Raw genomic sequence first — 137,016 nt, 5'->3', positions numbered from 1 at the left:
CTTAAATTTTCCAACTTTTGTCCACACTAGAAGACTGTTGCGAAATGTCTGAGGAGGGAAGTGTCAGGATTCACCCAGCATATGGGTCACATATAGCTCTAGGGGACGTTTTTCTTCTCTGTTTTCCTTCCCCCCACCCCCTTTGAATGAGGTATAATTTGCATAGGTAAAGTGCTCAGATTTTTTAAGTTTCAGCTCAGTGAAATTTACACGTGTAAATCTGTAACCTGTGTATCTGCCACCCAGATCAGGTTCATCCTTCCGGAAAGTTCCCTCATGCCCTTTCCTGGAAGTCAATATTCCCCAATCTGACTCTGTCATCACAGATTAGTTTTGCCTGTCCTTGAACTTCATATAAATGGAGCCATACCATGTGTCCTCTTCTTTGTCTGGTGTCTTCCATGTTACATTAAACCTGTGGGAATCATTTTTGCTGTTGCAAGTATTATTAGACTGATCTTTTTCTTTGTTGTGTAGTATTCCATTGTAGGGATTATTCACAATTTGTTTATTTACTCTACTGTTGATGGATGTTTGAATTGTTTGCAGGTGTATGTGTAGTTTTAGGAAATACTGCCAGTTTTCCAAAGTCGCTGTATCATTTTACATTCCCACCAGCAGTGTGTAAAAGTTCTAATTGCTCCACATCCTGTCAACACTTAGTATCAGCAGTCTTTCATTTTAGCCATTCTGGTGAATGTGATATTTCCTTGTGGTTTTATTTACATTTCTGTGATGACTGATGACACTGAGCATTTTTCCATGTGTTTATTGGCCATTTTGATAACTGTCCAAGTCTTCTATCAATTTATCAATTTGGTTTTCTTTTTCTTATTGATTTGTATGTGCTCTTTATATATTCTGGATATGAGTCCTTTGTCAGATATACCTATGGCAAATATCTTCCTTCTGGGGGAATATGTCCTACTCCAAATATTCTCCCCAGGTTTTGGGCTGGGAGTGACCACAAGAGTATATAGCCACAGATTATCCTTTTCTGGTTCCATCCTCTTGAAGAAGGCAGGTGCTCTGGTTTATTGAATACCTGAGACATGTCAAGGACTTTACATCTGTCTTACCCTTACACAGTCACAACATTCTTATTTATTTAACTCACTTATTCAACACATATTTGAAAATCTAGTAGATGCCAGATATTGTCGGACACACTGAGAACCAGAGTCAGGGTCTAAAAAGAGACTGTGTTCCAGTGGGAAGTGGTAAGGCAGACTGTAAACATGAAAACACAAAAACAAGGCACTATCAGAGGGTGGAGAGTGCTGGAAAAGTGGTGGATGGAGAGCAACTGGAGGTGGTGGGGAAGATCCCATGGAGGTGACACGGGGCTGGGGCTTGAAGAAGGAGGCGGAACCAGCCATGTGAGATCTAGGGGGAAGGGTGTTCCCAGAGGGGGGAACAGCTGGTGCAAAGGCTCAGTGGAGTAAGCAATGGGAGAGGGATCCAGAAAAGGCTGAGTGAGGGATTTGGATTGAATCTAAGAGTCATGGGAATGGACTGCAGCGTCCTGAATACTCAGGCCTGATGGGGTGAAGGCAGAAGAAGGGAGTCCAAGGCAGAGGTAACCACGATAATCCAAGTAATCCTGATGGGGGCAGGACCAGGGTGGGGGCCACAGAAGTGGGAAGAAGTGGGTGAAGTCAGGTTCTATTTGAAGATGGTTGTTATCGTCCTCAACTTAGAGGGAACAGAATCCGAGAGGTTAAGTAACTTGCCCAAGGTCACACAGCTCAGAAATGGGGAATGGGCAAGAAAATCCAAGTCTGACTTTTCAATTATATGAAAGATGTCAGGTTGTGGGCAGTGTGACCTCAGGTCACCTAGAGAGGTGGGGATCCAGGGTGCTGGTGGGGTACTAGGAGGAGGGGTCCTCAGACCCAGAAAATCCACCTGTCCTTATGTTGGTCCCTGCTTGCCCCTGGACTGCAGGGCTGGCAAGTGACAAGCTGCAAATTGAACTGAGACCCGGTGGGGAGACATATCAGAGGTGTCCCGAACTAGCCTGGACCCCGTATACCCAGTGTAGTGTAGCCCATTCAGAGAGATGACAGGGGCCATGGGACCTCAGGAGAGCCTGGAAGCCCTGGCTGGTCCTTAAGTGGGAAGGGATGGGGGGTGGGGGTGGGCTTAGGATCTGAGGCTGCACCACCTTCATTATCCCAGGTTTATGTGTATAATTCCCCCACCCCCAATAGCTCCAGCGTCTCCTCTGGCTGCAAACTCAACTCCCCCGGAAGCAGCCGCGGAGCCGCCAGCCACCGAGCCATTAGCAAGCAGGGAAGGGGTGGGGGGGGAAGCAATCAGCAGGGGGGCACCGGGAGTGCAAGAGAGAGGTGGAGGTAGGCGGGAACTGGAAAGGATGGGAGGGAGGTGGCAAGATGAAAGAGAACAGGGGAAGGAAACAGGGCCGGGAGGGGAGGAGGAGCCACGGCGGGTTCTTTGAGGCGGGCATGTGTCCCAGACGACTTGGTTGGCTTGGCCGCAGATAGCGGGCTCCAGGGGCAACCGAGGGTCTTCTGAGCCCTTTCTGGCCAATGCCAAGGTCGATGAGGGGCTCTGTTGGGCTCCCTCAGTCCAAGAATTACTAGAAGCCCAGGAGCCCCTTCTTCTGGGAACCAAAGTCCGAGGCCAGCTGCCAGGTCCCTGGCGTCCCCCATGACCGAGCGAGCCCACCTGCGGGGGCTGCCCCTCAGAGCCCCGGGCTTTGGGGGTGGGGGTGGGAGGGTCCCAACTGCAGGGCTCTCGGTCCAGAGCGATGACTACCCGCCACCCCCGGGATGACCCCCTCCGCTCTGCAAGTCCCTCCCGGCCCTCGAGCCCCTGGGTGGGGGAGCGCGCGAGGCCCCTCTATGCCGGGGGAAATCAATGCCTCGCTAATGTAAGATTTCCAGGCGGGGGGTGGGGGGAGCGCTTCATAAAAGATGTATTGTTTCGATTGCGCGCTCGCGGCTCCCTCCCCGGCAGCCTGCAAGATGGCGGCGGCCCCAGCGGCGGGCGCGAAGCCGAGCCAGCCGGCCCGGGGAGGGGGAAGTGCGGCCCTCTCTCCGGCTGGGGAATGTGGGAAGAGAGGCTGGGGTGAAGGAAGGAAGGGGAGAGAGAGAAAGAGGGAGGGAAGAGGGGGCTGGGAGGCTGGGAGAACTAAGGGGAGGCGGGAGCCAGTCAGAGGGAGGAGGGCTGGCTGGGGGCGGGGGGCGGGGGGTGGGTGGGTGGGTGGGTGATGGCTGGGAACCCGGAGGAGGCAAGAGAAAGGGAGCCCAACGAGGTGGCACCTAGGGAGCCAGGAGAGCAAGCCAGGGATAGGGGGTAGACGGAGGGCTCAGGGTCCAGGAAGGGAGGCGGGTTGGAGTGGGAGGGGCGAGGGAAGGACAGAGGGAAGGAAAATGGGAGAAAAAGGCAGTCAGGGGAGCCTGGACAGGAGGGAAGGGACACCCCACCCCCACCCACAAGTTTTTGCTGGGCTCCACCCCGCCCTCCAGCCCCGCCCCTCGCTGGCTCTTTCCTGGTTCCGGTGCACATACCCCCCCCCACCCCCGCCACACGCCACCCCCGTGGACACGAGCCAAGGAGCTCCCCCATGGAGGTGGCTGCACCCCATTGGCCTGGCTCCCTACTCTCCTTCCTGTCCTGGCACCAGGGGTGCCAAACTGAGAGGGAACAAACCTACTCCATCCGTCTCTCTCTGGGCACCCTGCCCTGCCCAGGGGCTGGCATGGGGCAATATCCCCAGTGTCTCCCAACTCAGGGCCTCCAGGGTTGACCCCAAAGAGCCCCCCTTTCCTTAGCAGGATGTTTGTACATCTACAAATGTCTTACCTTCTGGAGAGGCAGGCCGAGGTTCCAGAGAGGGGAAACTGAGGCAGAAGAGAGCCAAGAACACTATAGATCTCCTTACCCCCCAAGGGTCCCACCCTCAGTGCCCCCTCCTCCTGGCCTACTCCCCATCCTCCCTGGCAAGCACGATGAGAGTTTCATCGCCCCCTCCCCCCATTCCAACCTTCCTGCTTCACCGTAGGGGAGCTCTCAAACGCCTGAAAATATCTTTAAATTAGGAAAAAGAGCTAAGCCGCCAGGGTCCTTTGGTCTATTAAAGGACGAGCAGAGGCCACTGGCGCCACCACCCCACTTTACTCTGGTTTTGCATTTGAAGCCCAGACGGCAGATCCAGCTGGAACAATGATGGGGCCTGCCCAGCCGGCCCCAGGTCCTTCCTTTTAAGTGTCCCTGTGCCCCCTGCCAGGTGTGCCAAAATTAGGATGGCTCCCTTCTCCAGCCCTTTTCATCCCCCCTCTCCCCCACCCCACCCCCCTCCCCGTGCTCCTGGGACTTCCAAGGCACTAATGAAGCTCTTGCAGCTGCCTTTTCTTTAGGCAGAGCCTGTCTGGGGGAACCCGAGTCAGGGCCGTGCGTGGAAATCCATCCTTGAAGAACTGCCCCCAGGGATGGATTCAGGTGCCATGTTCCATGAGGGTCTTCGTACAGGACCCTCCCTTCCCCACTCCCTGCTGCTCCAATCCCTCTAGGTCCTGGTGACATCCACCTCCTCCAGGCAGCCCTCCCAGCCTGCTGGCACTTGCTCCCTACTGTTTCCCATGGGGCTGGGCAATGGAGTCAAGCTGCCTGGGTTCAGGTCCAGGCCTCACCTCTTTCTAGCCGTATGTCTCCCAGGGCAGATTGGTTAACTGCTCAGAGCCTCAGTTTCCCCATCTGTCAAGTGAGGATAGTTACAAAAATCTATGTCATGAGACTTTTATGATGCTGAAAGGTCATATGTGCAAAGTGGGTACGAGAATCCCTAGGCCTGTTGCTGCAGCCACACCGGCCCCTCACTGAACCCCAAACATACCCAGCATGCTCCTACCTCTGGGCTTCCACTGGCTGTTCCTTCTAGATACCCATCCCCACAGCTCCCTCCTCCCTTTAGTCACATCTCTGCTAGTATGTCACCTCCTCAGAATGACCTTCCCTAGCCACTTAGCCATCACCGAGTTGTTTACCATCACCTGTTTTATCGCCACCTGACATTATATTACTTAGCTTAGGCTCTGGAACCCAAGGGCCTTGGTTCAAATCCTGGCTTCACAGTTACTGGCTGTGTGACCTTAGGCATGTTATTTAACTTCTCTGAGCCTCAGTTCCCTCATTTATATAATGGGGATAGTAATAAAACCTGCCTCATACAGCTGTTGGGATGGATAAGCAACTTGGTAAATGGAAAACCTTCAGAAAAGTGCCTGGCCCACACTAGGTGTTATTCCCAAAGTAATATTGTTTCTATTATTTCCGGGTACCTTCTCTCCTTCCTTCTCATCCTCACCCCTGACTAGAATGTAAGCCTTTCTGAGGGCTAATACTTCAGGGGGCAGTATTTGTTTTATTCACTGCTGTATTCTCATTGCCCAAATGGCCTGGTACATAATAGATGCTCAATAATTGTTTGTAAAATGAATGAATAAATGAGGTTCTACTGGACCTGTCCGGGCCTCGGTTTTCTCATCTATAAATTGGGATGATAATAGCATGTACTTCACAGATGTTGAGGATTCCATGAAATAAGTGCTACTGTTATTATTTTTAGCAATAATTCACAGTGAGTCTACAACATAATGCCTAGTACTTAGAGGGTATGCAATATAATTGATCTAGATCTAGAGGCAGGGAGAATTGTGGGAGACACATCTTATTACCTCCAACACTCTTGCTTTCTTCCTTTGCTAACAGAGCATTCGCTAGTTGATTGACTATCTGCCTTGCTCTGTACTTGCTACCTAGCCTCCCTTGCTTCTCACTGGCCAGAAGTGTGGCTGAATGACACATTTCTGGCCAATGAGACCCAAGCAGAAGTTGGCTGGGGGGTTCAGGGAAGGGTGAGCATGTTATTTGAGCCTCAGTTGCTTTATCTATAAAATGGGGATAAAAACAGCAACTGGCTGGGGTGAGGATCACACAACTGATATAGAGGGATATCTAGGTGACCATGATGCTGGCTTTGATGCCGTCTAGCTGCTGGTTTCCAACAGCACCAGGCACCAAAATCCAGATTGTTTGGTGAGGAAAAAGCAACCTTTTTGTTTAAGCCACTGCAGCTCAGGTATTTTGATACTTGCAGCCCAATGCATTCCCAAATGATAATATTGAATTTTTCTGGATCTCCAAAAATGCTCAGGATAGGGTAGATGGTTTTTTTTTTTTTTTTTTTTTTTTTTGCGGTACGCAGGCCTCTCACTGTTGTGTCCTCTTCTGTTGCGGAGCACAGGCTCCGGACGTGCAGGCTCAGCGGCCATGGCTCACGGGCCCAGCCGCTCCGCGGCATGTGGGATCTTCCCGGACGGGGCACGAACCCGTGTCCCCTGCATCGGCAGGCGGACTCTCAACCACTGTGCCACCAGGGAAGTCCCAGGGTAGATGTTTATTAATAATTTTTTACGTTAACAAAGTATGGATTGAGGCTCAGGTGCGGGAGCATAAAAAAAAAAGAAAAAGGGAAAGTGGATGCATTTAACTGGGCCCCTGTACAGTCCAGGGAGAGGTGACAAGAGATAGTCTATAAGGGAGGGAGAGTGTTACAAGGTGAATTGTGTCCCCTCAAAAAAGATATGTTGAGGTCCTAACCACCAGTACCTCAGAATGTGACTTTATTTGGAAAGAGGGTTGTTACTGATGTATTTAGTTAAGATGACATCGTACTGTAGGGTGGGACCTTAACCCAATATGACTGGATTATAAATTTAGGGAATTCCTGGCAGTCCAGTGGTTAGGACTCCGTGCTCTCACCACCAAGGGCCCGGGTTCTATCCCTGGCTGGGGAACTAAAATCCCACAAGACGCGCGGTGCGGCCAATAAATAAATAAGTTATTCTAAGAAAAGAGATACAGATACACGACAGGAGAACGCCACGTAGTGATGGAGACGGGCTGTAGTGATGCGTCTACAAGCCAGGGAACACCAAGGATGGCTAGCAACCACCAGAAGCTGGCAGAGGCAGGGAAGGATCCTCCCCTAGAAACTTCAGAGGGAGTGGAGCTCTTCCGACACCTTGATTTCAGACTTCTGGTCTCCAGAACTGTGAGACAATACATTTCCATTACTTTAAACCCCCAGTTTGTGGTACTGTGTGATGGCAGCCCTAGGAAATGAATGCAAGAGTCGAACACAGCAGGATACCATGCAGGAGGCCCACTCAGGCTTTCAGCTCCATGACTTGGAGCAAATTGCCCACTCCTGGGTATGTTTAGCACTCTCTGCAGGCTCAGGGCACAAAGATGGATAACAAGGGTCCTCCGCCCATGGGCATGGCGTCCCTCCACATGCTGCAAAGTCCTTCCAGCCTTCCAGAATCTCCCCAGGCAGAATTAACACATCCCAGGGTGCCCTCAGGGCAGGTTTAGGCGGTTGCTGTCATTCCTGTGGATTTAAGATTATCGATGCCTTTGTCTCCCCAGCAAGCCAGGAACCTCCCTGAGGGCAAGAAATGGCCCTTTCATCAATGCAGCCCAGCATGACAGAACCATCTCCTGGACAAAACCAAGGGGTGTAGAACTTCCCTAGCGGTCCAGTGGCTAAGACTCCATGCTCCCCAATACAGGGGGCAGGTGCTCCCGATGCAGTGGTTCAATCCCTGGTGGGGGAACTAAGATCCTGCATGCTGTACAGCGCAGACAAAAAAGAAAGAAAGAAAGAAAAAAAAAACCAAGGGGTGTAAACCCACTTAGGTGCCTGGGCACTCAGAAATGCCCCTCTGGTTGAAAGCAAGAGAATTCACACATGGGTCTCAATGAAGACCCCAATGCTGGTGTTGAAAATGCCTGGGTCCAAATCCCAGTCCTGCCTGGGACTGGCTGAGTTACCTGTAGGTAAATGGCTTGGTTGCTCTGTGCCTTAGTTTCTCTAACTGTAAAATGAGGAACAATGGCAGTCCTACTTGGTAGGGCCATTTCAAGGATTAAGTCTTTTTTGACAATTTTAATTGGAGTATAGTTGCTTTACAGTGTTGTGTTAATTTCCGCTGTACAGCAAAGTGAATGAGTTATACATATATCTACTCTTTTTTAGATTCTTTTCCCATATAGGTCATTATAGAGTATTAAGCAGAGTTCTCTATGCTATATAGTAGGCCCTTATTAGTTACCTATTTTATATGCAGTAGTGTGTATATGAAGGATTAAGTCTTTAATCCATTTTGAGTTCATTTTTACCAGTGAAGTAAGAGAAGGGTCTAGTTTCATTCTTTTGCATGTGAATATCCTATTTTCCCAGCACAATTTATTCAAGAGACTGTCTTTTCTGCACTGACTCTTCTTGGCTCCCTTATCAAATAGTAGTTGACCACATATGCATGGGTTTATTTCTGGGCTCTCAATTCTGTTCCATTGGTCTACGTGTCTTTTTTTAATGCCAGGACCATACTGTTTTGATTCCTGTTGCTTTGTAATATAGTTTGAAATCAGGACATGTGATACCTCTGGCTTTGTTCTTTCTCAGGATGTCTCTGGCTCATTTCAAGGATTAAATGAGATCATGCCTATCAGATACTCAGAAGTCAGATGCACAGTAAGTGCTTAATGAGTATTGGTCCCATGCATGGGTGGACAGCATTAGCTGAGCGTGTGCATGGAGGAAGATGTGAGGCCAGCAAGCTGCCCCCAGGGCCAGAAGTTCAGCACTGGTGGACTAAGAACTCTCCCCTTATATCATTCCCTTCCTTATGTAGGTACAGGAAGGGAAAAGGGCTGATTGGGGGGATATGAGAGACCCAGATAGCCTGACTAGACACCTAACTTAACTCCATCATTACTGAGCACCCACTGTGTTCCAGGATCCGATTTATAATACAAAAGCCTCTCTGGCTGTAGCAAATCAGCTGGATGGAGACTGGTGGGGAGGAGAGGCTTTGATGAAAGTGAGAGACAAGGATAGCTTGGCATGAGCTGGTGGCAGTACAGGTGGAGAAAGGTCTATGGATTCAAGATAGATTTTGGAGTTGGAGTTGACAGAGTTTGCTAATGGACTGGATGTAAGAGGTGAGAGTAAGGGAGAAGTCTAGAGCAATCAAGTAGATGGTTTACCAGTCAGTGTGCCTTCCCTCATGTCCCTCTGGCACGCAGCATCACAACGTAACAAATTATCCCCAAACCTAGTGGCCTAAAACAACGTGCACTTATTATTTCACAGTTTCTGTGACTCAGGAATCCAGGCGTGGCTTAGCTGGGTCCCTCTGGCTCACAGAGGTCTCACAGAGGTCCCACAGGGGTCCCACAGCTCTCACAGAGCTGCAACCAAGATGGCGGCCAGGGCTATGGTCTTGTCTGAAGGATTGAATGGGGAGGATCCACTTCCAAGCTCACTTGCTGTTGGCAGGATTCAGTCCCTCACTGGCTATTGGTCAGAGGCGGCCTCCTTTAGCTCTTTGCCATGTGGGCCTCTCCATAGGGCAGGTCACAACATGGAGACGGCTTTGCTCAGAGCTGGCAAGAGAGGGAGAGTGAGAAGATACCTAAAATGGAAGTCACCGACATTTTGTAACCTAATCTTGGAAGGGATATCCCACCAGCTTTGCCACATTCTTTTTGTTTTTCCTTCTTGAAGATTTTTTTTTTTTGATGTGGCCCATTTTTAAAGTCTTTATTGAATTTGTTACAATATTGCTTCTGTTTTAAGTTTTGGTTTTTTGGCTCTGAGGCACGTGGGATCTTAGCTCCCCGACCAGGGATGGAACCCGTGCCCCTGCATTGGAAGGCAAAGTCTTAACCACTGGATCACCAGGGAATTCCCACCTTAGCCACATCCTGTTGGTTAGAAACAAGTCATAGAGTCCCACGCATACCCAAGGAGAAGGAACCACACAAGGGTGGAGATTGACGGGAGCCATTTAGAGCCCGCACTATGCACATCAGGCCAATGGCGCCATATCGCCGGCACCTGCAACCCTTTGCCTGACAGCTCTCTCTGGCTGCAGAGGCAGCTCAGACCTGCCTGGGGGTAACCAGACATTCTGGAAGATCCATTCAATGGACATAACCCAGCTCCCTCATCCTTCACATGAGATGACTCTGAGGTGTGTGCCCCACAGGTCTCGGGGTGCGGCGGGGAATTAAGCCCTAAGTGTCCCAGTATAATCTGCAAATGGATACACTCTTTGCTGGGTGCCCTCCCTCCTTGGTCTCCCCTCCCCTCTCCCCTGCCGGTGCTTCCTGCAGTTGCCTTCCAGGTAAATCACTTGCGTTCGAATCAAGGTGTCTCAGAGCTCATTCTGGAGAACACAACTGCGTTCATTTCCTAGGGCTCCTGTAATAAATTACCACACACGTGGTGGCTTAAGACAACAGAAGTATATTGTCTCACAGTTCTGGAGGCCGGAAGTCCAACATCAAGGTGTGGGCAGGGCCGTGCTCCCTCTGAAGGCTGCAGGGGAGAATCCTTCCTTGCCTCTCTCCTGGCTTCTGGTGGCTGTGAGCCATCCTTGGCTTTCGTCGGCTTGTAGCTGCATCGCTCCCATCTCTGCCTCCATCTTCTTCTCCGTGTGTCCTCTCCTCCTCTTAGAAGGACACCTATCATTGGATTTAGAGCCCAGCCTAGATCCAATATCTATCATCTCAAGATCCTTGGTTGATGACATCTGCAAAGAACAAGGTCACATTCTGAGGTTCCAGGTGAACATGAAATGGGGGGGGCATTATTCCACCCATTAGACCAATGGAGAACAGTGGCGCTGCCATTAACTGAGCTGGGGAAGACAGGAGAGGTGCAGGTCTGGGGTGAGTGGAGGGGTCAAGAGTTCTGTTTCAGACGTGATACTTGGGCATACCCACCGGGTTTCCAAGGGGAGACACCCGGGGGGCAGCTGAAGGCGGTGGAGAGGCCCAAGCTGGAGCTGTCATTGGAAGATAACATTGTCAGATATAAGTGGCATTTAAGTCCTCAAACCTGTTCAAGATCACCAGGGAGCTGATTGTAGACACAGGAAAGAAGAGGGCAAGCTCATGGCTCTCTGTGCAATATTAAGGACAGGGGATGAGGAGGAATCAGCAGAAGAGACTGGTCAGGGGCAGTCGGGGAGGTGGAAGGGGAGCTCGAGAAGCATACCGTCCTGGAGGCTGAGCAAAGGTCCTTGAGTTTGGCAGGATGGAGCCCTTTCCCTGGCTGGGCAGGGACAAAAGCCCAACTGGAGTGGGATGGAGAGGGGATCAGAGAAGAGGATCTAGAGCCGGGGAGGAGAGACAGCTCGTGGAATGCTCTGCTGGGGACCGAGAATGTATTCGTTTCCTGTGGCTGCTGTAACAGATAGCCAGATCTGGGCGGCTTAAATACAACAGAAAACAAAACCAAAGCAAAACGAAACCAGAAACCCCGCAGAAATGTATTCCCTCACAGTTCTGGAGGCCAGAAACCCAAAATCAGTGTCATCAGGCCCAAATCAAGGCAACCCTCTGGAGTCCCTAGGGGAAAATCTATTCTTTGCCCCGACCAGCTTCTGATGGCTCCGGGTGTCCCTCGGTGTGTGACTGGATCACTCCAACCTCTGCCTCCAACTTCACATGGCCTTTTCCCCTATGGTTGTGTCTCCCTTTCTCTTCTCTTCTAAGGATTAGAGCTCATCCTAACCCAGGATGACCTCATTTTAAGATTCTTAATTTAATGATAACTGCAATGACCCTCTTTCCAAATAAGTTCACATCTGCAGGTTCTGCAGTGGGAATGTGGACATATCTTTTGGGGGGGTCACCATTCAACCCACTACAGGAAGGAAAGGAACAGGGTTGGGGATGGGGAGGGCCTCCCACAGCTGCTGTTTCTAAATCAGCAAAACAAGGACCGTCACTGGCCTTGAGACTAAAGGTGGAATATGCACAGGACAGTCATGGCTACATCTCAGTACAGGAGAAAACCTCTCTGTCCAGAAACAGGGCGAAAGCTCCCAAGTCTCTGGCCACTGATACACGCCATTCCTTGGCACCTACCTAGCCCTCACCTCACTGGACCCCATGACTTTTCTCCTGGGTCTGAGCCTGCACCATGTTCTTTCAAGCCTCAAGACGTTTGCCCAGGGCAGGACTTCCCTGGTGGCGCAGTGGTTAAGAATCTGCCTGCCAATGCAGGGGACACGGGTTCAAGCCCTGGTCCGGGAAGATCCCACATGCCTCAGAGCAACTAAGCCCGTGCACCACAAATACTGTGCTCTAGAGCCCGCAAGCCACAACTACTGAGCCTGCATGCTGCAACTACTGAAGCCCACGTGCCTAGAGCCCATGCTCCACAACAAGAGAAGCCACCACAATAGAAGCCTGGGTGCCGCAACTGCGCGCAGTAATGAAGACCCAACGCAGCCAAAAAAAAGAAGATGTTTGCCCAAGGGACATTCCTGGTGGCCCAGCGGTTAAGACTCTGCGCTTCCACTGCAGCACAGCAGGGGGCACAGTTTTGGTCCCTGGTCAGGGAACTAAGATCCCACATGCCGCGTGGCAGGGCCAAAAAAAAAAAAAAAGATGTTTACCCAGGAAGTTCCCCCAACCTGGATGGCCTTCACGCCGGCAACTGTTCATCTGTCCTCCAAGTTTCAGCTCAAGGGTCTCTTCCTCAGTGGGTGGGGGCGTTAGTTATGCCAAAAATCCCGTTATCGATTCCATCACAACACTCACTCTCTCCTGAACAGTTTCCATGATTGTAATTACATAGTTTTGTACAATTATTGCTTTTTTATTATTTATTTATTTATTTTTGGTTGCATTAGGTCTTCACTGCAGTGCACGGGCTTCTCTTTGCAGTGGCTTCTCATTGCGGTAGCTTCTCTTGTTGCAGAGCACAGGCTCTAGGCACGCAGGCTTCAGTAGTTGCAGCACTTGGGCTCAGTAGTTGCGGCGCATGGTCTAAGTAGTTGTGGCGCACGGGCTTAGTTGCTCCACGGCATGTGGGATCTTCCTGGACCAGGGCTCAGAACCCATGTCCCCTGCATTGGCAGGCAGATTCTTAACCACTGCATCACCAGGGAAGTCCCATAGTTTTGCACAATTATTTTTAAATGTCAATCTCTCCCCCCATTCTAGAATGTGGGCCTGGGGAGGCCAGGCCTGGGAGACCACCGTGTCCCTTACACCTAGCTCAGGGATGGCACACACACAGCAGGTGCTCAGTAAATGGGCCCAGGTTGCTGGAGGAATTCCTTTGTTCAGGTGAGGGGGATGCTCTGGGTATCACCCAACCCAAGAGGTGACTTGGTATCTCAGTGGATGTTCTGGAATCTTCTCTGGCGTGAGGGGGACACCAGGTGCACATACACACACACACACAAAATTATCACCCAGACCCCAATTTCTCGACGGACTATTCTCCTCCCCCGGGCAGAAAATGAACCATTATTAAAACAACACGGCGACCGGCTGGGAAAACCCATTTGCAGCGATTTATATCGCATCACCGCGGCTGGCTGCCTAGAGGAAATGGGAGGAGAAGCGCCGGGTTTAAGCACTGGGTCAAGAATCGCGTTGCATCAGAGGGAGAACAGATGGGTGCTTTTCGTCCCCTCTCTCCCCCTGCTCGGGCTCCGAGTCAGGAATCCATGTCAGCCCTGGGTATGTTCTTGGTGCGATGCGGGCGACTCTGGGAGTAGGCGGGCCAGGCTGCTGGGCCCCAGGGGCCAAGGGGGGGCTTGGGACCCAGCCAGGATGCCCTGTCCTTCTGCCCACTTCCTGTGGTGCCAGATGGGTCAGTGGCCCCTTGATCTGAGCCCCTTCCCCCAATCCCCCAAGGGATTTTCCTCTCCTTTTATTTCCTCCCTCATCCATTGCCTCTTTCCTCGAAAGCAGTACCATGTCCTGTCCCTTCACCCCCATGGTGGAATGCACAGCAGGTGGTCAGATATACGCAGACATGGGCTAACCCACCATTACCCCGCGCATCATGTTCTGACGTTATCATTTATGCGTCTGCCCTCCCCACCAAGCTGTGAGCACACTCAAAGGAGGGCGCTCTTTCATTTCTTTCACTCATTTATGGATCCACGGTACTTCCACCCCCAAAGAAAGCCTGACGCACAGCCAGCGTTGGGGTGGGGGGGTGATGCGAGCATGACTGAGTCATTTGGTCGTTTAAAAGCCATCAGTGGCTTCTCTCCTTCAAAGTTGAAACCTGTTAGCGTGGCTCTAATGGCCCCTCCCAATCTAGACCCAAAACACCTGTTCAGTTTCATCCTAACACCCCGCAGCCGCCTGGGACCCAGGCACTTTCTAGTCAATTCCGCTGGCTGATCCGTGGTCCCTATCTCACCCATGATGCTTTGCGTGGCTACCTCTGAACATTTCCGCACCTGGATACCTCACCCTGTCTGCGTCCACCTTTTGAAACTGGGAGTTTGACACCCAGAGCCCAATCCAGCCCACGGATGTGATTTGCTTGGCCCATGCAAGGTTCTTAAAAATTGTAATGAGTCGCCACCTTTTAAATATCAGGCGATTGTTGCATAAAAATCTGTGTTCCTGGCTTTCCATCAAAAGACACGGCCTCTGTGAAGCCGAGGGCACACGCCCAGCGCAAGGGGCAGCGCTCAGTAAGGGCAGCCCCACACCGAGGAGACAGCACAGCTTTGCCAGCTCTCATGCGGTGAGTAGCTAAGGGGACTCTGGACCCAGACGGAACCACTCAACCTTCCTGTTCTGGAATCTTCTGCTTGCCCACCTGAAGCAGTTCTCCTGGCTTCTCCACCTAGCTTGGTTTCCTGGGAGGCTGGGCTGTGTGGACCCCAACAACCTTCTGGGTCCTCTGGCTCAGGTTGGATTCAGCCCATGAGGACCCCTGTGGTGGTGGTGGGGGGGAAGTGAGAGACATATCTGTCCCTCAGTTTGGTCCCTCACCCTGTGGCCTCTGTGGACCACCTGTGTCCCTGTCGCTCGAGGTCACGGGTTTTCCCCATCCACGCAGCCTGTGGTATTTCCGGCTTATGGCAACTGCTCCCTCCCCTTGCCTCTCGGACCTAAGTGTGCTAACCCTCCCCCCTCTACTAGCCCAAGGTGTGGCATTATTCCTTGTGGTTCCCTACATCTGTCCATGCTTTATAAATTCGTCCCTTCGTTGAACTCTGATCAAATTACCCAATTTGAATGCACCCTTTGTTTCCTGCCTAGGGCCCTGACTGTGATACAGCCTCTATGCCTCAGTTAACCCACCTGGTAAATGGGGATAATACCTGCCTCTAGAGTTGATGCAAGGGTAAATGAGTTAGTACTGTGTAAGGAGAGGGCTTAGCAAGTGCTGATAAATGTTAGCAATTATTATTATTCTTTGCCACAGTCCTCACCACTCCTTATTGCCCCCCATCACTGAACTGAAGGTCACCTGTGCTACTGCTGATGCAGTTGTCTTCTTGACCTGGCCGCTCAGCATGTTTATATTACCTGCTGTCCTCTATAGGCGTGTGTTGTCACCAGCTCTCTGTTGTCACCTCTGCTGCAGAGTTCCCAGGCAGTCCTCCACCCCATGGGATGTCCATCCCTCCATGCACTCCTCCATTAACAGTGATCCCAGGAATTCCCTGGTGGTCCAGTGGTTAAGACTCAGCGCTTTCACTGCCATGGCCTGGGTTCAATCCCTGGTCGGGGAACTAAGATCCCGCAAGCCTCACCACATGGCCAAAAAAAAATATATATATATATATTGGAGTGATCTATTCAAATGTTTGCCTTCCCCACTGTACCACGCCTTCCAGGGGCTTCGTAAATGTTCAGAGAATTGAATATCAGGGCCTGTATTAGTCCCCTAGGGCTGCTGTAACAAAAGACCATAAACGGGGTGGCTTAAACTAAGGAATTTATTCTCTCACTGTTCTGAAGACCAAAGTTGAAATCAAGATGTCAGCCAGGTGGTGCTCCCTCCACAGGTTCTAAGGGAAGATCCTTCCTTGCTTCTTCCAGCTTCTGGTGCTTCTCGACTTGTGGCTGTATCACTCCAATCTCTGCCTCTGTCTTCACGTGGCCTTCTCCTCTGTCTTTGCCCCTTCTCTTCTAAGGATACTTGTCATTGGACTGGGGACTTCCCCTAACCAGGATCGTCTCATCAAAAGAGCCTTAATTAGGGCTTCCCTGGTGGCGCAGTGGTTGGGAGTCCGCCTGCCGATGCAGGGGATACGGTGTTCGTGCCCCGGTCTGGGAAGATCCCACGTGCCGCGGAGCGGCTGGGCCCGTGAGCCATGGCCGCTGAGCCTGCGTGTCCGGAGCCTGTGCTCCGCGACGGGAGAGGCCTCAGCGGTGAGAGGCCCGCATACCGCAAAAAAAAAAAAGAGCCTTAAGTATATCTGCAAAGGCACTGTGTTCAGATAAGCTCACGGTCCCAGGTTCTAGGTGGACATATCTTGTGGGGGCCGCCATTTGGCCCACCAGCCAGGTCCCAACAGCTTCTGGAGCCCTTAGCTTTCTTGCTTTCTCTCTTCATTCATTCAGTTTTTTGAAGCCAGTGGAGACGCAGGGCCTGGAAGCCCAGCCCCTGGCCCCTGGCCTCTGGCTCACAGTGGGTGGTTCCCTCCCCCACCCCCAGCCCCACCTACGGGGCGCGCATAGGTCCAAATGTCACCCAATGGCCCTCTGTTTCTGCTCCTCTGTGAGCTGCCGAAGAGCTGGGGTGAGCCCCCATCTGCCCCCCGGCTCACAGAGAACACCCCCCCAGCCCGCAAGTACTGTGGTGGGGGTATAGCAGCCCTCTGTGGCGTCAGGCTGAGCTGAGCGGTTGTCATTTCTCTTCCACGTGTCAGAACTCTGCATTCCCTTCCACAGTTCACAGGCTGGCCTCTGACCTGCCTGCAATTTCTTTCCAGGGCTGACAGGTTGGGTTAAGAGAGACTGCTCCCCTGAGCCGAGACATACTTTTGGCTGCAGCCCTCCCCTTGCCAAGAAGGCCCAAAGCTCCTGGCTCTGCACTTTCTCTGGACAGAAACTGTTACCTCACTTTCCTACCATCCCCTCCCTCCATTGCAAAAGGGCCAAGCTGGCCCAGGGACCCGTTCTGTTCAGCCTGTTTGGGTTAACGCTTTTTTTAAAACTATAATTTCTTTTTGAGGTTAAAATTCACCTAAGATGAACCATTTAAAGTGTACACTTCGGTGCATTTTTGTGTATTCAAGTGTTGTGCAACTATCACCAGTATCTAATTCCAGAACATTCCTATCACCCCAAAGGGAACCCCGGACCCATCAGCAGCCACTTTCCATTACCCCCTCCCTTCACCCCCACCCCCCGCAACCACTAATCTGTTTTCTGTCTCTGTGGCTTTGCCTCTTCTGGACATTTGATATAAACGGAGTCGTGTTATCTGTGGCCTTTTGTGTCTGGCTTTTCTCACTCAGCATCATGTTTTTGAGGGTCATTCATGTGGTAGGGTTCACTCCTTTATTGTGAAGCACATACTTCTAAAATACAGTTCTGTGAATTTTGAAAATATGTTCCACCCTGATCACCAGCATAGCTTAAGATATAGAATTTGCCAGTCCCTCGAGAGCTCCCCAAGGCCACTTTGGGGTGAGTGCCTTGCCTCAAAATATCACTTTCCCAGTGATCCTCACCTGAAGGTGGTTGTGTCCGCCGTCCCACAAGGGACATTTATCTCAACTAGGCACATGCTACTGGCATCTAGTGGGGAGAGACCAGGGATGCGTTTCAACATCCTGCAATGCACAGGATAGACCCCCTACAACAAAGAATCGTCCAGCCCCAGATGTCAGTGGTCCAAAGTTAGGAGACACTGGGCTCCCCCGACTCCACGGATTACTTCTGCCCATCCTTGAGGGTCACGGGAATGGGATCATGCAGTGAACCCTATTTGTGTCATGTGCCTCATGCCCAGGGCTGTGTATGAGTTCGTACCTTGTTCTTTTCTTTTTGGCTGCGTCGGGTCTCAGTTGCAGCATGCAGGATCTTCGTTGAGGCATGCGGGATCTTTCGTTGTGGCGTGTGGGCTCTTCATTGTGGTGCGCGGGCTTCTCTCTAGTTGTGGCATGTGGGTTTTCTCTTCTGTAGTTGTGGTGCACAGGCTCCAGGGCATGTGGGCTCTGTAGTTGTGGCGCATGGGTTCCAGAGTGCGTGGGCTCTGTAGTTTGCGGCCCGCGGGCTCTAGTTGAGGCGCCCAAGCTCAGTAGTTGTGGCACACGGGCTTAGCTACCCCGTGGCATGTGGGATCTTAGTTCCCTCACCAGGGATGGAACCTGCATCCCCTGCATTGTAAGGTGGATTCTTTACCACTGGACCACCAAGGAAGTCCCCATACTTTGTTCTTTTTCATTGCTGCACCATATTCCATTGAATGAGTATACACCAATGAATTTTCCATTTGCCCGTCGATGGTCACATGGCCGGTGTCCAGCATCTGGCGATGGTGAATGAATCTGCTATGAACATTCACGTATGTGACTTTTGGTGGCAGAAGCTCCCACTCCCATTGAGAATAAACCCAAGAATGGAATTGCTGGGTCAGAGCAATTGACAGCAATTAGTAGATCAGTCTATGAGAGTTCAAGCTCAGGGAATTTTGCACAAAACCCCTGACTTCTCTCTTGAAGAATCTGTTCTGTCAATTCCGAGCCTGACTTCCCATGTAGTAGCTCTCAGCTGAAGCTGAGTGGTAGCAAGCGGCTGCCGGCTTAAAAGGGGGTGCATATCCAGCTCCCCACAGCTGTCACCTTCCCTCCTCGCTGCCTCACACCTGCCGCATTTCTGGTTTTCTTCCCTTGTCGGCATCCGGCATTGAGGCCCCTGTCCTGGGCTCATGCAAGTTCGGGAAGCACCTTCCTCCTGCCCTACTGCAGCCTGGACCCTGCTGGCATTTTTCTTGGCAACATGCTCAGAACCTCCTCTCTGCCCAGACCACCAGGGTCTTCTATCTTCAGCTGGTGGACTCCTGCTGTCTGCTTACAGGTCACTTCCCCAGGGCAACCTTCTCTGAGCCCCCTGGCTGGGTAGCACTTCCAGCCTGAACTCTCCCACAGCCCCTAACTGTCTTCCATCCCTCACATCGTGGATTCCTTACCAGTTCCCAGTCAAGAAGGACTGCATCTGTCTCCTTCATTTGCCCACCGCCCAACTCAATGCACAGTGAATACTGGCCATGGGGCATGGGGCATGAAGAAGAGAGAGGGAGAGCCCTCCTGCCTGGTTGCAGGAGGAAGCTGGGTTCCTAGGCAGAGCTTGACATGCACACATCACTCCTCAGAAGCTCATTCCCCATTGCTGGCCCTAGGGGTCAAGGCCTGAGAAACTACCCTCCTCGCCCGTCCCCCCCCCCCCACAGTCTATACCAGCAATGGCTGGCAAAATGCAGCGCCCCTTCCCTGGGATCCTTAATTTCTCACAGGCCAGGCCCACCCCCCAACTATCCCAGCCGCCATGCACTGTCAAAATGTCCCCCAGTCACGTCCTTCACCTCCAGGACTCTCCCTGACTCCTCACCTGTCTTCCCTCCACCAACTGTGCTCTATGCCCTCGGTAGTCCCCCACCTCCACCCCCCACCCCCGCCCTCGGCCAGACCCCTCAGCTTTCCCTCCTCACCCCTCCTCTCTCCCAAGCACTCAGCCAGCCATCGCCTTCTGCTCCTTACCTGACTCCTCCAACCTCCCCATGGCTTTATTTTCTCCCCCACTTTCAGCAGCCCCCAAGTCGGACACGCTCAGCTCTCTCCTTTCACCCGCACTTCGTCCCCTCACCCCGAACTCCTCCCCCGGCCCTGCGCCCTTCACCCTCCTCCCCTGGCCCCTGGGACTTGCCTCCAGCGCACCTGGTGGAGAAGAGGCGGGGCCTCCTCACCTGGCGGCCACAGAGCAGCGGGGCAGCGGCCCCTAGCGGCCGGGGAGGGAAGCGCAGCCCAACTGGCCTCCCCTCCCAGTTGGTGGGAATGGACCACCATTGCTGCCTGCCTGCTGTTGGTCAGACAGGACGGGAGAGGCTTCCTGGACTCTTGCCTTCCGGGAGTGAGGATGGTGGAGTGTTTGCAGTTTTCAATAGCGTGATCGAGAGGTGACATTTGAGGGCTTCCCGGGCTTCCCTGGTAGCGCAGTGGTTGAGAATCTGCCTGCCAATGCAGGGGACACGGGTTCGAGCCCTGGTCTAGGAGGATCCCACATGCCTCGGGGCAACTGGGCCCGTGAGCCACAACTACTGAGCCTGCGCGTCTGGAGCCTGTGCTCCGCAACAAGAGAGGCCGCGATAGTGAGAGGCCCGCGCACCGCGATGAAGCGTGGTCCCCGCTTGCCACAACTAGAGAGAGCCCTCGCACAGAAACGAAGACCCAACACAGCAAAAATAAATTAATTCATAAACTCCTACCCCCAACCTCTTAAAAAAAAAAAAAAAGAGGTGACATTTGAGTAGTCCTGATGGGGGAGGGGGGTGCATGGAGGGAGGGCGTCCTGTTGGCTCTGACCCTATGCCTCAAATCTGACCACTTCTCCCCAGCATCCTGTTCCAGGCCTCCATCGCCCTCACCTGCATTGACTGTGAAATCCATCTCCCCAGTCTCCTGGCTCCCTCTCCAATCCTCTCTATAATTTTGTTTTAATTGAGGTAAAATTCGCAAAACACAAAATTAACCACTAACCATCTTAAAGCGAACTATTCAGTAGCATTTAGTACATTCACAATGTTATAACGTTGTACAACCATCACCTCTATCTAGTTCCAAGGCATTTTCATCATCCCAAAAGGCACCTCTGTATCCAGTGGCAATAACTTGCCCTCCCCCCTCCCCCAGCCCCTTGCGATCGCCAATCTGCTTTCTGTCTCTATGGATTTGCTGGTTCTGGACATTTCATACCAATGGAATCATACAATACATGACCTTTTAGGTCTGATTTTTTTTCACTCAGCATAATGTTTTCAAGGTTCATCCACATTGTAGCATGTATCAGCACTTCATTCCTTTTTACGGGTGAATAATGATTATACAACATTTATTTATCTGATCAACGATTGATGAACATTTGGGTTGTTTCCATCTTCAAACTTCTGTGAATAGTGCTGCTGTGAACGCTGGTGTACAAGTATCTATTTGGGTACCTGTTTTCAATTCTTTTAGGTACTTAAGAGTGGAACTGCCGGGTCATATGGTAATTCTATGTTGTATTTATTGATCCTATGATCTGTTACATGTTCAAATAAGACCATGCCATCCCCCTGATCATAGTCTTCCCTTAGCTCCTTCTGTCACTGAGAATCTAATCCAGACCCTCCCTACAGCCTCTCAGGCTGTGTCTGGTGGTCCCACCAAGCTGGCCCTCTTGCTCTTCAAATTGTCCCGTCTGTTCCAACCACAGGACCTTTGCACTTACTGTTTCCTCTTCTTGGAACACCCTTCCCCCAGATTGCACATGATGAGCTTTCCGCTTTCAGGTCTCAGCTCAAATGTCTCCACATGCACAACCCTCCCAGCCACCTTAGCCTAAATCATACTCACCCACATCCCATCTCATGATTCTTCATTGCTTTGTCCTTCATAGGATTGTTCACGTTCTGAAATTTTCTTCTTGTTACTAGTGAATCACCAGCCTCCCCAATAAAGTGCAAGCTCCAGGAGGACAGCGACTTTGTGTCTCTTATTCACCATCATACCCTCAGCTTCCAAAACAGGGCCTGGAACCAGTGTCAGGACCAGGGTGAGGCAAAAAAAGAGAAAGCATATTTCAATGCAATACTTAAAAAAAAAATAAAACTTCATGCAAAAATTCATGATGAACAAAATGTCAAAATCTTCAATAAGAAGATAGCACCAGTTTTCCCGCCGTTCCCTTTCCCCTCAGGCTCCAATGTGGCTCCATACGGCACTCATATTGATCCTGCCTTTATTTATTCTTTTTTTGCGGTACGCGGGCCTCTCACTGCTGTGGCCTCTCGCTGTTGTGGCCTCTCCCGCTGCGGAGCACAGGCTCCGGACGCGCAGGCTCAGCGGCCATGGCTCACGAGCCCAGCCGCTCCGCGGCATGTGGGATCTTCCCGGACCGGGGCACGAACCCGGGTCCCCTGCATCGGCAGGCGGACTCTCAACCACTGCGCCACCAGGGAAGGCCCTGCCTTTATTTTAAAAGTTGATTCTTTTGGTCAGTGTGGATTTTTTACATGAATTTTGGGTTTCTTAACTATTGCATTGCAATATTATTTTTCTTGATCGCTGAGTTTTTTTGACATCCTCTTAAGTTTTGTGGCCCAGGAAGTGCCTCATTCGCTTCCTCCCAGTGCTTGCCCTGTCTGGAGCTTAGTATTCGCTTCCTCCATCTATTGGTGTTTGAGGATGAATGGATGAGCCAGAGGGACGCTGGGAGCCAGGCAACCACCAACACTTGAGTAGCAGGGCAGCGGCTCCAAGCGAGGTCCTGGGTCGGGCAGTCCTACTCAGAAGCTGACTTCAATTTTTTTAACTACTTGGGCAAGCCTCAGTTTTCCCTTCTGTAACATGGGGAGAAAGTAACTACCTCACGGGGAGATCATTAATAGTAAATGAGGGACTTCCCTGGTGGTCCAGTGGTTAAGACTCCATGCTTCCACTGCAGGGGGCACAGGTTTCCCTGGTCAGGGAACTAAGATCCTGCATGCGGTGCAGCAAAAAATAAAAAACAATAAAGATAACCATTAAAAAAAAAAAAGACTAGTAGATTGTATGATATGTGAATTATACCTCAATAAAGCTGTTTTAAAAAGCCAAAAAATAAAGACTAAATGAGACTCGGTCCACTTCTCAGCCAGCCTGGGGCTCTCCTCAGTCACCTCCTCAGACACCTCCACTTGAATATCTATTAAACCAAATGTAACTCCTGGATCTAACCTCCAAAACCACCCCTCCTTCGAGGGTCTCCGTCCTTCCAGGTGCTCAGGCCACAGGCTTTGACCTGCCTCTTTCCCTTGCATCCCACTTCCCGTATATCTGCTCCACCTTCAAAGTACACCCAGAATCCACCCGGTGCTCACCTCCTGTCACCTCCCTGCTCCTACCCCAGTATTGATCACCTGGACCAGTGCAGTCGCCTCCTCCCTGGTCCCCCAACTTCTGCCCTTGACCCCCACACTCTGTTCCCCCACCAGGGCCAGAGGGCACCTGTGAACATCTAAGTCAGGGCACATCCCTCCTCTGCTCAGAATCTTCCATTGCTCCCAGCTGACTCCAAGCAAAAATCAGTTCTCCCCAAAGCACACTAGGCCGGCACGATCTGGCCCATCACCTCCCTACCCTCACCTCCTCCTCCTTTTGCCCTTACTCCCTCCCTCCAGCCACACAGGCTCTCTCATGGATCCTTGAACACTCAGCATGTTTCTGCCTCAGGACCTTTACATGGGCTGTTCCCTCTGCCTGGAACCCCCTTCCCCCAGATCTCCCCATGACTCCTCCCATCTCTTCAGGTCTTTACCCAAATACCACCTTCTCAGTGAGGTCTTCCCTGACCTCCTCTATCCAAAATTTCTGTCTTCCTTCCTTCATTTTCTTCCATAGCACTTATCATCATCTGACACCCTGTATCTTTTGTCTGATTTCTCATCTGTCTTCCTGATTGGAATGTCAGCCCCAAGAACAGAGAAGCTTGTCTCCCTTGTTCACTGCTGTGCCCCCAGCACCTAGGAGGTGCTCAATACATGCTTGTTTTTTTGTTTTTTTGTTTTTTTGTTTTGTGGTACGCGGGCCTCTCACTGTTGTGGCCCCTCCCGTTGCGGAGCACAGGCTCCGGAGGTGCAGGCTCAGCGGCTGTGGCTCACGGGCCCAGCCGCTCCGCGGCGTGTGGGATCCTCCCGGACTGGGGCACGAACCTGTGTCCCCTGCATCAGCAGGCAGACTCTCAACCACTGCGCCACCAGGGAAGCCCAATACATGCTTGTTGACTGAATGCATACCTCCCCCCACACCCAAACACAGCAGTTGGAATTAATCCCCGCCCATGCAATATCCCCCCAGCTCAATTCTGAGACCACTTTACCTGGCTTTTCATTTGAGTGAAGGCATAGGACAGAACGGGGCTCAGTCACTGCCCAAGATGGGGGTACAGGGAGCTTCCAGGAGAGCCAGGGGCACACAGAACCCCACCCATCCACCCCTCAAGGCTTGGACAGATTCACCATCCACTACCCTAGCCCCCTGCTCGCTTTCCAGAGCTACTTCCATCGTGCTTTCTGTAGCTGTCTTACCCACGGGATGGGGATGCACCCTGAGAGGGCCTCCAGTCCTGCTGCCAGGCCACTAGGGCATTCTCAGCACCTAGCACCCGGCCACACTGAAGGCTGTCAGGGGTCCTCTGTGTTTGAAGAATAAATGGAAGGAATGAATACACGAACCGAATGATGAGAAGACCCTCAGGGTTGTACATCCTGTGCCGAGCGGGCTCTAGGAAAAGCCGGGCTGGGGACGCCTGCTGGGCAGTGGAGGTCTGAGCGTTGTTCCTGAATCCAGGAACGAACGTGTTTCATCCCCAACCCCAAGCCCCGCTCCCCCCTCGCACGTGTTCTGGGTCTGCGCCCCTCACCCACCCCCCAGCCCCGCCACACACCGGACCTAAGGAACCCAAGGTAGGACACCCATGACTGAGGGCGCCAGGCCTGAGACAGAGGACGCAGAGCACTGGGGACAGGGGAGGGTGGAGGAGCGCAGCGCCCAGGACGGTCAGCATAAGAGCCTGAAGCAGTGGGCACATCACACATGGAGGGCACAGGGCGAGGGCAGAGGGCACAGGTGAAAAGAGCCATCCACGTCTGAGTACAGGGTGCCCCAGGTGCTAGGTGCGCAGAATGTAGGGTCTCCAAGACGCCGGGGGATCGCTACATGGCGTGTCCTAGGCGTGGGGCAACCTGGGTGCTGGGGTTTTCTGGCACAGGGTGCAGAGAAGAGTGGGACGTCCAGGCTCAGGATGCACAGGACGTTGGGTATCCAAGGCGCGGGTCACGCTGGGCGTGGGAATCCCGAGGCACAAGGTAGGATGCCCGAAGCGAGGAGCGCCCTGGTAGTAGGGAGTAGGGCGTCCTGGTCGCGGGGACGGACACGCGCAGTGCTGGGCACTCAGAGCCCGGGCAGACTGCGCGCGCGCGCGCGCGCGCGCGGACGCGTTAGTTTCCGGAGCCGGGCTGCTGGCGCGGCCTCCACTGCGACTGCGCAGCCCAGGGTCTTGGGAGAGAAGAGGCGCTGGGGCTGTTTCGCGCCCCCAGCCTCTACTTATCCTTCGCTTCGTGAGCCCCTCGCCCGTGAGGCCAGAAAACCGAGATGGAATGGAGGCTAGTGAACTGATCCCGGCCACGACCAGGGGTGCTCCGCTGACCACGGGCTTTGGGAGAAATAGGAGGGGCTGGGAGGGCGTCCTGGCCAGGATTTTTCCAAACTGAGCCGGGGGTTTCTTAAAGCATGTCACTCCTTACCCTGATATAAGTTAAAGACACTGCCTCTCGCAGCCACTGAAGAATGCAAGTTAGAGCCATCTCCCAGGCACCCTCATAGGTTCCCAGGGTTGCTCCACAGAGGGAGGTGGGTGGACTGCTTAGGACCGGAGGGTGGAGTGGTGGGAGGAGGCTTGGAGCCAGAGGGCTCTGGAGATGCTCAGCTTTCCCTGAGATGCACGTTCTTCCCCCTTTCAGTCCTGCTGGGTTTATAGAAAGCTGACTGTGTAGATGTGGGGGGAGGGTTCCTGGTTGCCCCCTGTGGCACCGCCCCCTCTCCCCAGCACCCCAAAGCCTTCCGTGGGTCCTACCAGGTGCTGTCGAGATGCCTCAAAGTGGGAAATTCATGTGTGGAGACGTGGAACCTCCCCCATCCTCCCATCCTGGTATCGCACCAACCACAGATGGTTGGTGCAACCTTTCCGCAGCCACCAACCTCAACTTCATACGTATTTGGTCCCTCAGATCCAGCTGATGGGCCGGGCCACCCAGACTTAAGGCCCAAAGTCTGCAGCCAGGGAACCCTGGGTGTGAAGGAGGAACAAAGGTAGCCCACCTACTCTGTCCACCCCTGAAGTTTGGGGGCTGGATTTGGCCCAGGTTCCAGGCTATAAGAATCCCTGCCCTGAAACGATGGCTGCCCACAGCAGGGGGCGGAGGGTGGTGGGTGCCTTAGAGGTAGCCCCTGGTTACCCAGCCAGCCTGGAAGTCTGGAGTCTCTGCCTTTCCCTAAATCCAGCCACAGCCACCAGGACAGGCTTCTGGGAAGGGATTCTTAGGGGACAGGTTCATTCACTTGCAGATGTTCCCTTCAGGCTTTCTTAGATATTCACAGTTCCCATCCTAGCCTGCCCCAAGTTTTGGGTATTTACCACGCTGCCACCCGCCCCTCTGCTACTTCCACACTCTTTCCCGATTCCCCACCCATTCTGCAGAGCCAAGTTGGGGTGATAACGCATTCTCTTCCCTGGAGGTAGAGGCAAGGGTTTGCCCCCTCCCGATCCTCAGCCAGTCCCCTTCCTCTATAATCCAGATCGGGACTTGTCTGCCCTACTCCCCCCACTGTTGCCCGCTCTGTGTCTGCCAAGATTCAGCCCGGACTTTGTATGAACTGGCCAGTTTACTATTTAGGCCTCCCTTGGATGGACTCCCTTCCCCGAGCATCCAAGCCAGGGATTTGCTCCTCCCCACCCATCAGTCTTCGCGTTGCACCCATCTTTCATAAAACGCCAGGCTTCCAGGTTCGCTCTCCCGAGATCCTCACCGGATCTTACCTCTCAGGACCTTCCCGTACCCGCCCCCCTCAAGGATCCTTGCCACGCCCCTCCAGTTTTTCCTCAGCCCCCACCTTGCACTGAGCTGTCTATTCTGCCCAAGTGCCTATTTTTGGCCCGGGACCCGGTTTTATAGTCCCCACTGTGGGTCTTGGCAGTCACAGCTCTGGCTCCGGGGATCTAAGCCAAGTCGGACTGTCTTCCCCACCCCGGGGTGGGGGAGCGGTGCAGGGCTCCCTTCGGAAGCCTCAGCCTGAAACCTGCCCCTCGCCTCACTCGGCCAGATGCCTAGGAACACGCTGGTTCCTTGCCCTACTTCTTCAAGTCCACCGGCTGCAGTGCAGTTGCTAGGCTGTGGAAATCCGTACCGAGTTTTTGCTCTTGCCGAGAACCTAAAATTCAATTTTTTTTCTCCCTTCCCCCGACCCCCTCCCAAAGCGAGACGTTTGAGGTGTTTATATAGCTACTAACCTCCCCCTAACACCACCCCCCCTCCCCGCTCCTCCAGCCCGGTCAGCTCCAAGCCCTTGTCCAGTTGCCGGGGATCTTTTGCTGGGGGGTCTTGTCCCATCCCGCATATTCCAGTCCTGGCTTTGCGGCCCTCCCTCGCCTTTCATTGTAGGTCTGGTCTCCCAGGGTAGCGGCCTCCTCATTGCATTCCCGCCGCATCACCCCTGGATTGTGAAATCGCTTTTACCTGCCCGCTTCGGTGCAGCCAGCGCTCCGGATCCTTTCGTGTTCGAGTCCATCCCTCCTTTTGCCCCTCCTTCTTGCACGTAGCTGCCAGGAAGACGGCCCACGCGCCTCAGCCGCTAAGCAGCCCCCTCCTGGAGCCCCCTGCGAGCCCAGGTCTGGGAACTCTAGGCCAGGTCTTGCTTGTTCCCACTGCATTAGGCATGACGCATTACTCCGTCTCCCGAGGAAGAATCCGGCCCGAAATTTGCGTGCCCCGGGTGCATTTGGCCCTGTCGCAGCTCCCTTCGTTCCTCCCATCTCTATCTAATCCAACCCGGGTTTTGCATACCCCTTCCAGATCGCTCCCATTTCTCCCCTCACCGGGCTCGGCGCCTTTCCGTTACTTCGCTACGGGCAAAATCCGCTCCGGGTCTTCCTTGAGCTTGTCTCCCCTCCCCCACTTCCCGTTCCAACGCCGGGATCCAGCTCGTCTCCTTCCCTCTCCCCGTTTTTCCGGAGGGGCTAGAGGGGGTGAAGGGGAGTAAAATCCATCCCGGGTTTTCGGGCCGGCCCCTGGTGCGCTCGGGCAGGTTGCTGCGGCCGGTCCTGGGCGGCGGCTCCGCGCCGCGTTTTATGCGCGCCCGCGCCCGCGCCCCCCTCCTGGAGCTGGTGCGCCGGAGAGAGGGGTGAGCAGGCGGCTTGTCATTGCTGGTGCCCGGCGCCGGCTCTGTCCGCGCGTCCTGCGGTGCCCACGGGCCCGGCTGGGCGCCCCCCCTTCAGCCACCCCGGGGGCGCGACACCGCCTCGCCTGCCTACAGCCGCGCCCCCCCTCAAGCTCCGCGGCGCCCGCCCCCTATCCGAGCCCCCTGCGGCCACTGCGGGGAGCCCGAGCCGTCGGCGCGGGAGCTGTAGTCGCTGCGGCGCCCCCGCCCCGCCGTCTGCCGAGAAGGCCCCGGCGGATGGGGCCCCGCGGGCCCCGGAGCGGCGCCGCCGGGCGGCGGGGGGCTGCAGGGGCGCCCCAGCTGCCCCGTTAACCCCTCGGCTGCCACCGTCGGAGGGGGCTGGGAAGTCGCCTGGGCGCACACGTGCAGCCTCCGTCGGGGCCGCGGAGCTGCGGGGGAGATGCGGGCAGCTGCTAGCGCCTCTTCGGGGGGCTCCGCCTCGCCCCAGCCCCCGGAGCTTTGACACCGCCCCCGCTCCGCCGCCTCCCTCCTTGGGAGGGGCGCGGACCCGGTCGCCCCCAGCCCCGAGTCTCCGCTGCCGCGAGGGGGCCGCCTTTGGAACTGTGTAATCCGCTTTTTTTTTTTTTAATTTTAATTTTTGTTTGGTGGCGGTGGTGCTGGGCCCCGCCAACCCTCGCCCGTTTAACCCCCGCCCCGGTTCCGGGAGATGTGCCGGGCGGGGGGCCTGGGTTCGCGGAGCCGCAGGAGAGACGCGCAAAGCCGACCCCGGAGCGGCGCTGGACAGGTGAGTGTCTGCGGGCCCAGGGCGAGGGGGACGCCGTACCTGGGCCAGGTGTGTGGGCCGAGGTAGGGAGGGTGGGAGCCGGGGCCTGTGCTAGCCGGGAAGGGGGAGGGGATGCTGGAGCCGCGGGTCACCGCACAGGAGCGCGAGGAGAATCGAGGGCGGCCTGCACCTCACCCGCACCGGCCAGGGGACCGGGAGGGGCAGCCCCCATGGAGTGTCGGGGGTGCGGATGCGCGGCCGCGGGGTGCCCGGTGGGGGGAGGGGGCCGCGAGTGTGCCCGCGCGTGGCTGCGTGTGCCCGCGCGCGCGCCAGCCTTTGTGGGGAAGCGGCGCGGCGGTGCCTGCGTGTCCCCGGTGCGTGTGCGCGCGGGTGCTTGGCGCCCTGTTTGTGTAGGTGTTTGGGTGTGAGCGGAGAGGGTGCGTGTGCGCGCCGCGCGCGGGCCCCGGCCCCCAGGGGAGCCGCGTTGGGGGCTGGCACCGCAGGATGCCGGGCTGGGGGGTGTTTTTCTCTGGGAGGCAGAGGCGCGGGGGATGGGGAGGGGTCTGTCTGGGTGTCTGGCCGGCTGTAGCCACCGAGAGCATCTTCCCTCCGCGGTACCCGGTTAAGCGTGGGAAGCTGTTGGGTTTAATCCACCCGGATTCGGGCTTTGGGAGCAAGCCCTCCCTCCCTCCCAGGTGTTCACTGGGTAAAGCCTGGGGGTTTCAACTGTCATCTTTCCACCTGAGGGTCCTGTGACCGGAGTCCGTGCAGAAGAGGGTGGGCAGCGCTGTGTGTGCTCCAGCCCTGGCCAAAAAGTGGCCCCACAGGCATTTCTCCAGTGCACCTCTGGCACCCATCTGAAGACAGCCAGCCCCCTGCTTGCACACAGCCCGCACGCACATCCCTGTCCCTAGTCTCCCAGTCTCGGTCAGCACCCAGCCCCATCCCTACCCAGCGCCTCACTGTACCTTCCCCCGCAGTCCACTCCTCCCTCCCCCACCTCTCCCCCCCCCCAGTCATGGCAGCTGCGTGGGTGTCCCTCCGTCCCAGCCTTGAGAACAGGGCCCCCTTTCCTCCCGGCTTCTGCAGGACCCAAGGCCTGGGTTCCGCTGCCCACCTCCAAACATGTGGTGTGCAGGGGGAAGCAGGGGGAGGGGCTCAAAATGGCTACCAAGATGGCTGGTTGTCTCTCCGCCTCTTTCTCTTTCTCTCCCTCTCTCTGCTTGCCCTGTTCTCTTAGCTGCTTCAGGAGTCATCGAGGAGACGGGGTTGGAGTGTGAGGATAGGTGTGGGGTACTACGCTTGAGAGTGGCTATCTGCTCTGGGCCTGTGGATCTCAATCCTCCTTGGGGAGAGGCCGTTGATCTCTGCTCCCCTCTCCAGCACCCAAGGACCGGCATAAGCCTGTAACCTGACCCCAGTCCCAACTCCTTCACCCTGGCTAGCAGCCTGGGGGGCTCCCTGCCCTCCACGTGGTCTCCTAGGCCTGATGCCCTGAATCGGTCATCGGGGTGTCAGGGTGCCCCACGGAGGGTCCCCGTCTCTCATCCTCTCCATCTGCTCCATGGCCAGGGGCTCAGGACTCCGGGTCGGCCTGGGTCAGGCCCCAGCTCTGGGGGCAGGTGACTTCTCCTTCCTCCCCACTCCCCTCCCGCGAATGCCAAATGTATTGCTTAAAAGTAGGATGAAAACAGGGAGACTAAGAGAAGGAATACAACTTTCATTGTCATATCGAGAAAGTTATCCGTGATCTTCCTAACTAGCAATTTGCCTGCCATGCTGTTCAGAACTGACTTGCCCATTAATTACAGAGATGAAAAAATCATCTGGAAAGCAGAAAAGGGAACCAATTCGATCCCTGGCTGGCAACAGTGGCCCCCACGCACCGAGCACATACGTGTGTGCTCACATGTGAGTGCCCGGTCCCTCTGCTGGCATTGCCACCTTCTTCTTCCTCATTGGCCTCCCACGGGGCCTTAGCTCACCCCATGCGTGTTACTCCTGCTCTCCAGTGCCCTACCAGGCCCTCCCTCGCTCCAGGGGGTGCCCATCCCAACATCCACTCGTGGGGAGCTGGCCTAAGGCAGGATCACCCGTGCTATGTCTGCCCTTGGACGTGGAGACGATGCCTGGGGTTGGGGGAGGGCAGGTAGCTGGGGACCAGCGCATCTGGGCTGTGGGGCCTGCAGGGAGGAGGTGGAACGCAGGAGACTCGAAGCCTGGTTTCTATTCTCAGCCTGCCCTGGGGAGCCTCTTCTCCTGGGGGGGCCCAAGGAGGACCCTGCCGGCCAGTGGGGGAGGGGCCAGCGGGCGCCCTGGCCGCTCTGGAGTCTGTTCGCATCAAGCGATCTGGTCCCGGCCTGGGGTCCACCTGCATGTGCGGGGCTGCCTGCTGCCTGCGCCTGGCATCTGCGTCCTCCCTGGGTGCCCAGGCTGGCAGGAGAGAGTGTGGCGCTTCAGCCCCAGCCTGGGCATCTGGGGGTGGGGGTGCCGATCCCAGGAGGCTGTGCTGCTTGGCCCCAGAATGGGTGCCCGTGATGGAGAACAGGAGGAGAGGGATCCCCGATGTCCCCACCCTCTGGCCACGGGGAGCTGAAGTTTTCAGTCTCTGCCTCCTCCTACCTCTCCAGCCAGACGTGTGGCCAAGGACACACAGGAGGCTCTGGTTTCTGTGTGGGCTCCTCTCGAGGATTCAATTTCCAGACGCCAGACATTTCCCCTCCTCCAGACCCTCCAGGGAGGCGGGGGGCGGGGTGGGGGGGATGCTCTGAGATGGGGGTTCCCTGGGTCCGGAGCTGGACCTGACCGCACCGGCACGCCTCCCAGCTCTCGCCTCGGCCACCCTGATGAAACAGAAAGTGGGGTCCCAGGCGGGAGGGGGCCGCTGAACAGAGGTCTGGAAGTGGCTCCCACTGCCCCTGGAATCCAGTCCTCTGTTAACACATCTGTCCGCACCTGTGTGTACCCGTTCTGTGTGATTGGGATGGTGACCTGGACGAGCCTGTGTGCAGCCGGCCACGTGTCCGACAGGCTGGTCCTGTGTTCGTAAGGGTCTCCTCTGTACTCGTGTTTGTGAGTTTTGCAGAGGGGCCGGCAGTGTGTGCGTGCGTGTGCGTGCGTGTGTGTGTGTGTGTTTCCGTGTGTGAGCAGCTCTCTGCATCTTGTGGGCCCCTGCAGGCATGCTCCCAGGTGTATGTATGTAGGGCTCCTTGGAGCGAGGCTGGGTGCACCTTTTCACGAAATCTGTGGGTATTTGCCAAGTGTCTTTTCACTAGGCGCTGTGCTGGGGACGCCGTGGGGACAGTGCCCCAGCCCTGTCCTCAGGGAGCGCACAGTCCGGTGACAAAAGCGATTTCAGTCAAGGGGCTCCTGTTGTAGCAGTGGGGGAGAAGGCTTGTGTCTCCCCATCCAGAAGGGCCAGAGTCCCAGCTGGGGAGAGGCAGCCCTTGACTCGGAAAACAGCAGCCCCTGCGTCTTGGCACCACAGCACATCCCAATCCCGTGGGGTGTCCTGTGGTCCAAACCTGCATGACCTTCCCTGTCACCTCTTCCCCCTCACCCGCTCTCTCCTCACCGCTCCTAAACGCAGTCCTACCCCAGGACCTTTGCAGTGGCCGCTCCTTCACTTGGACCCCTCAGCCAGACATCTGCAAAGACTTTGTTCCCTCACCCGCTTCAGATGTCACCTCCTCAGTAACCTTTACCCATGCAACCTGTTTAAAATTGCAGCCTCCCACCCGCCTCCTGACTTTCCGTCGCGCGGACGGCTTTTCGCACACTCTGTGATTTCCCGATATACTGTGCCTGTTTATCGTCTGTCTCCCCGACCAGGATCCAAGTGCTCAGGGAATTTGTTACTTGGTTTGCTTTCAGATGTCAGGTGCCTAGACTTATGCCTGGCCCACAGTAGGTGCTCAAGAACTCTTAGCTGAGTAAGTGGGAGGGGGCCTCTCAAAGGACTGGAGACCCCCAGGGGACTCCCCCCAGGCTTTGCACAGTGAGGGCTCCCCATCGACCCCGGTCCCTTTGGGGGATCCAGGGCTACCCACCAGGGGCCAGACCAGGCCAGCTCTGCACCTGTCCCATGAAGACACCTGTGCGGCCTCTCCCTGAGGTGGCCTCATGGGTGCCCTTGTGTGTGAGGGTATCAGTGTGGGCATGCGGCTCCCCTGCAGGGCTGCATGCGTATAGGGTTTAGAGCCTGGAGGGTAATGTGGGGCCCCCCTGCCCTTGCCAGGGGTAGGAGTGCCATGGTCAAGGACTGAGCAACCCCTCCTTTGTGGGAACACTAACCCAGGCTCTCTCTCACGCCGCACCCTTGTTTCAGTGGTCTGTCCCGGCGCTGGGGAATTAGCCAAGTAGAAGCCCCCCTGCCACCCTCCCCCCAACTCCAAAATTTGGGGAAGATAAAAATTGCAATAAATAGATACCCAGGCTAAAAATAGCCTTGCCCACCCCCCCCCCAAAGCTAAAAATAGCCAGGGCCTCTCCCTCAGAGGCTAAAAATACCCGGTGGGCCAGGCAGCCAGGTGGTTACTCCTGTCCAGGATGGGGGAGGTGGTGCAGACAGGTGAGGGACCCCAGGCAGGGTCTCCCAGCTGTGGCGTTCCTGACGCTGGGGCTGTGTCATTCTTGGCAGGGAGAGTGACCTGTGCCTCCTAGGACATTTTAGCATCCCTAGCCTCAACCCTCTAGATACCAGGAGCATCCCCCCCGCCCCCCACCCCCGCCAGTTGTGACACCTAAAAACGTCTCCAGACATTGCCAAACAGCCTGGGAGGAGGAGCAAAATTGTGCGCCCTCCCAGGTGAGTAGCACTGCTCTAGATCGGGGTCGGCAGAGTCCCCCTGTGAAGACCCAGACAGCAAGTACTGGAGACTTTGGCGGGCTTACCAGTCTTCTTCTCCCTCTTCTTCTCAACCCTTTGAAAGTGGCAAAACCATTTTTAGCCCGTTGGCTGTGGGCAGTGTCCAGGCCATAGGTACCGAACCCCCACCCTGGAGCACCACCACCCTCCCGCCCCATTGCCCCTGGTGGTGGAGGTCAGGGCATCCTTGGATGTACCCTCATCAGCAGAGGGACAGCCCCACTGGGGGCAAGTCTGGTGCTGTCTGTCCCTTTCACCTCCTCCCACTCCCCTGCGCTCGCTCCCTCACTGGTTCTCAAACATGGCAGGCCCCGGCCAGCCCCAGGGCCTTTGCACGAGTCTTCTCCTCCCTGGGCACCTCTGTGGCTCCTCCCTCAGCTTCCCAGAGCTTTGCTGACATGCCCAGCCTTTCCCCATCACCGTGTTTAAGATTGCATGACACCCCCACACACACATACACACAACACTAGTACGTCACGGGATTGATCTCTTTAGTGTTTGTTCTTCGTGTCTGGCTCGTGCATGGTTGTCTCTCCAGCACCTAGATCAGCTCCTGGTACACAGTACGTGCTCTAGAAGAGACGCGTAGGATTGCTGGGTATCACTTCTAAGCTCCATAACCACTGTTGTGAGACTTTCAACCCGTTTCCTTGGGGAAGAGACAATGCAGAGGAGGGAGGTGGGGGGCTCGTCACACAGCCTAAAGTGGGCACAGCTGGGATTTGAACCTAGGGCCCTGAGACCCAGGGCCTCTTCGCTCTTGCCCTGCGGAGCACCGTCTCCCCATCCCTCTGGTCTCTGCCCTTTCGCTGCTAGCCTGGTGGTAGCAGAGGGCCCCAGAGCCTTCTTCCATGCGCTCTGCCTCAGGCCCTGGCTCCCGTGGGAGCCAGCACTGCTCTGCATGCCTGGAGTGAGTGCGAGACTTGTGGCCAGTCAGGGAACACCTTGGGGTGGAAATGGACCACAGGCCACCATGGTACCAACCCACTGTGGCGAGGAGCGTCAGAGAGGTGCCCGGTTGGCCTGCAAGTCAGGGAGAGCTTCCTGGTGGAGGGAGCTTCCCAGCTAAGATCTGGAGGGGAAAGAGGGATAAAGTGGAGGAGAGGGAGAGTTTGTGAGAGGGAGGAACCTGCCCTGAGGTCAGAAAGAAGGGGGTGGCTCCGGGGCGGGGGGTGGTGGTGGAAGGAAAGACATTTCCTGGCCAGGTGGGGAGAGAGAATGCCGGTCTTGGGGGCCGAAGGACTGTTTGTGGGTTTGCGTTTCTACCTGTCCACGGGGCTGGGGAGGCCTGTGAAGGGGTCAAGGCCCATGAGACATGGCTGGAATGTTTAGCATGCGCTCCCTCTGGCTTGCTTTGTAGGAGAGAACTGCAGAGGGCGGGTGGGTGGGGCAGGGGTGGGTAGTGGAGAGGCCAGTGTGGGTAGGAGGCCGCCACAGCTGTCAAGGTGAAGGCCCAGGTGGAGGCCTCGAGACATTAGAGGTGGACCCGTGTGGGGCTTTCGAGACAGAGTTGACATGATTTAGTAGATGATAGATTGGAAGGGGAGGGGGAGGGGGAAACTGCAGGTTTCTGGTTCTGACAGCAGTGTGGACCTGGAGAAACAAAGAGGGAGGGGGTGGGAAGCACCCTCTGCTCTCAGCAACACCCCTCCTCACATACACAGTCTGATCTCCCCTTGCCAGCAGGAGTCTGTGAGTACCCGAGTCAGGGCACGTCTTGTCCCCACTCAGAACCTCCACGGCTCCCACCTCACTCCCACAGGCCCTGCTCGCTCTGCCCTGTAAACCCGCCCTCACCTCTTCCCTCTCTCCCCTCACTCACTGGGCCAAAGCCACACTTCAGCACATTCCTACCTCAGGGCCTTTGCATATGCTGTTCCCACTGCCTGGATATGCTTTCTCCAGTACCTAGATGGCTCCCCTCCTTGAGACCTTTGCTAAAATGTTACCACCTTGGCCAGGTGTTCCCCGACCACCCCATCTACATTTGCACCCACGCATACCCCCTCCACTCTCTCTCTCCCCTACAAGCCTATTTTCCTCCAAAGCACTTGTGACCAGGTGGGAGCTAGGTAACTATCCACTGAATGGACAACCTCTTCTATGGGTCTGTTTCGTCTTTGTTCATTAAACAAATTAACAAGAACCCTCTCCTTGCCCGGGGCTGGGCATGCAGCAGAGAGCCAGGCTGACCCACGATGGAACCTTCCCTGGTGGGATAGACTTTCAGCTGCAGAGCCCAAGTCCAATTAGGGGAGTGAAATGTGGAGCCCCAGTGTGCCGCTAGTGTGGGTACAGGAGGGACCAACACAGTCCTGGCAGGCAGAGCCTTTTGGAGGAAGAAGGGACAGAGGGCAGGAGTCCTCTGGGTATGTGAGAGAGAGATGTGGAGGGTGAGGATAGGCCAGAGCAGAGAAGGTGATGAGAAGGTAGCAGGAGACCAGGGCCTGAAATGCCATGTTGAGGCCTCTGAGGCAATAGGGAGCCATGGAGGACTGTAGGCGGGGAGGGATGTGATTGGGTTTTCATTTTGCAAAGATCACGCTGGCTGCAGGGTAGAGATTGGAAGTGGTGGGAGTAGCAGGTAGACGGGGGAGACCGGGGAGGAGGCATCCAGGGAGAAGGGGAGGTTTTGAATGGTCCCACCCCCTGCAGTCCAGCGCCACTTGGCAGCTAGAGTGACCTTTTAAAATTTACAAGACGGACAAACTCTACCCTGTAGCACCGGCATCTAGTGGGAGAGAGATAATAAGCAAGTAAGTAAAACGCGTGGCTGGCATGCTAGCGATGAGGGCCACGTAGAAATAAAGCCAGAGCAGGATGCAAGAGTGCTGGGGCCAGCAGGGCCTCCCAGAGCCAGCAGCGTTTGCCTAAAGACCTGAAGGAGGCAAGGGAGAAGCTCTGCAGCTATCTGGGGAGGAGGGACCGGCCAGTGCAAAGGCCCTGAGAGGGGACTGTGCCTGGTGTTAGTGAGCGAGGGGGAAAGTGTAAAGAGGTGAGGGTAGGGAGGGGACAGGGCAGAGTGTGCAGGGCCTTGTGGGCCGACGAAGGGCTTTGGCTTTTGCTCTGAGTGAGGTGGGAGCCTTGGAAGGTTCTGAGCAGAGGAGGGATGTGCCCAGACTCGGGGTGCTCACGGCCGCCCTCTGGTGGCTGTATGTGGAACAGACTGGGCAGCAAGGGTGGAGAGCTGGGAGACAGGGGAGGAGGCGACAGGGCTGGACCAGGGAGGGGACCAAGGAGTCAGGAGAAAGTGAGCAGATTCTGAAGAAGGAGACGCAGGAGCTGCTGTAGGGATGAGAGGAGAAGAGGGGTCCAGGATATCTGTATGGTTCTTGAGCGCCTGGGAGGACTGGGCTGCCCTCTGCTGAGATATGGGTAGATGAGGGGGTGGAGCTGAGGGTTTGGTGGGGACCCTGCCCTCCCTGAGCCCACAGCCTCCTTCCTGAAGGAGGTTATGTGACGGATACTCTCTGGGCACTTGCTCCATCTCTGTGAGGGAAGTCTGTTAGTCCCAGAGTAGGGATGGGGAAATGGGCTCAGAGAGGCCAAGAGCCTGGCCCGAGATCACACAGCAGATTGACACCCAGGAGCCAAGTCCTTGGACCTATCCCAGGGCCTGCTGGTTACCCACTCTGCCATGCCCGAGGGTTTCCTGGAGGAGGTGGGCCTGTGGAGCTGGGCTCTCGTGCTGCTGGGTTTGGGGAAGACTCAAGGCTGCTTGGGACGGAGCAAGAGGCAGGAAGCTTGTGTTGAGGGGCCCGGAACATTCAGACTCCCACCCACTCAAGCACTGAGGGTTGCCATGGCAACCTCACTCGAGGGCAAGCTAGCAGTGCCTCCCCTCCTCCAGCAGCTGGTTCTTCTCCTATCACCCACCCTCCCCTGCCCCATGCCAGGGCACCTGAGGACAGAGCCTGGGCCGTGTCACCCGGCCCTGGGACCCCACTGCACCCGCCCCTTGACTCGAAACTGATGTGGGGCTCAGGCAAACCCGGAGGCAGGTGTGGGACCCGTGGGCGGCCCACGTGACCTGGGGGTCCGACACACCTGGGGCTCAGAGGGTGGTGGGCCCTGTTTCCCATGGGTTAAATTGGGGCCACTCAAGCCCTCTGAGGCTCGAGGTGGGGACAGACACAGGTGGGGGCTCACCTGACCCCTGTGGGCGTGTCCACTTCTGAGGATGCTTACACAGATGCAGTGGGGGCCCAGAGGAGGGAGCTTTCGAGGGCCCCCAGGTCTCCCGAGCTCCCCATGCTCAGCCTGGGGTTCAAAGACCCCTTGCCAGTCAGGTGCCCCTGGGATCTCACTTTCCTCTTGTGTAAAATGTGGGTATACACTCCCCACCCCCTTACTAAGTTCTTCTGAGAATTAAAGGAGATACAGGCATGCAGTGCTCAGAACGGGGCACAGAGGTGTCAGCCGCTGCCCCTGGCATGGTGGGTGGTTCTGGCAAACTGGAGATCCCAGCTGGATCCCCACACCCTGTAGTTGAAAGGCTCCCCTGAAGTTGTGTGGTTCAGGGCCCTGCCCCCATCTCTGCCTCAACTCCCCCGTCACGTGCCCTGACACCCTGTGCGAGTTTGCTAGGGCTGCTGTGACAACATAGCCCAGACTGGGCTCTGACAACAGAAATGTATTATCTCCCAGTTCTAGAGGCCCAGAGTCTAAGATCAAAGTGTCAGCAGGGTTGGTTCCTTCCTCTTCCCTGGCTTCCGGTGGTTTGCCAGCAATCCCTGGCTTGTAGACGCATCACCCCGATCTCTGCTTCCGTCTTCACGTGGCGTTCTCCTTGGTGGTTGGGGGGGGTGTCCAAATATCCCCTTTTTATAAGGACACCAGTCTGATTGAATTAGGGTCCACCCTAATGACCTCATTCATTTTAACTTGACTACCTCTTTATCTCCAAAGAAGATCCCATTCTGAGGTGCTGGGGGATAGGATGCCAGTGTATCTTTTTGGGGGGGGGGAACACAATTCCATTCATCCCAAGGCCTCAGGGGTAGTCAGGCCTGGGCCTCCCAGGTGGCTCCCACCTCTCCACGTCTGACCTCACCTCCTCGCTTAGGTGAGCACCAGGCAGCAGGTAAAACTCCCCAGGGCCGAGTGGGCATGCCCAGGCCAGGACGAGAGGGAACAGAAGCTGCAGTGCCCAGTTCCCCCTGCTGCAGCCCCGAGGTGCGGACAGTTCTGGGGGTGCCTGGGGCTTTCTGGAGGAGCTGCTCCAGGGAAGGGGCTTCAGGGAGCAGCAGGCAGCCCATGGGGAACACTTTCTGTGCCCCTGAGGCAATGGTGCCCAGCCTGTGTGGGCCAGGCTTGGGCCCCAGGTCACAGGGCAGACGCCCCGTCCAGCTGCCCCCACCACCATCCTTGTGTTCATCTGGTCAATATTTGTTTGAGGACCTGCTGCACGTCTAGGCACCAAGGGACGGCCTCGGGAGCTTCCATTCTCCGGGGGCTACAAAGGACATCCACGAGCGGACAAGTCAGATCACACAGCAGTGACGTGATTGGTGGGGATGGTGGTGACAGTTCGGCCCAGGACACTCTGTACTCGCTATGCACCAGGCATGGCCCTGTGTGTTTCACGGGTATGAATTCATCTTGTCGTGCAGCTACCCTGTGAGGTAGCCCCATTTTACCAAGAGGAAGATGGAGACATGGGAGGTTATGGGATGGTGGGGACGGGACAAACGGGCACTGAACGCAAGGTGCTACGGTCTGGGGTGGCTGAGGCTCACTCTTATCTCTGAGTAGGGGACATGAGCTGAGATCGAAGGGACACAGGCCAAGACTGCATGGTGGGAAGGAGCATGGCTGGAGCAGCGGGAAAGGGGCAAGAGCCGGGTGTGCGTGACCTCCTGGGCTGTGGAGTGGGAACCTCGGCAGGGATTTAAGCCGGGGAGCAATGTGTCGAGATTTTTTTTTTTTTTTCGGCCATGCCTAGCAGCTCGTGGGATCTTAGTTCCTCGAACCTGGGCCCTCGGCAGTGAAAGCACCGAGTCCTAAACACTGGACCACCAGGAAATTCCCGACGTCTTTAAAAAGTCCCTCTGGGGCTTCCCTGGCGGTGCAGTGGTTGAGAGTCCGCCTGCCGATGCAGGGGACGCGGGTTCGTGTTCCGGTCCGGGAGGATCCCACATGCCGTGGAGCGGCTGGGCCCGTGAGCCATGGCCGCTGAGCCTGCGCGTCCACAGCCTGTGCTCCGCAATGGGAGAGGCCACAACAGTGAGAGGCCCGCGTACCGCAAAAAAAAAAAAAAAAAAAAAGTCCCTCTGTGGAAACAACCTAAGTGTCCATCAGTGATGAATGGATAGGGAATTGCCTGGCGGGCCAGTGGTTAGGACTGCTTGCTTTCACTGCCGAGGGCATGGGTTCAATCCCTGGTCAGGAAACTAAGATCCCGCAAGCTGCCCAGTGCGGCCAAAACAAAAACCGAAAACTTTGACATCTACACACTACTACATATAAAATAGATAACTACTAAGGACCCTGTATAGCACAGGGAACTTTACCCAATGCTCTGTAATGGCCTATATGGGAAAAGACTCTAAAAAAGAGTGGATACATGTATAGATGATTCACTTTGCGGTACACCTGAAATTAGCACAACATTGTAAATCAACTATACTCCAATAAAAAATTTTTAGGACTTCCCTGGTGGCGCAGTGGTTGAGAATCCACCTGCCAATGCAGAGGACACAGGTCCGATCCCTGGTCCGGGAAGATCCCACATTGCCGCGGAGCAGCTAAGCCCGTGCGCCACAACTACTGAAGCCCGTGGCACCGGGAGCCCGTGCTCTGCAACAAGAGAAGCCACCGCAGTGAGAAGCACGTGCACCAGAACTAGAGAAAGCCTGTGCGCAGCAACAAAGACCCAACACAGCCCCCAAGAAATTTTTTTTTAATTTTTTTTTTTTAATGATGAATGGGTAAATGAAATGTGGTCCGGCTGTACAGTGGAATATTACTCAGCCAGAAAGAGGAATAACTGACACAGGCTACAACACAGGTGAACCTCAAAGACATTTTGCTGAGTGAAAGAAGCCACACACAAAAGGCCACAGACGGTGTGGGGATGAGCCAAAAAGTCCATTCGCATTTTTCCATAACTTCTTATGGAAAAACCCAACCGAACTTTTTGGCCAACACGATATGACTCCATGCATATGAGATGCCCAGAACAGGCAAATGCTTAGAGACAGAAAGTAGATGAGTGGTCGCCGGGGCCTGAGGGGAGAGGGGAGAGGGAGTTCTTGATTAACGGGGTACCAAGTTTCCGTTTGGGGTGATACAAACGTTTTGGAAATAGATTGCAATGGTTGTGGCACAGCATTGAGAATGCAGTTAATGCCACTGAATTCTATACGTAAAAACCGTTAAATGATGAGTTCTATGTTACACCCACACACCCACACACACACACACACACACACACACACACACACACATATATATATATATAAAATACCATCATTTTTTTAAAGATCCCTCTGGGTGCCAGTGGCAGGTGAGGGGAGGTGGGGGGAGCCTGGGCTGCAGGAGTGAGAGGGGCTGGAGGGCTGCTGGGAAGAGGTCAGGGCCGTTTGGCAGAGATGGTGATGCCCAGGTCTGGAGGGGGGCTGCCGTGGATGGACAGGTGGATGCTGGGGTGTTCTGGAGATGCAGACCCAGGACTTACTCCTGAACTGGCTGTGGGGGCGAGGGAAAGAGGAACCCAAGATTTTGACGCCTGGGGTTTTGGCCTAAGGACCTGGGAGGAGGGGGGGGACCAGGCACTGAAATGGGGGACTGTGTCCAGTGTGGTCAGGCTCCAGATGCCTTGGAGACCCAGATGGAGGTGTAGACATGAGGAGAGAGGCGGGGCTGGGACGCAGATGTGGCAGTCGTCCCGGTACAGATGGTGTCTAAAGCCATGAGGCTGGTTGGATCCCTGAGGCGGGGTGTGGACGGGCAAGAGGCCTGGGGTCCTGGGGTCCCGGGGTGCAGCCCGGGAGGAGGAGAGGAGCCGCCTCCTTCAGATGGATCCTCCCCGTGCCCTGACTCTCGCTGTGCTGTGACAGCACCCTCTGATGGGTCCCTTGCCGGTCTACCATGTGTGTAGACTGTTGTCCTTACCAGAGCCCTGCAGATTCGAGGTTGCAAGGGAACTGGGGGCCTGAGTGGGGAGGACCCGCTCAGGGTCACGGGGCATGACATGGCAGGGTCCAGACCCACATTGGCCAGCTGCCCCCAGAGCCTGGCATCCAGCAGCCTCCCCAGCATTAACCAGGCGCTAACCAGTTTAACTCCCTAAGGGAGAGCCAGGGAGGAGATGCTAACCAGTTTAACTCTCTAGGGGAGAGTCAGGGAGGGGAGCAGCCATCAGCCTAGGGTCAGTCCCCCACCCCCCTCATCTGACCATGGCTGGAAGATGGGGTGCAGGAGAAATGAAGTGGTGAAGGATGCCCCCCCACAAACCATGTAAAATGTAAAGTGCTATGAAATGAACCAAAACCCATCAAAGGCCATATCTGGACAGAGTTGCGGGATAAGAGACAGTTGTGGGCTGAGGAAGTAGAGGGGGCAGTTTTCCTGAAGGCTGGGTGCTGGGGAGGGTGCAGAGAGCTGCTGCGGGTCAGGGGCGGGGAACAGGGCTGCAGGGCTGCCCTGTGAAACTACCTTCCCGTTTCACATGAGACGAGACAGGCCTGGAGGGAGGGATGTCCTGCCCCATGAGCGAGCTGCCTTAATCTTTCTTGAGAACCTGTGCCGAGTCCCTGGCCTCCAGTTGCCCATGGTCTAGTGGGGAAGGTAATTTATAGAATGTAATTTCAGGTGCCGTGAATTTAAAATGGGGCTAAGGAATTCCCTGGCGGTCCAGGGGTTAGGACTCCGTGCTTCCATTGCAGGGGGTAAGGATTCGATCCCTGGTTGGGGAACTAAGACCCTGCATGCTGCGCGGCGTAGCCAAGAAACAAACAAACAAGGATGGAGCTGAAGGATGGCAAGTGAGGGTGGCGGGAGTGGTTAGGGTGGTCAGGGTAGGTCACTCTTCTGGGATGACCTTGAGGTTGAGCCCTGAATGGTGAGAAGCTCCAGCAGGCGTTTGGGGATGCTGGGAGAGCATTCCAAGCAGAGGAGCAGCCCAGGCAAGGGCTCGGGCTGGAAGGAAGCTGGAGCTTCTAGGAACGGGCAGTGGGTAGGCTAGAGAGCATGGTGTTGCTGGGTCCCCAGCGGCCTCTAGGCCCTGATGAGGAACAGGGACCCCAGGGGAGGGCAGAGTGGGAGGTTAATACTCAGATTTACATCATTAAATGGTCCCTTAGCACTGAGTGGAGGGCATGCGTGGAGGCAGGGAGGCTGGGAGGAGGAGGCCAGGGCAAGCGTCCAGATGCAGCAGGATGGTGGCTTGGTCCTGGTGGTGGCACTGAGGGCCAGAAGTGGGCAGGTCGGTGAGACACTTTGGAGGCAGAGCCCGTGGGACTTGCTGATGGAGTTTATGAAGGGGAGGGGAGGAGAGGAGTCAGGAATTGAGGAGGATTCCTAGGTTTGGGTTCTGAGATTCATTCAACAAACATTCATTGCTGTGTCAGGCCTGTTCTAGAAGCAGGAGCAAGACAAAGCAATTCAACGATGTCACTGCCCGGTGCAGGGGCCCTTCCATAAAAGGGAGAAATATTTACCTTTGAACGAAGGCCCAAAGGGGGTGAGGGAGCAGAGGAAGAGACCATGTGAATAAAGGGTGGACAGAAGATACATGCAGAGGAAGTGACAAGTGCAAAGGCCCTGGGGCAGGAGCTGGTGTGGTTGAGGAATAGCAGGAGTGGCTGGAGCAGAGGTGGGGACAGGGAATTACCTGGACTGGCGGATAGGCTTTCATTTTGTGGCGGAGGGGAAACAGTAGTCGGGGTTCTTTTGAGAGATTCCAAACTGGAAATAAGGGATTTGGAAAGTATTGGCTGGTCGGTGGTGTTGAGCCCGTAGGACAGGCTGGGGTGACGGTGGGAGAGGACAGACCACACTGGAGGACCGGTTAAAACACAGGTGCTGGGGCATTCCTTGTCGGTCCAGCGGTTAAGACTCTGTACTTCCACTTCAGGGGGCATGGGTTCGATCCCTGTTTGGGGAACTAAGATCCCACGTGCTGCGCCGGCGCGGTCAAAACGCGAACAAACAAGAAAGCATGGGGTGCTGACCCTCCTCAGAGAATGTGCATTTCTAGCAAGTTCCTGGCCAGGCTGGTGCCCCTGGGCTGGGGCCATATCGGAGAACCGGGGTGTAGATAAAGCAAAGGATTAAAAGTAAAGATCTGGGGCTTCCCTGGTGGCGCAGTGGTTGAGAGTCTGCCTGCCAATGCAGGGGACACGGGTTCGTGCCCCGGTCCGGGAGGATCCCACGTGCCGTGGAGCGGCTGGGCCCGTGAGCCATGGCCGCTGGGCCTGCGCGTCCGGAGCCTGTGCTCTGCAACGGGAGAGGCCACGGCAGTGAGAGGCCCGCGTACCGAAAAAAAAAAAAAAAAAAGTAAAGATCTGGGTGTCCAGTCTCGAGAGGATCCAGGGGAGATGGAGGCAGTGAGAAGAGGAGAGGCCATGAGGGAGAAGAAGTGGGTCAGAACCCGGCTCTGTGCCCTCAGAGCCGCTGTGCCTGAGGATGGGCAGACGGGGTGGGGTTGGAGAGAATTGCGGGGGTCGCCACACAACTTTCACCCCCCCTTCACCCTCCCTGGCCCCCCAGGGGCTGCACCCACCCTTCACCCTGCCTGCTTGTCTCTAGCTTACTCTGAAGGTTCCCCCTGAGAGGAAAGAGGGGACTCAGTCATCCCTGGTCCCTGATCTGTGGCACCAGCCAGCTGGATTCTAATTAGCTACCAGAGCCAGAGAAACGGGAAGCAGGGGACCAGGGGTGGGGACCTGGATTCCTGCCCGAGACCCAGAGGCCGCAAGCTACGGCCAAGACGCCTGGGTCCCCCACCCTGGACGCTGTGGTGGGTGAGAAAGCTGGGGTGGGGGAGACGAACAGGCAGGGTCTTGATTTCGGGTCGGGGAAGAGGCTTCCAGAGGGCTCTCCTCCTCCGTGATGGAGGGTCTGAGCCTGCCTGGGTTCAGGTGGGCCCTTCGTAGCTGTGACAGCCTGAAGCGTTGCCCCAGCCACCCGAGGGGGGCTGTCAGACACCAGGAGGTGCCTCCAGGAGGTCCAAGATGCCCAGATGGGTGGGTCCATCCGTTGGGGTGGGAGTGGAGGGTGCAGTATAAGCCAGAGGCCTTGGAAGGGGTCAGCCTCTGGCCCAAGGGTGCAGCTTCTGTCAGATACGGCTGGCTCGGGCGGGTTCCATCGCCCAGCCCCTCCTGGGGCTGCAGGATGGAAGCCCTCAGCCACCAGCAGGAGGAGAGGGGACCGGCCCAAACACCCCTCCTACTAGGCCCGCTGGGGGTCGGCCGCGGCCCCCACCTCACTCTTCCTGTCCTCCCCAGACTGGTGGGCCAGGCCGTGGTACCCACCTGGTGATGCGGGGCGAGGCCGCCCGCACAGGCCACTGAGAGCCCCGGACGCGCCCCAGCCGCCACCATGGCCCGCCTGGCCGCCGTGCTCTGGAGTCTCTGCGTCACTGCCGTCCTGGTCACCTCGGCCACCCAAGGTAGGTGCTGCTGGGGCTGGGGAGGGGCCGTGCCTGCAAATCCCCGCCAGGAGGGCAGATAAAACAGTGAAATACCTCCCGAGCACTCGGTACAGTACCCGCTTCAGACCACCCAGAACCAGGCCAGAGGAAGACTTGGGGATCATGCCCCCTAGCACCACCAAGGGGTCCCCGGATCAGCCCCTCACCCCCCAACCCAGAGCACCAGGGTCCATCCCACCAGGGGTCCTAGAGCCTGGGATTCGGGATGTGGCCTCCCGGGACCGGGACAGGCCTTCCTGGTGAGCCGATGCTCTTCTGTCTTGTGTGTGTCTCTCTCAGTGTGATTACATCTCCGAGGCTCTCGCTGGGAAGAAGGTTTAATTAAAGCATGCCCGCTGACGTTTATTTAAAAACAACTAATTACCCGGCTCGGCCCTATGCCGTTCCCGGGATCCTGCACACACCACAATTAGTGCCCCGAGCCTGCCCGCCCACCCTCACCGATTACTCAATTACAATCCCCACGGTGGGCCCAGGCGGGGGCAAGGGCAGGGCGGGAAGAGAGGAGGCCCGCTAGCCTCGCCCTCGCCCTGGCTGTGCCCCCTGCCTGCCCCTCCCAGCCCTGTCTGGAGGGCACTCATGGTGGACCCTGCTCCCCATGGCTGCCTCATACAGCCCCACCCTCCGGGGAGCCACAGAGGTGAAGGGGGCATTGTTCAGCCGTGTCACAGGGCCTTGGCACTGCTCCAGCCAGCTGGCACCCTCCCCTCCCCCAGCACCCATGTTCTCTACCTATCCAGGTCCTGCCCCACAGCGCCAGCTGGCCTGCGAGGGGCTGCTTCCACCCCCAGACCCATCCAAGCCAGCCCTCCACCCCCGGCCTCCTTCCCGGGCCCAGGAAGGGCTAAAATTAGCTGCGGAAGCAGATGATGCTAGAGGAACGCACGTAAAACTTTCCCGCAAGTGGGACTCAACTCATCCCAAAATACCCCGAGGGCCTAGCTGCCAACCCCATTGGGCCCCCAGGTGGCATTGGAGGCACTAGATCTGGAAAAAGGGGCCCATTTGGCCCTGCTGCCATCATGCACTGGTGCCTTCTCTTCATCTACAAGTGACAGTCCCCACATTGGAGCCCAGGGCCACTCTGTGCATCCCCCCTTCTCTCTGACACCCTGCAAGGCTTGGTTGGGACCAGTGTCCAAGAAGGTGGCTGCCCCAGCAGGCATGGACGGTACTGAGCCCACTCTGTCCAACAGAGACTAGCTGCCTTGATCATCTGAATGATAATAGTAATCAGTGGCTTGCCATCTCACTATGTACCGTGTGCACTGCAACCCTCTGCATGGATCTATGAGATAGGCGTTATCAGCTCCTTAGGGAAAGAAACGGGGGCACAGAGGTGGTCAGTGACTGGACGAGGCCACCAGCCAGGAAGTGGCCAAGCTGGGATTTAAACCCCAGCCAGGGACTTCCCTGGTGACGCAGTGGTTAGGAATCCGCCTGCCAAGGCAGGGGACACAGGTTCGAGCCCTGGTCCGGGAAGATCCCACATGCCGCAGAGCAACAAAGCCCGTGCAACACAACTACTGAGCCTGCGCTCTAGAGCCCGCGTGCCACAACTACTGAGCCCATGTGCCACAACTACTGAAGCCCGCGCACCTAGGGCCCGTGCTCCACAACAAGAGAAGCCACCACAATGAGAAGCCTGCGCACCCCAACGAAGAGTAGCCCCCACTCACCGCAACTAGAGAAATCCCGCGCACAGCCACGAAGACCCAACGCAGCCAAAAATAAATAAATAAATTTATACAAATAAATAAACAAACATACAAACCCTGGCCATCTGGCTCCTGAGTCCCAGCTCTCAGTCTCCGAATGGCATGGGATGGAGACTGACGTGTGACAATGCAACCCCTCTGAGAGCAGGGCATGCCCATGGCAAGTTCTTTCATTGTCATGGCAACCCTGGGAGGTTTCCTAGGTGAAAGCAAGGAGGCCCCTCCCTGTGACGTCCTCCCGGAGCACAGCACCATGCACAGCACCTCCTTCAAGAACATTTTCTAGCACGGAATCCTCCCAGTACAGCCCTGGGCTGTGGTGGCCCATTTTACAGATCCAGAAACTGAGGCCTGGTGAGGCTCCAGCAGTGGCTGTCCAGGCTGTAGTGTGCATCAGAACCACTGGTGGGTGTATCCATCCAAAGGCTCCTGGTTTCATCCCCAAGATTCTGATTCAGCAGGCCTGGGTCGGGGGGCCCAGAATCTACATTCTGAACATGATGGGTACGCTGCTGATTCCTGGGACACACCAGGAGAAGCCCTGGTCCAAAGGACACACCTGGTCTGTCAGCTGGGAAGTGGCAAAGCCAGACTCTGTGGTTTCTTCCAGAACATGAGCGTGTTCCCTCCCGCACCATCTCTGGACCTTGCATGGGGTGATGTGAAGTTAGGGAAGTGCACCAGGCCACCCTTACCTCTGACACTAACTGCGAGTTTGGGGGTCCCCCAGACCACCCCCAGCTTTGATGATTTGCCTGAACGATTCACAGAATTCAGAAACACCATTATACTCGTGGTTATAGTTTATTACAGTGAACAGATACAGATTAAAATCAGCCAAGAGAGGGCTTCCCTGGTGGCGCAGTGGTTGGGAGTCCGCCTGCCGATGCAGGGGACGCGGGTTCGTGCCCCGGTCCGGGAAGATCCCACGTGCCGCGGAGCGGCTAGGCCCGTGAGCCATGGGCGCTGAGCCTGTGCGTCCGGAGCCTGTGCCCTGCAGCGGGAGAGGCCACAACAGTGAGAGGCCCACGTACCGCAAAAAAAAAAAAAAAAAGAAAAGAAAAGAAAAAAAAAGCAGCAGGAACTCTCCTGACAACGATAAGTGACAGCACGCATGTTGTCCAGCCAACCCAGGAAGCTCCCCTGAGCCTTGGTGTCCAGAGTCTTTACCGGGGCTCAGTCGCGTAGACATGGCTGACCTCAGCCTCCAGCCCCTCCAGAGGTCAGCTGATACCGCGTGACCCCAAGTGCCTACCTGAAACCACATCGTGAGTGTACTAGTTTGCTGGGGCTGCTGTGACAAAATACCACAGACTGGGAGCCTTAAGCAATAGAGATGTAGTCCCGCCCAGTTCTAGAGGCTAGACATCCAAGGTCAAGGCGTCAGCAGGGTTGGTTCCTTCTGAAGGTCACAAGGGAAGGATCGGTTCCCTCACTCGCTGGGCTTCGGTTACCTGGCCCACTCCTTACCCCCATCAGGCATCTTCCACTAAGGGCTCCCTCAGGGCCTTTGCACTGGCTGTTCCCCCTGCCTGGAATGCTGTTCCCCAGCACCCGCATGGCCCCTCTCCTTGGTTTGTAGATGGCCATCTTCTCCCTGTGTCTCCACATCGTCTTCACTCTGTGTGTGCCTCTAGGTCCAAATTTCCCCTTTTTATAAGGACACCGTTCCTATTGGATTAGGACCCCATAGGGCCCTATTAATGGCCCACCTTAACGACCTCATTTTAATCTGATTACCTCTGTGAAGAAGCCATCTCCAAATTCGACCACATTCTCAGGTCCTGAGGGTTAGGGCTTGATTTCAGCATTTGAATTTGGGGAGGGGGAAGACCCAGTTCAACCCATAACAGCACAGGCTGCCTGGCGTGGCTCAAGGCCCCCAGGCAAACAAAGACACTCTTCTCAAGCAGGACACTTCAGGGGCTTCGAGGGCACCGCCCAGGAGCCAAGGCAAAGGCCAGACTCTCCTTGGGCCAGGTTCATGGCCTTACTACACAGGTGGGCACACTGAGAAGCCCATTTTACAGATGAGTAAACTGACGTTCATACGGTCCGCATCCCAATACAGTGAAGCTGGAGGTGGCGCCTCTTCAGCGGGGGTCTTCCCTCCCTTCCTGGGCCCGGGTGTGACTCTCTCCCCCTCCTCCCTGCAGGCCTGAGCCGGGCCGGGCTCCCGTTCGGGCTGATGCGCCGTGAGCTGGCATGCGAAGGCTACCCCATAGAGCTGCGGTGCCCAGGCAGCGACGTCATCATGGTGGAGAACGCCAACTACGGGCGCACAGACGACAAGATCTGCGACGCTGACCCTTTCCAGATGGAGAACGTGCAGTGCTATCTGCCAGACGCCTTCAAGATCATGTCCCAGAGGTGAGGGGCCCCACCCTGCGGGGCTCCTGGGAGATGGGGTGGCAGCAGTCCCTGGGGTCAATAAGGTACCTGTCCTCCATGCGCCCCTGGCCAGCACATCCCGTGCACCTTTAGTCTTCCTTTTATGCATTCAACCCATGTTTCCTGAGCAATTACTAGGGGCCGGGTCCCGTGCAAACAGCAAATAAGACCCAGCCCATGCCCTGCCAGCCTGTCACCTCCCCAACCTGTACCCTCTGCCACAAGCCCGTTGCCTCCAGAAGCTCATCCTGAGATTGGTGGGGGCTTGCAGAGTAAACGCCGTGGCGGGACAGAGTGAGATGTCATGGGAACTGACAGACAGCCCAGAGGTCTGGTCAGGCTTCCCTGAGGAGGTGACAGTTGAACGCAGATGGCAGAAGTGTATGTGCTTGTGAATGTCAGAGAGAACGTGTGTGAGAATGTGAGGGAGGGAGTGTGAAGACTGTTTATGTCTGTAAGTGTGTGAGTGTGGGGTGCATGTGTGCAAAGCTGCAGAAGGCTCTTTCACACTCACACCCGCACCACCTAGAGCTGGTCAGCTCTTCCTTCAAATTATACCCTGATGGGACCGCCACTTCCACCACCAAGCCCCCCAGGACTGCTACAGTATCTTCTGCCCCCTCTCCTTGCCTGCTATAGTCTGTTCCCCCCCATAGCAGCCAGAGAGTGCTTGGGAGCACCTGAGTCAGGTCCTGTCCCTCCTCAGATCACAGCTCTCCTTGGCTCCAACCTCACTCAGAGCAAAAGCCTAAGTCCTCCCCTGAGGCCCCCAAGGCCCTACACGTTCTGCCCTGTCCTCTCCCGGCCCTCACCTCCTCCATGCACCTCCTCACTCGCTGGGCTTCAGTTACCTGGCCCACTCCTTACACCCATCAGGCATCTTCCACTAAGGGCTCCCTCAGGGCCTTTGCAATGGCTGTTCCCCAACACCCGCATGGCCCCTCCCTCTCCTTACTCAGGGATTTTTATTTTTTTTATTTTTTATTTTTTGCGGTACGCGGGCCTCTCACTGTCGTGGCCTCTCCCGTTGCGGAGCACAGGCTCCGCACGCGCAGGCTCAGCGGCCATGGCTCACGGGCCCAGCTGCTCCGCGGCATGTGGGATCTTCCCGGACCGGGGCCCGAACCCACGTCCCCTGCACCGGCAGGCAGACTCTCAACCACTATGCCACCGGGGAAGCCCCAGGGATTTTTTGTTTTTACCTAACTAACCTCTCAGTGAGGCCTCCCTGACCACCCTCTAAAATCACAGCAACCCAGCCCCCGCCCCTGCCACTTCCCAGCCCCTTCCCTGCGCTCTCTCTCTCCTAGTCCTGACTTCCATCCACAGTCCCATTGGCTGTTTCGCCTCTTTATCGTGTCTTTTTTATGTCTTCCCTCACTAGGCTGTCAGCCCCACGGGGAAAGGGAGTTTTGTCTGTCACCGCTGTGTCCACAGCCAGATACACCACAGGCGCTCACTGAATTTTTGCCAAACGCCTGAGAGAATGCAGGGTTCACTCCAGGATCCTGAGCATAAAACTGGAAAAGGGAAGGAGGCCTGGGGCCCGCTCTACAGCTCCTTGGGGATGCTAGAGTATGTCACTGGGTGGGGTCACTGAAAGCCTCCCGAGAGTTTTGGGCAGGAGACAGGCGTGATCAGGTGGGTGGGCCAGGCCAGGACCGCTTCATCGCCTCCCTCCCACTGTTTCTCTCGCGAACATCGGGAATTCTCCGGCGGTCCGGGGGTTAGGACTGTGCTCTCTCACTGCCGAGGGTCTGGGTTCAATCCCTGGGCGGGAAACTAAGATCCCACAAGCTGCACAGAGCGGCAAAAAAAAAAAAAAAAAAGGAAATAATCAAACATCCATTCCCCTCCAGCAATCTTGTCCCTCTTCCCCGCTTCCCGTCTCCTGACACCCCTGCATGGACAGTCCCAGTCCAGCCTCTCTCTCCTCCTACCTCCTGCCTCCAAATTCTCCCTGCCCACTTCACTCCGCGCCGGCCTCAGGGTCCGTGATGTTCTCCGCCATGTGCCCAAGTACGTAGCACAGCGACTGACCCAGTTCCGACGCTCGTGGGGTCTCAGTCCTAGAGGGGTGACACTGAGCAGGGTGGTCACGGGGGCTGAGGGATTCTGATGAGGCCACACCTGGAGGCTCTTCATATTAGTTAGGGTCCAGCTCCACTACTCTGACGGAGACCCCCCCAGGATAAACACAGTGACCTGAACAAGATCAGAACTGAAAAGGCCCTCAGCACCCGCTTCTCTCTGTCTCAGCGCTGCCACCCACCCCACCCCCACTCCCACCTCCTGGGCCAGAACTCAGTTACGGGCACTTCCTGGGCACTTCCTCCCAGCTGCACGGGAGGCTGGGACGTGCAGTCTCCCGCTGGAAAGCCAGCGTTTTTGTGTGTTTCTTTTTGTTTTCATCTTTAACGGAGGTGAAATCCACGTAAGATAAAATTCATTTTAAAGTGAACAATTCAGTGGCGTTAGTTACATTCAGAATATTGTGCAACCTCTGCTTCCGTCTAGTTCCAGAACATTTTCATCACCTCAAAAGGAAACTCCGTCGCCCTTAGCAGTCACTCCCTGTTCCCCGCCCTCCCCCGAGTTCCTGGCAACCCTAATCTACTTTCCGTCTCTGAATTTGCCTGTTTTGGACATTTCATATAAATAGAACCGTAAAACACGTGGCTCCTGTGGCTGGCTTCTTTCACTGAGCGTGATGTGTTCAAGGCTCGTCCACATTGTAGTGTGTATTAGAGCTTCCTTCCTTTTTACGGCTGAATAATATTCTATCGTATGGATGTACCGTGTTTTGTTTATCCACTCATTTGTCGATGGGTTGTCTCCACCTTTTGGTGATTGTGTAAATGATGCTGCTATGAACATTCGTATACAAGCATTCGTACAGGAATACACCCGCAGTGTTACAGCAGGTGAAAGCACTTTGGGGACTAGAACTAGTTCTCTGGGTCATAGGTAACTAAGTCTCTGTTTAACTTTATGAGGTCAGTGTTATATTTTTAAAGAAGGGGGTTGAGGTGGGTGGGTATAAGCAGGTCCTCATGAGTTAAGCACTCATTGGTTAAGGGCAGGATGGAAGGGAAGACACAGGAGCCCCCTCTGCCCTGTACCTGTCAGGAAGCTCCCCCAAACCACTTGAACACACCCACAGTCAAGTCACCGTTCTGCCCAGCCGAGACTTGGCCTGCTCCAGGGAAACGGAGACCTTGACCGTGGGAACAGACAGCAAGAAACATCTCTTGTTGTCATTAACTAGGCCTCCTGTTACATGGTAGCCAGCCTCCTGAGAAGTTGACAGGGACTCGGGGGTGTTCCCCATGGGGAAGCAAGGATGGCTTCAGCATGAGGTGAAGACTCTGCCCCTGTCCTGACTGCAGAGCCTCACAGCAGCGCTGTCCAAAGGGTAGGACATGTCAAGACATGGTCTGAGGTGGACACAGGCAAACGCTGTGAGCATTTCATTCATAGCATCTTTGCAAAGACACCACCTTGCGTGTATGGCTTCACATCTTACTCTTCTGTGAACAAAGTGGGGGCTTTATGGTCAATATAGGAAGAAAAAGGAAAAAAAGGACATAATGGCACTGGTGACTCAGGATGCAAGTGATGAAGTGTGTCTGGGGAAGCAGTTTATGGGGCCACCCCTCTGGCCCAGCCCTAAGCTTCATGCCATGCCAGGGCTTAGAAATAGAAGAATCCTATCTGGTAGGAGAGAGCAGGCAGGAAACAGAAAACAATGCCCACACAAGGTCCCTGGCGTGGTCTCCACAGTTCCTTCCCAATCTGGGGTTGTCCATTCCTCTCCTGACCCTGCCCCACCCCCCCCCAGTTCCAGGCCTGTCTTTTGCCAGCTGCCCGTCTCTCCTCCACAGGTGTAACAACCGCACCCAGTGCGTGGTGGTCGCCGGCTCCGACGCCTTTCCCGATCCCTGTCCCGGGACCTACAAGTACCTGGAGGTGCAGTACGACTGTGTCCCCTACAGTGAGTCATCTTGTTCCTCATGCAGACGCGGGCCCTTCCCCCTTCCAGAAGTGAGTGAGGAGGAGACACCTTGAGCGCACACACGCGCACACACACACACACACACACACACACACACAGGGCCAAGTCGGGGCCAGGCACACGGGGGACAGCGGGGCCTGCTCCCTCCCTCACACATCCTCTTCACCCAGACACCCTTGTCCACACTGGTGTCTGCCCCACCCACACCCCCACCCTCACAGACTCTGTCCCCATCCACTGGGCACCTTCTCCAACTCTTGTTACTCTGGCCTGCTCACCCTGCTTCTTCACATGCCCTTGGGCTTATTTATACACTCCAAGGCCAGGCCACACCCACGTACTCCACTTGGCACACTTATATCTCTCCTCTCCTCTCCCTGGACCTTGACCTCGCTGCCCTCTAATTCCTCTGCCTCCCTGCTCTTCTCTCACCCCTTCCCTTCGTGACCCCCTCTTACACACCTGCTCTTCCCTCTCACTCACCCCCCTTTCTCTGAGTTCCCTTTCCTTTCTCTTGTCCCCCTCACCCCTCACGTGCCCCCAGTCCTGCCCCTTCCCAGTCCTGGAAGCTGGACTCTGTACTCATATGGAGGCAGACCACCCTCTGAGGCCTGGTGGCAGATCAGGTGTGAAGGGCTAGGGGCATCTTCCACAGATTCCTAACTCTTGGTTTGTTTGCCCGTTACCACAGTCATACTTCCTGTCTGCAAAGGAAGTGCCACCATGTTGGACTGAGGGTGGCACCAGGAAGCCTGAGAAAGGTGATCTGGGGAGCCAGGGGCCTGCCATTCTTGCACCTGGCCAAGGGGAGCAAACAATGACAGGGTCTCTCCTCCTCAGCACCCCACCCTTAACGTGGCCCTTCTTTCCAGCCCTTACTCTTCCCTCCCTTTCCCCCATCATCCATCCCCTCCCCTGCACCCCCAGCTTCATGTAGGCAACCTGGAGGTAGGGCCTCCGGGCAGAGGCGGGAGGAGGCAGGGCCACCAGGGTGTCTGAGTGTGAGGGGGTAGGGGCGGGGGCGCAGGAGGCCCTGTGACTCTCCCTCCTCTCCCCTCCCACCCCAGCCTTCCCCCCTCTCCCCAACCTTTGATTTCTCCTCGCAGGTGACTGCAGACGTGCTGGGGGAGACGGGACGGCTTATGTGCTTCCATAACCTTCTTCTTTTACTCCTCACCCTTTCCTTTCAGCGACCAAGGCCTCCAGCCACTGCCTGAGAGGGACGCCCGTCTGATCCTTGAAGCCTCCCCACAGCACTGGGGACACCGCCCAGCCCCATGGCTGGGGCAGCAGGGAAGGGGGGCAGGAGTTGGGGAGCGTAGCACAGTGGGGAAATCAGGCTGGGTTCGAGGCTCGGCCCCGGCCCTTGGGTTTTCTGGCTCTGAAACTTGAGCCAATGACGTAATTTCTCTGGGCCGCTGCAGAAGGAGGCGAAAGGCCAGGAGATCACGTGTGCGAAGCGCCTAACCCAGGGCTGGCCGCAGAGGCTGCTCCTGGTGACAGAGTGCTGGATGTAAACTCCTGCAGGGCAGAGGCCTCATCTTCACCCCCCTCCCAGCGCCCAGGCCCAAGCCTGGTTCAGGATGTGCTCAGTAATGCTTTGGGTGCCCTTTCGATCCAGCTGAACCTACACCTTCCTCTTTAATGGTGGGAGGGGAATCAAACACCTTCCCTGAGGTGTTGCCCGGAGTACAGAGAACGTGGGTCAAAGCTCCTTGTGCACCGTCAGCCGTAGGTGTGAGGGAAACGGTGCCTGCTTTTGATAGCCAGGTAGCCTCAGCCGTGTTGCTTCACTTCACTGGTCCCCTTTCCCCCTCTATAGACAGGGTTCTCGAAAGGCTGCCCGAGAGGTGCTTAGCACGGTTCCTGGCGCAGAGTAAGCGCCGGGCACTTGGTAGTTGTTGCTTTTCTTGTGACTCCCTCATCATGATTTTTACCAATTATTATAATTGCTATCGGTAAGCAAAAATAAAACTAACAACAGATGACAAACCCAATTTCTCCTGAAGCAGGTAAGATAAAGGGCAGGAAAAAAAGAAATCCCCTGATCCAAGTGGCACCTAAAGTGGATACCGTGCAGGGAAAGGAGCAGGAAAAAAGTTAGAGGGTGTGGGGAGGAGAGGGGCTGAGAGACCTCCTGGAGCCAAACTCCAAGTGTGGGTGGGAGGGCGTGACCCTCAGAGAGCAGGAGGGCTCAGGGGATGGGCAGCCCCCAGTCTGATGGGAGAGAGCTAGCCTGAGCCCTGGGAGAGGCAGGGGCACGCATACACGCATACACGCACTCGTAGTCACAGACATGAAGGATGTGTCTTGCGGGGGCTGAGCTAACTCCCGGTCCCAGAAGAAGAGGGCTGGTGTTACGAGGGTGATGGAAGCCACGCCGCAGAACAGGGAAGCCGGGCACTCACTTATCCCCCAGAGTTTCTCTGAGCACCTCCTGCGTACCAGGCCCTGGATGAGGCGCTGGGAAGGGAGCCGAACACTGCTCCACCAGAGAGGTGGCAGGAGAGCGAGGCCCTGGTCAGAGGTTCCTAAGGGGTCAGGGACACAGAGCCTGGAGGGGGCGTGCCCTGGGCAGCCATGTTGCCCTGGGCTTCAGAGGCTGGGGTGACCCCAGTGCTGGTCAGGGGTGGGTGCAGGGGCTACCGTGGGAAGGGAGCGGTGGGTGTGCAGGGCTCCCTGCCGCACACACATACCGGACAGGCCCGACTAACACTGGATTTGCCTTGCAGCGGAGCACAGTCTAACCATGCCCCCTTCCTCCCCCAGGTGCCGCCCGCCCATCCCAACAGCGGGCTGGGGAGCTCCCGGCTCCTGGGCCCCCAGGGGGGAGCTGGGCGGAGAAACTGAGCCTCGGGCTTGCCCCGGGGGAGTGTGGGAGCGTGTCTGTGCCCCACCTGCTGTCCTGCCCCATCTGTGATGTCCCCCCCACCCCAGCCTCTTCCCTCTCTGCCTCTGTCTCCCCCACCGGGCTCTTTGAGGCCCAGGGGGCTCTGCCTGTCCGCCTCTCCGTCATTCTGTGTCTGATGCTGCCACCCTCTCTGTGTGTTGGCTTGTTTCGGGTTCTGAGGGTTTGGGGAAACTCAGCTGGAGTCTTGCAAGGCCGGCACAGAAGGGGAAGGAGTCCAATGTGTTCTCTCTCGTGAGGCTACCGGGCCCCAGGAGGCACTGAACCCCCTCCCCTGGGCCCCTGGTTCTAGCAGGAGGGCAGCAGGCCAGGCTGAAGGGGATCTAAGTGATTCCTTCACCCTCCCCACCATCCCTGCCTGGTGCCCCCCTAAGCGGAGCTGCCTCCCAGCTGGGGCTCCCCTCCCCAGTCCCCACTGCACTGAGGGTGCCCCTTCCCATCTGAGGGCTCTGCCCCCATGCCTGCCTGTACACCCCCCTCCCCCCCACACCCCTCGTCTCTCTTGGTCTCTGTCCTCCCATGTGTCTCCCCTCCCTGTGACTGTCTCCCTGACACCCTCCCTGAAGGAAAGGACTTGGGGGCGGGGGCTGATGCTACCTTCGGGGTTGGGGAACCAGGAGTGAGGAAAGAAAGGAAAAGGGGGCGTGTTGCCAGAAAAGAAACGAAAGCAATTTAATCTTTTTTTTTTCTCTTTTTTTCTTGCACATTTTTTTTTTCAATTTGTTTTCTCTCTCTCTTCCGATGCTTAAAGTAGAAGTGGAGCAGAAAGGTAAACGCACTGTTACCAATGCTAACCCCTAACTCAGACTTTGTTTTACCTGCACCATACTTATGTGACCCACCCTCCCCTCCGGCCCCTTCTTCTCCCCCCACCCCAAACTTGGTCCAGTCGCTATTCCCCACCCCAGTGTCCCCCTGGTGGGGCAAGCCCTGGTGCAGCCGGGTGACTCCACCCTCCAGACACCTGAGGAAGCTCCTCTCTGAGCCCGGGCAGGATCTTCCGTCTCTCTCTCTGCCCCCCTCTCTCTCTCTCTCTCTCTCTCCCTCCCTCTCTCTCTCTCTCTCCCCCCAAGCCTCCCCACCCCCCGGCCCACCTTCCTAGTCCCTGGCCCTTGCGGGGCCGGGGGGGACCTGGCCTTCTCTCATACTTCTTTTGCCTCCTTCAGGAGAAGTGTGTAAGCATCCAGGGCGGGTGGGGAGGGAGGGACCCCCTTCCCTGGCTCCTGACCAGGGGTGAAGGGCACCGGGTGAGCCGTCTCTCTCCTCTCTTCCTCCTGCCCCCCGCTTTTGTAACATGTGTCGGGGTTCGGGGAGGCAGGGTGGAGGGGACACCTTTGTTTTCCTTTTGGGGAGCAGTTTCCTCCTCTCTCTTTCTCTCTCTCTCTCTCTCTCTCTCTCTCTCTGGCTCCTGGCGGCTTCAGTTCCTTCTGGTTTGGCGTTTCCAAGGCCCAGAGCTGTTTTGGAGCATGGAGTACCAGTTTCCCCCAGTCCCAACCCCTGTCCTCCACCAGCGGGGGGGCCCAGCCCTGGGGAGGGGTATAAGCTGTCCCCAGCCCGGGGAGGGCAGCCTGCCAAATCGGGACGAGGGGGTGGGGGCGGGCCTCAAGGTTGGGGGAGTGAGGGGCGGGGGAGCATTTTCTCTGGTTCTGAAATACTTGCGAAGCTGCAGTCAGGGTTTCTTCTGGGCTGTTGTGGTTAGAGGACCAGGGAGAGGGGGGCGGGGGAGGTATAGGCCGGGTCGGGGACTTCCACGAGCACCATAATTTCTTGCGGGTGAAACCTCCGGCGGGGGCTGGGTAGAACTCCGTAGGGGGCAGAGCTGTCCGTTAGTGGAGTGGGGCAGGGCTGCAGCTGCAGGCCTGGGCTCTTGGGGATGGTCGCTTCCTCCCCTGAAAGTTTTGGGAAATTTGCAGCTCTGAGGCAGGCAGCAGGGGCCGCGGATGGAAGGGATGACCTTTCAGGATCACTTCTGCCTTGAAATTACGGTGGTCGGTGGAGCATCCCCTTTGAGGGAGGTGGGGCGGGGTCCCTCCGAGCTGCTCCCCTCCCCCTTGTCCCTCCCCCCATCTCACAGAGGCCTGGGCAACCAGCCCACCGCCCTGCCCCTCACTGCACCCCTCCACTCTCTCCCTGTCTTTCTCCTGGAGTCTCTCTCCCACCCAGCACCAGACACTCTTCTTGCAGGCCCGGTGGTGGTTTGGATACGGCAGCCTGGGATCTTTTCTCTTCAAAGGGCGGGTGGGAGGAGGCTGGAGGGCAGAGGAGGTATTGGGAGCTTGGTGCTGGGGAGGGGGTCCTTGCTGGCAAAGGCCCCAGGCAGACCCTTCCTCATCTTCTCCCCCTTCCCCAGGGTAACCTCTAACCACGTTTTCCTCCGCCATGCCCTGCCGACCAGGCTAGGCTCTGAGACCTCCCACTGCCCCCCCCCCCCACAAGCACATCTGCTCAGTCGTCACAAAGCTGGCGGGGGACCTAGCTTGGGGAGAGGGGAGACCCAGGGACAGGGGAAAAGGGCAGAGGCCAGTGTGCTGAACAGAAGGTGCAGGCCAACCCCTCAGGGCACTGGGGACAGGGAGATGGTGGAGCCCCAAGCTCCCCTCCCCCTCCTAAAACAGGGCATGCTCCTGGCTGCTCTGTGCCTGGAGACCCTTGGGTCAAAATGTCCCCCTGCTGCTGTGAAGGGAGGGCTGGATCTCCGCACCCACCCACCTGAGCCTCCTGAAGAATGAGGCTGGAAGTGGGGGAATGAGAAGTGTCCAAGCCCCTCTAACCACTGGGGCCAAGCCCCCGCCCCCCAAGCCGGCACCAAGTCCCAGCCCTCCCTGTCCCCTCGGGGCCAGCTGCTTTGGTGACAGACCAAGCAGGAGCAGAGAATTCACTACAAACTCTCACCCTGGCCTGTCCGTGGGTTCTGCTAGCAGGGAGGTGAGAGGGAGGCCCCCAGCCGTCCTGGATGGAGGGACATCACCTCTACAGGAGGAGGAGGGGAGCCTGGCCACACTGAAAGTCCAGACCCCCCACCGGGTCAGTAAGGGGAGGCTAGGAGCAGGCGGCGCTGGGACGTGACGGGGCAAGGGTGGGCAGGCTATTGGTGGCCAACGAGATGCAGTTGAGGTTTTCCTCCTTTTCAGGGAATGGGGGGGTGGGGCGGGGCCCCCCACCTTTCTGACATCAGCGCTGCCTTGGTCCCTCCTCCCGAGCCGGGGATGGTTGCAGGTAAATCGGGGTCAGGGCAGGGGAGGTGGGGGGGCGGGGCCTGCTGGGGGCGGGCTGGGTCTTTATCCTAGCACCTGGTTCCCTCCCTTGCCCCTTCTGAGCTGGACCTGGGACTGCCCCCCCAAGGGACCCTCAGTCGGGCCTGGGCCTTGGAGTGAATTCTCTGCTCACCCCCCTCTCTCCTCGCCAGCACTAACCCTTTCTTCCCAGGTGCTCTCCAGTGTGCCTCCCTTGGAGCCAGGACCTCGCCGAGCCCCACCACCACCACCTTGTCTCTCTTCCCTCCACACAGCTCTCCTCCCCCCCACCCAACTCTCCCGGGAGTCCTCTCCCTCCCCAAGTCCTCCCCCTCACCCCTGTGCACCAGTGTCAGTGTCTGCTGCTGAATTAACCCCATGAGAGACCCTGCCGGCTGGGGGCAGGGCTGGGCACCCTCAGGAGGGGCTGGACTTTTCCGAATACCCTTCCTCAGCTACTGATTTCATGGGTACTGGGGGTGGGGGCTGCCACAGGCTGCATCAGGAACCTCGGGTGCCTCTCCCACCCTGGAATAGAAGTGCGCTCCTGACACCCACCCACAGTGGGTACGGAAACATCACTCTACCTTGCAGTTTTTGCAGGAGGAAGAAAAAGGAGTTAAAAAAAAAATCTGTGTCCTGGTGTGGTTGGTGAAGGATGGGACCCTTGACCCCTAGCTCTTCCATAGGGGCGCAGATGATGGCGAAGGGGCAGGGCCCTGAGTCCCTGGAACCTCAAAGCCACCAGTGGCTGCAGTGAGGAAATCTTTCCACTCCTGCTTAAGGCACACGAGATCGTCTCTGGGATGCCTCTTGCCAAACCCCTTATCCCCAGCCTGTGGGGTCTCTAGCAGCCAGGGAAGGAAAGAGGGGCACTACCTTCCACCACTAACCCTGCTCTTAATGGCCTCCAGGGTTGACATCTCCAGGGAGAGGGGCAGCTGGGCGGGGCAGGGGTCCCAGCCCGGAAACCCCCTTCCCATCACCAGCCCTACCAAGCAACCGTGACTGCAGCAGCAGGAGGGGACAGCCTGGCACCCCCCTGGCCGCGTGACCAACTTGCCTCTCTCTCTCCCCCTCCTTTGCCCCTGCTCCTCTCCCCGTGTCCTCCCCGCCCACCCACCTGGCCCAGTCTTCGTGTGCCCAGGGACTCTGCAGAAGGTGCTGGACCCCACCTCGACACACGAGTCGGAGCACCAGTCTGGCGCATGGTGCAAGGACCCACTGCAGGCGGGTGACCGCATCTACGTCATGCCCTGGATCCCCTACCGCACGGACACGCTGACCGAGTACGCCTCATGGGAGGACTACGTGGCGGCGCGCCACACCACCACCTACCGCCTGCCCAACCGTGTGGATGGCACTGGCTTCGTGGTCTATGACGGCGCCGTCTTCTACAACAAGGAGCGCACGCGCAACATCGTCAAGTACGACCTGCGCACGCGCATCAAGAGCGGGGAGACGGTCATCAACACGGCCAATTACCACGATACCTCGCCCTACCGCTGGGGGGGCAAGACCGACATCGACCTGGCCGTGGACGAGAACGGGCTGTGGGTCATCTACGCCACCGAGGGCAACAACGGGCGGCTGGTGGTGAGCCAGCTGAACCCCTACACGCTGCGCTTCGAGGGCACGTGGGAGACCGGCTACGACAAGCGCTCGGCGTCCAACGCCTTCATGGTGTGCGGCGTCCTCTACGTGCTGCGTTCCGTGTACGTGGATGACGACAGCGAGGCGGCCGGCAACCGCGTGGACTACGCCTTCAACACCAACGCCAACCGCGAGGAGCCCGTCAGCCTGGCCTTCCCCAACCCCTACCAGTTCGTCTCTTCCGTTGACTATAACCCTCGTGACAACCAGCTGTATGTCTGGAACAACTATTTCGTGGTGCGCTATAGCCTGGAGTTCGGGCCACCCGACCCCAGTGCTGGTGAGGACAGCTCAAGTTCGCTCCCAAACGCCTCCTAGGTCCCAGGGTCGGGGGGTGCACTCTGGGACATCTTAGGGGGCCTGGAGGTGGGTTCGGGGGAGCCCTGGAGGCAATGACAGTGTGACATGGCAAGGTGACAGAGGCTGTTCTAAGCACGCAATTAACTCCTCTGACCCTCGCAGCCTAGGAGACGGGGCTTATCATTGCCCCGTTTTACAGATGAGGAAACCCAAGCACTGGGTGAGTATGGGATTAGCTTGCTCCTTTGAGGATCTGGACCAAGGACTCTGGGCTCCTAACCAAGCTGTGCTATGTCTCCTAGAGGCCTGTGCATTTCGAGCCCTGGAACCTCTTCAACCAAAATCTTGGGTGGAAGCCCAGTATCAGTAAAACAGCAAAGCCGAGCCGCCGATGTTGGCCGGGATTCGGGGCCCCTCCACAGTCTCATTCCGCCCCCTCAGCTGCCCCAAACCAGCTCTGAGCAGCCCCACGGCTCCAGGGAGTCCCATCTAATCCAAAAGGAGGAGCTGAGGCCCCCAGAGGGAAGGGACGTGGCCAGGTCAGAGAGCCCAGAGTAAGAGTAGAATGAGGATGGGAGGTGGCTGTGTACAACAGCCTCCAGACACCTCCTTCCTGGCCCGTCTTCTGTGGTTGCTCTCTCAGACTTCAAAGTACAAATGAGTGAATTTTTGCCACCTTCCAATGCTTCAGATGGTCCCAGGGGTACGAGGGACCTCTGTGGGCAGACAGGGGCCAGGGGAGCTCTCCCAGACCTAGTGGGGACCAGGATATCTTTCAGTAGGCCTGAAGCGTGGGGGTAACCCCATCTCACATCCCCTCTCCCTTCCAGGCCCAGCCACTTCGCCACCCCTCAGCACGACCACCACGGCCCGGCCCACACCCCTGACCAGCACAGCCTCGCCTGCGGCCACCACCCCACTCCGCCGGGCGCCCCTCACCACGCACCCCGTGGGTGCCGTCAACCAGCTGGGACCTGACCTACCTCCAGCCACTGCCCCCGCCCCCAGCACCCGGCGGCCCCCCGCCCCCAATCTGCACGTGTCCCCGGAACTCTTCTGTGAACCTCGAGAGGTGCGGCGGGTCCAGTGGCCGGCCACCCAGCAGGGCATGCTGGTGGAGAGGCCCTGCCCCAAGGGGACTCGAGGTGAGTGCAGAGCCGAGGTTACCTCCGCTGCAGCTGGCTTGGGGAGTGGCCACTGCTGGGTCTGGCCAGGGAAGGGACGGGGGACATGCCCTTAACTCAGCTCAACGTAGATGCACTTACCTGTCCATCTCCCCTGGCAGAGTGTGGGTTTCATGCAGGGGTCACGCCTGATGTCTGCAGCTGTGTCCCCAGAGCCCAGCAGAGCTCCCAGGACACAGCAGCAGCTCAGTTAGTGCCCCACGCCTCGTCCCCCGTCCCCTCCTGCGATACTAAGTACCCGCCACGTGCAAAGCGCTGGGTGGACCCTGCGGGGAGCCCACGGGAGGTAACTTGAGTCCTGGCTTCAGACTGAAATGGAAGAGGCCCGGGAGCAGCTGGACACAGCAGCTGAAGTACCAGAGAGGGTGGAGCCAGACCGCATGCTCTAGGGATCCCAAGGGGAGGGTCAGAAGAGGCTTCGTGGGGGGGGGGGGCCTTCCAAGGTGAGCTTAGCTAGAAGGTTCCAACTGTGGTAGGCAAAGACGGAAGAGGAGCCCAGAGGGAGGGTTTAGGGGAAGAAGGAGTGGCTTATGTCACCTCAGAGTGACACCTCTCTTGACTGTCCGGCCTGCTTCATGTCTGGTCTTCCGTGTTCCCCTCACCTCTCTCCTCACCCACTCGTCCCCCTCTCTCTGTCATCTCCTTTCTCCCTGCTTTGGCCCATCCTTCTCTCCTTCCCTGTGGCTCCCTTCTCTGTTCCTGTGTGTCTGTCCCTACAGGAATTGCCTCCTTCCAGTGTCTACCAGCCCTGGGGCTCTGGAACCCCCGGGGCCCTGACCTCAGCAACTGCACCTCCCCCTGGGTCAACCAGGTGGCCCAGAAGGTACCAGCAGAAGCTGCCCCTCCCAGTCAGGCGCACGTGCTCACACAGCAGGCCCTGGGTGCCCGGGCACAGGGCACAGTGGGGGCAATGGAACAACTGGGGAGACAAGCAGGGGTCCACTCCCTGGCCTGCAGAGGGAGCAGAGATAGATGGGGAGGGAGAAGGCAGACAGGGAGAAGGGGCAGCAGAGAGAGGGATGAGAGGGGCTGAGCAGGCTGGGCGCGTGAAGAGGGAAGCAAAACGGTCCCTGACAGAGCCGGGGCATCCCACTCCCGCCTCACACAGATCAAGAGCGGGGAGAACGCAGCCAACATTGCCAGCGAGCTGGCCCGCCACACCCGGGGCTCCATCTATGCGGGTGATGTGTCCTCCTCTGTGAAGCTGATGGAGCAGCTGCTGGACATCCTGGATGCCCAGCTGCAGGCCCTGCGGCCCATCGAGCGCGAGTCAGCTGGCAAGAACTACAACAAGGTAGAGCCTGGCAGCAGGGCCAGCAGGGCAGGGGGCACTGCCCTGGGAACTTAGGAGATAGCCGGCCTGTTACCGCGGAGCTGGGCTGCCACCCATGGTGACGGGAGAAGGAAGGACAGACCCCAGGTCTACTGGGGCTCCCTCCTGAACTGCCCTGGATGGTCCTGGGGGTGTGGGCTCCCTTAGGAATGGTTCTCGCTTATGGCCTAAGCCCAGGTCAGTAGCAGAGGCAGAAGAGCAAGCTCCCTGGGGCCCAGACATGAGTGTCGGGGTTAGAGAAGTGGGGCTGGGAGACCAGCCCTGAGAGCACCTCCATCTCTCTCCCCAGATGCACAAGCGAGAGAGAACCTGTAAGGACTATATCAAGGTGAGGCTCAAGGGCTCCTGCTGGCCGAGGGGGTGGGGCAGCCCTTGTCGCTCCTGGGCAGGCCCCAGGTGGCGCTGGAGATGGAGTTTCGGAGAAGGGGGTGCAGAGCCCAGCCCAGGGAACTGGAGGATGTAGGGGGAATCACGGAGCTGCCCCCGCACCGTTGCAGGCCGTGGTGGAGACGGTGGACAACCTGCTGCGGCCAGAGGCTCTTGAGTCCTGGAAGGACATGAATGCCACCGAGCAGGTGCACACGGCCACCATGCTCCTGGACGTCCTAGAGGAGGGCGCCTTCCTGCTGGCCGACAATGTCAGGGAGCCTGCCCGCTTCCTGGCCGCCAAGCAGAACGTGGGTGAGTGCTGCAATCGCGCTAGGGCAAGTTCGGGCGCAAATCTTGAACGGTGGGGGCCCCCTCGGCCCGGAGACCGTGGGCCTCTTGCCACAGCCCGGGCCTCTGGACTGTGGACAAACCCCCAACCTTGTGTGCCCTGCCGTCCCCTGTCCCCACAGTCCTCGAGGTCACAGTCCTGAACACAGAGGGTCAAGTGCAAGAGCTGGTGTTCCCCCAGGAGTACCCGAGCGAGAACTCCATCCAGCTGTCCGCCAACACCATCAAGCAGAACAGCCGCAACGGTCAGTGCCCGAGCCCCGTGCGGGCACCCCTGCTCCTCTCGCGGAGGACGGCGGTTCTTAGCTTTTATCAGACTGAAGAATCCGGAAGGAGGTTGGGACCCGTGGCCACACACAGGGGTGTCCTTCATTCAAGCTAGTGTTAACGTTTCAGGGGATTCGTGGAGACCCCCCCCGAAGCCCCACAGAGCCAAGCACGCTTTGCAGTTTGCAGGGCTCACTCCTGTGCAGTGGCAGTTCAGGGAGGCTTGCGCCATTTGAGATGAAGGTCCAGAGAGGTCAGGGATTTGCTCAACGTTACACAGTAAGTGAGAGGTGGGCCGGGGACCCAGCCTGTGTGTCCCGGCCCACTGCCCTGCCGTTGAGAACTGCCTATAACTGAGCAGGGGTCCCACAGAAGGGCTCCCAGAGCCCCACTTGCCTGGGCTGCAGCCTGCCTGGCTTCAGAGGTCCTGGCGGCCAGCGTGGTGGAGCTGCACACCAGCCAGGGGCTGACAACACACCCTGCTGTGCCTGTTCTCCCCAGGAGTGGTCAAAGTTGTCTTCATCCTCTACAACAACCTGGGCCTCTTCCTGTCCACCGAGAACGCCACGGTGAAGCTGGCAGGTGAAGCGGGCGCGGGGGGCCTGGGGGGCGCCTCCCTGGTGGTGAACTCCCAGGTCATCGCAGCGTCCATCAACAAGGAGTCCAGCCGAGTTTTCCTCATGGACCCTGTCATCTTCACTGTGGCCCACCTGGAGGTGAGCTGAGGCGCCCCCTCCCTCCGTGAGGTCCCAGCATCCTCCATTGTCCCTGGCTGTGCATCCCCCCCTACTGTGTGTTCACCCACCCCGAGAGCAAGTTACAACCCCTCCCTGGGGCCCCAGCCCCCACCTCAGCAGCTTGGGCCATTTTGTCCCCAGAGGTCTCAGACTGTCACCTGGAGCCCAGAGCCCCAGGCACCCGTCTCCTGCTTGTCGCTATCCCCATAGCCGGGTGTGCGGGCTGGAGTGGGACTCCCTGGATCTGACCCCCCGGTCACCACCACACAACAGGCCAAGAACCACTTCAATGCCAACTGCTCCTTCTGGAACTACTCGGAGCGTTCCATGCTGGGCTACTGGTCGACGCAGGGCTGCCGCCTGGTGGAGTCCAACAAGACCCACACCACGTGTGCCTGCAGCCACCTCACCAACTTTGCCGTGCTCATGGCTCACCGCGAGATCGTAAGCTGGCCAGCGCTCCGCTCCTCCGGGCGGGCCCACTTTCTGGCCCGGCTTTGCATGGCATCATAGAAAGTGCTGCATGGGCGGTGCCGGGGAAGGCCAGCTTCGTGGGCATGGGGGGCCTGAGTCTTGCCCGGGGCATGAGGCCACACGTCTGGTTCTCTTTGGTCACGGTCCCACCTTCTCCCAAGGCACTCTGGAGAAGCACGTTGGTGTCACCTTTGTCATCTCTCCACGAGCCTTCCAGAGCATGAGGAAGTGAGCGTGCCGCCTGCAGAGGGGTGGGGGCCAGCAAGTTGGCCAGGGGGGCAGAAGGCCGGGTGGGCTGCACCAGTGGTGCTCGTGGCCCACGGCCTTGCCCGTAGCTGGCACCTAAGCGGAGCCCTGGCCACGTGCAAGACCAGAGGCGCTAAGTACACCCCCTGCTCCTTCCCCCAGTACCAGGGCCGCATCAACGAGCTACTGCTGTCAGTCATCACCTGGGTGGGCATCGTCATCTCCCTGGTCTGCCTGGCCATCTGTATCTCCACTTTCTGCTTCCTGCGGGGACTGCAGACTGACCGGAACACCATCCACAAGAACCTGTGCATCAACCTCTTCCTGGCCGAGCTGCTCTTCCTGGTTGGGATAGACAAGACTCAGTATGAGGTGAGCAGGACTCCAGGGCAGGAGAGGATGCGGGGAGAGACGACACCGGCCGGCCGGGGCAGCCCCTCACCTGTGGTGCTGCCCACTCTCTAGATTGCCTGCCCCATCTTCGCTGGCTTGCTGCACTACTTCTTCCTGGCTGCCTTCTCCTGGCTCTGCCTGGAGGGCGTGCACCTCTATCTGCTGCTGGTGGAGGTGTTTGAGAGCGAGTACTCCCGCACCAAATACTACTACCTGGGCGGGTACTGCTTCCCAGCCCTGGTGGTGGGCATCGCAGCCGCCATCGACTACCGCAGCTACGGCACCGAGAAGGCGTGAGTGCCCCCTTCGCCCCCCGAGTCTCTCCCCCTTGCTGGCTCCCTGCTCAGCAGCATCCCTCGGGCCAGGACCCTCAGGGCACTGGCCTCCCTTCCCCTGAGCCCCGCGGCCGCAGCCAGCAGAGTCCCTGGGCTCCTGGAGTCAGAGGGAGGGAAGAGCCTGCCCCGCCCCCACCTCTCAATACCCCGGCCCTGCTTCCTTCACAGCTGCTGGCTCCGAGTGGACAATTACTTCATTTGGAGCTTCATTGGGCCTGTCTCCTTTGTTATCGTGGTAAGTTGGAAGGCGGTACCCCCAGTACTGAGTCTCTGTCCTTCATCCAGCCTAGCTCTGACCCCAAGGCCCCCCTTCTCCCCAAGCCCTTGAAAAGCATCAGAACTGAGCAGCCAACTAAGAAAACGAGAGCAGAGTGGGCCTGTAGAGCTCCAGCACTGAGGTCCGTCCTTCCAGGAGCTGTGATTTGAGCCCCGGCTCTGTGTCAGGCCATGGGCCCTGCCCCCCGGCCCCGAAGCCACATTAACAGTTACACCAGTAGGCAGGCACCTGGGGGCAGGTACAGCAGCAGAGGGGACCCTGAAGAAGTGGGGTCGTGGCTGAGACTTGGCCAGGAGCTGACGCTAGGAGGCAGAGGGACCCTGGCCCAGCCCCTCCCCTTGTCCCGCCCCCAGGTGAACCTGGTGTTCCTCATGGTGACTCTGCACAAGATGATCCGGAGCTCCTCCGTGCTCAAGCCCGATTCCAGTCGCCTCGACAACATTAAGTGAGCACCCCCTCGCCCCACCCGTGCCCTGGGACTTCCCAGGCCTCTCCCAGCGTTTCCTAAAAGGTGGTGTTCTCGCCTCTGGTGTCACATACTGTGATTTTAAGGACAAAGATGGTGCTTTACTGTGTTTGCTATGTATCTATTTAACGAGTATTAGAAAACATGGTATTAGCACATCCAGCTGTGGTTTTAGACACATAATTGCTAAGGGTGAGACTGAGTTCAAAAAGCGAGTCCAGGGAATTCCCTGGCGGTCCAGTGGTTAGGACTCTGCACTTTCACTGCCAAGGGCACAGGTTCAGTCCCTGGTCGGGGAACTAAAGATCCCACCAGCCATGCGACTCGGCAAAAAAAAAAAAAAAAAAAAAAAAGTCCATTTCAGGGCAACTTAAAGACAGATAGGCAGCAAAAGATAGTTTAAAGGTCTGGAAATATGGCCAAAAGGATGAAGGATGCAGGAGAATGACTGGCCATTCACAGAGCCCTGACCCCTGACCTCTGCCTGCCCCTCAGGGTCAGCTTGGGTGAAAGTGTCACTGGGCAGGCCTGCTCATCCCAGGGCAGCGTCCAGGCCTGCTCAAAGAGGGACACGCAGCAGGGCTCTGGGGGAGGCATCTCTGCTGGCAGGGACTTTGATGTCCCTGTTCCCTCTCCACCTCTCCCCAGATCCTGGGCCCTGGGGGCCATTGCGCTGCTCTTCCTACTGGGCCTCACCTGGGCTTTTGGCCTCCTCTTCATCAATAAGGAGTCGGTGGTCATGGCCTATCTCTTCACCACCTTCAACGCCTTCCAGGGGGTCTTCATCTTCGTCTTTCACTGCGCCTTACAGAAGAAGGTGAGGTCCAGGGAAGGGACCAGGTGCCTGCCTTCTGTAGCGGGACCTGTGTCTGCCTGGAGGGAAGCACAGGCTCACAGGGAGGATTTAGGCAGGGGTGCAGAGGGTTCTGGAAAAGAGCAAGATACAGGCGCCTAGAGGAACGAGAAAGCAAGGCAGATTTGGGGAGTTGGGACATGGTTGATGGACCCTCCCCGGGGTGTAGGGCACAAGTCAAGCATGTGGAGGGAGATGACTCTGGGTGCCACCCAGACAGAACATTTCCGACTTTAATAGTTGTGGGGTAAAATGTGAATTTTGTGGTGATAGGAAGTTTCTTTTTAAAATAAAGTGTGTTACAGTCTGAATCTTAAAAAAAAATAAATTAAGGAGACAACAGAAGCAGAAGAATGTGGAGAAGGGTGTACGGGCAGTAGACTCAAGACTAAAGCCAGGGAAACTGAGCCAAGGCGTTTGTAGATTCATATCCTGAAGGCAGTGGGGAGGCCCGGTCAGACTGTTGTTGGTCTTAGGGGACAGTGAGGTGGGTAAGGCTAAGGAGGGGATGAAGGAGGCAGTGATCACAAGTCTTGGGTGCAAGGTTGACTGTTCTGCTCAAAACTGTCCCATGGTCCTCATCGGACACACAGTGACATCCTTACGGAGGCCCCCAGGCCCATACGGTCCAACCTGGGCTTCCCCTTCTCTTCCCTTCCCTCCAGCCACGCTCTGTCTTCTGCTCCCTCAGACACCTAGACAGGGACCCTCCCCAGGGCTTGTCCCCTGCCCCTCCCCACATATCCACAGGGCCCACTGCCTTATTTCTTTTAGGTCTTTGCCGAAATGTCTCCTTAGTGAGGCCTCCCCTGATCTTTTTGAAATCGTGCCCCCGACCCCCACTGACAGCACTGCCTAACTCCCGGCCATAGTTCTCGGCAGCACCTCACACCGTCAGACGCCCTACATAACGCACTGATGTTTCACCCGTGGTCAGTCTCTGTCTGCTAGAAAATACCAGCTCTGAGAAGTAGGGCTTTGGGTCTGACTTGTGTCTGTCCTCGGGGCCTACAGCACGCCTGGCGTATAGAGGATGCTCATTAAAGATCTGCTGAGTGAATGAATGGACGAGAAATTATTGGTGGAGGTGGAGGAAGGAGGATGGGCCTGAGTGAGAAGAGAGCCTTCTTGGCTGGCTGTTGGGAGACAGGAGACAGTGGGGCTTCTGACCCCACCAGCAGCTTGGTCACTGGACCCCCGAGGCGGGGGCGCCTACTGCCTGTCCTCCTCGCCCCCCCAGGTGCACAAGGAGTACAGCAAGTGCCTGCGTCACTCCTACTGCTGCATTCGCTCCCCGCCCGGGGGCGCTCACGGCTCACTCAAGACCTCAGCTATACGGAGCAACACCCGCTACTACACGGGGACCCAGGTATCCAGGCCGGGGGCTGGGGCGCCAGGCAGGGCTCCCTGGGGCTGAGTGTTGGAACCGAGAGCCCAAGAGGCAGGGCAGTTCTCTGCCCAGGTCCCTGGTGGTGCTCATCAGGCAGGTGGTCTCAGAAAGAGCGTGGAGGGTGGGCGGCCCAAGGGCCCCCTCACGTCTGAGCTGTGTCCCCAGAGCCGAATCCGGAGGATGTGGAACGACACCGTGAGGAAACAGACGGAATCCTCTTTCATGGCGGGCGACATCAACAGCACACCCACCCTGAACCGAGGTGAGACTGGATCCCTCATCCCCGGCTTCAGTCCCTCAAGATTCCCGAGCCCAGGTCTCCTGGCCGCCTTGTGACCTCTGACCTCCTGGGCAGGTACCATGGGGAACCATCTGCTGACCAACCCTGTGCTGCAGCCCCGTGGGGGCACCAGCCCTTACAACACTCTCATTGCCGAGTCGGTGGGCTTCAATCCTTCCTCACCCGCCGTCTTCAACTCCCCAGGTGAGAGCACTGTGGTGCCAGGAGAGGGTGACAGCCCAGGTCAGGTGGCATCCTTGTGCCTCCTGAACTGGAGCCGAGACTTGGCATCCTGAGCCCGCTCTCTCCTTCTCTCTTTTCCCTCCTGGCCGGCACCTGCAGGGAGCTACCGGGAACCCAGTAAGTGTGACTGTTTCCTGGGAATATTTCCATGGCCGGGAGGGGAACGTGACAGTGGCCTCCTCAAATGGCCTAACTTAGAGAGAAGAACTCGAGTGCCCCCCCACACACACACACACATACAGACAGTCTCTGGCTTGGCAGCTGGCTGGAGGGTGTCGCGTTAGGTGGGGAATGAAGGTGATGGGGGGGACAGAGCGTTGGAAAGGGATCTGGTCACCCAGATCTCCTCATACTGCTGAGACTCTAAGCTCCCAGCTGCGAGGGGACCCTGGGGGAACTGGTCCCCACACGTACCTCCACTAGTCGTCTGCTGAGCTGGTGTCCTCAACTGCCAGTGAGGAAGAGAGGGAACACAAGACCCCAGTCCCCAGGGGCAGGGGTGAACCCAGGGAAAGCCAGGTGAAAGCAGGCACCCCCGTCCACGTGGCCTGCGCCCCTCTCACTGCCCGGCTCTCCTTCTGAGCAGCTCCCTTCTGCCTGCAGAGCACCCCTTGGGAGGCCGAGAAGCCTGCGGCATGGACACGCTGCCCCTCAATGGCAACTTCAACAACAGTTACTCCTTGCGAAGCGGGGACTTCCCTCCAGGGGATGGGGCCCCCGAGCCACCTCGAGGCCGGAACCTGGCCGACGCTGCCGCCTTCGAGAAGATGATCATCTCGGAGCTGGTGCACAACAACCTTCGGGGTGGCAGCAGCGGAGCCAGGGGCCCTCCACCACCTGAGCCCCCCGTGCCGCCAGTGCCAGGGGGCAGCGGCGAGGAAGAGGCAGGTGGGCCCGGGGGTGCTGACCGGGCAGAGATCGAACTTCTCTACAAGGCCCTGGAAGAGCCACTGCTGCTGCCCCGGGCCCAGTCGGTGCTGTACCAGAGCGATCTGGACGAGTCGGAGAGCTGCACAGCGGAGGACGGGGCCACCAGCCGGCCCCTCTCCTCCCCTCCGGGCCGGGACTCCCTCTACGCCAGCGGGGCCAACCTGCGGGACTCGCCCTCCTACCCGGACAGCAGCCCCGAGGGGCCCAGTGAGGCTCTGCCCCCACCCCCACCTGCACCCCCCGGCCCCCCCGAAATCTACTACACCTCGCGCCCGCCGGCCCTGGTGGCCCGGAACCCCCTGCAGGGCTACTACCAGGTGCGGCGGCCCAGCCACGAGGGCTACCTGGCGGCCCCAGGCCTCGAGGGGCCAGGGCCCGATGGGGATGGGCAGATGCAACTGGTTACCAGTCTCTGAGGGACCTCACGGACCAGGGGCTGGTGTCCCAGGCCGGGGACTGAACCCTGGGTAGGGCTCTGGTGGCAGAGGGAGGCTGATGGAGACTGGCTGCTGGGCCACTCTCTCCAGGTGCCCCTTTGCCATGGGCCCTCCAGGCCCCTTGGGGGCTCTGCTCTGGGGGTCCGAGGTGCAGGGTTCACAGACAGGGTTTCCCACCAGCCGTGTGCACCAGCTCAATTTGGGGCAAGTGCAGTGAGGAACCAGGAGGTCCCCAGGGGAGTGAGGAAGGAGAAATTGGAAGGGTGCAGCTCACTCTTGACTTCCCCCTCCCACCCCCTACTCATCCTACTCCCTGGAGGGAAGTGAGGGCTCTGGTTTCCCTGGGTCAAAGGCCCTGCTGGATGGAACCCGTCAGCTGCTCCTCTCTTTGCAGCCAGAGTGCTGCCAGTTGCACCGGGATGGAGCAGTGGGGACAGGACAGATGGACAGGTTCCTCTGCACTACAGTTCCCTGCTCCACGGAGACTGGGGCCTCTGACCAGGGAGAGAGCCCTAGCGGGGAGAAAGCCCCAGGGCAAGAGGAATGGGCGGTTGTGGCTGGTGGTTTAAAGGTGGAACTTTCTCCGAAGCTCCTTCTCTCTGCTCTTCGTCCCAGCCTTCCCAGCAAGCCTGCCCCCTCAGCCCTCCTTGAGTGCACCCAATGACCCCCTCCCTTGGGGCGACTCCTGATGAAGCACAACTCCCCGCAGGGCCCCCAGCCCACAGGGGTGGCCATACTTGAGCAGTTCCCAGTCCTGTGGGCTTGGCTATGGGGAGCAGATTTTGGGTCTGCATCTCCCTGGGGAGTGGGTCCTGGGCTTGGATCTTTCCCTAGGGGGCCCTCTTACCCCTTCCCTCTCTCCTCTTCCTCCGTCCCCATTGCTGTAAATATTTCAATGAAATGGAAAAGGAAAAAAAAAAAAAAAAGACAAAAAAAGAAAGAAAGAAAATCTCATCACTTGAAGCCACCAGGAGCCTGCGGCCCGGCCAGCCCGGGATTTCTCCGGAGCAGAGCTGCGCCGCCGGGCCCTGGCAGCCAGGACTTCTCTGTGTACGTGTGCATCCCCAGCCGGGTGGGCGGGCCGCCAGAGCAGCTTTTTACAATCCAGAGACAGAAAACAAAATCTAGAAGCAACATCGAAACAAAGAACCCGTTTCCTTTCCGGCACCCGGCACCCGTTTCTGTTGCCGCCTTCCCTCATCCGCCTCTCCCTGGCATCAGTCAGCCCTCCTGGGGCGTGTACCTCACTGCCTGCCCCAGGACTTGGGGCCTGTCTCCCCTTCCCCTCCCCACTGGCCCGGGGGAGGCACCCTCACACCCAAAGATGCTTTTGCCAAGGTGGCTGCGCTGTCCCTTGGAGTTCCTGCTTCTTGTACATTGCTTCTGGGACTCGGCCTGGGAGGAAGGGGCCGATTTCCCGCCTAGAGAGGTTGAGAGGGGAAGGAAAATGAGGGCAGCAGGGTTTGACAGATGACTGAGGAGGGAGGGCTGGGGGTGGTGAGGTGGTTCTCCTTCACGGGGTGGGGAGGTGAGAGGTGAGAGACTGCCTTCCTTACCCAACACGCCCCCGCAGGGGAGACAAAGCCAGGTACCAGGGCCTGGCTGGGGTCAGGACACCCATGTTCAGAGGGTTCAACCCCAAACCTGCAGATGCTGGAAGCTCCAGGCTTGGGATGTCTCCTGAGTACCTCTCCCAGTCCCCTCTCCAGTCTGTCACCCTGGCCTTCCCAGCAACACCCCCCCCCCCCAACTCTTTGGGGGTAGCATAGTCCCACTGCCATACTAGCCCAGCCCTGTCATTTGCCATTTCCCCAGGGGTGGCCCTCCACCTCTGCTCTGACCCCTCATCTCTTTTGTCCCTCCCTCTTTTCTCACAAGTGCCATGAGTTTTCAAACATCTTCGGGTCTCAGCCTGCTGCTGCCATGAACTTTGGGTTAATGGGGAGGAACTCCGGGGAGGAACTGGGGGAAAGGGACAGATAGGTGGCTGGAGGGACCCTTTTTGCTGCTAAAAAGCCCCTCCCTTCTCCTGAGGAGCTAGGGCTGGCTTGTTCCCATCAGTTATAGGGGAGAAGGAGCCAGACCCAAAGATGGTGGTTTGTCCCACATGGGGGGACAGGCGTGGGGAGAAGGTAAAGGTGGGTTCCATCTGTTTTCTGGTAGGGAGTTTTAACCCGTTTCACCAGACCATGGGTGAGTCTGGACGGGCAGGTGAAGTAAGGATAGGAACGGTCTTGCGCAGATGGCTCTGTGAGGAGGGCAGGAGACAGCTCCGTGGCTTTCCTTGGCTTCACTAGGCCAGGAACTCCTCTTTGGGGAGGGGTGGCTAGAGACCTGTGAAGAGATGGTGGGAGACAAGGGTAGATGGAAGAGTGGGCCCGGCCCAGGCATCAGCCCAGCTAGAGTCAGAGAATGCCTCTGACCAGCAAAGAGGTCTGGAAGAGAGGGTGGGCTGGGGGAGTTCCCAGGGGAACTCCTGCGTCCTCTCCCCTGCCCAGTCCTCCTTTTATCTCTCCAGACTCTGACAGTCAAAGGGAGAGAGAGGGTACAGCGGGTCCCTTGGTTCCCATTCCAGCCAGAATCACCAAGGTGGATTCCCAGGCCTCAGAGTTGTGTGGCAGGGCCCCCTGGTAGGGCTGGAAACCACTGCAGTCCAGCACAAAGCTACCCGGAGAGCCCAGGTGTCCCCCCACCCCAACCAGACCTGGTGCCTTGATGCCCCCACTCCAGCTGGGACGGTATAAAGAAGGAAGGGTCTTGGTTTCCTCTCCTACTCCCTTTCTTGGGCTCCTGAATTCATTTGCTTTCAAATCTTATTTTTCTCTGGGTTTGGTGGGGGTTTTTTGGCTTTGGTTTTGGTTTTCCTTGCCTTTTTCTCTGTGTCTCCACCTCTTTCCCTGTGTCTTTCTCACTGTCTCTGTGTTCCCCTTCTCTTACCCTCTGTCCATTTGGGCCTCCTCCCTCTTCTCCCATGCCCCCAGTCCCTCCTTGGTCTCCTTTTCGATATGCCAAACCAATTTTGGGTCGAGTGCATTTAACGAGAACAAAACAAAAGGCTCATAACAACAAGAACGTTTCAGAAAAAAAAGTTTAAAAAAATTGTTGAGTCAAAAAAAAATCAAACAATAAAGAAATTAAGATTTCTTGGAATGACAAGAGTAGCGTGACTCATTTGCGGGGGGAGGCAAGAAACAGGTGAGTGGATCTGCACGGAGCATCCCCGTGAGGCTGGGACCGAGTGAGGAACCTGCACTGCCGCATTTAGAACCCACAGCAGAGGATGGTGAGTCACAGAATCATTAATGTTTATAGAACTTGGTAGGTTCAAGGGCCTGCTAGGCAATGCAGGTGCAGTTTCTCTCTGAATCCTCATAAATGCTCTGGGCGGAGGTTATTCGAGCTCCATTTTACAGATGGACAAACTGAGGCTTATAGCACCTGGATGCACATCCAAGTCTCTGTGGGCCAGGCCACTGTGCCATGTTGCGCCTCAAGCCCTTCTCAGCCTGGACTTCGGTCCACAGGCTATATTAGAGCATAGCACAGGAACTGTATGCTGTGCCTGTCTGATTCCAGCTGCTATTTCTAGACTCCCACACCTTACTGGAATGGTGCATTTTCGGTCAAGACAGCACAGTGGAATTGCATCATGTGTATTTCACATTCTCACAGTGCACGGAGAGAGAGAAATGACCAAGTAGTGCAAGCACTTCTCTCCATGCCCCTCTGCCCGCAACACTGGCGTCCAGGATGCCGCACTCAGCCATTCCTCCTCCCCACTCCCCAGCTACTCCTTCCCAGTCTCCACACTGGTTCCTTCTCATCTCTTGACCTCTTAATGTTGGCGTGCCCAAGGGCTCAGCCTTGGACCTTTACCTATACTCACTCCCTGGGAGATCTCATCTCATTAAATGGTTTTTAAATACAGCTGACCCTTGAGCAACACAGGTTTGAACCACACAGGTCCACTTAGATGAGGATTCTTTTCAATAAGTATATTGGAAAAATTCTTGGAGATTTGCGACAATTGGAAAAAACTCGCAAATGAACCATGTAACCTCGAAACCTTCAAAAAAATTGAGGCATGTCATGAATGCACAGAATATATGTAGATACTAGTCTATTTTATCATTTACTACCATAAAATACACACATATCTATTATAAAAAGTTAAAATGTATCAAAACTTATGCACACACTGACAAACCGTACACAGCCCCATCGACTGCACTAGGCTACCATAAAGCAATCATATTGCTGCTTCTTCATTTTCAGTGCATGAATCATTATACCTGTAAATAAAAATGAATTTCTTTTTCACATTTTCTTTTCATTTTTGATGTCTAGTGTTAGTAATATGTGTAATATCTACAGTGTTTTTTATAAGACAATATTGATGTAGGTACTGACAGACGATTCATCTTGTAAATAAATGATATACACTTTCGGTATTGATAAATACAGTACCGTATTGTAAATGTATTTTCCTTACGATTTTCTTAATAAGTTTCTTTTCTATTGCTTACTTTCATGTAAGAAGACAGCATATAATACATATACAAAATACGTGTTAATTGACTGTTTATGTTATGGTTAAGGCTTCCAGTCAATAGTAGGCTATTTGTAGTTAAGTTTTGGGGGAGTCAAAAGTTATACATGGGGCTTCCCTTGTGGCGCAGTGGTTGAGAGTCCGCCTGCTGATGCAGGGGACATGGGTTCGTGCTCCAGTCCGGGAGGATCCCACATGCCGCGGAGCGGCTGGGCCCGTGAGCCATGGCCGCTGAGCCTGCGCGTCCGGAGCCTGTCTTCTGCAACGGGAGAGGCCACAACAGTGAGAGGCCCGCGTACCACCAAAAAAAAATTACACATGGAGGTACTTCGCTGGTGGTCCAAGTGGTTAAGAATCCATGCTTTCACTGCAGGGGGCACAGGATCTGGGAACTAAGATCCCCACATGCCACAGTGTAGCCAAAAAAAAAAAAGTTATACATACATTTTTGATTGACAGGGGTCAGCACCCCTAACCCCTGCATTTTTCAAGTGTCAGCTGTACTATCTATTATGCTGATGACTTCCAAACGTAGAGCTCCAGCCTGAACTTCCATCTTGAGATCCAGATTCATTTACATCCAACTACCCACTCCACATCTCCCCCTGGGTGTCTGGTAGGATCTCAAAGTTAAACCCAGTTCCACGCACATGTATACGCACACCACTGTTCCAGTTCCTCCCACAGGCTTCCCCACCTTGATTAACGGCAAGTCCTTCCTGAGACTCAAGATAAGACCCCTGGAGCCCCCCTTGAACTCACTCATTGTTTCATACCCCATATCTAATCTGACAGTAGATGCAGTAGTGCCTCTAACTTTGAAATACCCAGAATTAACTAGTTCTCACTACTTTGGTTCAAGCCACCACTGTCTTTCACCAGGACCACTGTAACAGTCCCCTAACTAGCTCCCTTGTCCCTCTTCAGGGGACACACAAAACAGAATGATCTCAGTAAGCATATTTTTTGTCCCTCCTCTGCTCAAAACTCTCCAAAGGCCTCCTCTCTCACCCAGACGAAACGCTAAGGTCAGCACAATGGCCCACAAGGCCCTACAGCATCAGATCTCATCCCTACGGCTCTCCTCCTTCCCTCCACTCCAGCCACACTGGGGTGCTCACTGTCCACAAACATGCAGGCAACTCCTGCCTGCCTCAGGGCCTTTACACTGGTTGTTCCTAGGGTTCACCTATTCTCCCTTTAGGGCTTATGAAAATAAGAGCTTCCCAGCAGGCCTTCCCAGGCTACTCCATTTAAATCGCAACTGGCCACTCCAGAACTTCCTAACCCCTGTCTTGCTTTGTCTCCCATAGTGCTCCCGTCTCACAAACTGCCTTTTTTGCTTGTTTATTGTCTGCCTCCCCCACCAGAAAATAATGTACAATGGTCTGTTTTTTCACTGCTGTTCCCTACTGTTTAGCACAGTGTCTGGCACACACTAGGTGCTCAATAAATATCTGTGAAAGGACACACAGCTGAATGGAGCACAGGACCCAGAGTAGGCCTGAGATGAGAGTTGAGACCATTCCCTCAGCTGCTCTCAGTTCCCATGCACCCCTCACTGTGCGATGCTGTTGTTACTTCAGCATGGCCCTGAAATCTAAGTTCAGCAATTTAGCTGGTGCCCAACCCTATCCTATGCTGAAGAGGAACTGGTTCTACTAGACTTACAGAGAGATGCTCTGTGAGCAAATTCAGGAGCTTTAAGCGTAAACTTAATTATTTATGATTTTCACCTCATGCTCTGACTTTGAAATTTTATCCTAGCATAAGATGAGAACACAGCCAGTTCTTCCACCTTTTTGTCCTTTACTTTCCCGGCACTGTACGCATCCGACTCCTCTACCCACACAGTGAAACCTGCTGTGCCTGACAACCTGTGACCCTCAGTGGTTGTTAGTGGCACCTGTACACACTTGGGGCAACCATTAGCACGTGCCCAGGAACAGTAACATTTATGTTGATATTCATTTCAAAGCTCTTTCCTACATTTCATCTTATTTAATTATCACAAGATATATATTATCCCCATATATCAGATGAGGAGACTGAAGTTAGGGTGAGTAAATGACTTACTCAAAAAAATAAGATTACTATGCAGTTCAAAGTGCCCACACCCTGTAGACGCTTTACATATGCTGTCCAATTTAATCCTTTCAACCACCCAGTGAGGCAGGTTTTAGTTAGCTCCAATACACAACTGCAGAAGCTGAAGCCCAGAAAGGTTCAGGAACATACCCGTGTTCACTCAGCTAGTAAGAGAAAGATGGACCAGGCCTCCACCTTGGTCTTCCTGTCCCAGGGGCTGCATTGAGGGCTGTCTGCACCCAGCTGCAGTTGCCCAGGCCCCATCGCTGCCCACCAACCCCACTCGGCATTCACTAAGGGAAGCTGACTATCTGGCTCCCCACATCAGAGATGCCCACTAATCATGCCACACCCTGATGGCCCCTATGTAGCTAGTATGTTAGGATTGTCCAGAGTGGACTCACGTGAGTTAAGCCAGAGGGAAGGTCTTAATGCAGAGCAACAGAGGATTCGCTTCAGATCCCCAAAGGCTTCAAAGCATTGGAGCCTCTGCCGTTGAGAAAACCTCCTCTCTCCCGTGAACTCTTGGGAAGGCCTAGGGGTGCCAGGCTGAGGCTACTCCTTTATCCCTACAATATCCTCAGGCTTATTCTGCTTCTCTCTTACCCTTTCAAACATCTCAGTCATGGCAATGAGCTGTGATGACAGGACCCTCCCCCATTTATATCCCTTCTTACTTCACTGGGACTCACCTTGACCAAAACCCTTGCAACCACTACTCTTTTCTGTCTGTCCTGCCCCACTGTCTTCCATCAACCTTTGCCTCTGTCCAAGTGATCCCAGCTTCTCACAACTGAAGCCCTCACTTTAAGCCAACCAGTCCTCTCCTGGGAATTGACCCTAAGGAACCATGCATGTGCATGAAGACAGCGACAAGAAAAGTTCGCTGTAGTAAGGCTTCTAAGAGTGAAACACAAGAGAGAATCTAAAATTTTAGCAAAGAAAACTGTTACATAAATAATGCACATCCATAAACAGAATACCATGCAGCCATTCCAAATGATAATGCAGAAGAACACTAAAGGACGTGGAAATATATTCATAATAATACCAAGGGTAAAAACCTAGATATAAAAAACAGGGTAAAGTATGACCTCACTTTTGTTTCGATGGCATGTATATACAAAAAGTGTGTGTATACAAATATGAAACTGTATATATACAAGTGTATGTGTGTATGTGTATATGTGTGTATAAATAAAAAATATATGCAGGGACTTCCCTGGTGGCACAGTGGTTAAGAATCCGCCTGCCAATGCAGGGACACAGGTTTGAGCCCTGGTGCAGGAAGATCCCACGTGCCGCGGAGCGACTAAGCCTGTGCGCCACAACTACTGAGCCTGCGCTCTAGAGCCCGAGTGCCACAACTACTGAGTCCATGCGCCACAACTACCGAAGCCCGCGTGCCTAGAGCCCCTGCTCGGCAACAAGAGAACCCGCCGCAGTGAGAAGCTCGCGCACCATCTCTCTGCAACTAGAGAAAGCCAGCGTGCAGCAACGAAGACCCAATGCAGCCAAAAAATAAATGTTTTAAAAAAAGAAAAAATAAATTTTAATTGACTTTAAAAAATAATAATAAAATATATGCAGAATATAAAGCTATACACCAGAATATTAACAGGGTAATTTTAACTTTCTCGCAGCTCTGTATTTTAAAAATTGTTTGCATTAATATGTATTACTTTTGTAATAGGAAAAAGTATTTGTGTGCCCCACTTTCTATGGAAGAACAAAGACCAAGAATAACCAGCACAAATGGAAGAAGAAAGAACAAGGTGGGGAACTAGCCTCACCAAGACGGGTTATAGTGTGGTAATATTTAAGGCAATGTGGTATCTGGCACAGGAAGAGACAAAAAGTCCAATGGAAGAGACCTGTGACTAGATGGAAACTTGCTCTAGGCAGAGATTACAAATCACTAGGAAAAGGATGGATTAATCCAGAGGATCTTATATTTTTTTGGTCTTGAGATCCCTTTACCCTTTTAAAAATTCATGAGGATAAGGAGGGGGATGACTGGGAGGAGCACAGAGGATTTTTAGGGCCGTGAAAATACTCTGTATCATACTCTAATGATGAATACATGTCATACATTTATCCAAACCCACAGAATGTGCACCAAGAGTGAACCTTAACGTAAGCTGTGGATTTTAGGTGATAATGATGTGTCAATATAGGTTCATCAATTGTACACAAATTCACCACTTTGGTGGTGGATGTTAATGATGGGGGATACTATGCATGTGGGAGGGGGAGAGGTATATGAGAAATCTATGTCATGAACCTAAAACTGCTCTAAAAAAGAAAATTAAATCTTTTTTTAAAAAATGAATGTGGGGCTTCCCTGGTGGCACAGTGGTTGAGAGTCCGCCTGCCGATGCAGGGGACATGGGTTAGTGCCCCGGTCCGGGAAGATCCCACATGCTGCGGAGCGGCTGGGCCCGTGAGCCATGGCCGCTGAGCCTGTGCGTCCGGAGCCTGTGCTCCGCAACGGGAGAGGCCACAACAGTGAGAGGCCCATGTACCGCAAAATAAAAATTAATGGGGACCCTAATGAGCTGTTGTTTATGGGGATAGAGATTATTTATATTTACTGAATTGGAAATTAAAACTGAGCAAAATTTTCAAATATTTAACTAAATTAAATTGGTTGATAAATCTATTAAATGTTAAAATAAATAACCTATTTTATTAAAAAGTAACTATATGCATATTTTAAAAACAAAGTAGTGCAAAGAATGGCATTGTTTTACATTTTTGTAAAACTCCTACTGTCTGGTGTAATGAAAGGCAGCTGTATTCTCACATCAGGCTTCTGCAATCAATCTGTTGCAATATCCTGTTTTGGTTGAAGTATGTGAAGAAAAGCCAGCCTCACAAAGATACATAGTTGGAAAAGGGAGGAGTGTCATAGCCTTTTCAGCTAATTGGGGATATTTTACTTTGTTACTATACCAAAACTCAACAAGTGGTGGTGTATTAAAGTTAGTTACAATGTTGAATATGAAACTGCATCAATAAACTTTTCATACTCTGTTACACTGAAACCCATTGGTCTATCTTACAAATTTTCATTGATCTTTTATGACTGATTTTGTAACATCATGCATTGGTCTTTAGGAAAATATTGATATGCTGAGTTATTACATTTCACTCTACAGTATTTTTTAAATATATCTGTTAATAATATCACCACTGATCTCATCAGGAAAACCTTTAAATATTGAAAAGTTGTCAGGCTGATGGTGGTGAATAAAAGTTTCCTAAATGTCTAAGTTTTGCTTAAAAGCTCAAATATTATCATTGGCAACACACTGTTAATTTTCCTCCAAGTGACCACTCACTGCATTTGTTTCTGAGAAAATACATAGCATATATCCTAGTCTGAATAATTAATAATTAGCAATTATTCAAGGAAAAACTGTGTTCATGAAAAAAGTCAGCAGTTCCACCTCCACTCAAACAACTGTACATTACCTCAACTACCATCATTCTCCAGCATGCGATAGAAGTGCTCTATGCAAGCGTCGCATTTCACCACCCAGAATATTAGAAAGACCTGCTGTAGGGCTAAGCTTTAACACAATTACTACTTTCACTGCTTCTTCAAGGACATTCTTAAGTGAAACTGTTTTAACATTGAGCGTGTGTGTGGTGGTGAGGAATACAATGACAACCACTACCACAATATGGTGACACTGCACTGTTTCCTGCTAAGGGGCCAGAAGTTTTACCCATTGTTTTTGTACCAACAGTGCACAGACAACACAGCACAAATGAGAAAGGCAAATAATGCCTTAGAATTGTTATGAAAATAGTTTATCTCATGGATTCCCTAAAAGGTTCTTGGGGATCCCCAGGGGATCACATTTTGAGAACCACTGGACTACTCAATAAATGGAGCTGGGACACGTGGTTATCCAAATGAAAAAAATTAAACCTACCTCACATCATAAACAAAAATAAATTCCAGATTGTTTTTTAAGCTAAATATGAAAAGTAGACCTTCCAGAAGAAAATACAGTAGGATATCTTACTGATTGCAGCGTAAGATTTCTTAAGCAAGACACAAAAAAAACACAAACTATAAATAGATTCATAATTCTGATGACATTAAAATAATGATGATGATGATGATAATAATAATAAATTCTGAACATCAGAAGACACCATACAAATGAAAAGGCATGCCTCAGATGTAAGAACTCCTGCACTCAGTAAGATGAGGACAATCCAGCAGGAAAATGGGCAAAGATATGAACAGGCAATTCACGAAAGGCAAATGGTAAATAAACATGAAAAAAAGCTCAATCTCACTATTAATCATGGTAATGCAAACTGAAACCAATAATTCACACCCATCATAAAGACAGACATGTAAGAGTCTGACAATAGCAAGTATGGATAAGGACACTGAGCAATAGCAACAATGCTGGTGGGAGTGAGAATTGGAACAATCATTTTGAAGAATAAACTGGCAATATCTAGCAAAGGTGAATATTCCCAAAACCCAGCAATTCAACTCCTAGGTATGTAGCCTAGAGAAACTCCTGCATGTGTACACAAAGAGCCATGCACAACAATAAACATTACAGCACTGTTTGTAAGAGTAGAAAACCGGAAACAAGCTAAATACCAAGCAAGAGGTAGATAAGTAAACACTATCCAACAAAACTTTCTGTGATCACAGAAGTGTTCTTTATCTAAGCTATCTAATGTGGTAGCCACTAGCCACAGGTGTCTATTAAACACATGAAATGTGGCTAAGTGACTGGGGAATTGAATTTTTCATTTAATTTTGATTAACTGAAATATAAATAGCCACATGTGGCTAATGGTTACTACATCAGACAGCACAGCCATACACCAGTGAAAATAAACGACTAGAGCTATACACGTGTCATATATATACCTCTGAAAAGCATTATGTTCGGGGCTTCCCTGATGGCACAGTGGTTAAGAATCCACCTGCCAATGCAGGGGCCACAGGTTCGAGCCCTAGTTCGGGAAGATCCCACATGCTGCAGAGCAACTAATCCCATGCGCCACAACTACCGAGCCTGCGCTCTAGAGCCCGCAAGTCACAACTACTGAAGCCTGCGTACCACAACTACTGAAGCCCGCGCACCCTAGAGCCCGTGCTCCACAAGAGCAGCCACCGCAGTGAGAAGCCCACGCGCCGCAACGAATAGTAGCCCCCGCTCGCCGCAACTAGAGAAAGCCTGCGCACAGCAACGAAGACCCAACACAGACAAAAATAAATAAATTTATTTTTTTAAAAAAGCATTATGTCTGACCCCAAAAAAGCAGCTTCAGAAGGTAGGGCTGGGGGACTTCCCTGGTGGCGCAGTGGTTAAGAATCCGCCTGCCAATGCAGGGCACACGAGTTCGATCCCTGGTCCGGGAAGATCCCACATGCCACAGAGCAACTAAGCCTGTGCACCACAACTACTGAGCCTGTGCTCTAGAGCCCATGCGCGGCAACTACTAAGGCCTGCATGCCTAGAGCCCATGCTCCGCAACAAGAGTAAGCCACCGCAATGAGAAGCCCGTACACTGCAACGAAGAGTAGCCCCCACTTGCCGCAACTAGAGAAAAAGCCTGCGCGCAGCAACGAAGACCCAAGGCAGCCACAATTAATTAATTAATTAATTTTTAAAAAAAATGAAGGTAGGGCTGGGACCAGAGTGAAGCAAGTTAGGTGTCTAGAATGAAAATTTTAGGAGGCACTCACCCTCAGAGTCATGCAGGTACAGGATGGCACTTGTGTGACTTGGAGGGTGTGTCTCCTTAAATGTTGTGCCCTTGCTTTCCTCATCCTAGTTCCGGCCCTGTCAGGATATATGTGGTATGATATTGTGTTGGGGGTCCCCAAGATCATCCCTGACTCACTAGGAGGAGTCACAGGATTTAGCATATAGCCTACTCAGGGTATGATTTCTTTTTTGTTGTTGTTGTTTTGGTTTTTTGCTTTTGTTATTTTTTTTTTTTTTGGCCACACCATGCAGCATGTGGGATCTTAGTTCCCCAACCAGGGATTGAACCTGTGCCCCCTGAAGTGGAAGCTCAGAGACCTAACCACTGGACCACCAGGGAATTCCCCAGGGTATGATTTCTTACAGTGAAAGGATACAAAGCAAAATCAGCCAAGGGAAAAGGTGCATGGGGCGAAGTCTGGAGGAAACCAGGCACAAGCTGCCAAGAGTCCTCTCCCAGTGGAGTTACAAAGGACATGCTTAGTTCCTATAGCAGAGCTGTGACAACACGTGTGAAATGCTGTCCACCAGGAAAGCTCCTTAGAGATACAGTGCCCAGGGTATTAGGGTGGGGGGCGGGTGGGGCAGCTGGTCAAGTACCAAACTTCCAGACTCCAGAAGGAAAGCAGGTGTTCGACCAAATCACATTGTTTGTACAGTTTAGGCACCATGAGCCCCTTGTATTATTTAGGTAATGGTGTGAACCCTCCTGAAATCCAAGTTCCTAGACACCAACCAAGGGCCAACCTTGCAAACAGGCCTTTCTAAGGAGAGCAGTCTCAGGCCTGCTATAGTTGACTCTTTTGTATAAAGTTGTAGAACATGACATACAATACTATACATAGTTTAAAGGCACATATTAAAGATATACAAACGTGCACTGAAAAATAAACACCAAAACCAGGATTGCAGTTACATCTGAAAAAAAGGGGAGAGGAACAGGTTTCAGGCAGGGGTATCTAAGACCTTTCAATTGCATCGCTAATGTTTTACTTCTTAAGCTGGGTAATGGGTAAAAACATATTTGTCATGGCATTTCTTATGCTTGTTTTTGAGTGTGAGCGCACCTGAAATACTACATAAGAAAAATGATGACTTATCTCCTAATTACTATGCGCTACTAACAGTCCATGTTTATGGTGTTTATGGAGTACTCTTCACATTCCAGGTACTATGCTAAGTCTTTATATGGATTTACACTTTAAAAAAAAATTTATTTAAGACTTCCTATGCTAAGCTCTGGCAATACACTGAGACTTCAGTGTGAGACAGGTGAGATCTCTGTCCTCAACCAGCTTTCAGTCTACTGAGGGATGATGAGAGATAAAAAGCACAATTAGGGAGTTCCCTGGTGGTCTAGTGGTTAGCATTCGGCGCTTCCACTGGCCCAGGTCCAATCCCTGATAGCGGAACTGAGATCCCGTAAGCCGTGCGGCCAAAAAAAAGAAGCACAATTAAAATCAACAAATCTACAGATTCTGGTAAGTGCTCCTAAGATAAAAAATAAAGCAGGTTTTTGTAATTAATGGAGGTCTACTTTAACTAGGGTGGTCCAAGAAGGCTTCTTTGGGAGAGACATTTGAGGTGAACCATAAATGATGAGAATGAGACAGCCACGCAATTATCTGAAGGAAGCACATTCCAGGCAGAAGGAACAGCAAGTGCAAAACCCTGCAGCAGGAATAAGTTTGGTGTATTGAAAGACGGGAAATGAAGCCAGCAGGGCTTGAGAGTGGTCACAAGAGGGAGACTGGTAGCTGAGGCTTGAGAGGTCAGCTTAAGCCAGTGTGCAGGGCCTCCTAAGCCAAAGTAAAGATCGTAAGTTTCATTCTAAGTATGATAAGCCTTTGAAGGTTTTAAGCAGGGTAATGACATGATCTGGTTTACAACTGAAGAGTATTCAGCCAGCTGTAGGGAGAAGGCATTATAGACAGGGCCATTTTCTTCATTAGCACCACAGACATAATGCTTACGGCTGATGAGCTTTTCAGAGGCTATGAAAAGGTTGGGGCTGGGAATAAAGGAAAAAAAGTTCCACGATGCAAAAAGAAAACTACGAAGTTGTAATGAATAAATGTTTAATTAAATGTCTAGAAAACATATCATAACAACTTCATTCATCAAATTTTGTATTCATAAACAATCGAATTACATTTGGAAATAATTTGAAAATTAGATTTTCTCAAGTCACAAAAATTCCCAAGGATGCCCAGTGACTGCCAAGAAATCATAACTGATTGTAATGTGAATTTTCTTGCAGCCAAATCGTTTCAATGGGGGAAAAAAAATCTGGGCTTCCCTGGTGGTGCAGTGGTTGAGAATCCACCTGCCAATGCAGGGGACACGGGCTCGAGCCCTGGTCCCAGAAAATCCCACGTGCTGCAAAGCAACTAAGCCCGTGTGCCACAACTACTGAGCCTGCACTCTAGAGCCCGCGAGCCGCAACTACTGAGCCTGTGTGCCACAACTACTGAAGCCTGCGTAGCTAGAGCCTGTGCTCCGCAACAAGAGAAACCACCGCAATGAGAAGCCCGTGCACCTCAACGAAGAGTAGCTCCCACTCACCGCAACTAGAGAAAGCCCACATGCAGCAACGAAGACCCAATGCAGCCAAAAATAAATAAACAAATTTATAATAAAAAAAAATTTTTTTTTTTTACTTAATGTGAGATAGAGATACAAAAAATAATAATAATGCCTAGCATCATGAGGCCACAGAGGAGGCTGGATAGGAAATGCTAGTGGCTTGCTCAACCCACCCCCACCTCTGGGACGGGTGAAGGGCTGGAGATTGAGCTCAATCACCAGTGGTCAGTGATTTAATCAATCATGCCTAATGGAGCCTCCGTAACAACCCAAAAGGACAGGGTTCAGAGAGCTTCTGGGTTGGTGAACACGTGGACAATGGGGAGAGAGAGCGCGCTCAAAGAGCATGGAAGTTCAGAGAGCGTGGAAGTTCCACACACAACCCCCCCTTCCCCATACCTTGCCCTCTACATCTCTTTCATCTGGTTCTTCCTGAGTTAGATCCTTCTATAATAAACCTGCAATCTAGTAAGTAAAAAAAAAAAAAAAATGCTAGTGGCTTGAAACAGTACTGTTCAGGCTTACACTCTGAGTCTGAACACTGTCCAGGGGACCCTTGGAAAGGTTTCTCCCAGGAGAGGACATCTGAGCAAAGACCTGAATAACAAGAAGGCACCAGTCATGGCAAGAGCTGGAAGAAGAGGTGGGGCTGCCATGTCAGATTTTTACGAAACTAAAAGAGGGTCAGTTTGGCTGGACTGAAGTTGGGGGCTGGGTGTTAGTAAACAAAGCCTGTAGAGTCTTGAAGACAATATTCTCATACTGAGAACAACAGAAAACCACTCACATTTTAAGTGGGGCGGGGGTGACTGATCCAATTTGTTTCAGATCTGCACTGTCCAATACAGAAGCCACAGGGGATCACGAGCTCCTGCATGTGGCTTAGTGCCGCTGTGAAACAGAACATTCCCGTCGCTTAACTTTCATCAATTAACATTTCAATTTAACACCGACAGAAGACTGAGCTCATGGGAAACTTTTAAGCATGCTGGGTACAGCTTGGGTATGTGAATCTACATTTCAACTGTAAATTTTATGAAACCTAAACTATTTCCGGTGAAAATGCAGGGTCCGGATCACAGATGTGGTATAAAGTGTAAAACACACAGGATTTCAAAGTCTTAGTACTAAGTAACAAAAAGTAAGATACCTCTGTTGTATTTTTTTATACCGATCACATGTTGAAATAATATTGTGGCTATATTAATTTTAGTATATTAAAATTAATTTAACTTCTTAAAACTTTTTTTTAACGTGGTTACTAGAGAAAAGTGTAAAATTAGGTATGTTGCCGCTGGTGGAAGCACAGTGAGTGCGGAGGTCCCTAGAGTCTTCCAGGCTGGGGGCCACGGTGGTCCGGCCTACGCCTGGGAGTGTGGAGAGAAGTTTCTAGACGTATTATGTAATCATAAGTCAGGAAAGTCAATTTTCACGACCCCGTTCAATGGGCAGGGAAACGTGGCCTCGGGTAGCGACTGGCAAAGGCCGGACTCGAACTCCCACTTACAGCGCTGTCCACATGAAACCTCCCCAGAGGCTCCCGAGGGTGTAAGAACTGGATTCGAACCAGGCCCGACTCCCGGTCCCAGGACTCAGCGCGCCGCGTACCGGCCCCACCGTCTCCCCTCAAGGGTGAGTTAAACGTTCACAACGTTCTCCCAGGCCGCTGGGCCCGAGGGGCCAGGAGCCCCCTTCGAGAAACTTCCGGCAACGCTCACCAGCTGACAGACGCCAAAGGTACAAACGCTCCTCCTTCCTCTTCACACGCGGCTCAACCGCGCCAGCAGCCGACTTCCGCTCCACTCCCACGAATCCCCGGCCGATTCTTCTCCCCTCCCGCTTCCCGCAGCCATCTCAGCCAATAACCTCTCACAGAATCTGCTTTATTCCCGCCCCACTCCTGCCTGCCAATCACCGCAGGTCGAGCACCGCCCTTCTTTCCCTCTTAAGCGAGCGCCGCGCGCCACCGCTCGGAGGCTGGCTGCGCTGTCCCCAGCTGGATGCGTCTCCCGGAAGGGCGGGGCTAAGCGCTGACCTCGCTGGTGCGGGGACCCTCAGGATTGGCCAAGAGGGGCCCTGCGCCGTGACCCCGCCCACCCCTCCCTAGACTTCCGAGTCGGAGACTCTGGGGATTGGTTCTCCGCGGACACCCAAAGAAGCTAAGAGACGGTCCCGCCTCCCTCCCTCATCCCGGAGAGGGAGCTCCACGGATTGGTCCCGGGAGTCTCGGCGCGCAGACCGACGCTCCAGGATTGGCTGAGGGGGAGCTCGCGCAGTCGTGGAGCGTGGACTGTGATTAGCCGGAGGGTGGGACCTGCTATTTGAAGGAGGCGCGCGGAGGAGATACGCACTTTAGATCGCGGTCGGAGGGAGCGGGAGCGGCTTCGGGCAACGCTGCTCCGCTGACCCGATAGGACCCAGACGCGGGCTCGGCCCCAGCTCTGGCCCCGGCTGCGACCCGACGAGGCGATGGCTAAGGTGTCGGTGTTGAACGTGGCGGTGCTGGAGAATCCGTGCCCTTTCCACAGCCCCTTCCGGTTCGAGATCAGCTTCGAGTGCAATGAGGCCCTAGCAGACGGTGAGGCTGGGCCCGTGTGGAGACCCCCTCTCCCCTGGGCCAACCCCGACCTCCCCTTGGAGACAACCCCGAGACCAACCCTGTGAAACACACCCCCCCCTCCCCCAACCGAGATCTCCGGTGAACCAAACCCCCTCCCAGTGCCAACCTGCCCTTGGAGACTACCCTACCCCCACCCCCACGGTTACTCCCGTTCTCCCCCGTGGAGACCTCATCATTCCCCTCTTTCTACTGTGGCGCTCCTCCTGGGCACCTGTGTTCTATGTAGAGACCTTCTCAGCCTCCGTTCTTTAACCTGCAGAGACACTGAGCCACCCCGTCTTCCCTATAGCAAGAAACGCCCCACCTTCTGTTTCTGTACGGGTAGACTGCCACTGCAGCCACCCAGTCCTCCCCACCAATCCCCTCTCCCCTGTGGTGAGACACTCCCACCTCACTCTTTTCCTATGGCGATCCTAACCTCCAGGCCCCTCGAATTTCCCCAACGGAAACCCCAGCCCCCTCCCAATTTCCCATATGGAAACCTCAGCCCCCTCCCCCATTTTCCCTGTGAAGATCCTTTCGCCCTGTGGCAAGACCTCACTCGTCCCCATCTCCCCATTTGTCTCCCCATAATCTCCTCTCCTACCTGCTGATACTTAACCCCAACCCCAGCTACTTCTGCTTGTTTTCTACCCCAAACCACATACCCTAGAACCTGGCTTCCCTCCTTAGTCTGGCCCCAACCCTCTACTCCACCCGGGGAGGCATGGCCTGGCTTCTGGCTCCAGTCTTTGAGGATAACCTGATCTCCCCAGCTCCTGTTCTTTCTGCCTCTCTGACTGTGGGCTTCAGTGAGCATACTCAAATCTGAGGGGTGGCATGGCCAGGCAAGCATTAGCTGGTTCCTACTGTTTGCCTGCCAGACTCCTGCTGACCTCCTGCAGCAATGCCCCCAACATTTTTGATGGTCTGACCTAGTCTTGCGGGGTGGGTGTTCCAGGCTGAGCCGTGAAGGTATCTGGCTTCAAACAATCATCTGGGGGGTCACAACATTTTGTGCATCTTTTCCAAGGTGCTTTCACAGATGTACTTACTCATCTGTGTAACAAAGGTGGACATGGCTCTCATCTCACAGATGAGAAGACGGGAGCCACAAAGAGTAAAAGGCCTTTCAAGTCAAGGTCTATAAAAATCGAAAAATCTGAGGTCCTTCAGCGAGTCTTGGCACGACTTTCAGGGGGAAGTACTCCATTAGATCTCTTCTCCACTTGGTGGTTAAGAGAAGAGGCAGCGGCTGAGGAGGTGGAGATCTTTGAGGCCAGGGTGTGCTAAGCAGCACCTCTCAGTGGTAGGTGGGTGGTTTGCCTGCATGTCAGCCCCGTGGAGTAGCCTGGGGTTGATACAATGTGTGTGTGCTTGGGCTGGGCCATTGGACCAGTCTCTCCCCAGTTTCTCTCCTTTTTAAATTAAGGGGTCTGCTTGTGACTAACGGTAGAATAAGCCCAATTAAATCCTTTCTGGAACAAGGCAGGGTGTAAATAAATAAATAAGGTGTAGAATGACCCTGTGGAATAAGATTTAATTTTAAAGCCAGGAGGAGATGTAAGGAGCTAATAGGTTAAGGGATTCACAGTTCCCAGATGGCAGGAGATCGGGTTTCAATCAGCCTGTTTGTGCTTCTTGCATTTAAAAATGGTTGCATGGTCATTATCTAGTACTTTCATTCCTACAAAGCTCCTGCTCTGTTACTTTACTAATCTGTTTATAGAATCAGAGCAGGAAAGGCTAAAATCAATCTGCTGGTTATTATTTTTTAATAGAAAGAAATGGAATGACTTCTCCAAGGTCACACAGCCGGTTTGTAGAATTATTAACCCTAGGTTTTGTCTCTGAGTTCTGTGTCCAGGGTTCTTTATCTTTGCTATAACCTGGGAAAGAAGGCATTCTATTTTAGAAGTGGAGCGTAAACAGGACTCAGAGGAGGGAAAGGGGGGTGCTGTTATTATTTATGCCTGGACAATAAAGCTTTTGCTCAGAGAAATTCCAGTTGGAAAGCCAACTCTGGCCTAGAAATCTAGACTCTTTAGTTGTACCTGTTGAGCTGTCCTTCACTCTAACCTGCCAGCTCCCTTTCTGCCTCTTCCCACAGAGCAGACAGAATTTGTTTCCTGCCTCCCAGACAGATGGAATGGGCCTGGCTCTAGAAGTCTCTCAGATTCTGGAGGAATCTCAGTCTTGTTACCTGGTGACTTCAGACACTGGCAACTGAAGAGCTGAACGCCCAATCCCCAGTGTGACCCATTTCTCAAGGGTTCTGAACCCCTTTTGCTCTCTTTTCTCCTCAGCATCTTTCCAGATGCTTCCAAGGCATGGGTCTACATTCAGTACATTGGGTGTGTTTTTCCCTTGTTTAGTTGAGAAATTCAACAGGTACTACTTGAATAAGTCTTGGAGCCAGGTGTTCTGACCCACATCTAACACCCTGAGGTCAGGCCAAGGTTCATCTGTATGATTACGAACAAAGGAAAAGTGATAAACAGAAAAAGTCCTACTAGATAAGTTGTTGTTTTTATAAATTTATTTATTTATTTTCGGCTGCCTTGGGTCTTCATTGCTGTGCCCGGGCTTTCGTTAGTTGCTGCGAACAGGGGCTACTCTTTGTTGTGGTGTATGGGCTTCTCACTGAGGTGGCTTCTCTTGTTGCAGAGCACGGGCTCTGGGCGCGTGGGCTTCAGTAGTTGTGGCTCGCAGGCTCTAGAGCGCAGGCTCAGTAGTTGTGGCGCACAGGCTTAGTTGCTCCACGGCATGTGGGGTCTTCCCGGACCAGGTCTTGAACCTGCGTCCCCTGCATAGGCAGACGGATTCTTAACCACTGCGCCACCAGGGAAGTCCTGTTGTTGTTTTTAAGGCAGGAAACAGATTCCCCAGCTAGTTCAACTATGATATATTTTTTTTAACATGTCTTTCATCATATCATTGGTTTGGGTTTTGTTTTCATACATAGTAGAGCACCATCCTGTGCAGTGGTTAGATTATAAAGTTAAGGCATAAAGACAAAATGTAACGTAAGGAATTCCCTGGTAGTCCACTGGTTAGGACTCTGCACTTCCACTGCAGGGGGCCCGGGTTCAATCTCTGGTCAGGGAACTAATCCCACAAGCCATGTGGCATGGCCAAGAAGAAAAAACAAAAGTAACGTAGTCATTTTACCCTTGAAATTACTCAGAAGGTTAGGCACACAATACTGCATGTGTGTGACCGTGTCCCATATTCAGGAGAAGTCAGTTTGTGTTGTGTTGGTGATTGATGCCCCGTATCTCATTCAAAAATGAAGTCATCTCAGTATGCTTCTGCTTAAGACACTTGAGCAGGTTTCAGGCAATTCCGATTTGTAGATCCTCACTTCAGTCATCTTCTGTCTTCCATAGGTGATCTTATCAGCTCCTCTAACCCTTGAGTATTTCTCTGCAGTCCTTGGTTAATTCTCTGGTTTCTTTCTGGCCTGTGTGGAGGGAGCCATCGTGATCCATTTGCTTGTCCACCTGCATTTCTCTCTTCTGGTCAGCCAACGTGCTTTCTCGGTAAACAAAATTTTAGTTTAGGTTTTGCTGACGGTATTTTTTTTTTTTTTTTTGGCTGCACCACACAGCTTGTGGCATCTCAGTTCCCCAACCAGGGTTTGAACCCGGGCCACAGCAGTGAAAGCCCAGAATCCTAACCACTAGGACACCAGGGAACTCCCTTGCCGACAGTATTGAACGCTGAGAGCCCACGGCATACACCCCGGCCTGCTCTATTAAAATCTCCTTTTTGTCTCCCCCTGCAGCACATTAGTTAATGCACACATGTGTGACTCCCCTGGTGATGGGAAAAAAGGCCAGAAGGAAAGATATCAAATGATAAAGCTATGTTAGGAAGGTGAGAACAGAGCTAGCTTGTTTTCTTTTCATCCAAAAACGTTATTTCTGGTTGTGCCACTACTTGTAATAAAAATAAATTAGTAAACTTAACTCCTCCCTGCAAATACTAAGAGACTGGAGTTTGACTGAACCCCAGTGAGCCCAGTGGCCACCACCTCCTACAGACCTGTTAGGGTCCCTGAGTAGAAGGCCTGGGTGTCAGTTGCAGAAGGACAGGAGGCCAGTGTATCGAGAAAGGGCACGGAGCCCTGGTGACAAACCTCCATAGTCATGGCCGGGCATTGCCGTGCTTCCAAAGTTGGGTGCTCTTGTGGGACACTAGACCAAGGAACAGGGCAGCTTCTAAGACAGTTTGCTTCCTGCGAAAATCACAGCTTGTGAAACTTCCCCCGGCTGCTGGAGCCATAGGTTGTGTAATTTCAAAGAACCTAAAATAAGTTTCAGGTCTCCTGCCAAATTTCCATGTAGTAGCATGACCTTGCCCCTGATACACTTGGACCTCCTGCAAGAGGCCGCAGTCACTGGGAATTTCCTGCGATGGACGGGCAGGGTGTCATTGAGCACTTTCCCTTTTATCTTGCCGGAACATACCCAGGAATGTGAGTCCCCGACTGGATGGGATGCAAGGAAATTGGGGTTCAGAGGGTGGCCGTATGATGCCATATTTGTTGACTGAGTCGCTGTTGCCCTAATGCCTGAGAGCAGGCATGACTTGGTGCTGGATCTGGAGGACCTGGGGACTGGCTGGCTCCCCCAGCGACCTTATCTTCCCCTCCTGCCGGCTGGCTGTCCTACTGGATTGCAGTCTGCTGCCCTGCCCCAGTTGTCGAGGGATCTACTCAGTTCAGTGGCACTGGTCCCTGTGTGTGAAAGAGGATGCTGCTTCCTATCCTGGCACCCAGTGGGCAGGGCCCTCAAATGGCCCAACTCCCTGCTGTTCCCTCCTCAGCACGCCTCCACGCCTCTGTCACGTGGCTCTTAATTCAACCTCTGCCATACGGTTCACCCTCAGGCTCTGAGAGGCCCAAGTTTCCCCGGAGGTGCCGAGTCAAGGTCGCCTGGCAAAGCTAGGCCCACAGGAGAAATTTCCCCACGGGAAATAGAGCTTCGCGCCTGCCCCAGTGATCGGGACCGCAGTGCCTGGCACTTAGTGCCCAGTGGGTGTCAGGTGTCCTTGAGAATAAAAACCTATCAATATATTAAGAACCTATCCAAAACTAACATGAGAAGGCCCTTTCCCAGCCTTCTTGCTGTCAAGCCATTTCAGTTCTTAACACCCTGTATCCTTGCAGACCTGGAATGGAAGATCATTTACGTTGGCTCAGCCGAGAGTGAGGAGTTTGATCAAATCTTAGACTCAGTGCTGGTCGGCCCTGTCCCAGCAGGGAGACACATGTTCGTCTTTCAGGTAAGAAAGACTAGCCCTTAGGCCTTGACACCTAGAAATAGCCTCTCCTACCCAAAAGCACACAGAATGGTTCATTGGTCAAAGTTCAGGTTCAAATCCTAGCTCTGCTCTCAAGCACTGTCTGACCTCTCTCAAAGGTACTTCAGACACCTCCCTCTCCTCCACCGCTGTGTCATAACAGTTACCATGAGCCACTGATTTACAGTTGATTCTCATTACTCACGGGAGTTATGTTCTGTAAAGTTGCTGCAGACACTGAATTAGTGAATTAGTGAATACTAAATCATTGCCCCTAGAGGAAATACAGCGTTATTTTCCTGCGAGTCACATTTTTATCAACCAGTCAATACATAATCTTGTTTTATGTTTTTCTGTTTAAAGACAACTTATTTTGTGTTGTTGATTTATTCACATTGACCGCATGGCCCACATCACTATAACTCATGCCTGAACAAAGCTTATCTAACACGTTTTCTCTATGAAGTACATCCCTTCTTGCTTTCAGAAACAGGGCAGCACTCAGCACTACGCTTTGGGGCCCTTTTAAACAGCAAAATCACCAACAAAAATGCAGAAACCGTGGCCCTGAGACCGCAGAAAAGACACATGTTTACAGTCTGAGACTGCCTGGTTCTACCCACCCCTGCTCTGTGCATGTCCTTAAATGACCGTGAAAGCCCCTGAATATTGATTTGGGGGTTACAAATACATTGTAGCAAGTAGTCGAATTGGCAAGTACGGAATGCCTGAATAATGAGGATCCACTGTAGCGGCTCAATAGCTCTCTAATCCAGCATCACAGGGGCTGTCAGAAGTGCAGGTTTCATGTGATTCTTAGGCACACTAAAGTTTGAGAGCCTCTGCTCAAATCCATTCACTTACCTGATCTTGGCTATTCCCGCCCCAGTCTAAGCAGCCTCATCCCATCACCTAAGCCCTCACCCACCCATATCCAATCCACCTAACCTACCCCACAGCCAGGACCGGCTTCCTAGGCATGCGACCCATGCAGTCACACTGGGCCCCACTCTTGGTATGACGTTCTGCTGTCACTGGCTGAAACTTACTAATTTTTGAACACAAGGCCTCGTCTTTGCATTTGTTTGTTTGTTGCTTTTTTTTTTTGCCTGTGTTGGGTCTTCGTTACTGCGTGCAGGCTTTCTCTAGTTGTGGCGAGCGGGGGCTACTCTTCGTTGCAGCGCATGGGCTTCTCATTGCGGTGGCTTCTCTTGTTGCGGAGCATGGGCTCAGTAGTTGTGGCGCATGGGCTTAGTTGCTCCGCAGCACGTGGGGTCTTCCCGGACCAGGGCTCAAACCCATGTCCCCGGCATCGGCAGGCGGATTCTTAACCACCAGGGAAGTCCCTTGTGTTTTCATTTGTGTTGGTCTCATTTTGCACCAGTCATATAGCCGATCCTGCCCTTAACAACACACCCCACATCTGTCCACTCTCTCTCCTTCTCTACTGCCTGATCTAAGCCACTGTCCTCTCTCCAGGATGACCTCTGTAGCCTCCTGCCTAGTCTCCCTGCTCCCACTTAGCCCTCTTCCTATCGCAGCTCCACTGGCCTCCAGGGTCGTCTTTTCAGACGGCAGGAGTGATGCCACACTTGTCTCCTGCTAAACATTCTCGATCTTTCCCAAGCCCTTAACTGACTGGTACCCAGCTGCTCACCTCTTCAGCCTCATTTTATACCGCTCTCCCCCTTGCTTACTACACTCCTCAGCACCGTATACTTCTCCTTGATGGTACCTGTCACACTCGGCACTTTACAGGCATTCGTGTGGTTGATTCTGTCTTCACCGCTGGATTGAAAACCCCTGAGGGCAGAGACCCATACTTTTGGCTCAGTAAATATACGTTGCTTGAGAATCGTATTACCGGTCAAGGTGTGACTGGCAATCAGCGCTCTAAGGCCCGGCCTGTGTTTCCCCTAGGCCGATGCCCCCAACCCATCCCTCATCCCTGAGACGGACGCCGTGGGTGTGACTGTGGTCCTCATCACCTGCACCTACCACGGACAGGAGTTCATCCGAGTGGGCTACTACGTCAACAATGAGTACCCTAACCCTGAGCTGCGGGAGAACCCGCCCCAAAAGCCAGACTTCTCTCAGGTGGGTCCTTTCTCCACGCTTCCTGCTTCAGACAGGCTGGCTCCTTGGCACCTGGGGGTAGTTGAGTCGTTGGAATTGGGAGCCAAGGTCACTTCTTAAGGTTTTCAAGTAGTGCTCAGCTCTTGGAGCGCCGGGCTAGAACAGGAAAGAGAAAGGTCTTTGTTTCTCAGAATTTTGCCTCACAGAATCAAGATTAGATAGGCCCCGGCCCTAAATCATGGTGCACAGGCATTCCCTGGAGTTCTCCACATATTGTTGGTGGGGATGGAATAAACAAGGTCTGGTCTTCCTGGGCGTGGGGCGGGATCTCAGAGCGCCCTGCTGTGTGGGAGTAACGCGAGGCCATGCTAACGAGGGTTTACGTTCCTTTTCCTGCCCCAGCTCCAGCGGAACATCTTGACCTCAAACCCCCGGGTGACCCGCTTCCACATCAACTGGGACAACAACACAGACAGGCTGGAGGCCATAGAGAACCACGACCCAGCCCTGGGCTGTGGCTTCCCCCTCAGCTGCACTCCCATCAAGGGCTTAGGTCTCCCTGGCTGTATCCCTGGGCTCCTCCCTGAGAACTCCATGGACTGCATCTAACTGTGGGACTGTAGGCCCTACCTGGGCCCAGTTGGGACTGCGGGCCAGTCTCCTGGCACATCTGGAGGGGGCAGCCGGGCCTACCAGAGAGTCTCAGGGAGGCCACGTGGAGGACTTTGGGGCCATCAACTATATCCAGGCCAGTCAAACTTGGCACCAAGGAAGGAAGGGGTTCAGGTCTCTCTCTCCCAGCCCCGGCCCAGAGGATCATCTCACCTCTACTGCCCAGGCCTGAAAGAAGCAGGTACTTCAGTTCTTAATTCTTTCTCTCTCGTGTCCTTTCTCGCTTCCACACACATTATAAACTCCACCTGCGGGCCACTGTGTCACTGTACTCCAATAGTACCGTTGACCCAAAGCTCTTCCCACAGACCTCCCTGGCCTGCCTTGAGGATTTCTTGGTCTATGCCTGGCAAGGCTTCAGCCCTGTTGGGCCAAAGGCTCTGTCATTCATTTTCCTTCCCAAACATCTGAGCAGACCCACCCAGCTTTCTGGAGTCACAGGCCCGGAGCCTTGGTAGAAGGTGGACTCGGACACAATTTCTGTCCTTCTCCTAGGATGATTTTTAGGTCTTTTCAATCCAGTAGCCCTCTGGAAAACTCTGTTCCCAGAAGGGTGATCAGCAGGATGCTGAGAAAAGATGGTTGATGCTCCCCTCAGTCGCAGCCACCTTCCTGCTGCCTCCCAGCTGGATCTGGCTCTCCCTGGAGGCTGCCCTTGTGGGAAGATGGTATGTTGGAGGGGCCTTTTGTGCTCTGTCTCAATATCGGTATCAGGGCCCCTCTGCTTCTGGCTGCCTTGATCTGCCCTCTGCTAAGACCTCATGCTCTCAGAGGCCACAGTGCAGACAAGAGAAGCAGGAGGGACCCTGAGAACCTTCCCCCCTCCACCACGCTCCCCACCCTTGCCCGCATCCCCTCGCTGCTACATGGATGCTGTTGTGATGGTAGTTTGTCTGTTGAAAGGTTTTTATATTAAATATGTTTGGTTGGTCTACAAATAAAAAGCACTTCATCTAGACTGTTTCTGCTTTTGTCTTGGGTAGACTGAGGCAGTTTTGTCCATCTCTCCTCATGACCGGGCAGCCTCCTTCCCCAGCCAGTAGGTTGACTGCTCCTTGTCCGCTTGCTCAGCTTCTTACTCTAGTCTTGCTTGTTATAGTTGTATTCCAGACTGAGGTCCAGGGAGGGGTTTTTCTTTGTCAAAACTTAAGCAACCCAGCTGTTCTGTAGATAGAGCATAACCAGTGATTTTTCAGACTTTGACCTTGACCCACAGAAATTAGTTAACATTGTGCTCCAAGGATACACACAGCAACACTTTTAGTAAATTTTACTTAGCCTTACTTTGTAACTCCACAGCCCCAGGTGGAGTGGTTTGGCTGATGAGCCATTTCCCCACAATTCACAGAAAAACGTAGACTCTTCCCTCCCTGAGACTGTGGTGGACTTAGGAACATAGGTCCAGACAGCTGCTGGGTGGGGTGCAGGTTGTATACAAGTCCAGAGGCAGAGCAGTGAATTGGCTTGTAGACCTGAGACGAGCTAGCCTCCCCAAGCCAAGGAGAGCTGGCTCATCCAGTCTCCTGCCCATCGTGTCACTTCCTGTTTGGGCCTTCCTCTACTTCGGTGGTTCTCAGCTGGGGGCAGTTTTGCCCCGCAGGGCACATTCAACAATGCCTAGAGATGGTTTTAGTTGTCACAACTGCCGGAAGAGAGGGAAGTTCTACTGGCGTGCCGTTGGTAGAGGGACTGGAGATACTGCTGAACACCCTATAGTGCACAAGACAGCCCCCCACCTCCACCCCAGCGTAGGATGATCTGGCCCTGAATGTCAGACATGTGGCAATGGGAAACTGACCGTCCTCAGGCTGTATTTAAAGGGCACCCTGAAAAAAGGGGTTATCTTGCACTCCTCTGCTCCAGGAGAAGAGGTTCCTTTTGCATTGCCCAGACAGAGGGAATCCTCAGTCTGTCTGTGCCCCAGATTCCTCATCTGTAAAATGGGAGTGATGAAACTAGTACCTACGTGACAGGAGTGTGGTACGAAGTAATGTATTTAACAAGTGCCAGCTCTTACTACTGGCATGAGCCCAGCGTGGGCACCCAGCAAAGGGATGGCTACTGAGCGCCCCCCTCCCGGAGCTCAGCATCCTCCTGAAGCTCGGGCTGTAGCTGAGGGAGACCCAGGAGGACCCCGGCATGGACCCTGGGCCTGCTGCTGCTGTCCTGCGCCAGGCCTTATGAATGACGACGGCTGGCGGCCCGGAGACCTATGACCCGCGGCGCTTGCCGCGCCCCTCCCCCGCTGGCAGGTGGACAGCGGCTGCGCCGGGGTTGGGGTGGGGGGGCCGCGGCGCCAACCTTGGCTGGCCGGCAGCCGCTGCAGCACTGAGCGGGGGCGGGGGACTGCGGCGCGCACGGACCCGGGCGAGCGCCCGCCTGGACCGCCTTCTGGGCCTCGGAGCGCGGCTCCGCCGCCGCCCGCCAGCCTCCGCCGCCCCGCCGGGCGGGCCCGGGCAGCAGACTGCACCTCCGCCCCGCCCTCTCACCCCCGGATTGACACTGAACGTTCTGCCGGGGGCTTGCCGGACAGCGCGCCTCCGCCAATTGGCGGCCTCGCTGGGCGGACCCCAGGCCCTGTCGCGAGCCTCGGCCAATCAGACGCGTAGGCCCGCCCAGCTGGGGCCTCGCAAGCGCGCGAGTGGCCAGGCGTCCTAGGGGCGAGTCATGGGGCCGAGAGCCTATGGCAGCACGGGAGGGTCACGGAGAACCAATGGGCGGCGGCGCAGCACCGTCAGTCAGGGCGGCCTAGGCCAATGAGCTGCGGGCTGCGGGGGCGTCACGGACAGCAGCAGCGGACTTGGGCTGAGGTTCCCGGGCGGGCGGGCGCGGAGAGACGCGGGAAGCAGGGGCTGGGCGGGGGTCGCGGCGCCGCAGCCAGCGCAGCCAACCCGAGGGGCCGCCGCCGCCGCCGCCCAGCGCGCTCCGGGGCCGCGGGCCGCCTCCAGCACCCGCCGCGCCGCAGCTCCGGGACCGGCCCCGGCCGCCGCCGCCGCGATGGGCAACGCCGCCGCGGCCAAGAAGGGCAGCGAGCAAGAGAGCGGTGAGTGCCCGGGCCGTGACCCCGATCCCGGCCCCGCGCTGCCAGCCCCCTCCCTATCCATCACTGCCTGGCCCCTCCCCCTACGCGCCCCCCCATTTCTCTCTGCTTACCCCTCAGCGCCCCTTCCCCTGCCTGTCCAAGGTTGGGGCCCAAGGCCCGCAGATGGCCCCGTAGGAGCCCCCTTGCCAAAGACCGCCCCCCACTGCAAAGACTGTGCTCCCCCCCAGCTGTCACTGCCAACCATGGTACGTATGACCGCTGGGGCCCCACATGGGGCCCTGTCACCACCCCACTGTCTCCTCTCCTGGTCCCTCTCCCCAGATTCTAATCCCTCCACTTCCTCACTCACCTCTTACACAGATGTGACCCACTGCCAAACCCCGACCCAGGCCTCTGCCAGTCTGGGAGTGCTGTGGGGTATGCCTCCACCCCGCAGGGACCTTGGCCACTTGGTGACCACACCCCTCCCCCCTCCAGCCCCCGCCATCTTTCTCCTGCCCTTCCCCTCTTCACCTTATCACAGCCCCCCTCCAAACCCACTCTGTCCCCTTTGAGCACTTCCCAGAGCTACCTCCAGCATTGTTTTTCTCTTCTGTGTCACTTGGCATGGGGGACAGGATCTTTCTGGGTCCCTCTGCCCCTCTCTCACTCTGTCACTCTGCTTCTCTGCTGTGCCTCCTCCTCCAAGCAAGCGTCTGTCCCTGGCTGGGGTAGCAGACTGTTTATGAACCTAGAGAACTACTTCTGTGCTTCAAAAGCCAAGTTTGAGCCGATCTTGCTGGAATTCATTGCATCCTCTTTCCGGGGTTGGGGCAGCGGGGGGGGGGGTGTCAGCAGAGCCCCTTCCCATCTCCTGCTGTTCCGTGAGCTCTAGGCTCCTTGGAGGGCCCTTCAATAAATGGTTGTTTCACAACTGAGGCTCTGTCATTCACCCAGTCCCCCAGGCTTCTTCACCCGCTCCTGGCTTGGGATGAAAAGTAGAGGATGAAGAGGGTCTGGGTTTAGCAAGGCTCATTCAGCTTGAGCTGGGATGGTGAGAAGGAGGTATCAAGGGATGGCAGTTGGGAAGAGAAGTGGTTGACATCTAATGACTTGCTTTGCCAAGAGACAGACAGATTCTGATCATTCCCAGCGTTCAGCCAGAGTGGGGACTATTTGCCCCTCAGCTCCCAAATATATTGGCCTTTTCCAGCCAGCCGGGGAAAGAGATTCTTTATCTGGAAGTGCCTTCAGAAATGGTCTCTAGTCCCTTCCTCAAGTCCTCCAGCTCTTAAATTGTCATCACTCCAGGCCTAAAGCTGGACCTCAGCTAGGATCCCCTTCCAGTTACCCAGAAATGGAGTTGAAAAGGAATGGCCACATCAAAATACGCTCTTCCCAGTTACTGGTCTCAAACCCCAGTGTCTGAGTTCCCTGAATGTTCCCTCCCAGAAAGACCCAGGCATGAAAGCCAGGGAACTTTATTCCCACCCAGACTCAAATGGCAGAACTCGGAGTCACTGAGCAACCATGGAGAGGCCTGACATGTCACCGATGGGTGGGGGACGGGAAGGCAAGTGCCTGTAGCTGAGCGCTTGATGACAGAGGAGCAGGTGGGTAGTGACCAAAAAAGGTCTGGGCATGAGCTTGGAGGGGACTAGGCAGAGGGGGAGGGGCCGGGCCCCCAGCAGGTGAGACCGGCTGAGAGGTGGAAGGTGGAGGCAGGCAGCTGTACATTGCAGTGGCTCAGTTGAAAGTTGGGGAGATGACATAGTCCTGGAAAACTTTCAAGGCGTATCAAACACATGCAGTGGGGAGTAGGGGTGGAAAGCCACACAAGGAAAAGGAGCCCTAAGGAAAAGATCAGAGGCTTCGGAAGGAACCACTAATTCAGAGCACAGGCCGGACACCCAGGAATGGACTATCAAGGTGAAACAGAGCCACTGTTTATTGGGCATCTGGGATGTGCCAGGCTAAATGGTCTCCACAGATCTATCTGCTCGAGTGATTTTTCATAGCGGGCTGTTATCTGAATTTTCCAAACAAGCTCTCTGAGTTTGACATAGATGATGCCACAGAGGCAGGATTCACATCCAGATCCACCTACCAGACAACTTCCTGGACCCCAGGGTTTCCCAACTCAAACATTCTCAAGCCGCCTCCCTGATTTTTACTACATTCACTTCTATTTTGTTAACTTAAATAAAAATTTTGACTCGCTTTTGTTCAGATGTAAATTTTGATCTGTCCTAAGCAATATTATAAATGAAATCACAGGATTGCTGTGCCAGTGATATTCTCTCTGATATGCATTAAAATACAATGTAACTAGAAAAGTGAAACATCCCTAAAATCATTTCATGCCCCGCCAGTGGGACCTATGTCACACTTTGGGAAAGGCCCTAAGCTGTACTTCCGTCCAGAGGCTTGCAGGGGCTCTCAGAGAAGGAAATAGGATGAGGAAGGGAGCCCCTCTTGGCTTCAAATCTCCAATTCTGAGAGGATGGAGTTAAGACAAAATTTGCCTTCTCGTAACCAGGGTCGGCTGGGGGTGGGGTAGTAGTAGCCAGGCCAGCCTGCAGGGGGCACCTGAATTTCATCTGCCAGATGTCAGCCCTACTGGAGTAAGGAAGATGACCAAACCTTAGTAGGCACCAGTTCAGCATCCCGCAGCCCCCTATACTACCGGCTCCATGCCGGGGCAGGACAGCATTGGCTTCCTCCCGAGAGGGTAGGGATCCAGAATGAGCCCTGGGGTGGGGTGAGGGAAATCTGTACCCAAAGTTGCCAGAGCCATTGGCAGGGGCCTGGGTAAGATGCTAAGAGGGCAGAGAAAAACAAGACCAAGCCCTGGGCCCTGAGCAAGCTGGAGGAATTGAGAGAGGGCAGTGGCCTCAAGAGGCCCTGGGACAGGCGGCCAAGTGGGGCTCAGGCCTTGGCTGCCCTGACCAAAGGCACCCCTGAGAGCTGGTCCATGGGAGAAGGGACAGGTCTGGTGAGAAGGAGCCCTCCAGATACCATCCCCCCCCCCCAGGTCCCAGGGACAAGCAGATCCAGTCTCCGAGAGTGAGAACTGCCCCCTAAGAGGTCCCTAAATGGGAAGAATTGTGGCCCTCTAACGTACTACAGAAGTCCCAGAGGGCCAAACACTGTCTGTGCGTTGGCAGTTGTATGGGTGCCCAAGAGGGTCATGCCAAGGCAGCTTTTCCTTTAGCCCAACCAGGCTTACAGAAACTTGAGGGTCCTCTCTGCCCCTTCCCTGCACCCCCACTGGCCCCAGGTTGGCTTTCTTTTCCTGACACCACCCCGCAACTCCCTGGCTCCCCCTATAGGCAGGGCTTTGGGGATGGGCAGCCAAGCTGGTGCAGCAGGTCTCATGAGCCTTCCCAGCCACCATAGTCCTGGTGACCTGAGAGGAAGACTTGAGTGATGGCTTCCAACCCCAGCAATGGTGAGGCTGAGCCCTGTTGCTATAGCAACTTACCAGGCACTCTCTGACACTCAAGTCAGGGAAGGACTGCAGTAGAGTTTAGGGAACAGGTGAAGAGGAAAAGTCTGTGGACCCCTGGCTGGCCCTAGAAACCCTCCCTTACTAACAACCCTGAGCTGGGGGGCCTGGGGAAGAGCAGGCAAGATGGGTGGTTCAGTTCAGACACGGAGGGGATGGTCACCCAGAGCGGGGGTCCAGCTCAGAGCCGGGCAATGGGGTAGTCCAGCTCAGTGTTGAGGTTCAGCTCAGATTGGGGGTTGGTCCAGCTCAGTGATGGAGTCCACGTCATAATGGACAGTGGCCCAGTATAGAATGAGGGTCCATCAGACTGCGGGTCGGTCCAGTCCAGTGTTGGGGTCCAGCTCAGGCTGGGGGATGGTCCAGTCCAGGGCTTGGTTTTCCGGCCCCAGAATTTCCAGGACAACCAGGTTTCGGGGAGCAGCAGGTCCTGAGATTGTTGTCTGGGGGGGTCTGAGGCTGGGCTCCTGCCTCCTGATGGGGCCCTGGCTTTTTGAGGGATGCTCTCTCTCTGAGCTCCGATTGAATCCGGACCACGGTGGAGGCTGGCACCCCTCCTGTGGGAGACATGGGCCGGCTGACAAGCTCTAAAGACAGCAGCCAGCTGGGTTTCCCTTCTCTGCCACTTCCTGTTGTCAGCAGGGGCCATGGGTGCCAGGCACTCTCGGGAGAAGCTGCCACTGACCCTCCACTTCTTTTGGGATCTGGAAAGAAGGAGGAAGATGGTCAAGGCTGCCTCCCCCTCCCCCACCCCGGGGTTTAGCGTTTCGTTTCCGGTTTGGACTTGCATGGCTGAGAGCAGAGCCAAGCACAGGGCAAGGTTTGATAGAGGCCAAGGACATCCCAGGATGCCATTCCCCCCTCCGCCCCTGCATAGAAGCAAGACAAAGTCAGATGTACCCATTTCTTTCTCAAAGTAGCAGAATTTGGGGGCTCCAGGTTCAAAGAGCACTTGGGGGAGGAGATAGGGTAGCTCTCACTGCCCCCCCCCCACTCCCGCCTTTCTCTCCAGCTGCTCTTTCGGCTAATTAACGGAGCTCTGGGGCCTCTTTGGCCCCCAGGGAGGCCCCAGCTGCTGCCTGGGCCTGAGCCTTAACTCCTTCCCCTCTGCCCAGTGGGCACTGCCCTGGGCACATTGGGTGTCATCCTCAGGGTAGTCCAGCACCCACCGAGAAAGGTAGGGCCTGGCAGCCCGGGAGCAGTGTAGTCTGTGGCACGGGAAGTTAGCGTTAGCACCCCACCCCCAGGGCAGGCAGGCCAGCCTGAGGAGGGACACCCTCAGGACAATCTTCCCACCACCTCCTGCCAAGGAGGGGCCTTTACAAACCTTGGCCAGCGGGAGCAGGTACCTTTAAATGCTTCCCTGGCAACCAGCTCCTCCTCCCCTGTCCCCCGAGGCCTTCCCGAGGAAGCCAGCTCCGAGGCTCTGCGTATTCCTGGTTTCCCTGCAAAGGGAAGGTTCCAGGAGAGCTTAGGGAGGCCTGGGATGGATCTGGGGTCAGGTAGAGGCTGGGATGGGGACTCAGAGACCACCTTCCAGCTGTGGCTGCAGCTGCTTCTCTGGGGCCATGTGATTGTCCGTTTCCTGGGCTACCTGTGCTGCACCCTCTGGGCACCTAAGCAGAGTCAGCACCCTGAGCCTCGCTGGCCAGGGGTAGATGGGCCCCAGATCACCCCATCCCACTCTACCCCCCATTTTGCCCTCTGCTGGAAGAGGCAGGAAGCAGAGGTGAGTATGGGGGCTCCTGGCTGGGGTTCCCCCCATCATTATCCCTCTTTATCTGCCCACTCTTTCTGGTACTGCCACACCCTGTGCCCCATCCCCAAATCTGGCAAGCTGATAGCACCAGAGAGCACACAGCCTGGGCCCTTCAGCATTTCGAAAGGCCAGAACAGGGCTGTGTCAGAATCAAGGCACCGTGTGGAGCCTCCTAGTGGGGTACCAGCAGACAGACAGACCCACCAAGGCGGGAAAAACAGGACATGGCAGTTCTCAGGGATTTTGCTGAGAGCAAAAGAGGAAGCAGGACCAGGCTTTCTCCTGGGTTCCTCTTAAACTCGCTCCTCTCTGCCTTTCTGGGTGAGTGACGGTAGAATCCCAAGAGGGTGCCTTCACCCCCACCTTCATCCAGAATTCAGTGTGTACGTTTGGAGGTTTCCAAGGAATGTGTTGTGTGTCAAGAAAGATTCTGCCAGAGAAAGCATTGGATGTGGTGCAGCCCCCAGGTTCAGGGAGGCCTCAGACAGTTGGTGGCTCAGCCAGGCACCAGCCTAGGACTCTCGGCCATTCTTTGACCACCCCCTCTCCGCCTGGTCATTCTTTGTAGGGCTTTCCTAGCCCACAGTCTCTCCTCCATCTGCCACGCTTGCAGCTCCATGGAAGGCTCTTCTCTGCAGATGCTGAGGGAGAGCCTTGCGGGTGATGGGGGGCGGGGGGGGGTGGCTACTCAAAAGGCTGTGGGGGTTCCTGGCACTGCATATGGGTGAGATAGGCAGATATCTGACAGGCAAGGCCAAAGTACCAGTGTGCAGGACCCCTCAGGGTGGCATCCGTCCCAGGAACATCAGGGTTGAGGACAGCTCTGTCCATGGACCATCCTGGTGCCCTGCAACCAGTCAGAAGCAAAGCAGTTAACCTCGTGGGCAGTGGGGTCCGGGAAGTGATCTGAGACCAGTCTTCTCATGGGTACAATGAGAGTAATAGCAGCTCTGAGCCATCAGTGTAGGAATTAAGCATGGAAAGCACTCAGCACAGAGCTGGCACTCAGGGAGGGTCCCTGAACAACAGCGCGCCTGACCCCAGGGGACGGTTACAAGGACACGTCCATACCGTAAGAATCCATCAGGTTGAGCATTTAAGATTTGAGCACTCAGTGCTCCTCCTGTATTTTATATCTCCATTTTAAAAACTACTTAAAAGCAAAATGAATAGCTGACATTTATGTGGCACTAACCCCTGTGCCGGCCACCATCCAAACCCCCTTTGCCAAGATTAACTCATTCGGTCTTCACAACCACCCCACCAGGTCATTACTATTATTATCCCCATTTTACAGATGAGGAAAACCAAGGCCCAGAGGTGCGATCAGTTGCCTGAGGTCACATAGCTCATCAGGGACCAGGCTGGGATCTGAACTTGATCTTATCCCAGAGTCCTGGCCCTTAACTGTTTTGCCGGGCTGCCTCTCCACATGGGCGGGAATGCCTGTTTTCAGGCCTCAGTTTCCTAGGGTGGTAAACAGAATGGTTAAAATGAAAGTTGACAAGTGAACCAAATGAGATAGTGGACGCGAAGCAGCAAGCCCAGGTTCCGCCAGGAAGTCTTCAATGTTAGCCAGACGGTGATGTTCGCCTTGGGGTGCCGAAGGGCCTGTAGGGGGCAGGCATCAGGCGAGGCTTCCCTTGAGCGAGCTCTGGAACGAGGGCCCCTCCATTGGCAAAGGTGGGAATGGAGCCAGCCGGGGGCCAAGGCAACAGCTGAACCCCCCAAGGGCGCCTGCTACCCGAGCCCCAGAGGCCTCCACCCTGGGCCGGCCTCCCCAGAGAAGGGGCCAGAGGAACAGCCAAATCCCGAGGCTATAAATACCTCGGCTGGCGTCGTCCCCTGGCCCTGGAATGTCAGTCAGAACTGGGGCGAGTGGGGGTGGGCTGGCCTGGGCGCCGCTCTCTGTCCCCCTGAGAGTGACCCCCGAATTGCCCTGTCCCCCATTTGGGACAGAATTGAGGCTGGACCCCACCTCTCTGTAGTAAAGGAGACCCCAGACCCCAGCCCAGATCAGGGCCCCCCCACCAGGCTACCGTCAGACTCAGCCAGGACACCCGAAGGCACTGGGAGAAGGTCAGGCTCTGGATTGAGACGACTGCACCCCACTTTCCACAAACCGGCCTCTCCCCAGGAATAGCCCAGGCCCGCGCCAACGAGATGGGGTCTCCATCTCACTCTCTCCTCTTTTCCTTTCAGTGAAAGAATTCTTAGCCAAAGCCAAAGAAGATTTTCTTAAAAAATGGGAAAATCCTGCTCAGGTAAGCCCCCTGGGTACAGAGCCCTGGGAGGGATAGCTGACAGCCCCCTGCCCCTCAACTGCATCCCTGTGCCATGGCTAGGATTTTACGGCCCTGTGGAGGGCTCCAGACCTGCCCTCATTCTCTCCCTAGATGCCCATGGGGGCACCTGATCACTCACTGCCAGGTTCCCCCACCCCACCAATCCATCCAACTGGCAGCCCCTGCCCCCCAGGCAGCTGCCAGCAGCTCCTGGGCCCCAGGCCAGGGCCGGATCTGGCCCCTGCCACCAGCCTTGAGGAATGTACCCTCCGCCATCTTGTTTTTCCACCCCCTGTCCTCACCCCCCTAGCTCCACCTGGTCCCCAGGGCCCCCTCTGCTGGTTGCAGAGGGAACACCCCGAACTTTGGCCTAGCAGGCTAGACGGGGTGTCGGGGGGTGGTCCCTGACCCTCCAGACCCTTGTGCCCACAGAATACAGCCCATCTGGATCAGTTTGAACGAATCAAGACCCTCGGCACGGGCTCCTTCGGGCGGGTGATGCTGGTGAAGCACAAGGAGACCGGGAACCACTTCGCCATGAAGATCCTCGACAAACAGAAGGTGAGCCCAGCCCTGCCACAAGGCCCTGGTCCCAGCCACCAGGGCTTTGCCTGGGCTCTTCCCACCACCTGGAGTGGTCCTCCCACCTATCCACTCACCAGCTATTTCCTGAGCCTCCGTAATGTACCAGACCCAAGGGCGGGAAGGGTACCACGCTGCCTTCAGGAAGCTTTCCCCAGGAGGAAAAGTACCCTAAGACGTAAAGCCCACACGGGCTCAGACACCTAGCCTGTATCGAGGAAGCCAGAAGTCTTCCTGGGGGAAGCGATGTTTACACAGACCTTCTTTCTGTAAATATTTTGTTTCTGAATTTTATTTTATTTTATTATACAGCAGGTTCTCATTAGTTATCCATTTTATACATATTAGTGTATATATGTCAATCCCAATCTCCCAATTCATCACACCACCCCCTGCCCTTTGTAAATTTTTTTTTTTTTTTTTTTTTTTTTTTTTTGCGGTACACGGGCCTCTCACCGCTGGGGCCTCTCCCGTTGCGGAGCACAGGCCCTGGACGCGCAGGCCCAGCGGCCATGGGCCACGGGCCCAGCCGCTCCGCGGCACGTGGGATCCTCCCGGACCGGGGCACGAACCCGTATCCCCCGCATCAGCAGGCGGACTCCCAACCACTGCGCCACCAGGGAAGCCCCTGTAAATATTTTTGAAACCCTACTTTTTGCCAGGCGATGCTCTAGAGCAGCTCCATCCAGGAGACATATCACACAAGCCACATATGGTTTTAAATTTTCTAGAATCCTCATTTTATTTATTTTTATTTATTTGGTAGCACTGCGTGGCTTGCAGGATCTTAGTTCCCGAGCCACGGATCGAGCCCTGGGCCCTCGGCAGTGAGAGCATGGAGTCCTAACCACTGAACCACCAGGGAATTCCCTAGAATCCTAGTTTTAAAAGTTTAAAAAAGGCAGAATTCATTTTAACAATATGTTGTAACTAAGCCAGTATATCTACAATATTATCATTTAAATGTATGTATCCAGTGTAGAAATATCCTTAATGAGACATTTTACATTCTTTTTTTCCGTACTAAGTCTTAGAAATCCAGCGTGCATTTTACACATATAACACATCTCCATTCAGATGTTAATTTTCACTGGAAAGACAAGAAAAAGTAGAGAAATTGAAAAAGCAGATTCACATATCCCAGGTTGTTCCAAACAGGCTTGAAAGTTGTCTGGTAACTGTGCCAAGTATCAGTTTTTAAATTTTCTTTTTTTTTTAATTTCTTTATTTCTTTCTTTATTTTTGGCTGAGTTGGGTCTTCGTTGCTGTGCATGGACTTTCTCTAGTTGCAGCGAGCGGGGGGTACTCTTCTTTGCGGTGCACAGGCTCTAGGCACGAGGGCTTCAGTAGTTGTGGCACGTGGGCTCAGTAGTTGTGGCTCACAGGCTCTAGAGTGCAGGCTGAGTAGTTGTGGCACACGGGCTTAGTTGCTCCACAGCATGTGGGATCTTCCCAGACCAGGGCTCAAACCCGTGTCCCCTGCATTGGCAAGTGGATTCTTAACCACTGTGCTGCCAGGGAAGTCCCTAAATTTTCATTATATATATATTTTTTTTCTTTTTTTCTTTTTGTCTGCCTTGGGTCTTCGTTGCTGAGCGCAGGCTTTCTCTAGTTGCAGAGAGCAGGGGCTACTCTTTGTTGCGGTGCGCGGGCTTCTCAGTGCGGTGGCTTCTCTTTGTTGCGGAGCACGGGCTTCTCAGTGCGGTGGCTTCTCTTTGTTGCGGAGCACGGGCTCTAGGCGCAAGGGCTTCAGTAGTTGTGGCGTGTGGGCTCAGTAGTTGTGGCGCACGGGCTTAGTTGCTCCGCGGCATGTGGGATCTTCCCAGACCAGGGCTCAAACCCGTGCCCCCTGCGTTGGCAGGTGGATTCTTAACCACTACGCCACCAGGGAAGCCTTAAATTTTCATTTTAGATTCTTCAAATTTTAAACTTGGTTCCCCAGTCAACGAGCCACATTTCAAGTATTCAGCAACCATATGTGGCTAGTGAGGAATCTACTGGACAGTGCAGGTATAGACCCAAAGGATGTAGCTGTGAGCAAAGCAGAAAAAGCCCCAGTGCAGTGGGGCTTAGAGCTGACCAAGGGGCCAGGCTGCCTGCGTGTGACAAGCTGGACTGATGTTGACTAGCTGCATGTGAACTTGGGCACGGCACCTCCCCTCTCTGCATCTGGGCTTCCAAACTTGCATGCTCCCATTGCATACCCCTCAGGGCTCCTGTCAGAGAGTGTGAGACGGCTGCTGGGGACAGCTGAGGGCTGAGGAGGAATTAGCCCTGGGTTCAAGTGGTTGTGGGGGGCGGGGTGTCCTCTAGATGCAGAGAAGGTATTTCTAAATCCCCCACCCCTTGGGTGCTACTCCCACCTGTCTGTTTGGTTCCAACTCAGCTGCCCCTTCCTCCAGGAAGCCTTCTCTGACTCCCCAGGCTTCACCGGATGCCTTATCTGGGCATCCACAGGCCCCAAGCTTCCCCCACCACAGCTCTGACCCCTGTGGCCTGGTGACTCATGTGTTCCTGCCCTGAACTGCATGCCATGTGGGGACAGGCACCCAGCCCAGGGCTTGACAGGCCCCAGGCACTCAAACGATTCTGGACGGAGGACCCAGCCCGGCCCTGGCACATCTACTTCTGGGTGGCAGGGAAGAAAAGAGCTCTCTCACACCCGCTCCTCGCTCCTCTCCCACCCCTGCAGGTGGTAAAGCTGAAGCAGATCGAGCACACCCTGAACGAAAAGCGCATCCTGCAAGCGGTCAACTTTCCGTTCCTTGTCAAACTCGAGTTCTCGTTCAAGGTGGGGTCCCAGCGGCCGCAGACCAGGGCCACTGCCGGGTGGCGCAGCCTCTGGGTTCCCAGAGCTGGGGCTCAGCCAACCACAACCAGTGGTTGCCCGAAAAGGCAGACCCACTGATCGGGGAGCGGTGAAGAAGGCCGCCGGGGGTGGAGGGCAAGTCAGCCTGGGGCTCTCATAGACCCCAAGTTCAGCTGGGCCTGCCAACTTATAGCTTGATAACCTTGGGCAAGTCCCCCAACCTGGATAACATCCCTCAAAATCATCGATCCATTTACAGCAAGAACCTGACGCACAGCCACAAACTGCCGCTCAGCCTGGGTTCAAATCCCAGCCTTGCACTTCCTGGCGGTGTGACCCTGGCAAGAAACTTCACCCCCATGAGCCTTAGTTTCTTCATCTGTAAAATGGGGATCATGGCAGGCCCCACGTGGTGGGGCTGCCATGACAGTTCCAACCGCATCATGAGCACCCTGCGTGAGCTGTTTTGAGTGCCGTCCTAAGCCATGACTGTGAGAGTTGGGAAATGCCCCTCGGGGCCTGTGACCCCAGCAGTCACAAGGACCCCAGGCTTTGTTTAAGGCTCTGCTGCCACCATCTTGAAATTCATAATCATTTTTTTAACAAGGGGCCTCACTTTTATTTTGAGGGGGGGGACTCACAAAATCTGTAGCCCATCCTGGTCCCATTTGACAGATGACAAACCTGTGGCCCCAAGAGCCTTGCTCAAGACAGTCACAGACAGGAGCCACCACAGAGTTCTCTCTGCAGCGCAGGCATGCCAGCCAGGTCCCTGATGTACCTCTAGCCAGCCCTCACTTTTGGCCCCCGTAAGCAGGATCATGGCTGCCCCTTCTTTCTCGCGGGCAGAATGAAATGAGACAGGTAGTCAGTGAGCACAGTGCCTGGCGCTTGGAACGCGCTTCACATGGGAACCAAAATTGTTGTTGTCGCTTTGTGTCTGACACCTGCCTTCAGGTGGGGCCTGGGGCTTGGGGAGTGGGGCCCTGATCAGCTGCTGCTTCCCGCAGGACAACTCAAATTTATACATGATCATGGAGTACGTGCCTGGTGGGGAGATGTTCTCACACCTGCGGCGGATCGGGAGGTTCAGGTGAGCCCGACGCCCTCTGCCACCCTGGGCCTGGGGTGTGCATGGGTGTCGTCCGTGGAAGTGGCCTCTTCAGGTCCCTGTGGGTTCTTGTTCCCCCGAGCTGAGGAATCTATGATGTCTCAGCCACCACGAAACAAAACAAACACGGTGACGTAGGCGTCACCATGTAAGTGGGCAATTTCGTGTTTTAAAATTTGTGCTATCTTATTTATATAGATGGGCACTTTACATACAATAAAGTGCACAGGTTTTCAATACCCTGTTCCATGAGTTTTGACAGCTGCATTCACATGTGTAACCACCACCCCAGAAAATTCCCTCAAATGCCTTTCTTGGCAAATCACCACCCCAACAAAGGCAAACGTCCTTTCTGGCTTCAAACACCACAAATGTGTTTGGTCTGGGTCTGGACTTGATATAAATGGAATCACACAGTTCATATTCTTCTGTCCCTTTCTTCTCTTGCTTCACATAATCGTTTTGTGATCCAGCCACATTGTTGGGTATATTCATCGTTTGTCCTGGTGGTGGTGTTGGGTAGGATCCCATTATAGGAATCTATCACAATCTGTGATTCCATTCCTCTGTGGATGGACATTTGGGCTCTTTCCAGTTTGGGGCTGTATATGAATAAGGCTTCTCTGCTGATGCATTTTAATCGCTGGGCTGGAGGCAGCTCGATAGGCTCACCTGCTGGGCCATTAGCGGGTGGGCAGGTCCTGCTGGTGCGGCCACCCACTCTCACCCATCCTCTCCCTGCTTGTCCCCATCAGTGAGCCCCATGCCCGCTTCTACGCAGCCCAGATCGTCCTGACCTTTGAGTACCTGCACTCGCTCGATCTCATCTACCGGGACCTGAAGCCGGAGAACCTCCTTATCGACCAGCAGGGCTACATTCAGGTGCCCACTGGGCTGGGCGAGGGGCAGCCCCAGGTGGCCACAGCCTGAACCCTCCCACCCTCCCGGCCAACCGCCCATTCTTGTGCCCACAGGTGACAGACTTCGGTTTCGCCAAGCGTGTGAAAGGCCGCACCTGGACCTTGTGCGGCACCCCCGAGTACCTGGCCCCCGAGATCATCCTGAGTAAAGTAGGCGCTTCCCTACCCCTCCCACCGCTCTGAGGCCTGCTCCACTGCCGGCGGCCCCCTCCTCACCCTTCTCCCCTCACCTGCTCCCCTCCTCTCGCTCCAGGGCTACAACAAAGCTGTGGACTGGTGGGCCCTGGGGGTTCTCATCTATGAGATGGCCGCTGGCTACCCGCCCTTCTTCGCTGACCAGCCCATCCAGATCTATGAGAAGATTGTCTCTGGGAAGGTGAGGCCCGGATATGGGGGCTCAGGCCTAAGCCTGACCCTTCCCTGCCTGTCCTGCTCACTGTGGAGCCCTGATCGTCATTGTCAGAACAGCCTAGGGAATTCCCTGGCGGTCCAGTGGTTCGGACTCTGAGCTTGCTTCCACTGCAGGGGGCACAGGTTCGACCCCTAGCTGGGGAACTAAGATCCCGAGTGCTGTGTGGGGCGGCCAAAGAAAAACAGAAAAAGAACAATCGAGAAGTTGATCAAGTCAGGCCAGGCGGTGAAGCCAGGCACACGCACTACGCTAACTGAGGCTACCACTTCACACAACCTCGCTGTCTGATTCTGGACCACAGTGCCCAAATCCTAAGGGTTTTCAAAACCCCAGGTCTCACCCAAACTCCTGCCCTGCCTGCCAGGAGGCTGGTCTCGTCTCTAGTCGGCCCCGTTAGCATGAATTTTCACAAGTTTCACAGCAAAAAAGCAAGCATGTTCAGTTCCCAGGCGCTACCCCAGACCCCTCCGGGGAGTCACTTTGGACATAAGGCCCTGCCTCCTTTCCCAAATGCAGACTTTCTAACTTGCGGGGTGTGGGTAAGGGGTGACGGAACCGTTAGAGCCCCGGAGTGCATTAAGTACCCGCTGCCCCATGCACCCCCTCGATCGTACCCCACCACTCTGAGGGAGTGAGGAAGCCGAGGTGCAGAGATTGGACATGTCTGGTTCAAGATCACACGGCAGCATCGTCTCAAAAGAGGTTGGGGACCCCACCTCTCACTGCAGCTCACCCACCTCACCAGGAGGACCAACCATCCCTCCATCTGGCCCAGGAAATGGTGTGAGTGGCTCCCAGCTCAGCCTAGGTGGGCTGAACTGGCTCTAAGTCCCAGCTCTGCCACCCATCGGCTTTGAAACCTCAGGCCAATGTCTTCGCTTCTCTGAGTCTTATCCATCTCAGAACTGGGGAACTAGCCACTTGCCTCTCAGAGAGGTTGAGAGAATCACCACCTGCAAAGTGGGGTCACTAAAAAAGGGAAAGATGAGGTGTCTACCACCAGGCAGAACAGAAATTGCCAAGAAAATGGCCCAGAGTGGGGAAAAAAAAGAAGAAAAAGCCATAGAAGTTTTCGAGGCGGGAGAGAAATGAGCGTGACTCCCTTCTTTGTAGCATTTCACAGTTCCCACGCACCCTCAGCGGGATTATCTCCCTCATGCAGCCCTGGGATATCTGCCCCGTGCCAGAGAGGCAGGCACAGGCCCAGAGAGGTTAAGGGCCGTGGCCAAGGTCACACAGCATGGAAGAGGCAGAGCAGTGCTGGAAGTCGGTTCTTGCAGCTCTAAATCCAGTGACTGCTTGCATACAAAGCTGTGGACTCAAAGCATTTGGGGAAAGTTTCTGGAAGAGTTGAACTGAGCCTCAGAGAATGGAAGAGCCTTAGCTATGCAGAGAGAGAAATAGACAAACAATTATTTCTCTCAGAAGCATGAATATTTCTGAAGTCCCCAGACCCTAGCAGAGCTGCCTTAGGAAGCAGTGGCTAAGAATGCAAGTTCTGGAGTCCAGCAGACCCCAGACGGAACCAACTTGCCCTGCTCCTCTGAGTGATCTTGGGCAAGCTGTTTAATCCTTCCGAGCCTGTTTCCTCCTCTCAGGAAATAGAAATGGGAACCTCTGGATTTCCCCGGCAATCCAGTGGTTAGGACTCTGTGGACTTCCACTGCCGAGGGCCTGGGTTCAATCCCTGGTTGGGGAACTAGGATCCCACAAGCCGCATGGTGCAGACAGAAGAATAAAATGGGAACCTCCTAGCTCTTACCTCTCCAGCAGCATCAGCATGGCTCAGGAAGTGGCTGGAAATACAGACTTTCAGGCCCCACAAGAATCAGATATCCCGAATCAGAAACTCCAGTGGGCCCAGCAAGCTGTTCTAATGGGATTCCGATGCACACTCTGGTTTGGGGTCCTCCACCCAATAAGACAATTGGATGGTGAAGGCAGTGTTCTGGCCTCCCCAAGCTCCAGATCAGTTTCCCAATCTGTCTGTGTTACCCCCTCTCCAGGTGCGGTTCCCGTCCCACTTCAGCTCCGACCTGAAGGATCTGCTGCGGAACCTTCTGCAGGTGGACCTCACCAAACGCTTTGGGAACCTCAAGAACGGGGTCAATGACATCAAGAACCACAAGTGGTTTGCCACGACCGACTGGATCGCCATCTACCAAAGGAAGGTAGGCCCCCCCCTTCCCCTTGTGCTCTGAGGGTTTTGGAGGGGGGTGGGCAAGAGCCAGGGAGTATTGCCAATGGAGAGATGAAAAGGGAAGGGGAATTTGAAAATAGGCTGCGGGCTCTGGGTCAGTTTAGATAAGGCAACTTAGAGCATTGGGGGTATAGAAACAGAATTGTGGGGTCATTTGGCCACTCTGTGACCTTGAACAGACTTCCCTCTCTGGAAATTAGTTTCCCCGTGGGTGAATTTGCTATAATAAGATTCTTGGGTTGTTAAGATGAGTCCATACCCTAATGCTAAGATCAGGCCTGGGTCAGAGTAAGTGATCTCATGAATGTTAGCCCATTCGCATTTATTGTTGTAACGACGATTATGTTGACTGCTGAGGTCTGAATGGCTCTTGACCCCTCTCCAGGTGGAAGCTCCCTTCATACCAAAGTTTAAAGGCCCTGGGGACACGAGTAACTTTGACGACTATGAGGAGGAAGAGATCCGAGTCTCCATCAGTGAGAAGTGTGGCAAGGAGTTTTCTGAGTTTTAGGGGTGTGCCTGTGCCCCCATGGGTTTTCTTTCTTTGTTTCTTTTTTTTTTTTTTTTTTTGTGGTGGGTGGGAGGGTTGGATTGAACAGCCAGAGGGCCCCAGAGTCCCTTGCATCTAATTTCACCCGCCCCCGCCCCACCCTCCAGGGTAGGGGGAGCAGGAAGCCCAGATATTTGGAGGGAAACACCAGCTGCTCCCCCTCACCCCCTTCTCCCTCCTGGCCCCCCCCCGTCCCCCCTACTGCTTTTGCCTCCCTCCTCCCCCACAGACCCCCACCCTAGCCCATTTCTGCCTGTTTTAAACGAGTTTCTCAGTTCTTCCCTTCTTCAGGTCAGACCAGGTCTTGCTGGTGTGTCAGGGACAGGGTGTGGAAAGAGGGGCCCAAACTTAACTCCAGCCACCTGCCCCCCACCCCAAAAAAAAAAAAAACCACAGGCACCACTCTCTAAGGGCAAATGAATGAAAGGGTAACCTTCCCTTCAGAGCAATCTTGCGAGGGAAGGAAAGATTTTAGTGACATGTTCAGCGGGCTACTTAATACAATATTTTAAAAAAACAATTTACAATCTTATTTAAGTTCCACCAATGCCTCCCACGCTCCTTCCTCTCCCACCCCTTCCCATGCCCCTCCTCCCCAAATCCATTTTAACAAGGCTGGGAAGCAGACTGTAAAGGAAGGAGCTGGGGTTCCAACCTCTCCCCCAAGCTGCTAATCTCCCCCGACCTCCTGCCCCCTCGGGGTCCCCTGCCAAGCCTGGAAGGGTCTCAGCCCCTTTAGGAAGTCCCCACTCCCTTCTGCCCCAATAGACCTGTCTTCACCCGTGGGCTTCGGGACCTAGACAAAGCAGCTGCCCCTCTCCCTGCCAAAGAGGAGTTGTCCCCTGAAAAGATAGAGGGGGAGCCCCGAGCCCAGGGTCTTTCCTCCCAGTAACACTCTCCCCAAACTTCTTAATTTTATTCTCAACTAGATTTTAATGTCCAGCCTCCTTTCAGTTGGGAAGGCCACCCCCGCAAAAGGAGGCCAAGCCCCCCCCCACCCCGCAGACGGCCCAGAGTTCAAGGCCAAGGTTGCTGGGGAGGGGCTGCTTGTTTTATTCACCCAGGAGCCTCCGCCCCCACCCCTCCCATCCTGGGCGCTCCTCCTCTGCTTAGCTGTCCGCTGTCAATCACCCGTTCTCCCCACCCCCCCATTGTGGTTTTTTTCTCTCAATAGAAAAGTCGGGAGTCACCCCACTCATCCCCATATTTGTCCCTCTCATAATTTCTCCCCATCCCAGGAGGAGCTCTCAGGCCTGGGGTGGGGCCCCGGGTGGGCGCGGGGGCGATTCAACCTGTGTGCTGCGAAGGACGCAACTTCCTCTTGAACAGTGTGCTGTTGTAAACATATTTGAAAACTATTATCAATAAAGTTTTGTTTAAAAAAAAAGTGTCGCTGGTGTTCCTGACTTCGGTCACCCACCCACACACCCCCAGGGGGTTGGAAAGGGAATTTCGGACCACAGCGTCCAGGCTGATCAGCACCTGGTCTGCAGTCCTTGTAAAACAGGGTTTAGCTGGAATTCTGCCACTCTCCCCGCCCCGCAGGAGAAGGGGGCGCCAAACTGCCCTCTGACCCCAGATTAGGGGTCCCCACATTCTGAGGCGCGCCCCCTCTGCGTCCAGCCAGAGGCCGAAAGGGCGGGCGCTCTAGGGAGAAGCTGGGGCCGGCGCGCCGGGAGGCCGAGCGGCGGCGGGGGCGGCCCTGGTAGGGGGGTATGGGGTGGGGGTGACGGTGCGCACCCCCCTTCCCGCATCCTCCCCGCGGAGCCAAGCGCGCCCAAGGGGCGCGGAGGCGTCGGTGGTCCGAGGATCCCCGCAGCCCCGGCAGAGCGCGGTGGCCCGACCCACGGGCGGCGAGTTCCCGGTAAGTGCGGTCCCGGGAGCGGAGCGCGCCGGGGAGGCGTGGAGAGGGGGGCTGGGCGCCGGGGACGTCTGGGTCCCGCGCCCAATGGCTGGAGGGCGGCCGAGCACCGCCCGCCCGCCCCGCCCGCCCCCTCTCCCCTCCCCCAGGCGCTCCCCTCCCCCTCCCCCGCCCGCCGCTTTCCCCCGCCCCCGCCCCGGCGCCAACTCCGCGGCGCCTCCTTAAAAAGCGCGCGGGAGTTGTAAGGGGGGGCCGGAGCGAGCCTGAGTGAGCGAAAGCGCAGGGTAAAGGGGGCGGGCGGGGGGCCCGGGCTCCACCTTAAAAGCGGGCGCGTGGGGGTGGGAGGGAGGAAGGCGGGCGGCGGGGAGGAGGGAGGGAGGGAAGGAAGGGGGGCCGGAGTGTCCCGGGCGCAGGGCGCGCGTGCGGCGGCGGCGGCGGCGGCGGCGGCGGCGGGGAGGGGCCGGCCGCGCCGCGCTCCCCTCCTCCCTCCTCGCATCCCCGGCCCCGCGCGCGCCCAGCAGAAGCGGGTCTGTGTGTGCGTGCGTGCGAGTGAGTGAGTGTGTGCATATATTTTTCTCTCTTTTCTTTCTCTCTCACTGTTTTTTCTCTCTCTCTCGCTCCCTCTCTCTCGTTCTTTTTTTTTTTTTTTTTGCAAAGAAACAGCAGCGCCGCCGCCGCTCCGCCGAGGCGCTGCGCCCCCCGGGGGGGGGAGGCGGAGGAGGCGGGCAGCGGCGGAGGGAGGGGAGCCGGGGAGGGGGGCGCCGCGCTGGGAGGGAGGCAGCGCGCACGGTGCAGCCGGGCCGGGCGGGAGGCATGGCGGGGCCCCCGGCCCTACCCCCGCCGGAGACGGCGGCGGCCGCCACCACGGCGGCCGCTGCCTCGTCGTCCGCCGCTTCCCCGCACTACCAAGAGTGGATCCTGGACACCATCGACTCGCTGCGCTCGCGCAAGGCGCGGCCGGACCTGGAGCGCATCTGCCGGATGGTGCGGCGGCGGCACGGCCCGGAGCCGGAGCGCACGCGCGCCGAGCTCGAGAAACTGATCCAGCAGCGCGCCGTGCTCCGGGTCAGCTACAAGGGGAGCATCTCGTACCGCAACGCGGCGCGCGTCCAGCCGCCCCGGCGCGGAGCCACCCCGCCGGCCCCGCCGCGCGCCCCCCGCGGGGGCCCCGCCGCCGCCGCCGCCGCCGCCGCGCCGCCGCCCACGCCCGCCCCGCCGCCACCGCCCGCGCCCGTCGCCGCCGCCGCCCCGGCCCGGGCGCCCCGCGCGGCCGCCGCTGCCGCCGCCACAGCGCCCCCCTCGCCCGGCCCCGCGCAGCCGGGCCCCCGCGCGCAGCGGGCCGCGCCCCTGGCCGCGCCGCCGCCCGCTCCCGCTGCTCCTCCGGCAGTGGCGCCCCCGGCCGGCCCGCGCCGCGCCCCCCCGCCCGCCGTCGCCGCCCGGGAGCCGCCGCTGCCGCCGCCGCCACAGCCGCCGGCGCCGCCACAGCAGCAGCAGCAGCAGCCGCCGCCGCAGCCACAGCAGCCGCCGGAGGGGGGCGCGGCGCGGGCCGGCGGCCCGGCGCGGCCCGTGAGCCTGCGGGAAGTCGTGCGCTACCTCGGGGGCAGCGGCGGCGCCGGCGGCCGCCTAACCCGCGGCCGCGTGCAGGGGCTGCTAGAGGAAGAGGCGGCGGCGCGGGGCCGCCTGGAGCGCACCCGCCTCGGAGCGCTCGCGCTGCCCCGCGGAGACAGGCCCGGGCGGGCACCATCGGCTGCCAGCGCCCGCGCGTCGCGGAGCAAGGTGAGCGCGCCGCGGAGGGGGGCGCCGCGCGGTGGGCAGGTGCGGGCGAAGTTGGTAGCGGGGCGCGAATCCCGGTAGTAACCGGGCCGCAGGCGGCCGGGGCTTTGCGCTTCTTCCCGGCGGGCTCGGCGGGTGGTGACCTTGGCAAGTCACTTGATCTTCCCCAGCCTCAGTTTCCTCTGCTGTAAAACGCGACTTAATAACAGTAGCGACTCCTTGGGGTTGTTGAGCGAGTTTAATGAGATTTGGCTACTGAGGGCTTTATTAACACAGAGCCTGGCATGGAGTGAATGTGTAAAAGTTAGCCCGTGTTGATATTAAAGGTGGTAGTGAGGCACACCACTTGGTTCTGGATCCCAGGGATTGGGCTCAGGGCCAGAACAGCTACTAACCTTGCGTGCCTGTCTCCCTCGCACCAGAGAGGTGGAGAAGAGCGAGTGCTTGAGAAGGAAGAGGAGGATGAAGATGATGAAGATGAAGATGATGAAGACGAAGTGTCTGAGGGCTCCGAGGTGCCCGAGGGTGACCGTCCTGCAGGTGCCCAGCACCAGCAGCTTAATGGCGAGCGGGGCCCTCAGAGTGCCAAGGAGAGGATCAAGGAGTGGACACCCTGTGGACCCCACCAGGGCCAGGATGAAGGGCGGGGGCCAGCACCAGGCAGTGGTACCCGACAGGTGTTCTCCATGGCCGCCATGAATAAGGAAGGGGGATCAGGTAAGGACCCCGCTGGGTGGGGGAGGGTGCCTAGTGGGAAGGAGCCGAGCTCCAAGATAAAACCACAGGCATATGCTTTTTATTTCCCAGCCTCTGCTGCCACTGGGCCAGACTCCCCATCCCCCGTGCCTTTGCCCCCAGGAAAACCAGCCCTACCTGGGGCTGATGGGACCCCCTTTGGCTGTCCGTAAGTTGGGGTGTTTGAGACACAGGGGTGCCGCCCAGGTGTGTATCACAGAACCAGAGGAGCATCACTGCTCACTGGTTCCCTTTGTTCCAACACAGTTCTGGGCGCAAGGAGAAGCCGGCTGATCCTGTGGAGTGGACAGTGACAGATGTGGTAGAGTACTTCACCGAGGCCGGCTTCCCCGAGCAGGCAACAGCTTTCCAAGAGCAGGTGAGTTCCTAACCCTCAACTTAGCCCCAGCGTTCCAGGGCCTTAGTGGGGGTGTGTGCTCTGACCCTGCTCGCTCGCGCTCTCTCTCTCTCTCTCTCTCTCTCTCTCTCTCTCTCTCTCTGTCCCACCCAGGAAATCGATGGCAAGTCTTTGCTGCTCATGCAGCGCACAGATGTGCTGACCGGCCTGTCCATCCGCCTCGGCCCAGCCCTGAAAATCTACGAGCACCACATCAAGGTGCTGCAGCAAGGCCACTTTGAGGATGACGACCCCGATGGCTTCCTAGGCTGAGCGCCAAGCCTCGCCCCTGCCCCAGCCCAGTCCCCACCTTACACAAGACCCCCAGAGTCCGGGAGCTGGTCGGGGACACCCTCAGCCCTCATCACAGATTCCAGTGAGGGGGCATGCCTACTTCTCTTTTCCCTGTGTCTCCCCAACACACACACCTCTGGCGCCCAGCACAGCCTGGACTCCCTGATAGAGGAGTGTCGGGTGGGACAGGGCCTACTTATTTCACCCCAGGAGGCCAACCCTCCCCCTCACCCAGTCTAGGACATTTTTGGAAAAGTAAAATGGGGGCTTCCCATCTTCCCTAGATCCTCTTCAGTTCAGCCAGATGTTTCCTATATAAATGTTTTATTCTGTCTGTTCATTTCGGTGGGTGGCCGTTCCCCCCTCCCCCACCACCCAGGCCCCTCCCCAGTCTGTCCCTGGCCTCCAGCCCCTGGGAGCAGCTGGGAGGGGGTCCCTGGAGCTTCCTTACCCCTCCCATTTCTTTCTGTTCATTGTCGCTCCAGCTGGCTGTATTGCTTTTTAATATTGTACCGAAGGTTTTTTAAATAAAATTTTAAAAAAAGAGAGAACAAAAACATGGCACAGCGTCCATTTTATGAATGTAGTCGGGGACGTGGAGATCCACACCAGCCTCCTGGGAGTCTTGGGTTAGGACAGAACTGTTTGAGGAGGGAGACAGGTAGTGAATGGGGCTGCCCCACAGCCAGCTAACTGCTCCAGGAGGACAGGAATATTTGCTGTTTCTGCCATCTCCCCATTCCCAGAACAGCGCTTGGGCACACAGTAGGTGCTCAAATATTTGTTAAGTGACTAGCAGTTAACTCTAGGCTTTACGGGCATTCTCTGGGTCTCACCACAGCCCCATGAGGCAGGGCTCGTGAAAAATCCACTTCACAGATGTGGCAACTGGCTCATCACGGCAAAGATGTTTGCTCAGGGTCACGCGGGGTGCAGCCTGACACCTGTCTGAGTTCTTTACCCAGAGTCTTTATAATTAATATGTTTGGCTTCATAGCTCTATTATCTGACAACCTTTGCATGTTGCAAAGAATCCAGCCTACAACTGTTGCAGGCAGGGGTCTGTTTTGGGCCCATGGTAGGGTCTCCAGGCCTCCTGGCCCTCTCCATAAAAGGGGCGGAAAGGACTAGGCCATCAGATGAGGTCATGGGATGGGAAAATTTTTCCAAGTGAAAATTTTTATTATTGTTAGTAACAACCACTACATCACAAGTGCTGCTAAGTTCTAATGCAGTTTCTCAACTCCATTAGTTTTTTTAAAAAATATACAGATTCCGTGTCCTGGGAGTCAGAGACTCAGCGAGTGGGGCGGGGCCGTCCTCGTTTTCTATACCTGCAACCCCGGGGTTTGGACGCTCGGTAGAGACCCCTCCTCCCTAGGAAACCGCCTCAGAGAGTCAAATGCGCTGGCCCCAGGTCGCACCCCCAGGACACTGCCGCGCCAGCAGCGGCCCAGGTCGCCTCCCCCGGCGCGTACCCCACGGCCAGGTTCCGGGAGCGCGCGTGTGCGCGAGGCGCCGCGGCCGGGCCGCGCAGCGCGAGCCGGAACGGCTCGCCCCTCCTGCGTGTTGAAATTCAAATGAACTGAACTCCCTCCACGCAGCGCCGGCAGAGAGGTCGAGGCCCGGGTGAGATGGAGGGGGACGCGCTCCCAGCCAAGTCCGAGGTACCCTGGGCGGGGTCGAACCTGCGGCCAATGTGAGCAGCGGAGGCTTAAAAGAGCTCTGGTCCCCGCCTCCCGCCGCACGATGGCAACCAGGCAGTGGTTCTTGGGGCCGCTCCCCGCGGGCCCTGGGGAAACGCCGCTCCCGGACGACTTGGAACCTGGGGTACAGCCCTGCGAAGACCCCTCATGGTCGCTTCCCACTGGCCGACCTGGGGACTCACCCCAGGCGGAGCCCGAGGATATTCAGGGGCAGCTGCCCGAGGCCTCCACCTCCACGCCTTTCCCTGAGCCTCTGGCCCCAGGCCCCGGGCCCGCCCCTCCTCGCCTACCCTTGGACACCATGTTCAGCCCCATCAGCGAACAGCTCCGTTACCTGCTCAAGAAGGCAGATGATTTCCAGAGCTACTTGTTCTACAGGTGATGTTGGACGGGGTCCTAGGTTCTACCCATGGATGAGGAGACGGAGAAGGGAATAACAAAATAGGTGACAGACACTAGATTTGCAAACTCAAAAGCATTAGGAGCCAGAGGAGGTAAATGAAGCTAGCTGATCAGCAATCCAATTTCGAAGACTTATGAGGACTGTGTAGAAATTTGGGGTTAGGGAGTGCGGGCTATTATGTGGGCCCTTGGGGTTGCCAAATCGCTAGAACTCTTCTCCCACTTTGTAACCGTTGGCTTAGGTTTTGAACCCTGGGCAGGCTAAACAAAACCTATCTGAGCAAGATTTGGCCTACTGGCTACCAGTTTGAGGCCTCAAAGGATAATACGATTCCCAGACCAAGGGAAAGGGGACTGTGATTCTCATATATCAATGTCCATGGGAATCCCCTGGGAGGTTGTTTAAACCCTAGATTTCTGGGCTTCACCCAGGGAATAGTAAGTCAAAGTCAGTCCTGGGACTCGGGTGTCTGCATTTAACAAGTGTTTCAAATGTTTTTGATGCTGGTGGTCCTGGAAGATGCTCTGAGAAAGGCCTGACACTGGGGGATTTGGTTTGTAGTGGGGGTCCAGGTCAGGGATACAGGTGGGCAGTGAGTGGAATGGGAGAAATTGGTGGGGGAGCCAGGGACCTCAGGCAAAGGCCCCCTTCTCCCTTCAGCAGGGACCGAGTGCAGAAGGAACAGCTGGCGAAGGCCATGCCCACCTTCTTGCAGATGTGTGAGCCCTACTTCCTGTACCTGGAGGCAGCTGCACGGAGTGTGCCCCCCATCTTTGGAGCCCTGCAGGAGCTGATCCGAAAGGGGGTGTGTGGAGCAGGTTTCCCAGACCCTATGCCCCTTTCTTCATCCCTCAGGCCTGGGGGATGGGGAGGACGCTCATGGCAGGCCAGCTAATCACATTATGCCCCCTCTTCCATGCAGCTGTTGGAGATCTCCCAACAGCTGACTCTGCGCCTGGAACAGCTGGTCCTTATGTATGCATCATTTGGGTTTGTGAACCTGGAGGAGACTGACCCCCTAAGGTAAAAGGTTAGGAGACTGGGATTGGGGTCAGGGGTGGAGGAGTCCAGGGCATACCCTCATTCCCCACTCTCCCATCTCCTGCCAGCATCTCCTGTTTCTTCTGCGGGAGGTTCTCCATCAGTCCTTCCCATGAGGTGTCCATCTTTAGATACTGTGCCCCTGCCGCCTACACCGCCAGCCGCTTGCCCCGATACCTCTACAAGAAGATGCGCTGGAACCTGGAAACCACCCCAGAGTCCAGCAGCCAGGGGCAAGATTCCCGTGTGGATTAGTGAGTCCCCTTATCAGAATCAAAGTCCTCCCCTCTCTATGGAGAATGCCAGTTTGGGCCACTGAACCACCACCATCAAAGCATGGAAAGCCAAGCAGGAAATCAAGGACCTTTGAAAGGTCATCCCCACCTTTAAAAATATATATATGCCCCCATCAAAATAAAAGCCCTCATCTTAAAAGTAGGCTGACAGTGAGAAAAAGCCTCAGTATTGAATCATATCCCTACCTGAGAACTTGAAGGCAACTTCTGATGAGTTTCTACCTTACCTCCAAAATTAAAGCCCTCCAACAGAAGTTAGGAAACTGCTCACATTTAATTGCTGCCCCTTCCCCTCCCAGCTACTTCCTGTGCTATAGAGATACATGGGAAGACACAGGCAAGAGTCCAACCAACTCATGCCCCCAGATTCAGAAGCTGTGGTCCATCGGCCGATGGGTGCCCCTAGGACCAGCTGAGGATGACCTTTCTTCATGGTAGGAGCTAGGGCTATGGCAAGGTGGGCGTGGGGTCTGGAGGGAGGGGCAGAACCCAAACAAACACCATCTACCTCCCCCAACACTGTTTCCACTGGTAATAATGATAGCATTTTATTGTGCCCTGAAAAGCGCTTTATGCAGACTCGTGTAACAACCCGCTGAGGTCTATACTACTAGCCCCACTTTACAAAGAAGGAAATAGGTGCTCAGAGAGGATAAATTACCTGCCCAAGGACACACAGCTAGCTGAGTAATTGGCCAGGTCAGGGCCAGAGTTGTTCAGCCTCCCAGAGCCGTTACCCTCTATGTTTCTCATCAACAAGAAAATCACTTTCCCCCAGGGTTTTTCCCACCCCTAGCTGAAACAAAGCCTCTCTCAGCCACAGCCTCTCACTCAAGGGGAGGGGCTCCCGAGTAGCAGGGGGCGCTCACATCCAGGCCTGTCTCTCCCCGGCCCCCAGGATTTTGTCCCCGCAGCCTTCCGGGGACTACGAGCAGCTGCTGACCATCGGCTTCGAGGAGCCGTCGCACATGCTGGCCACCGACCTGCTGGTGCAGATCCTCACGGGCCAGGCAGGCACGGCCCGGCCCCCGAGCGCCGCCGGGCCCGCGGCGTGGGCCGCGCAGGAGTCTTGAACCTGGAGAGAGGGTGGGAGCTGGAGCTTGACAGTTCCAAACTCCAGGAGAGGGAGTAGTGGAGGGGCTCACTCGTTCTCCTAGTGCAGCTCCGCCTCGCCTTCCAAGGGGCCAGGCCGAGCTAGCCCGTCCGCACTGGGTCCGGCCCGGCCGCGGGGCCCTGCGGGTGGACACACCGGTTTTATGTTAAATAAAAGAAAGAAAGAGGTCACAGGCTCAGCGTCCGCTCGGATCGCCGCTCCCCTCCCCTTGGGGAGAGGGGGCCCCGCCCACTCGCGCGACCTTCTGGGAAATGTAGTCTCTGGAAACAAAACCATAGTCCACGACGGGAGGACGGAAGCTCAGAGCATGCGCAGAGGCGCGCATGAAGCAAAAAGGGAAGTAGCTGCTCCTGTCAACAACCGGAACCCAGAAAACCTCAAGTTTTGGGTAGCCGGGAAATTCAACGCCCACTGTGGGAAGGGACGCAGAGCCACGCCCACTCTTATGTTTTGACCCGGAAATTATTTCCCTGTACCGAAAAAGACTATATTTCCCAACGTGCCCCGGGAAAGGGCCAGCCATCAGTTTCCTAAGAGCCGAGGTTAGATCTTTTCTTCCAGCTTTTCGGTCTTGTCTTGTGCAGGTCGCCGTACCCCCTGGAGTGTCCGGGGCGCGGGCTGGGCGGGAGAGCCTGGAGGCAATCCAACTTAGGGTCGCTAAGCCTCACCCCAACCTTGGACCGGAGAGAAGACACGGGTTGAGAGGTGAACTCGCCTGCCGAGAGCTACGGCGACCAAGTGGCGGAGCCTGGACCTGAGCTGGGTTCTTCTGATAGCAACTGGTCACTTGCGAGGGGAGGGGTGTCCTTGCTGACCCGGCTGTCACTCAGCTGCGAGCAACCCCCCGCTTTAAACTAAGGGACACCTTTTGGTTCCCCCTAGCATTTTCAGAGTGGGAGGAGAGACTTGGAGCCCTGCTTCATGGAGCAAAACACTCGCTTACCTAATAGTCCCTGGTACATAGTATTATCATAAGTATTATGATTATCCCAGTTTACAAGTGACAAAAAAGAACGTGAGAGGTGAAGTAAATCAGGACTGGACCAAAACCCTTGTTCACTCGGGGTGGGATTGGAGGCTTCTGGTGACAGTTTCTGACTGCATCAAGGATTTTTTAGTCCACAACCCAGGTCTGAACGGGTCCAAAGGGGTTCTGAAGTTCCCTGACACGGATTTGAGGCCCCCCTCCACTGTTTAGACTAGCCCAGTCCAATAGAAATTTAAAATGAGCCACAAATGCGAGTCACATATGTAATTTCAAATTTTCTAGTAGCCACATTAGAAAAATAAAGAGGTCATAAGTTTAGTGATATTTTTATTTAACTTCATATATCCAAGATATTATTCCAACATATAATCAATGTAAGAAATTATTAATGAGATAGCCCTCTTTTTTTGTACTAGGTTTTAAAAATCTTTTGTGTATTTTACACTTACAGAACATCTCAATTTGGACTAGCGACATGCAGATTTAATCTATCTCCCTTAAGACAAATCCACAAGCCACTTAAAACTAGATTTCTGGTGGGTGGTGACAACACAGAGAGGAAGGAAACAGGCTTAATTTCTTGGGTCCTGTCTACACCCATGATTCTCTAACTTTAGAGTCATGTGGAGGGTTTGGTCATTAAGTCTGGGATGGAGCCCAAGAATGTGTGTTTCTTACAAGTTCCCAAGTGATGCTGACGTTGCTCGTCCAGATGCCACACTTTGAGAAATGCTAGCCTACATCGACCTCATGGCTCTCAAACTTGGCTCCATGTTAGAAGCGCCTGGGGAGCTTTACTGATGCCAAGGCCTCTATCAGATTCTGATTTATTTGGCATAAGGGTGCCTCAGGTGATTTTAATATGCAAGAAAGTTAGAGAACCCAGGCCTACACTTAAGCAGTTCTGTTAACTCTACATACTTAATTCTTAGCTCCCCTGCTGGGGGGATTAAGAACAGGTTCTTGGCGTTTCCATTTTCCACTTTGGCAGTGCTGGCTCTTTCCTGCTTTTCTCTCTGTACCTCCCAGAGTCATGGTCAACCATGTGGTCAGTGTGCTGATGATGGGGTCAGGGGTGGGTCCTTGGGCTGAGCTACTGTTGGGGTGCAGTGCTGTGTGAGCTAGACCCAGGGCATACAGAATTGGACAAATCCAGGAGTTTAAACAATGATTCTAAAAGTCTTTTCTGGGTCTCAGCGCACCTCTAAGAAGCTGATACACTAACACTGCAGAATATACTGCACAGATGCAGTCTTACAGCTTATCTTGAATCCCATCCAGGGGAGCCTTGGACCCCTTGTCTTGGGACAGAGGGAAATTAAGGAGGGCTTGCCAATTGACAGCCATAAGCCCGACTGCAAACAGGTGTTGCTTGCTGTCCCCTCCTGCCCCCCACCAATTAAAGTTTTCTAAATAGTCACAATTGAAGTTTGGTAGATTTCTCTTTTAAAGCCTGGACTTCCAGTTGCTTTGGGGGTTTTTTGTTTGTTTGTTTTTTATTTTTTTGGCTGCACCATGGGGCTCGTGGGATCTTGGTTCCCAGACCAGGGATTGAACGCAGGCCTTGGGCAGTGAAAGCACAGAATCTTAACCACCGGACCACCAGGGAATTCCCTCCAGTTGCTTTTGGAAAGCAGAAGCTTGACACCACTAAGCTCACTCACTCATAGCACTGGTGATATGGAAGAACACCTACCTGCCTGTTGAAATGAGGCATTTGTTTTACAGCACACCCTGTCTCTCTCTTAATATCTGCCTAAGGTCTGTAGGCATGTGAGGTTTGCAATTGCTAGGCAGATTATAAATGGCCTTGCATGCCCTACTAAGGAGCTTGAACCAATACCACTCCCTTTTTTTTGTAGCCATTGTTTATGTCCCCAAGGGCGGGAACAACCTCTTATCACCTCTGTCTAGCCAGCACCCTGCGCGGGGCATGTGGTTTGGCACCAATAAATGTTGACGAAATCTGGAAAGGGTGGGCATGAGTTCGTTTGTCCCAACGCCACAGTTCGCTCCCGCGTCGCCAGGGGGCACTAGGGCCCCGGCCGGGCAGGGGGAGATATGCGGCCCTGGAACAGGGAGATAGGGGACATTCTGCATTCCGGCCGGCGCCTCCGGCGACTTTCTCAAGCCTTGCTCCTCTCGCCGCGCTCCCGCCCCACCCCACCGCAGACGAAGAGGACCCAGAAAAAAGCAGCCCTGCACTGCCCAGAAAGAAGGGGCTTTATTGGGGAGTGGGGACAGCCGAGGAGGTGACCCCTATCTAACAGTCAAGGCCGGAAGGAGAGGCTAGCTCCGTTTGCAGTTAGGTGGAGAAGGGCGGGGCAGTTTTACTGGCGGGGTTGTGATAGTGGTGTTTCCCCATTGGGACTAACAGTTTTATAGAAGATTCTGGTCAATTTCACAAAGTCAGGTTCGAGGAGGGGCTGATCGATTGCGTCCTTCCTGGCTCAGACCTGTAGCCCCTCTCTAGGTCTTCCGCCGATCCGGAGGGCACTCCTGGGCGCCCCTGCCTGGGTCCTCTGACGGGCATGTTACCTTCGTCCGGGGACCCCAGCCGGCTCGAACCTCAAGGCTTCGGCTCCTCCTGGAGAGAGGGGCCAGACCGAAGGCATGCCTCGGGGGCCCGCGCACCGCGAGTGGGGACACCCAGGCCCCGGGTGGGGCAGTTTGGGCCCCAGGACCACCGCCTTCTCGACACCCCTGGGCCACGTCCGGGACTTTGGGTCCTAGCGCAGAGTGACTTCCCAGGGGGTCCTTTCCCCAGCCCAGCGTTCTCGCACGCAGAGGGTTGGGGTGGGGGGCAGCGACAAACGCCTGAGGCAGGAGGGGAAAGGGGTTCCCACCTGCTCCAGACCGTTCTCCGAAGCCTTTCTGCGGGGAGGCCAGATCACCGCCAGCTTTCCGTCGCCCCTGCTCGCTGCGGGGGAAGGGGCGCTCAGCCGAGATTGCCCCTCCTCTCACCAGCTGGAGGCGGCCAGGACGAAGGAGAGCGGCCGCGCCCCTTAAACACACACAGGCGTTCACCCCCCTCCTCCCCATGGAGGCCTCCATCATGAGGGAGGAGGGAGGAACCCGAGGGGGGAGAGAGGCAAACAAACCCAGGGTGGGGAGGTAGGAACCCGAAAATTCAGAGGGAGGATCCAGGTGTGCCTGAACCCAGGGAGGGTTCCCTGGAACCCGACAAAGACATGTGGGATCCTCCTCCCTTCCCCCACCACGAGCCTAGGGGTCTGGATCTGGGAGTCCGACGGGGTCCGGGGGTGTGGAGCATAGGGATGGTCAGCCCAGAAGAGGTGAGTTGAGAGGGGCCCGAGGAGTCTGGGAGCCAGGAAGGGGGACCCTGAGGATCAGAGGGCCACTGGAGCTGGGCAGTCGGTGAGAGCGGCTGGAGCCCTGGGAATTCCCAGCGTAGGGGCGCCAGTGGCTTACCAGTTAGGCTGGGCGCGGGCTCCTTGAACTCGGCGATGCCGTAGACGCTGAGGCGCTGGCGCTGCAGTTCCCGCTCGCGCTCATTCACCTCGCGCACCTCCTGCTCCAGCAGCGATGGTGCGATGGGCGGCGGGGCGCGGGCCAGCACCGGGCACCGGCTCTGCACGACTGAACGTGGCCGACCTCCGGGCTCAGGCAGCCGCTGCGGGTCCGCGCTGCCCTCCGCCGCCAGCGAGGAGCCGCACCCGCCGGCAGCCTCGAAGAAGCGCTTGAGCTCGCCCAGCGGCTGAGGCGGCTGCCGGGCGCGCTGCTTTGGGATCTCGGGGCGCGCTAGCGCCGCCTGCCGATGGGCCTCCCGCTCGATGTCTCGCTGCATCTGCGCGCCCGCCCGAGCGCGCTCCAAGGCGCGCGGGAGCGCGGAGCCGGGGCCCGGCAGGCTGAGCACCGGCCGCACACGCAGTTCGACGAGTTCGCGGCCCGCGCGACCTGGGCTCAGGCCCCGGCTCCGGCGCAGGCTCTCCTCGCGTTCGCAGCTGCGGCGGATTTCGCGCTCGATGGGCGTCTCCATGAGCGGCTGCTCTGGGGGCTGTTGTGGGGTCTCGGAGCGCAGTAGAAAACGCAGCTGGGGGGATTCCGAGTTTGACTCAGAGGAGGTTTCCGGACCTTGAGAGGGACACTGCTCCAGGAGCCCCGCGCCTCGCGCTTCACACGGTTCAGCGTCGTCGCTGCCTCGCCCAGGACTCTCAAAGCCCTCAGCTGCGGTCGGTCCAGGGCGCTCTGCCTCCTGCCCCGCTGATGGCCCGAGGACTTCGCTCTCTTGCTCGGGGGTCTCCGCGCCCTGGTCTGGGGAGGGCACGGGGACCTCGCCTCCTGGCCTGGGGACCTCGGTATCCTGCTCTGCGGCAGGCCCGGGAATTTCTCTGTCTAACCCGGGGGGCTCAGGGCCCCGCTCTTCGGACGACCCCAGGGCTTCGCTCTCCGGCCCGGGGGCCTCGGTGTCCAGGGTTGGGAGCAGCTGGGAAGCCGTAGCTCCCAGCGCTGGAGTTTTGATGCCCAGAGCTGGGCCACACCGCCCTGCGCGGCACCTGTAGCTGCAGTCGCCGTCCGCGGGTTCCAAGGCGTAGCCTGCACCGGCCGCTTCTCTGACCCGCCCCTGGCCTCCAAGAACTGTCCCCGGGGGCAGGGCCGGGCAACGCCCCCTGCACCTGCAGGCAGGACTCCGGGCTCCGCCCTGGCCCCGCCCTCGAGACGGGGGCGCCTCAGCTGGGCGCTGGATTTCTTCCACTAGCACGCCTCAAGTCAGCTCAGGGCATTGGCCCGTTTAAAAGAGGACTTCCCTAGACCTAGCCCGCTACCCGGGACGCCAGTCTGGGTGCAGTGTTCACTCAGGGGGCGCCACCCTAGAACGTTTTCGGACTCACGTCCCCGGCATTGCCAGGAGGCTTGGCCCTAGCTGCACGCCTGGCTGGGCCTCTGAACGCTGTCCTCTGGTGGGGTGTCCCCCGAAGCCATCTTTCCGGGGCCTTGCCTGTCCCGCGCAGCAGCAACGCCCACGGCGTCTGGGCTGTCCTTCCACCTTCCACCCCTGCAGCGCACAGCTCGGGCTGGAGGGGGCGCCAGGAACCGCCTCACCGCCCGCCCCAGTCTCCCTCCCAGTGCCTGGGTTCAGCAAGGTTCCGAGCGGTGAGCCAGCGCCCGCTCCAAGCCCAGAGGGCCCTTCCCCTCACCCTCTCCAGGAAAAGTACGCGAGGCGTCCACCGCCAAGTGCACTCCCAGATTGAGGGACGAGGGAGGGACGCACACACAGAACGCCCAGGGCTCAGCAGAGCGGCTGAGGTTTGAAAGGCGGTCACCTTGGACCCAGGCGACTGGGAAGGCTCAGAGAAGTATCCAGGCTTGCGGGAAGAAGTAGCTCCCTGCAGCTGGGGCCAGATTGTGACGTTCAAGGCCAGGATCGATGCCGGGAGCAGGCGACCTACCCCCAGGGACATTTTCCACTCTCTTCCCCTGGGCTCTCTCCAAAACCTGCCTCCACCCCCCACCATTTTGGGGTGACCAGTAAGAAAGATATAGTTACCTAAAGAAAGTGGGGGGGCTACACAGCCTCAGGAGCCCCAATAATCCCCCAACTCTCTGCCTACCCTGGTGAGTCCCCTTTCTGTCCACCCTCCCACTCTACTCTCTCCTTGATCCCAATCTCAAGCTGCTACCCTCCTCCCTCTGACCATCTGACCTCCTTCCTTCCTCTGACTCTATGACCCAATTGGAATCAGGCCCACCTGATTCCCGCCCACTCAGAACCTAAGTGTCAGCCTTCTCCAAGGCTCAGTTTCCTTGTCTGTAAAACGGGGATAATAGTGCTTACTCCCTCGGGAGGTGATGAGGATGAAAACTGTACTTCTGGAATGAGTTGTCTCTACAGTGGGCTCTTTATCACCTCCTGTCCCTCTTCCAGCCATGCTTACTGGGCTCTTGGTTCCACCACGCCACTGAACCTTCTCTGTCCAAGGACCTCCGTGACCTCCATTTGCCAGACCTGATCACTGGCTCCTCCCTGATTCCCTCTCCATTAGCTCCTTGGTCTTGGAGGACACCATCCTCTCCTGATTTCCCTCCTACCTCCCAGGCACCCCTTCTCAGACTTCTGGTTCACCTGCATCAATGGGCTTCCTTCCCCTCTGGCTTCCATTGGGTTTGGCTGATGGGAGAGAGGTGAGTGAGGTCAGGATGTTTATCCCATGCCCCCTTCCTCCAAGCTTTGTTGGCTGTGTCCCTCCACAGCAGGCAGCAGCTCCACGTAGCTCTCTCCCTCCAGGTCCATGGGGTGGTAACAGCTCCTGGCTGTGGCGAATCCAGGGTATGCACTATGCCTTGATTATTTCCTTCTACTGAGTTCTCATCAATTACTTGGTTTAAGTACAGTCTCTTTCCTGCCAACACTCAGACCTTGACAAACTCCAATCTCATGCTTTAAATACCATCCCTATGCTGATGTCTCCCAAATTTATGTCTCTAGCTCTGACTTCTCCCCTGGGTTTTGGACTCATATCCAACAGTCCCTAGTCTAATAGATATGCCAAAATGAACACTTTAGAAACTGAACTCTTGGTTTCCCCCAACTCTATTCCTCTCTACTATGTATAGCAACTCACTCATTCTGTTTTTCATGCCCAAAATGTAGAAGTCAGCCTCAATTTCTCTTTTTCCCTCAGCCCCTGCCCCAATCCATTCATATATTGGATTGCTGTTTGCTCTGCCTCCAAAATATATTCTGAATTCGTCCACTTCTCGCCACCCTTGTCCCAGACGTTCACTGTCCTCCAGTGACTCCCCACCAGACTTAGAAGAAAAATCCAAATTCCCTACCCTGGCTCAGAAGGCCCTTCCCACTTCTCAGATCTCATCTCCTGACATCTCCCTTGATCACTCCTCCATCCCAGCCTTCATGCTTTCCTCAAACCCCCCAGCTGCATTCCCACCCCCAGGGCCTTTGCACTTGCCTTTCCCTCTGCTTGGAATGACTCATCACATGGTTGGCTTCTGCTATTCAGGTCTTGGTTCTTCAGAGAAGCGGTCTCTGATCACCCAGCCTACATCAAACACAGCTGTTCTTTAACCCTATCCCTGTTATTTTCTGTAACTCACCCAATACTGCAGTTATCATCAATTACCTTTATTTCTTCCTTTATTTGTATATTACCTGTCTCCCCCAACCCCAGGCTGCAAAGTGAGCTGCATTACAGCATTTTCTGTTTGTTATGCTCACCCAACTCCCCCACGCCTGAAACAGTACCTGACACCTAACACTTGTTTAAGAATGTTCCCAATGCTGGGAACAAAGAGATAAACCAGACTTGGAAGTTGCAGTTGAGCTTGGGAGACAGACACAATTATAAACAGAACAATCTTGCCTCAAGGTGGAACACACGACAAAGGTACAAAGGGAAGCCTATATATTATACATCCAAAGAGTTAACAGTTATTAAATCAAACTACAAGCAATGAAGTAAAAGATATTCTCTCCTCCAAAAGGTGGAAACAACCTAAATGTCCATCAACAGATGAATGGATAAACAAAATGTGATCCATCCATACAATGGAATATTATTTAGCCATAAAAAGGAATGAAGTTCTGACACAGGTTACATTGTGGATGAACCTTGAAAACATTATGCTCAGTGAAAGAAGCCAGACACACAAGGCCACATACTGTATGATCCCGTTGATAGAAAATGTCCAAAATAGGTAAATCTATAGAGACAGATGCAGATCGGTGGTTGCCAGGAGCTGGGGGTAGGGGGGAATGGGGAGTGACTGCTTAATGGGTACCGGATTTCCTTCTGGGGTGATGAAAAGGTTCTGGAACAAGACGGTGGCAAAAGTTGCACAACACTGCGAATGTACTGAATGCCACCAATTGTAAATTTTGTCGTGTGTATTTTACCGCAATTAAAAACTAATTTTAAAAAATATGTTCTCTCGGGGCTTCCCTGGTGGCGCAGTGGCTGAGAGTCCGCCTGCCGATGCAGGGGACACGGGTTCGTGCCCTGATCCCACATGCCTCGGAGCGGCTGCGCCCGTTAGCCATGGCCGCTGAGCCTGCGCGTCCGGAGCCTGTTGCTCCGCAACGGGAGAGGCCACAACAGTGAGAGGTCCGCGTATCGCAAAAAAAAAAAAAAAAAAAAAAAAAAAAAATATATATATATATATATATATATATATATATATATATATATATATGTTCTCTCAGGGGAATTTCCTGATGGTCCAGTAGTTAGGACTCGGCCCTTTCACTGCCGAGGCTTGGGTTCAACTCCTGGTCGAGAAATAGATCCTGCAAGCCGTGTGGCGCTGCATATATATATATATATATATATATATATATATATATATATATATATATATATATATATTTCCCTCTTCCTATCATGACAAATATACTTGTAGAATGACCTAGATGACCACGTTCAATTGAAAATATTTTGAATCCCTAGGAGTTGTGTACTTGAATGTGGGACACAGGAAAACCCCAGCCCTCAGTCTGGCCCCTTTTGCTTCCCACCCCAAAGTGTCCTACACAGCGAGGAGCCTTGTGCAAGCACCTAGGGAGCCCATCCCACATGCCCATGCTCTTTCCTCACCCCTCTGCCCACAGCTGCCCTTGGCCACTTCTTGGACACCCTGCGTAGGATCTAGAGCAGGGAGGGACGATTTAGCTGGGTACATTCCCTTTGCCCCATGGGGAGCAGGCCCTCTAAAGCAAGGGGCCCAGGGGACTTCCCTGGCGGCCAAGTGGTTAAGACTCCGCGCTTCCATGCAGGGGGTTTGATCCCTGGTCGGGGAACTAAGATCCTGCATGCAGTGCGGCGTGGCCACAAAAAATAAAAAATAAAAATAAATGAATTTAAAATTTAAAAAAATAAATAAGTAAAGCAAAGAGCCCAGGACAAGGGCTCTTCTCATTGAGGTTTATGTCAGAATTGCACAGTGTGACCAGGGCTGTGATAAGGGAAGCACTGGGGGCTGCAGGATACCAGCCTGGAGAGTAAAAATGATTTCCCCAAGAGAGTGGTTGGATGAAACATATAATCAGCTGAGAAAAGGGGTGCTGGCCCTTTAAGAATGGGATGTGGGGTAGAACAGGGACCCTCAAGATTTAGGTAGGAAGCTCTCTAGACCTTTCCCATCACCACACTCCCCCAATTGTTATCACATCTAAGGGGTGTCCAGGGTCCTGGAGGCTGTTTGATCTAATTCTCTTATTCTCCCAAAGGGGAAACCGAAGCCTAGAAACCTAGGGGAAGTTGCCCAGAGTTGTCCAGAGCCCAGACGTTCTGGTTCCCATGGGGCACAGGCTCTGGTCTCCAGAATCCTCTAGCTGGATCAGCCCTTCCTCCTCGCCCCAGAACCAGGGTCCAAGAAGGGAGGGCAGCTAGCCTGTAAAAGTATCCCTTGTGTGGTGTTCAACAGTACTCAAAGGTGGGTGACCCTTGGTGGGCAACTGGACTAGAAATGTCTAGGGTGGCAAGTGGAGGTACCATTGTCTGAGGGGGTCAGGGACTCCAAACGCCCGTCCACCCGCTAGACCACACATGTGAGAGTGTGT

The 137,016-nt window shown here is 55.3% G+C and overlaps 7 protein-coding genes and 2 long non-coding RNA genes across 14 annotated transcripts; 6 read left to right on the top strand and 3 right to left on the bottom strand.

Annotated features, from left to right (window-relative positions):
• The first annotated feature begins 27,636 nt into the window (after positions 1-27,636).
• Positions 27,637-76,583, top strand: ADGRL1 (adhesion G protein-coupled receptor L1). Of its 3 annotated transcripts, XM_079915864.1 has the most exons (24): positions 27,637-28,797; positions 45,094-45,257; positions 49,174-49,387; positions 53,293-53,402; positions 57,086-57,100; positions 60,697-61,497; positions 62,348-62,662; positions 63,421-63,524; positions 63,810-63,995; positions 64,324-64,362; positions 64,532-64,715; positions 64,874-64,996; positions 65,520-65,734; positions 66,029-66,199; positions 66,638-66,847; positions 66,941-67,161; positions 67,372-67,438; positions 67,834-67,925; positions 68,595-68,763; positions 70,040-70,168; positions 70,355-70,451; positions 70,545-70,673; positions 70,812-70,829; positions 71,316-76,583. In XM_079915864.1, the coding sequence occupies exons 2-24, from the start codon at positions 45,188-45,190 to the stop codon at positions 72,056-72,058; spliced, it is 4,422 nt and encodes a 1,473-aa protein (XP_079771990.1). In that variant the 5' UTR covers positions 27,637-28,797; positions 45,094-45,187; the 3' UTR covers positions 72,059-76,583. The 3 variants fall into 3 exon arrangements, with proteins under 3 accessions (XP_079771990.1, XP_079771991.1, XP_079771992.1); XM_079915865.1 differs by lacking the exon at positions 57,086-57,100; XM_079915866.1 differs by lacking the exon at positions 70,812-70,829.
• LOC307183414 lies at positions 66,280-68,737 on the bottom strand. The gene is made up of 3 exons (XR_013827465.1): positions 68,643-68,737; positions 66,679-66,817; positions 66,280-66,470 (listed from the first exon to the last, which is right to left on the bottom strand). It is a non-coding gene; the product is annotated as an uncharacterized lncRNA (long non-coding RNA).
• On the bottom strand, positions 74,339-88,850 carry LOC307183415. The gene is made up of 3 exons (XR_013827466.1): positions 88,777-88,850; positions 87,846-87,949; positions 74,339-74,413 (listed from the first exon to the last, which is right to left on the bottom strand). It is a non-coding gene; the product is annotated as an uncharacterized lncRNA (long non-coding RNA).
• Positions 88,851-89,397: 547 nt separating this feature from the next.
• Positions 89,398-98,946, top strand: ASF1B (anti-silencing function 1B histone chaperone). Its single transcript, XM_079917486.1, has 4 exons — positions 89,398-89,636; positions 94,831-94,946; positions 96,885-97,061; positions 97,443-98,946. Exons 1-4 carry the CDS (start codon positions 89,528-89,530, stop codon positions 97,647-97,649), a joined length of 609 nt encoding a protein of 202 aa, XP_079773612.1. The 5' UTR covers positions 89,398-89,527; the 3' UTR covers positions 97,650-98,946.
• A 1,581-nt stretch (positions 98,947-100,527) lies between these two features.
• PRKACA (protein kinase cAMP-activated catalytic subunit alpha) lies at positions 100,528-118,600 on the top strand. 2 transcript variants are annotated; one of them, XM_079918245.1, is made up of 10 exons: positions 100,528-100,755; positions 108,204-108,265; positions 108,719-108,847; positions 111,561-111,659; positions 112,688-112,770; positions 113,544-113,670; positions 113,763-113,858; positions 113,962-114,084; positions 116,127-116,291; positions 116,706-118,600. In XM_079918245.1, exons 1-10 carry the CDS (start codon positions 100,710-100,712, stop codon positions 116,829-116,831), a joined length of 1,056 nt encoding a protein of 351 aa, XP_079774371.1. In that variant the 5' UTR covers positions 100,528-100,709; the 3' UTR covers positions 116,832-118,600. The 2 variants fall into 2 exon arrangements, with proteins under 2 accessions (XP_079774371.1, XP_079774372.1); XM_079918246.1 differs by lacking the exon at positions 100,528-100,755 and adding an exon at positions 104,050-104,185.
• SMIM46 (small integral membrane protein 46) lies at positions 105,729-108,144 on the top strand (the record flags this gene model as incomplete). The annotated part of the gene is made up of 2 exons (XM_079917322.1): positions 105,729-105,971; positions 108,139-108,144. 2 exons carry the CDS (start codon positions 105,729-105,731, stop codon positions 108,142-108,144), a joined length of 249 nt encoding a protein of 82 aa, XP_079773448.1.
• Positions 118,601-119,120: 520 nt separating the features above from the next.
• Positions 119,121-122,476, top strand: SAMD1 (sterile alpha motif domain containing 1). Of its 2 annotated transcripts, none has more exons than XM_079918244.1 (5): positions 119,121-120,507; positions 120,927-121,221; positions 121,312-121,408; positions 121,507-121,618; positions 121,784-122,476. In XM_079918244.1, exons 1-5 carry the CDS (start codon positions 119,545-119,547, stop codon positions 121,907-121,909), a joined length of 1,593 nt encoding a protein of 530 aa, XP_079774370.1. In that variant the 5' UTR covers positions 119,121-119,544; the 3' UTR covers positions 121,910-122,476. The 2 variants fall into 2 exon arrangements, with proteins under 2 accessions (XP_079774370.1, XP_079774369.1); XM_079918243.1 differs by having other exon boundaries at positions 121,751-122,476.
• Positions 122,477-123,010: 534 nt separating this feature from the next.
• LOC307184525 (UPF0575 protein C19orf67 homolog) lies at positions 123,011-126,651 on the top strand. Its single transcript, XM_079918070.1, has 6 exons — positions 123,011-124,014; positions 124,700-124,844; positions 124,962-125,062; positions 125,149-125,334; positions 125,676-125,810; positions 126,275-126,651. The coding sequence occupies exons 1-6, from the start codon at positions 123,680-123,682 to the stop codon at positions 126,447-126,449; spliced, it is 1,077 nt and encodes a 358-aa protein (XP_079774196.1). The 5' UTR covers positions 123,011-123,679; the 3' UTR covers positions 126,450-126,651.
• An 871-nt stretch (positions 126,652-127,522) lies between these two features.
• MISP3 (MISP family member 3) lies at positions 127,523-132,113 on the bottom strand. 2 transcript variants are annotated; one of them, XM_079917881.1, is made up of 3 exons: positions 130,911-132,082; positions 130,325-130,398; positions 127,523-130,065 (listed from the first exon to the last, which is right to left on the bottom strand). In XM_079917881.1, exons 1-3 carry the CDS (start codon positions 131,476-131,478, stop codon positions 130,048-130,050), a joined length of 660 nt encoding a protein of 219 aa, XP_079774007.1. In that variant the 5' UTR covers positions 131,479-132,082; the 3' UTR covers positions 127,523-130,047. The 2 variants fall into 2 exon arrangements, with proteins under 2 accessions (XP_079774007.1, XP_079774006.1); XM_079917880.1 differs by lacking the exon at positions 127,523-130,065 and having other exon boundaries at positions 130,084-130,398; positions 130,911-132,113.
• Between the last annotated feature and the right edge of the window lie 4,903 nt (positions 132,114-137,016).

This window comes from Stenella coeruleoalba, assembly GCF_951394435.1.
Source record: "Stenella coeruleoalba genome assembly, chromosome: 3".
Classification (NCBI taxonomy): Eukaryota; Metazoa; Chordata; class Mammalia; order Artiodactyla; family Delphinidae; genus Stenella; species Stenella coeruleoalba.
The sequence above is the reverse complement of the archived record's forward strand: the minus strand, read 5'-3'. Positions and strand labels throughout refer to the sequence as shown.

What these genes read in the sequence shown, in the direction of transcription:
- ASF1B (XM_079917486.1), top strand. Translation starts at nt 89,528, where the DNA reads ATGGCTAAGGTGTCGGTGTTGAACGTGGCGGTGCTGGAGAATCCGTGC. An exon ending in GACACATGTTCGTCTTTCAG is followed by an intron (nt 94,947 to 96,884) that starts GTAAGAAAGACT and finishes TGTTTCCCCTAG; the next exon opens with GCCGATGCCCCCAACCCATC. An exon ending in AAAAGCCAGACTTCTCTCAG is followed by an intron (nt 97,062 to 97,442) that starts GTGGGTCCTTTC and finishes TTCCTGCCCCAG; the next exon opens with CTCCAGCGGAACATCTTGAC.
- LOC307184525 (XM_079918070.1), top strand. Translation starts at nt 123,680, where the DNA reads ATGGCAACCAGGCAGTGGTTCTTGGGGCCGCTCCCCGCGGGCCCTGGG. An exon ending in CAAGATTCCCGTGTGGATTA is followed by an intron (nt 125,335 to 125,675) that starts GTGAGTCCCCTT and finishes TTCCCCTCCCAG; the next exon opens with CTACTTCCTGTGCTATAGAG. An exon ending in GAGGATGACCTTTCTTCATG is followed by an intron (nt 125,811 to 126,274) that starts GTAGGAGCTAGG and finishes CCCGGCCCCCAG; the next exon opens with GATTTTGTCCCCGCAGCCTT.
- PRKACA (XM_079918245.1), top strand. Translation starts at nt 100,710, where the DNA reads ATGGGCAACGCCGCCGCGGCCAAGAAGGGCAGCGAGCAAGAGAGCG. An exon ending in AATGGGAAAATCCTGCTCAG is followed by an intron (nt 108,266 to 108,718) that starts GTAAGCCCCCTG and finishes TTGTGCCCACAG; the next exon opens with AATACAGCCCATCTGGATCA. An exon ending in CCGAGATCATCCTGAGTAAA is followed by an intron (nt 113,859 to 113,961) that starts GTAGGCGCTTCC and finishes CTCTCGCTCCAG; the next exon opens with GGCTACAACAAAGCTGTGGA.
- MISP3 (XM_079917880.1), bottom strand. Translation starts at nt 131,478, where the DNA reads ATGGAGACGCCCATCGAGCGCGAAATCCGCCGCAGCTGCGAACGCGAG. An exon ending in GCCCGCGCCCAGCCTAACTG is followed by an intron (nt 130,399 to 130,910) that starts GTAAGCCACTGG and finishes CTTCCCCCGCAG; the next exon opens with CGAGCAGGGGCGACGGAAAG.
- SAMD1 (XM_079918243.1), top strand. Translation starts at nt 119,545, where the DNA reads ATGGCGGGGCCCCCGGCCCTACCCCCGCCGGAGACGGCGGCGGCCGCC. An exon ending in CCCGCGCGTCGCGGAGCAAG is followed by an intron (nt 120,508 to 120,926) that starts GTGAGCGCGCCG and finishes CCCTCGCACCAG; the next exon opens with AGAGGTGGAGAAGAGCGAGT. An exon ending in GGGACCCCCTTTGGCTGTCC is followed by an intron (nt 121,409 to 121,506) that starts GTAAGTTGGGGT and finishes GTTCCAACACAG; the next exon opens with TTCTGGGCGCAAGGAGAAGC.
- ADGRL1 (XM_079915864.1), top strand. Translation starts at nt 45,188, where the DNA reads ATGGCCCGCCTGGCCGCCGTGCTCTGGAGTCTCTGCGTCACTGCCGTC. An exon ending in TTCAAGATCATGTCCCAGAG is followed by an intron (nt 49,388 to 53,292) that starts GTGAGGGGCCCC and finishes TCTCCTCCACAG; the next exon opens with GTGTAACAACCGCACCCAGT. An exon ending in GGCCGCCAAGCAGAACGTGG is followed by an intron (nt 64,716 to 64,873) that starts GTGAGTGCTGCA and finishes CTGTCCCCACAG; the next exon opens with TCCTCGAGGTCACAGTCCTG.